The 144,179-nt window shown below is 42.8% G+C and overlaps 3 protein-coding genes and 1 long non-coding RNA gene across 5 annotated transcripts; 2 read left to right on the top strand and 2 right to left on the bottom strand.

Annotated features, from left to right (window-relative positions):
* Positions 1 to 30,999: 30,999 nt before the first annotated feature.
* Igfbp7 (insulin like growth factor binding protein 7) lies at positions 31,000 to 89,750 on the top strand. Its single transcript, XM_027390963.2, has 5 exons — positions 31,000 to 31,494; positions 81,635 to 81,744; positions 86,889 to 87,005; positions 87,570 to 87,696; positions 89,491 to 89,750. The coding sequence occupies exons 1-5, from the start codon at positions 31,023 to 31,025 to the stop codon at positions 89,508 to 89,510; spliced, it is 846 nt and encodes a 281-aa protein (XP_027246764.1). The 5' UTR covers positions 31,000 to 31,022; the 3' UTR covers positions 89,511 to 89,750.
* Positions 42,573 to 48,352, bottom strand: LOC118239609. Its single transcript, XR_004772226.1, has 3 exons — positions 47,942 to 48,352; positions 44,618 to 44,657; positions 42,573 to 43,075 (listed from the first exon to the last, which is right to left on the bottom strand). It is a non-coding gene; the product is annotated as an uncharacterized LOC118239609 (long non-coding RNA).
* Positions 89,673 to 127,386, bottom strand: Polr2b (RNA polymerase II subunit B). The gene is made up of 25 exons (XM_027390960.2): positions 127,193 to 127,386; positions 123,035 to 123,107; positions 121,376 to 121,526; positions 117,627 to 117,739; positions 117,290 to 117,509; positions 116,603 to 116,761; positions 113,124 to 113,288; positions 110,733 to 110,929; positions 110,468 to 110,587; positions 109,907 to 110,093; positions 106,025 to 106,168; positions 105,538 to 105,677; positions 105,323 to 105,434; positions 102,545 to 102,699; positions 101,279 to 101,477; positions 100,516 to 100,684; positions 98,832 to 98,928; positions 97,797 to 97,891; positions 95,623 to 95,873; positions 95,453 to 95,542; positions 95,133 to 95,240; positions 92,835 to 92,948; positions 92,381 to 92,541; positions 90,576 to 90,771; positions 89,673 to 89,924 (listed from the first exon to the last, which is right to left on the bottom strand). The coding sequence occupies exons 1-25, from the start codon at positions 127,209 to 127,211 to the stop codon at positions 89,835 to 89,837; spliced, it is 3,525 nt and encodes a 1,174-aa protein (XP_027246761.1). The 5' UTR covers positions 127,212 to 127,386; the 3' UTR covers positions 89,673 to 89,834.
* Positions 127,387 to 127,648: 262 nt separating this feature from the next.
* Positions 127,649 to 139,549, top strand: Noa1 (nitric oxide associated 1). Of its 2 annotated transcripts, XM_027390961.1 has the most exons (7): positions 127,799 to 128,939; positions 130,171 to 130,335; positions 131,438 to 131,643; positions 133,830 to 133,961; positions 135,748 to 135,864; positions 137,632 to 137,749; positions 138,937 to 139,549. In XM_027390961.1, exons 1-7 carry the CDS (start codon positions 127,799 to 127,801, stop codon positions 139,131 to 139,133), a joined length of 2,076 nt encoding a protein of 691 aa, XP_027246762.1. In that variant the 3' UTR covers positions 139,134 to 139,549. The 2 variants fall into 2 exon arrangements, with proteins under 2 accessions (XP_027246763.1, XP_027246762.1); XM_027390962.1 differs by lacking the exon at positions 135,748 to 135,864 and having other exon boundaries at positions 127,649 to 128,939.
* Positions 139,550 to 144,179: the final 4,630 nt, after the last annotated feature.

Genomic DNA, 144,179 nt, shown 5'->3' with positions numbered 1-144,179 from the left:
AAAAGATTTTTCCTCTTCAACACCAGCTGCAGGCATCTTGCTTTCCCAAATCGGGCCATTTGCCTACTGCTGAGTCTACCTCTCATGGGGCTCAGGAAGTGTTCTACCTAACAAGGCAGGCTGGCTCTCCTTATTCTGTATTTCAGAGAAGAACACTTCTTTGAGATCGGGCTATGCCTTGCTCTAAGTTATCCCATATAATATGATGATTTTTCAGACTGCCCCTTGCCCTGAGAGATTTTGCTCTCTGAGCAGTTTTTGGACCCATTTTGAGGACAGAGGACATCTGTGCACCTGGTAGAGACATGAATGGCATGATCAGCCCACCACCACCCACATGGCACAGACTGATGCTCCTATGAATAGAAAGTTTGACACAATATAAATTTATCAGGGTAAACTGAGATGTTTGGGGCATATGTGTATATTAAAACCATGTTAGGAAAACCAGGTCCAAGAACTTATTAAATTCTGGGTGTGGTGGTGCACACCTTTAATCCCAGCATTTGGGAGGTAGAAACAGGTGGATCTCTGAGTTCAGGGTCAGCCTGATCTATGGAGCGAGTTCCAGGACAGCCAGGGCTACACAGAGAAACCCTGTCTCAACCACACACACACACACACACACAGAGAGAGAGAGAGAGAGAGAGAGAGAGAGAGAGAGAGAGAGAGAGAGAGAGAGAGAGAGAGACTTATTAAACACATCAGCAGACCAAGGAAATGGTGTAACTCCTTCACCTGGACCCCGTAAAGAGTTGAACTCCCAGCACTGTTAGGGTGACGGCTCCCACTGTCGATGCATCCTACCCTCCTGCTATCTGCCACTCTTCTGGCTACCCATCTAGACCTGCAGTCTTTCTGTCCCCTTGTCCCTCATATGAACATTGCCCTTTCACCTGTGCAGCTGGACTCCATCTGCCACTTTTCTCTCAGACCTGTGACCTAAGCCGCCAGACTCACGGTGGCAGCATCTTCTCCAGCTCCAGTGCAGTCCATTGTCAACACAGACACTTTCAATCCCATTAGGTTGCCAGCTTTGGCTTCTCTGGCCTCTGTGAAACTCCTTAACGCCTTTACATTCCCAGTCATTCTATAACTACTCGTACACACACACACACACACACACACACACACACACACACACTGTAATCTGAGTGTGAATGAACCTGTTTCTTCAACCAGAGTTATCAAAAAAAGCAGGCATATCTGCCAGATTACTACCACCAAAAGCACCAAACCTTGCTAGTCAATAAATTCTAACATTGTGGAAAGACATGCATGTGTTTGTATATGTCGCTAACACAGAAAACTCACAGCACACTTTCTCTGTTCTCTGGCACTGGTGGAAAGCCCCATAAGTCCCTGTAAACTGCCCCGCACCCACCTTGAGATGTGGAGAAAGTGCCAGCCTGGGTATCAAAAGGTTGATTCTTCCCTGCCCCTGCCCTGTGATCAGGGCAACATCAAATCTGGAGCTCTATTTCTTTGCAGGAAGAGGAGGAGGGAGGGAGGGAGAGAGGGAGGGAGGGAGGGAGGGAGGGAGGAGGGAGGGAGGGAGGGAGGGAGGGAGGGAGGAGGAAGGGAGGGAGGGAGGGAGGGAGGGAGGGACAGATGAAGGCAAAGAGGGAGGCACAAGACAGGACGGGGAGGCAGCCAGAAGAGCTGGTTCTGTACCCACCTCCTCTGCTGACTCAGAAACCTTGAGACAGTCCCCCATCCCACTGTGTCCAGCTTCCCTCCTCCAGAAGCTGAGGGGAGAGGAAGTTGACTGGGTCAATGTTTTAAAAAGTATGGTCCACCCTGCCTGCAAAATCCAGCACCCTGATCCTCCCTGGGGAACATGTGAGAAACAAATACATGGACCTTGTCTGGACTCCCAAGCCAGACTGTGAGATACAGCACAGATATGTGTTTTAACAACATTTCCAGACGATTCTCACACTGGTTTGAGATCTACAAGCCAAAATGATCTCACAGGTCACCACCAGACTGAGATGCCTAAAAATCTAATCCTCCCTTTCTATCTTTAAAAACAAGAAGAAGAGGGAAAAACGGACCTTCCTTTAGACCTCCTCTTTGCTGTGTAGATGGCTAGCTTCAAAGAACTTGAAATTCACATTTAGTCATTTCCATAGCAACCCTAACAAAGCCATTAAGGCACTTCTGTTCTTTAATACACCTGCTCCTTTCTCTGAAGGTACTCTTCCTTTTTCAGCACTAGGTCTTATCTATCTGAAGATAACTGGAAAAAAAAATCTGTACTGCGTAATTGTAGTCCCAACCAGCAGCACAAAGGTCATCATTTACGGCATACAACCTAACTGACCTAACTGATCTACATCCGCTCCTGCAGACCAGCGTGCAGGATGGCACCAAACCTAATCTGCCAGGCCCACAAGAGAGAATCCATCCCACAGAACTCCATCCTCTGGTTTCACACACCATCCTGCACCAATTCAGGAAAGAGCTGCCAGTTTCCTCTAGTTAGCCATCTTGCCCACCCAGCCTGTGGGCAGGATGCAATGACTGACTTGGCTCCAGACCCTTGAAAAGCCTCTGATGCCCTGTAGTCACTGGGACAGACATGTAACCACCAAAGCCAAAGAACATTGGCTAAAACATGGGATCTTTCTCACAAGCCTAGAACCTGAAATGAGGAGGCCTAGAGTTACCCAGCTAATTAAAAGATGAAGAGAGAATATCTTGAGTCACCACATGAGCCACCAAAGAGTTAAGAGGTCAGGAGAGAGAAACTGAGACCAATTAAAACAGGCACATAGGAGAGGCTTCTGTATGTATGTATATATGTATGTATACATAAACATATATAATATATTATATACAAAAATATTTAGACACACTGATTTCTTTTTTGTTTGTTTTGGTTTTTGGTGGGGGGATTGGTTTCAAGGCAGGGTTTCTCTGTGGCTTTGGAGGCTGTCCTGGAACTAGCTCTTATAGACCAGGCTAGTCTTGAACTCAAAGAAATCCACCTGCCTCTGCCTCCTGCCAAGTACTGGGATTAAAGGTGTGTGCTACCAACGCCTGACTAGACACAATGACTTCTAATACTTGGGCCTACAAGTAACCAGCAGCAACTCCTTTGGGTTCCTCTGCTGCTTAACTCTACCATGGAATGATAACTGTTAAATATTGTTCATCCAAATCCAAACGATACCCAAGCTATTTCATCCCCCTCTTTGGCTAAAGGCATGAAGAGTTATTACCCTAAGCATGAAGGCAACTTGGGTTCCAAGAACAACAAGGCCTCCTAGTCAGGACAGACCATCTTACAAAAACAATTCTCTATGGTGGAGAGGCTGAATCCTGGAGCAGATCATTTGCAAGAACCAAATTGGTCCCCTCGGGTGACAACAATGATTAACAGATTAATAATTCCTTGTCCTAGTTAGGGTTACCATTGTTGTGATAAAATGCCATGACCAATAACAAGATGGAGAGTAAAGATTTATTTGGCTTATATAATCTGTGTCACAGTCCACTGAGGAAAGCCAAGGCAGGAACTCAAACTGGGCAGGAACCTGGGGGCAGGAGCTGATGCAGAAGCCATGGAGAGGTGCTATGTACTGGCTTGCTCTCCATGGCTTGCTTAGTCTGCTTTCTTATAGAACCCAGAACCACCAGCCCAGGGGTGACCCCACCTACAGTGGTCTGGGTCCTCAACAATTAAAATGTCCTATAGGCTTGCCTACAGCCTGATGCTCTGGGGACATTTTCTCAGTTGTAGCTCACTCCTCAGAGATGGCTCAAGCTTGTATCAAGTTGACATAGAACTGTCTGGCACGTTCCTCATCAGTCCACCTTGCAACTCCCAAACTGAAACTGTAATGAGCCAAGACTGCCTGATCATGCATGCCCTCTTGTCCTGATTCTTCCTCTGCTTAAACCTAGTGCCCATATCAAAGCCAAAAGAGTATGGGGTCACTAGACTCCTTTATCAGTTCTTCTTCCCAGGACCCATTGATTAAATCTGTTCTCTGCTTTTGCTGTCCCTTGTCTCTTTAATTGGCTTTTGGGGACAGACTGCAAAGCCCAGCTTCTTGGAGCTACCAAAGCCTGGGACTTTGTTGTAAAATTCTGTATATATGATGACATCATCTCTGAGCCTGTATCCAACCATGCCTGAAACAAGTCACCCTCTAGACCTTTCCAGGCAGGTCCATTAGTCTTCCTTTCTCTACTCCAGCCTGACTTTACTATTACTGACACTGAAAATGCTTTAATGCATCCAGACCATAAACTGATAGCTTTTTGGTAAATATCTGGTCAGTGTCTATAAAATTCCTTTCGTGTGAGTAACTCCTGCCTACAAGTTCTACTTCCAGAAATCTGTATTTCAGAAATGCTTTCACAATTATGGAGATATATACATGCAATCAAGAAGTCCACAGAAACATTGTCGCAAACCAATACATTTGGATTAGCTTTAAGGCCTGCTTCACAGAAAGGAATCCAGGCTTGGTATTGTAAACCTAGTCAAAAGCCCATGCCTAGGAGGGTCATGGATCCTAGGAGAATCGTACTGGTGCTGTTTTGCTAAATGGTCAGGGCAAACTGCCTTCTGGATGTTTACACTTATAGACATAGGCTTGAGCTGCTCCCAGCCTTGGTCAGAGAAGCTGCTGTTTGCAGTGTGTAGTGCAGACACTTACAACTGTCAAAGTTCTGAAAATTAATGACTATGAGTGCTCAGCCCTAAATGGAATATCTATATCACCCCCTCCTCCAAGGCAGAGGGAGCATCACAGAAGAGGGGACAGAAAGAATGTAAGAGCCAGAGGATGGAGAGGAGGACTGTGAAATGGCTGTTTTCTGCATGTGACTTGGCCACTGCTTTCATGAATTTGCAGCAGCTACAGTTACTGGTACAAGATCAAGCCAACTAAAATACCAAGCCCACCATCCCTAGCTAAAAAGGACTACTGTCTGCTAAAGGAGGGAGAGGCATTTTCCTATGGTAGGTTGCCCAGGCTCCGATGGATGGCTCCACTCACATGTGCATATGGACAACACTAATTAGACTCAGTGGACTCAAAAAACAAAAGCATGATGTCGAGAGGGAGGGTTGGAGGTGGAAAATATGAGTGGGTATGGTCAATACATGAATACATGTATGAAGTTTTCAAAGAATAAATTTAAAAATATCCATTATTTGAAAATTGTCCCAGCAGAGAGGTAAAAATGATCTAGTGTCACTCAAGAGAAGTATGCACTGACAAATCATGCTACATGTATGCCATGGGATATCATGAAATGAATGTGGTAAATCAATGCAATGCACTAGCCTGAAAAAAAGGTCATCTCTATTGATGGGTAAAAGAAACCATTGTCAGGCTATGTTTTTAATACTACATTTCAAGTAGAAGAAATGAAATTGTGCACTGAAAAAAAAGCCTAGAAGCATCAAATATCTACTGGCAGTCATTCCTGTAGAATGGGCTGGTGGAAGATTTACTTTGAAATCATTTTATAATTAAATTTTTACCTCAAACATAAATCCCTTTGCTAATTTGTAGGCTGAAGATTCTGTTCCACCTGGTCCCATAGCCGGTTAGTCCCAAGTAAATACACAGAGGCTTATATTAGTTATAAACAGTTTGAATGATTGCTCAGACATCTTATTGGCTAGCTCTCTCTTAATTATTAACCCATTTATATTAATCTATGTATCTCCACTTTGTCTTGGCTTACCAGTGATGCCCCAGCTCTCTTACTCCTTTGGCAGCTACATGGCGTATCCTTGGTGGCTCCTTTCTGCCTTCCTCTTCCCAGAATTCTCCTAGTCTGATAGCCCCCATCTATACTTCCTGCCTGGCTACTGGCCAATCAGCCAGTATTTATCAACCAATAAGAGAAACTTGTATTCACAACATTCGGAAGAACATCCTCCATCACTAATTAACAAAACAAACTACAGAAGGATGAAAGACTGCAACACTGTATTTAACTCGTTCTTTGAATCAGCAACCACATGAGTGATTAGTACCTAGTGTATTGCACCTGCATGCCAATGCTAGCAATCCAAGATGAGTCCCAAGGCAAAGGCAACTCAAGGAAGTCTGTCTAGGCCACATGGTAACTATACTCCAATGCCATGTTTCAAAGACTTGGCCCTAATGAATCACAAAATAACTTCATCTCGTAAAGTTGAGGTCATAGATTACAACATAATAGGAGGTAAAGTTAGTTACACTGTTCCAGTTTGAATGTGAAATGTTTCCCCAAGGCTCTTGCCTTCCAGTAACTGCTCTCCAGGTGGTAGCACTGCTTTTGAGGAGGGGTTCTGGAAACTTTAAGAGGTAGGCATAATTGAAGGAATTAGGTCACAAGGGGTGTGCCTTTGAAAATTATACCTGGTCCCCAGTCCCTTCCTAGCTCTGATTCTCCCCTGCCACATACTAAAACCCTCCAGGATGTTCTGATCAAGTGCTTGGAGTCCAGCAGCCATGGACTGAGCTCCCTGAAACCTCAAGCTAAAACAGACAATTCCATCCTTTCAGCCATTTTCTCAGGTGTGTTCCCCTGATGCAAATCTAACACAAATACCACATTACTAACTAGTGCTACCAGGAGTTCTTCACTGCATTTATAAACCTTATTATCATTCATGGGTTCCCCAAAAACTAGAACTGCATGGCTTATGGGACTGCTGGCCAAGCTGATTGCTGGCACAGCCATAATGGACAAGGGAGCTCTTGCTTAAAGAAGCATCTCAAACCCCAAAATTCTTGGGGCTTCCTGTGCTAGGTTAAGGCTCTTCAGAAATTAACCTGAGACCTCCAACTCACATCCCAGATAGCATCAAACATTGCTTCTGGGTTGAGAGTGGACTGTGATTTTTGTACCCATTCCTGAGATGCAAAGTTTACATAACCTGCCCTAACTCCACTCCAAGACAGCTTTGTATGAAGTCACACGGCATCCACAACTTCCCTGGTGACTTAACTAGTCTCTCTTCAGTTGTGTTTTTCCCACCTCACTGTAACTGCACGTGTAGGATTGTCTCTAGCATGGGCCTGATGCACTGGAGGGCTCGGTAGACAGTTGGGATAATAACCTAATTCTTTATGGGTATTAGCTTTCCTATTTCTGTAATAAAACACCATAACCAAAAACAACTTGAGGAGAAAAGGGCTTATTTTAGCTTACATGTCTGGATTACCATTCATCGTGAAGGGAAGTCGAGGCAGGAACTCAAGCAAGAATCAACAGAAGCTGTGAAGGAACACTGCTTACTGGCTTGCTACTCCCGACGGCTTGCTTGGCCTGCTTTCTTATATAACCCAGGAACACCTGCCCAGGGGTGGCAATACCCACAATGGGCTGGGCCCTCCCACACTAATCATTAATCAGGAAAATGCCCCCGAAGACTTACCTACAGGCATCTTCTCAATTAAGATTCCCTCTTCCCAGGTATGGTAGGTTTGTGTCAAGATGGCAAATGAAAACAAATTAGAAAAAAAAAACTGATTATCTTTAGAAAAAAAACAATTTAATGTGAGGTTGGTATTCTCATTTCCCTCCTCAGCTGCATTACAAGACTAGGAGTTACAGATTAAGGAAGCAATAAATGAGATGGAGTGTGTGATGCCGCCACACTTACAGGGCTGTATGAGTGTTGGTAGCTGTCAGTACAATTAATTAAGCAAGCTGAGACACCAGTTAATGTCTAAGTTACAGTCCCCATTGTATTCCATCTTTGTAGGTGATTCTGGAAATAAGGATTGACCTACAAATAGCACTTCAACAAATGGATTAAGTATATTGGTATCTATTTCTTTTTAAATCTGTCTCACTTGGGAATTTATAATGTTAATGAAGCATAAAACATGGTTCCAATCACACAAAGACCTTGGACCTAAAAGGAACCCGGGTCAATATTCTCTGTCTATTTCTCTACAGATGCATAACCTACAGCCCAAAGAGGCTAGTGTAGCAAGACTAATTCTTCAAAGAGCCAGGGAAAGATCCTTTGTTTTCTGGAAGAGTTTCTTCCCCTACATCATGCTGGGTCTGAAATCCTGATAGTGCTGGTCATTATTAGACAATGGCTGGTATCTGGTTTTTCATGCTAAAGTCAATATTCCCAATGCAAAAGTTAAATTAACACTGCGCTCAGTGTCATTAGCAACAAATTAAGCTGCTTCCAGCTAACAGAAATAGCTTTTCCCTACAGACAGCTTTTGCTTTCCTTCACCTCACCTTCTCTCCCCCTCAAAGCTCATACTCTGTTTAGGTGTACCCCAATGCAAATGGCACCTAAGACAACTTCAGCAGCTCGCTGCCAGTCAAATCAAATTCCTATTCTCAGCCACAGTCATAAAGCAGCGGAAAATGCTGTGCACTCAAGTCACAAAAGATATGATTTCTGCCTGAGATTGTCCGATAACAGAAATGAATAATGGTTCTTTGCCTGAAAATACATATTGATTGTTGGCTCTGAATTTCACCATGGATAACACTGGAGTCACCATCCTTCAAGTGTGCGGGAACTCAACTTGCTGGAGCCTGATCCTCGCAGGATGATTTGTGGCAAGAGACAAGACAAGGCAGGAAAAATGTCTACATCCAGGTCAAGCTGGATGTTCTCCAGCCAATTTTCCATCCTGGATTATTTGATCTTTATGTCTGAGGCCCCGGTTTATGGTACACAAAGGGCAGATTGATCACCTGCATTTGACTAAGATGAATACGGTCCACACCCTTTAATATTTTGCAGAACAGAATTCTTCAAAAACCACCCCATATTCCGAGGCCCAGCCACCATTTCACAGTTTAAAAACCTGATGACCTGATCACCCCAGGACTGGGCATACTTTCAGCTTGCTGGAGATGCCACCACATGGAAACCAGCTATGCACAAGATGTGCTCATCCATCTCTTCACAAGCCTGACTAAACTTGGTCCTGCCTCCTCAGATGCAGCAACGTTTGCCTTGTGTCATCACTTCCTAGTGCTTAGAAGCATTACACTTCACTAGCTGACCTGGCTACGAGAGAACACTTTAAATTCCTATGGAAAGCAGGTGGTCAGTCATTTTTGAGTGACAGGAGATATAACCAGACTTTGGGGGTCTAAGTCTCAACTCCATGCCACTTGAAACCCCTAGCAACTAGGACACAGTTGGGGGCAGGTTCAAAAATGCTTAGGAGAGCTAGGTGGTGGTGGTGCATGCCTTTAATCCCAGCACTCAGGAGGCAGAGGCAGGGGATCGCTGTGAGTTAGAGGCCAGCCTGGTCTACAAAGCTACAGAGAAACCCTGTTTCAGAAAATCAAAAATAAAATAAGATGCTTAGGAGAAAGCCTCTCATACAGGGAGAATTCAAAGAGCTTGGAAAAGTTTCCCTGTTCACAATGCTTCCCAGCAGTCCATTATCCTAATTTAAAAATGTGTTTCTTTGGGGTTCAATTAAATTGGGTCTCAGATGACCCTTATAAAATCTATATAGAAAAACCCATATAGGAGATGACATAGAACCCCTGAGAAGAGGAGATCTTACCTCCACTTGAGTATCACTGTCCTCTGAGTTGGACATGGCTATGAAATGTTTAGACTGTTAAAACAGGTAAGGAGCAAGAACAGGACCATGGGACAGGCGGGACAGGAGGAAGTGAGGAAAAGTCTCACAGTTTCCATTTCCAGAGTGAGCCTGGTGTGCTCCAGAACAACTAGGGGGTGTTCAGACACACACCACAGACTATCCCAGAAGCTGAGTCTCACAACTTTTCAGTCCCCCACCTTGTCCCTGGTGGTCATTGGGAGCTTGATGGGGAAAACGGAACCAGACAGCAGACACACATGAAACAATGAAGGCTTGGAAAGTAGAAATGGAACCTTTGTCTAACTCATCTTCCTCTTCCCCTTGAATGACAGCAATCCATTTCCCTTTTTCCAAATGGTATTTAGAACATGATTGTCTGCTCAGGAAGGGCTGTATCAATGAGTCTACTCTAAACAGATTCTAGCATTGCTCAGAGTTCTCACTTGCACCAACGGAGCACTGAATGTCCTGGCCTTGTATAACCACTGCATCTAAAAAAAAAAAAAAAAAAAAAGACTTTGTTGTACTCTTACCCTTTGTCTTCAAAGGATTTAGCACTCTCTCCCACGATGGCATTGATTCAGTTGTTTTTAAATAACATTTTTAAAATTCTGTTTTTCTTCCTTTCCCTCTTATTCCAACATCCTCCCTTGGCATCTGTCCTGTTTTGACAGTTGCTCCTGGCTCTTTTGACTGAAAATCAGTCCAGCTCTTCTCATCCATGTAGCTCTGAAGCCATGTAGTTCTTCTCATCCGTGTAGCTCTGAAGTTTCTCAATGAACACAACAGAACAGTAAATCCTGTCATCCTTACAGGACAGGTGTAGAAAAGCTGTGCTGATTTACACATTAACACTTCCTATGGTGATGAATTCTATCATACCTATACTCAAGCAAATTCTTAGGAAACACATAAATTTATAATACAAAGCATACAAGAACATAGCATATCTTCGAAATATACTTTAAAGCAAAGGGGACTAGATTTTATAATTTTTTCATACAAATAAAAATCCTGGGAACACACAGGACTTATAACTCTGTTCCCCCCACACACCCAAAAAAATTATTTTTAAATTGTTATCCACTGTTGCAGAATATTTAACAATGCAAAGATGTGTTGCATTTGTTTAGCTATGTAAAGATTTGTTGCATTCATTTAATTATATAAAGATGTGTTGCTCTTTCCCTTACCTGCCTAAGGCACCTAATTTGTCTAATAAAAAGCTGAATGGCCAGTAGTGAGGGAGGAGGTGTAGGCAGAACTTCCAGGCAGGAAGAGTACTTGGAGGAGAAATATAGACTTGGGAAAAGAAGAAAGAAAAAGTGATACCAGTGAGATGTCAGGGGCCAGACAGACAGGCCAGAGGAAGCAGGAAAATAAGACATACAAAAAGAAAGAAAGGTAAAAAGCCTCAAGGCAAAACCTAGATGAATAGAAACAGGTTAAATTAAGTTAAAAGGGCTACTGGGACAAGCCTACACTAAGGCTGAGCATTCATAGTTAGAAATATGTCTCTGAGTCTTTATTGGGAGCTGGTTGATGGCCCAAAGAAAATTACAATTATAATCTCCATTATTTAATAAAAGAAAGAATATTTAAAGAATTTATTCATTTCCTTCAAATTTTTGTTTATATTTTCCTCAATTTCTTTAAGGGAATTTTTTTCATTTCCTCATTAAGGACCTCAATCATCTATATAAAACTGATTTTTAAGGTTGTTTTCTTGTGCTTCAGCTGTGTTGAGATATTCAGGCCTTGCTGTGGGGGAATAGCTAGGCTCTGGTAGTGACATATTACCTTGGCTGTTATTGACTGTGCTCTTATGCTGGTGTCTAGGCATGTAGGTTTGAGGTAATTACAGGTCTAAGTGCCCATTTCTGAGCTTGTCATTGTTGGATGGTTTTTGTGCCTTGGTTTGTGTTTCCTCTCTGACTTCTAACCAGAGTGGCCTGTGGCTGAGTAGACAGTCTCTACCCCAGTTGAGGGCTGGGGTTCTGGTGGCCGGCATGGCCTCTGGTCCAGCTGGGTGTCCTCCCAGGGTAGTCTGGGTGGGCACTGAGTGGGGACAGTCCTGGGGCAGGTGGGCTGCCTGAGTTTCTGGGTACTGGCATGGCAGGGGACCTCTGCCAGATTGTTAAAAGAAAGAATATTTGAACAAGAGACAGGATTAGCGATGTAGCTCAACACTGAAAAAATAAAATAAACATAACATCATGATGAAGCAAAATATTTCAGGGAGAGTAACCACAAACGTTCACAAAATTCACACTCAATTATACTGTTTTCTTTTAAAAACATGAATGTAAAAAGTAAATTAATAAAAAGCGTAAAAATAAAAATTTTAAAAAAAATGAGCTTCCTCAAGAACCAGCAGGGCTCTGAGGGCAGCCTCAGGAATCAAGTGCACAGTGAGAGGGGACCAGGGAACACAGAGAAACACATAAAGGTTAGGAACCATCAGACAATGATCAGCAAGGTTGTGGTCTTCAAGTCACAAAACGAAGATGTCCAAAGGCAGATACAAGTGGTGAAGAGAAGGTCTGAGGCTGTGGGCTTCGTGGCTCCCACTTCAACGCAGGGGCCCTGTTTTTATTCTGTGTGCCTCAGGGCTCCACCTAATCAGTGAGGCACATGGGAGTGCTAAGCAGGTTGACAGTCTGCACAACTTAAAAAAAAAATACTGATTTAGTATCTTTTTAGTGAGAGTAGAGAGCTACCAACTAACTTCCATTGTGTATTTCTTCTCTCTTAGCTAAAATGTATGTTTTCCTTATTCCTGGAATTTTCTACTTTTATCTTCGTGTATATAATCTGCACACGGCACTACATTACATAAGGATATTATCATCTGAGTGTTTATATAGGCTGAATGTGTCTTCCCCATCCCCCTCCTGTGCCTTTTCTTGTCCCTGTAGTTAGTTTCCTTTGTTCCCCTAGGCAGCTTCACATATACATACATGATTTCATGTGTCAGTATAAATCCAGGAATTAGAACGGAGAGAAAATGTGTCTTTTCTGAGACTGGCTTAATTCATATGATTGTTTCCGGTTACATCTGTCTTCTTACAAATAGAATGATTTCCTTCTTTAGGGCTGGGAAAACCTCCATTGTGATATACCACTTTCTTTACAATTATATGTAGCTATCATTTCGATGCTAGTTTAACTTACTCTAATTGTGTTTTATTTCGATAGTTTTTCTGTATTCCTGGCTGCAAAGCTCCAGCCCTCACCGAGTCTGAGTCGACGCAATGGAAGCAGCTTATGTGGCTTTTCATTCTCTCTCTCTTTCTCTCTCTCTCTCTCTCTCTCTCTCTCTCTCTCTCTCTCTCTCTCTCTCGTGTTCAGTTTTCTTTCTCTTAACAAAAGCCTCGATTTGCTGAAAGGTGGAACATCCCAAACCAAATACAAATGAGGAAATGTTCAGAGTTTACATTTATAGGGTGAAGAAAATCATGGTTTTCCTCAATAATCAAGACTTAGCGCTGTGTCTCTGGCTTTTAGGATTCCAGCTGACTGCAAATGCCAACTTCTGGCCTCCAGCTCGGCGGGGTTGGTTGGGGTGATGGGATTGTGTGCATGCTGGAGTCATCATGCATTCAGACAAAACTGGCTGTCACTGTGAGAGCATTCTGGTTTTGTTTCTGTTTCCACATGAGGGGACCTCAACTTCATCAGGACTAGGAGCAACATGCATCTGGATGCTTGTGAAAATAATGACAGATGGAAATTCAGGCTGAAAAGCTCCACATCTGTGCTCACTCGAGCATCTCTCAGAGCACCTCCTTAGGAAGGAGCTCAGTTTAACCTGCCTCTTAGCCCTGTCTACAGAGTCCACATAACCAAGGGCTGGCGTCTGTGTAAAGTTTAAGGATCACAGAGAGCAGGTATGTGCATGGGGTTCACCAGATAGGTCACAGTAGGCATACACATGGGAGTTCATCGAGGGTTATGGTGTACAGCTGTAGAACAAGGAGTGGCTTTAAAGTCTCACGTGGTGATGGACACCCCGCTCATTTCACTGATGAGAGCATCATGCAGCTGAAGGTCAGCTTTGATGGTTGTCAGATTTCGGGTGGGGGAGGGGGAGCAAAAGCAGGGGTGGGGGGAAAGCAGGAAGGCACCAGTTGATGCAAGCAGTACACCCTCTTTTTTCTCCAGGATAGGTGAAGGCAGATGAGACCTACTTGCTCACCTTTGCTGTGTTTTCCTTGTCACTGACCAAAGTGCTCCCACTAGAAAATGCAAGCCACAGGGCAGTCTCTCCCTGCCCCCTCTCCAGTCTGTGCCATATGTTTGTGTGTGTGTGTGTGTGTGTGTGTGTGTGTGTGTGTGTGTGTGTGTGTGTGTGTGTGTGTGTCTGTGTGTCTGTGTGTCTGTGTGTGTGTAGACAGTTCACTTGGTATGCAGAGAACTGATTGAACCCACACATAGATGGGAGATGGGGCTGGTTGGACTTGGCACTCCCTGGCGCTGCCTTCGGAAACCTGTCCAATAATCCACCACTGAATACAGGGGATGTGGAGAAAATGAGTGTTTCCCAAACATCATGCTGTTTAAACAGTCTTGCTGTGGTGTTTGGAGAATGGCTGGCTGTTTTTGCATCCCAGGTGCTATAGAGCTGCCTAGCTGAGCTAAACACACCACACAGGCACTGAGAGCAGCTGGTGGCTGGCCAGAGTGCTGACAATTAGGGCAGTGGTGGGTTTTCTAGTTCCAGCAGTTGGCAAAGGAGCACGTGTCTCTCTGCAATCCTAGCTTTCCATCCTCAGAAAAGGAATGTGTTTGCCTCCACGCCAGAGCATAAAGGTGTTCTCCAGAGACATTGGAAATGTAGACTGCCAACCAGGAACTTCCTCAAGTCCTTTGGCATGGGTGCTGGCTAGTTTTATGACAACTTGACACAAGCTAGAGTCATCTCAGAGGAGGGAACCCCAACTGAGAAAATGTCTCCATGAGGTCAGGCTGTAGACAGGCAAGCCTGTAGGGCATTTTCTCACTTAGTGACTGATGGGGGACAGCCCAGCCCATTGTGGGTGGTGCCACCCCTGGGCTGGTGGTTCTGGGTTCTATAAGAAAACAAGCACATTCATACAACAAGGACATCTGTTCAACCATGTTCACAGCAGCATTATTTATAATAGCTAGAACCTGGCAGCAACCTAGATGCCCCTCAACTGAAGAATGGATAGAGAAAATGTGGTACATTTACACAATGGAGTACTACTCAGCAGGAAAAAAAAATGGAATCTTGAAATTTGCAGGAAAATGGATGGAACTAGAAGAAACCATTCTGATCGAGGTAACCCATTCACAAAAAGACAAACATGGTATGTACTCATTCATATGTGGATTTTAGACATAGAGTAAAGGATTACCAGCCTACAATCCACACTTCCAGAGAAGCTAGTAAACAAGGAGGACCCTAAGAAAGACATACATGGTCCCCTGGAGAAGGGAAAAGGTACAAGATCTCCTGAGCAAATTGGGAGCAAGGGAGGAGGGGGGAGGGAGCTAGGAGAACGAGAAGGGGAGAAGAGGAGGGGTGAGGAGGACATGAGGGAGCAGAAAGGCTGAGTCAGGGGAAGAATAGAACATAACAAGAATGGAGATACCATAATAGAGGGAGACATTTTAGGTTTACAGAGAAATCAGGCACTAGGGAAATTTCTGGAGATGTACAAAGATTACACCAGCTAACAATCTAAGCAACAGAGGAGAGGCTACCTTAAATGCCCTCCCCTGATAATGAGATTGATGACTGACTTATATGCCATCCTATAGACTTCATCCAGCAGCTGGTGGAAGTAGAAGCAGATACCCACAACTAATCACTGAACTGAACTGGAATCCAGTTGCAGAGAGGGATGAGTGATGAGCAAAAGGGCCCAGACAAGGCTGGTGAAACTCACAGAAACAGCTGACCTGTACTCTTGGAGCTCTTGGTCCCCAGACTGATAGCTGGGATACCAGCATGGGACTGATCCAGCCCCCAGGAACATGGGTTTTAGTGAGGAGACCTCAGAAATGTATGGGACCTCCTGTAGTAGTTCAGTACTTATCCCTAGCATAGGAATGGACTTTGGGAGCCCATCACACATAGAGGGATACTCCCTGAGCCAAGACACACAGGGGTGAAACTAGGTCCTATGCCAAAGGATATTATAGACTCTGATGACACCCTATGGAAGGCCTCACCATCCAGGGGGAGCAGAAAGGATATGTGATAGGTAGGGATTTAGATGGTGGGGAGGGTGGTAGGGGGGCAGGGGAGGGAGAGGGAACTGGGATTGACATGTAAAACAATCTTGTTTCTAATTCAAATTTTAAAAATCTGAAAAAAAGAAAAGAAAAGAAACTGAGTGAGCTATGTAGAACAAGTCAGTAAGCAGCACTCCTCCATGGCTGTTGCATCAGCTTCTGCCTCCAGTTTCCTGACTTGGCTTCCCTCAATAGATTGTCATTCAGAATATGTAAACCAAATAAACCTCCACCCCACAAGTTGCTTTTGGTCATGGTGTTTCATCATGGCAATAGTAGCATTTACTGGGAAAGCTCAAGACCCATTAAAGGCCTCCAGGAGAAGGTATGTAAATGAGTGCATGAGTGTGTGTGTGTGTGTGTGTGTGAGAGAGAGAGAGAGAGAGAGAGAGAGAGAGAGAGAGAGAGAGAGAGAGAGAGAGAGAATCCCAAATCCCTAGCACTTCAGGAAATAAATGCATAAATTCCTGAGCCTTCCTTTCCATGCAAGTGACCACTAATCATTCCTGCCTACAAGGAACATTGGCAAAATCAGAGAAAACTCATTCAAAATGCCTTTTACATAATAGACCTTCCCACAACCTCTGATAAGATACTGTTTTAAACAAGAACACAGGACAAGCTAACACAGACTTGTGATTCCAGACACTAGTGAAGCTGAGGCAAGAAACTCAAGTTGGAAGCCAGCCTAGGAAATTTATCAACATATTGTCATAAAACATACATGCATACATCCAGACATACATAAATACATACATACTACACACACATAAATAAACAGTAAGACAATGCTACCTACACAAAAAAATATTAGTGCAGGTGGCTTCATGTAGGTTGCCCCAACTTCACAAAGAAAGTGTTTGGCAAGCAGATATGCAGCTCTTCTTTCAAATTAACATTTCCAGACTCTGACTTTTCATTGGGACAATGGTTTCTTAATAAGTAAGATTTGTGTCATCAACTATATACCAGGAAACACCTATTCTGCCACAAATCAACTGACTTCTGAAATTGTTCTCAAGTGAGATGGCCATGTCTAAAGAAAGCTAATGGTGTCAAACACACTATGAGAACATCACAAGAATGGGCCAGTAACACATCACATTTTTCAGGAATATTTATGAGGAAAAGGCCATCAACATGAACAAAAGATTTTTTTTAATCACCTCTTAATTTTTATTAAGAAAATAATAGTATCCAGTTTCCAAATCTCATTAAACAAAGCTTCTTGGCTTCATGACTGTAGTTGACCCTATTCCCACCTAATGCAGAGCTGAACTGAAAATGCAGTTGTGTGAAGTATAAAGTCTGTCTTGATTTAAGGCAAGTTTATGTGTAAGATTAATGTGTTGCAATTACGGAATGAACCACCATGGAAGAGAAAAGAGTAAGTTTTAATTAGGATAATTATTTGACAACTTAATGAACACTTAGGAAAATGTTGATGAGCTCAGGTCCCTACTCTGAAATATAAGATGAAGTACAAAACTCAAACCTGGGAATCAAGAGATTAAGTTAATTTGAACCATTGCAAGACAAACAAAAAAAATCCTATATGTGTATAATACATACACAAACTGAAGTGTATTTAAGCCCCTCACTCATTAACTGACCTGCTGGTTTTCCTCAGCTGTGATCATTACCTAATACTTGTTCATTATCCATGATAATAACGGTCAGCAGAGTCAATGTGTCAAAAGCAGTCACCTGCTTGTTTTTGTAAATAGTTTTACCAGACCCCCAAAAAAAAATCCCACATTCATCTGTTTGTGTGTCATCTATGATGGCTTTCACATGGCACCAGCTGGGCTGTGTAGCTGAGAAACAGTAATGTTCACAAATTTGAAAGTACTTACTATCTAGCCCTTTACAAATTGCCCCGAGTAGTAATCTATTGAAATATGGCATGATCTTTTCCCACCATTCATACTTAGGCTAACCCTGATAGCTTGAGTGAGGATGTTTTAAAATGTATGACTGAAGGGCTGGTGTCATGGCCCTGGGGTAGAGTTGCTTGTGGAGTTCTGACGCTGTCAGCTTGGTCCTCTAAACTGGTGTAAAAGGCAGAAGGGGAGAGGTAATCCCACAAAGTCGTCTTCTAACCTCCACACATGTGCTGTGGCACACGCATGCCTCTACACATATACACACAATAACAAAAGTAACAAACGAAACTAAGATTAATAAAATCAAGTAAAAAAAAACATAAAATTGTGTGAGGATATTATGCTTTACACAGATGGTAGAATAGTCATAATGCACTCACTGTTGATATATAACATTTGGGAAAAATTACTAAGTAAAAGCAACTTGTGCTACTAAATACCTATTTGTATATAGATAAGAGCTACACTGAAAGAAACGATTTCATCTCCGTCTTTATTGGTAATTATTAGGTGGTTAGTTATTTCACTTATCAGAGAAACTTGGGAAAGAAATAGAATTCATAGTGTCTCTCTCTTAGTTTTTCCACAGATTAAATGCAAAAGGAAATGGAAGTGGTGTGTTTAATTCAACTCAGCACTTTCTACCAGAGATGAAATAGTGTCAATTATATGCACTGCAGTTGTTTTAAAGTAAACGGAAGCATAAAATATACCCAGCTTAATTAAAGCATAAAATGAAATGAGGTATCGATAGCAGAAGAGTGAGAACAGCAGTTCTAGCATTGAGATCCTATTTTTGCATCTCGATTTACTACATTCAAAACCGTGTAAGCTTTAAACAGTCATTAATGGGAATTCAGTTAAAACAGAGCAACAAAGCAAGGGGACAAACAATTTAAAGAACTGACATTTTTCTCTTTTGCATTTAGCCATCTCCTAGAGAAGGGGCTATTAAAATGTTTAAATCGGTTTTTAATCAAAGTTTAGTGGTATAATATTTAATTGAAAACAACAACAGATGTTCTTTATCAAAACATCTTTCATAATGGTTAAATCAAACTCTGAGGAGTTATTTAATGGGATAATTGTTGGTCTGTGAACGCGCCAGCAATTCCTATGCACTTGGGACACTAACACACGCGGGTTTAGCAGACAGCTGGGATGTTGTGCTCTGTTGCTTCTCTGACATCTCCTAGTATGGTCCAAGCAAAGATGGATATTTTGAATTCTGAATGGTTTTAACCTCAACTTGACCTTGGTGTGAAAAATCAACTGAAAGTTGACCAGTGGCCAGTCGTGGTACCTACTTTTCATCCCAGCACTGGAGTTAAGGGGCAGAGGCAGAAGGTTTCTATGAATTTGAAACCACCCTAGGATCTATATAGTGAATTCTTGAGCAGCCAGAGCTACATAGTAAGACCCGGTATTTGATGCTTTCTGTTACTGTGATAAGACATCATGACCAAAGCAACTTACAGGAGAAGGGGTTTATTTGGATTTACAGTTCCAGAGGGCTGAAGTTCATAGCAGCAGGGCAGAGGCAGCAGGTGACAGACACGGTGGCTAGAGCAGCAGCTAAGAGCTCATATCTTGAACTGTAAACATAGAACAGAGAGCAAACTTGAAATGATATGAGTCTTCAAATTCTTATAACCAACCTCCAGTGACACACTTCCTCCAACAAGGCCACACCTCCTAAGTCTCCTCAAACAGCATCCCCACTGCTGACCAAGTATTCAAATGCCTCAGACTACTACAGAGCCTGTCTTTAAAAGGGAGAAGGGCTGGCCAGTATATATTGGATATATATATATATATATATATATATATATATATATATATATATATATGAAATCATTTATTCATTTTAGATACAACAAAGCTGAGTCAGCCTTTGTAAATTACTCTTGATTTTATTGTTGTTTTTGTTTTTTAAGAACGACTAATTCCTAATTCCTGGTTTTCACTCTCACAGTTTCTGGTTTCCATTGCTTGATGTATTTAACTGAGCCAGTTTAACTGAAGCAAGATGCCATCTTCCATACTTCCTAGCTTGAAGGTTAAACTTAGCGCACTTAGGGCTAATGTAGTGAAGGCAGCAGCTAGAAGCTGGCTGCACTGGCAAGGAGGCTCTTTAAGCTGTTCACTCTTTAGGAAAAGTTCCTTTCCTTCCCACGGGTCCTGAATAAACATCTAAATCAACTCTTAAAAATCACTTAAGATAAATCCCAAAGGAGAAAACAGCCAAATTCCAAATAAGGCCAGTCAGTGTTTACTTTACTACTACCTTAAAGGCCCCCAGGGTAGAAAAGGGGTCTGACAGAGACTTCTTATGGAGGCTGCACTAATGGATGGATGGGAAAGGCTGTAAGATGAGATTGGAAAGGAAGAAAGGCAGACAGGAAGTCAGTCTGTGTGTCTGTCCACACGGGTCAGGAAGAAGCACACAGCCAGGTAGGTACACATGCATTTGAAGGGCGTGGCAAGAGACAAGTGCAAGTCATCCCAACAGCAGCCAAATCCAGGCACTCAGCAAGAGGAGCTGGACTTCCTGAGTGGACACTGAAGATGTCTACAGTGTGGGCGTGGCTGGCGTCAGCCAGGATTCCAGGCCTGGCTGAAGTTCAGATGCAAGACGGTTCCCAGAACTGAACCGGCAAAAGAGGCCAGATTCCAAGAGTAAAGAAAGCAAGAAGTCAGCCTCTGGGGAATTCCAAAAATTAGTGCTCATGGGAACTCTGGGGACTGTGGGTCTTCTAGAGCTTGTGAGGGGGTACGAGTGGGGCAGTGCAACTACAGGGAAGGTCTGCACAGCCTCCTTTTATAACAACTGTCACTAGCTTCTCATTCTTAGAAATTAAAGGATTTATATGAGTGTTGCTAGAATAAAAAGTATAGAGCCAAATTTAATAATAATATAAAAAAACTAGTGAAGAATAAAGAACACAAAATAGACTTGCAAGGCCAGCATGGACTCTGATATATTGAAGAACATAAGAAGGTTTAGGTTTAATTAGGACATAGAAACCCGTGTGCTATATTGAAAGAAATTTCTGTGGTGGATGGCAAAGCTAGCAAGCTCTGATTGCCCAGTGGCAGCTGTTATGTGTAAGGACAAAGTCACAGCCATCATCAGTTTTGATGTAAAGTTATGGCCTGCTGTTTCATTGACTTGCTCTGAAGAGATGTTACATGAAGCAGATAGCTGTGACCTATGTGTCTTGACATTTTATCCTCTTGGCTCCATTTTAATAAGCCATGACAGGAAGGACTCCATTTTGCATGAGAGTTTTCCCAGTGCAAACTTTCAGTTGTCCAGGAATGCATAAGAATGCAGGGATATAAGAATCGCAATCGGTCCAAGGCAGACATACCCGGAAATGGCTTTGTTTCATTTAGTTTGGTTTGGATTGGATTGGACTTGTTTGGTTTTGAAGTGGGGTCTCACTTTGTAGCAGTCTGGTCTAGAACTCATTATGTAGCTCATGCTAGCTTCAAACTTGTGGCAACCCTCCTGCCTCAGCCTCCCATGTGCTAAGACCACAAGCAAGAGCCACTGCACTCGTCTGGAAATAGTATACACTCAGTCCTTGATGAGCTGCTTCTGGCTAACACTATTGGTGTAGAATTGCCCAAAAACTGTCCACGGGGGATTTCAAAGGTTAGTAAGATGGTCTCTGAGAGACACATGAATCTGGAAAGAGCCTGTATCTATCACCTTGTTCCAATGACTAAAGAGGTGGGAGACCTTTTTTTCTAAGCAGGCATCATTGCCTCTAAATCACTCTTCCTAACGCGCTGCTGATGGTCCTCAGGACACTGCCACTAAGTCTCCATCTCACCCTCAGTACTGTTCAGTCCTCCACTCATCTCACCAGCAGTATACTTACCTGCCATGTGGATTCCTGGAACTGAGGCCACACAGAGCATTAGAGATTTCACAGAGGCCTAAGTATCCCTGGTATCCTCTTATTGAAGCTGTGTCTTTTATTGCCTCACTTAAAAATCTCATTCCAAATCACTTCGCCAATAATCAGAAATCTGGAGCAACCTGTCTGCCCCTGAAAACCTTGACATTCAAGCCAGTAACCAACCCTATTGATGCTTCGTGTGGGCTTTCAGGAACCCACACTAAGTAACATAAGGACAAAAAGTGTTACCTTTAAACCTTGGGGAAAGTCTGGGAGTGGTAATGCAATACAAACATGGCCTTCTAGAATGCCACCGAAATAAGTTGAAAAATGAGAGGGGCTTAGAAGTTTCCAATATTCTCTCATATGTAGCCATCAGCATTTCTTTTTCAAAACAAGCATAGTGAGCAGACATTGGTGCCATGAGCCAGTACCACCGAGGGAAGTCCCTTGGCATTAAGACATTTTCATCTGAAGCTTGGCAGAGCAAAAAGGTGTCGGAACCAAAATGAAGTCATTTGTGTCAAGCTCTAGCAAAACTAAGTAAGTAAAAGAGAAAGTCAGGAAGTTGAGAAGGAGGAGGTCTCTTGTTCAGATGACTAATAAGCAGAACCATCACAAAAGACTCTGCTGGAATCACAACTTGGCACAAGCCACAGCAAACACACAAAATACCTCTGCACAGACATCTGCTCACAGCTAACTGTTTAATTTCAGATTGACGATACCCTGATTTTAATCCTGGTGGCCAAGGATTGTTGTTTTGAAATCTCTTGTGCAATCCTCTTCACTTTGCCTGAAAAAAAAAAAAAAAAACTTCTGATTGCCTCAACTTCCTTTACCAGCTCAGAGTTTACATGTGCTCACATCTGCCATTACCAAGTAAATGTCACATTTCTTTGGAGTCCCTCTGTGTGTCTGTGTATATGTCTATGTATCTCTGCCTCTCTCTGTTTCTGCCTCTCTCTCTGTCTATCTCTCTCTGCCTCTCTGTCTCTCTGTCTTTCTCTGTCTCTCTATGTCTTTCTCTGCCTCTCCCTCTCTTTCTGTGTATGTGTGTCTCTCTGCATGTGTCTCTATCTGTCTCTCTGTGTGTCTCTGCCTTTGTGTCTCTTTCGGTGTGTCTCTTGTCTGTCTGTGTGCCTCTCTCTGTATCACTGTCTCTTTCTCTGTGTGTGTGTCCCTGTCTCTCTGTGTCTCTGTCTCTGTCTCTGTCTCTCTCTCTCTCTCTCTCTCTCTCTCTCTCTCTCTCTCTCTCTCTCTCTCTCTCTCTCTCTCTCTCTCTCCCCAGAGAGCCATCCGGGTAGCTACAAAGCTTTAGCAAACAATGTCAGTGTCATTTGTCTATCAGCCATGTTTTTTAAGTGAGTTTTGCTTTAGTGAAAGGAATGTTGCTGCCCTGACACTTCAACAAGCTTAGAAGCAAACAGCATGGGTGAAAGGAATGCTGCTGCTCCAGACCTTGTTCTCCTAGCTGATTGTCAGCTTGGGGGGGGGGGGGGGCGGGGCATGGCTGATGTCTTCAGAAGAGCCACCATCACCAGCCTTGCATGGCGCCTCAGGAGCACCTTCCTAGACTCTTCTCTCACTTACACTGAGACTTAAGCCACTGAAACATTTTCTTCACGCAACTGGTGACCTCCCAGGCTGCTTACAGTGATGAGGCATTTTTATTACTATTTTTTGTTTGTCTAATTGTCAAGGTGAATTACAGAATAGGACAGTTGAACACGGGGCACTGCCCTGTTTCCCACTAAATGATTGCATCCCTCCCCTGCTACAAAAAGAGAATGAAGCCTCATTATGGAATAACCCAGAGACAATTTTTTTCTACTCATCACAAAAAAAGACATTCTCTCCTATTCATTTGATAGGAGGGCATAAGTGTAAAACTCTGTGCTGATTCAAAAGTGTAAAATAATGAATTCCGAGGCAGAAAAGGAAGCTCTTAGAGACTTAACAGACCCACGTGACAGATGGGAGTGAAGGTTGGAGTTGAAAATCTAAATTTTCTTGGCATGTCCTGTGTATATTTTCAAGTTGGCTGTTATGCAGTGACCTCCTGGGATGTTTTTGATATAAGTGGATTAGATCACAAAAAAGGCCACCAAAAGAATTCTCCTTGATGGTATTCTTTGGGTACTTTTGGCTCCTGGTATCTGAGGATCAGGGCTCATGGCACACTGTACACACACCTGGCTTTAGATGACCTCCAGAGTCCTCCAGGTGCTCTGGTATTGAATGCTATAAGCGATTACCACCCTTTCAGCTCTGTCATTGGTGGTTTCCCTGCATACAGCTGTTCTTTTTAAGATAGCAGATAGACACTGAAAGAAATCAGTATCTGTCCTTTACCACATAAGGAGATTTTTACCACTGAGACTTCGATTGGGAGCAGAGGGAACATCAAGAACCTCTACTGAGTCTGTGGCCCACAGTGTCTCTAATGTGATATGATCACTGGGGAGGGCCCAGCTTCCCACTCCAGACAGATAGACTTCAAGCAAACTATAGTCCGGAAGCCGTGCTCGCCCTCTTCCCCCAACACAGTCCAATTTATAACAGCTTCCTCCTGACCTCAGTTCACCGTGTGAGAACTGTCAGGGCTTCTGTTGATTCCTCTCACAGTCAGTCACTTCTTTTTAAGGTCCGCATATACTACTTTTAAACTCTCTCATCTACTATCCCCCACTGTGTGAGGGAGCCCTGTGTCTCGTTGACCAGTCTGTTTCCATCCATGCCTATTCCAGCATAATTATGGAGAGTGAATCTTATCTGTCACAAAGTGTGAAGAAATGGACAGATGTGATAGTCTATGCCTCCTATTCCATGGCCACAGCTCACTTCAACTTTTCAGGGAGTCCTGCTGGGGAGGCTGGTATCAATAGGTACCCAAATGCCCTTGTCTTTTGTCCACTTATATTTAAATGTTTTAATTCAGTGCCATTTCTATACCAGAAGCAATGGTGGCTCTGTACTTCCTTGCAGGGTTAGCACCCAGCCCAGGGAGCAGGTGCGACTGGATTTTGGATTCTGTCTATATGGTAGGCCTTTCACCCTGATGCAGGCTGGGTCTACCTCCCAGGAGGAGGGGCATTTTTTTTTCTTTACACAAAAACACCATCTGCTTGCTGTGGCTTTAATCCTCTGCCTCAAACCTTCCCAATGGGTTTACTTTCCTCTTATTCTGGAAATAGCACCTTGTAGACAGGGTAGAATTCCTTCTTGAAGTCTATTCTTGTGTGAAGCCATTCCCTTTTTCTCACATGGTGACCTTCCTACCCCACAAACATGATGTTCCCCTCTCTCCCGCATCTGTCAATAGCTCACCATCATCTATCCTATAGATTCTGTAGGGTCCAGGCCAAAGCCCTATGCATGGTATACAAGGACCTTGGGACACTGGCATCTGCTCTCTTTCCAGACTTATTGCTCCTTGTTTTTTGGTTTTGGTTTTGGTTTGTTTTGTTTTGTTTTTGCTTACACACTTCAGCTAGATCGGGCTTCTTGTGGTTACTGGAGTGTGCAGAGCAGTTTGCACTGGCTTGGCCCCTGCTCACACACTACTTATCTAGACAGAATGGCCATGCGCACCCATCATACCACCTGATGATCTCCCTCCCACTGATGATGATGACAGTGATGATGTTGTGAGAGAAAAGTGAAGAAGTGATAAAGATGAAAGATACTGTACTAGTACAACAGACAGTTGAGTAGAACTTTTCCCTCACCTAAAAATGGCCCTATGGAGCACAACTCAAAAGGTGCTATGCACCCCCATAGTCTAAGGAAGACCACCCAAAAGCTAAACTCCTCAGTGCAAAAATTTCCCTGTCAAAATAAACCCAATCCTGTGCATTATCCTCCCACACCCTGCAGGGCAGACTGGGATAAGTGAAATTCCAGTGGCAAATGCAGTGGGACTTCTCCTTCCCAGCCTGCTTTTCCCATTCTTGCAAGCCTGCAAAAGCTGTGATATTCCCGATTCTTGTAAGAGACATCCAGCACTCTCCATTTAAAAAAAAAAAAAGTAAAAAACAAAATCCCAGAAAAACAGCACAGTTCTGTTACTCTTGTGGTACCTGGCACCATTTTTTTTTTAATTAGCTTCTCAATCATCATCTGGAAGGAAACCATTCTGAGCAACATCATTAAAAACAGCTCTGATAAAGCACGGTCACTACTATGTATCATAAAGCAGGTCCACATATGAGTGAGTACATATCATGTTTGTCTTTTTGTGATTGGGTTACCTCGCTCAGAATGGTTTCTTTGAGTTCCATCCATTTTCCTGCAAATTTCAAGATTCCATTGTTTTTTCCCCCGCTGAGTAGTACTCCATTGTGTAAATGTAACACATTTTCTCTATCCATTCTTCAGTTGAGGGGCATCTAGGCTGCTTCCAGTTTCTGGCTATTACAAATAATGCTGCTATGAACGTGGTTGAACAGATTTCCTTGTTATATGAATGTGCTTCTTTTGGGTATATGCCTAGGAGTGGAATTGCTGGATCTTGTGGTAGACTCATTCTTATTTTCTTGAGGAGTTGCCATATTGATTTCCAAAGTGGCCATATTGTTCTAGAAATGTTGAACTTAATTTTTTTCCATTTGTACAGGGAGAATGCACTGTATTAAATATGTAAGGTCTTAAAAAAAAAGAAGTATTTTGAGAGCCCATCCCATATGAAGGGATGCTCTCTTGACCTGGACACATGGGGAAGGGCCTAGGCCTGGCCCAGGATGATGTGGTAGACTTTGGGGAGCCCCTTTTGAGGGCCTTACCCTGCCTGGGGAGTGGAGGGGGGATGGCTAGGGGCAGGTGGGATGTTGGGGGGGAGGGAGGGAGAGGGAGAAGGGATTGACATCTGAAGCAAGCTTGTTCCTAATTTGAACTAATAAAAAAAAAAGAATAAAAAAAAAGACAAGGAGACAAGTACCTCATTTTCGGGTTAGACTCTGCCAGAGAACTGACTTGTGTCTACTGTGTGCAGGCTCGAAAGAGGGTGTAGCAGAGGCAGGATGCATGGTGCCAAGTATTTCCCAAATATTCCCTGAAGAGTGTTGGATGAAAACTGCTGGATATGCCACAAGAAGAAAAATAATTCATAAATCAGACATGGGAGCACATGTCTGTGCTACTTCTAGAAGGACCATGAGTTCAAGACCACCCTGAGCTACACAGAGAATTCCAGGCTAGACAGATGGCAGCTGTCTCAAAAATGAAGAGGAGGGAGAAGAAGAGGAGAAAAATGAGGAGGAGATGAAAAAGAGAGGGAGAGAGAAGAGAAGAGGAAGAGGAGACAGAGGAGGGGTAAGAAGAGGAGGAGGAAGCAGACATAGCAGCAGCTCATCAAAGATCCACCAGCAAAGAGTTCTAGAGTATGGGTTGGGGTGAGTTAAAAATGATCTGAAATAGGGTAAAAGATGAGACTGGAGGGCAAATCATCCATGTGTCATTGGCCTTCAGTCAATGAACATGATGGACACATTTATGATTGAGTAAGTCAAGTTTGTCACTTGCCATAGGAGAGCAGATACCACATGGAGCCATGAGATTGCAGTGAAAGGATGTCAGGCAGAACCTGTTAGAGAGCTTGACTTGGGCTGAGGGAAAGGAGGCAGGGCATGGCTGTCAAGAAACAGGACAGTTCTGTGAGCAGTCTCCCCTCCTCAGCGGTGGGTCTGCTTTCCCCATTTTGATTACCTTCAACCAACTAGGTCTAAAAATACTAAATGGGAAATTCCCTAACAACTCATATGTTTTAAATAACTTCATTGCAACATATTGCTATAATTGTTCTATTTTAATTAATCTCTTACTGTGACTAGTTTACAAGTTAAATTTTATCAGAAGTTTGCATGTTTAGGGAAAAAACATAGCATGTATAGTTTGGTACCATCTAAGCTTCCAGGCATCCACTTGGAAAGTCTCCTCCAGGAATAAAGGGGGAGTATATCCTATCTAGAAGACAGATGGCAGCAAGATAGAGCTGTAATTTGCAAAGCAGTGTTGCTTAGCATAGAGGCAGTGCCTGGTATTTCTGGGTGACATGATGACCTTGTCTAAAGAGGATGATCTATGAGATTATTGATGCCCCACAGGACAACAGTGTGTGGCTCAGCTGCAAGCATCAGTTGAGCTTCTAACAACACCGCGCCTGCCTGCTGATGTCAGGTTAACTTGTGAAAACACTGCGGACTAGTTGCAAGATTGGCTCAGTTCCTGGCCATCAGCTGCTTTTGTCTTTTCTCATGTGCCAGTGAACAGTGCTGGAAGAGATACCACAAGGCCCTCCAAGGAATCAACATCTGGGCCCTACAAGAGAGCAAGTCTTTGGAGAACTGTCTCATAACAATTATCCATGAGTACTCAGAGTGACCATAGAATCAGTAGCAAGAATAAAAGGATTCATTCTGAGTAGCCGGATTCAGAGAGACGGGCACTTCCTCCTCTTTCTCCATCCTTCTCAGCCCTAGCCTTGAGAGCACAGACCAAAAAATTAGGAGGGAGGAAGGGAAAATGGAAGAGAAAGAATATACTCTTGTTCCTGACTCCCCAATATCACCAGAGCAGATGTGCTGGCCTGGGTGTGCTGACTGACTAGAGCTGTTATAACAAGTACCAGACTGCATGACTTGTGTCAAAGATATATTCTGTCAGGCTAAGATCATAGCACAGCAGGTGCACCTTTCTGACACCTTTCTCTTTGGTCTTCAGGGTGTGGTTTCTCACCACACCCTCACTGGCCTTTTCTCTGTGAGACTGACACCCAGGGTCTCCTCCTTTTTCTTTCAGTGGCTTCTAATGATGCATATTGGATCAGAACCCCATCCTAAAGGCCTCGAGATCTTTAAAGTATCCATCTCCAAGTGCAGTCATATTTGAGGAGTTGGGGATTAGGGCTTCCTCAGAGGAGTTTGAGGAAATGAGAGGCACAACTCAACCCACAATAGGTCAATTCAGATTTTCTATTTCTTCTTGAGTCGGTGTCAAAGCTGTACATGCACAAAAGGCTATAAACAGCTGGGTAGAGAGAGGTAGCCATGTGAAAGCCAAAGAGAGGCCTCAAGTAGAGCCTTCTCATATGGGTCTCCACACTGCTAGCTCTTGACTTGGATTTCTAGACTCAGGAAGTGTGGGGAAATTAATTCCTATTGTTTAAGCCATCCACTCTGTGGTTCTTTGTTATAGCAACTCTAGCAGACTATACAGGCCTATCAAAAGAGAAGGAGGAAGAAGAAGAAAAAAGATGAAGAAAAAAGGAGGAAAGGAAGAGGAGGAAGAAGGAAGAAGAAAGAAGAGGAGGAGGGAGGGAAAAAAAGAAAAGAATTAGTAACAACTGGCCACCAGGATACATGTCTTTTATGACCATCTTCCATTCCTGTTCACTACTTACCTACCTGTCACGCTCCCAGAAGGTATGTCTTTATGTGGCTTTTCAAGTAAGCTATTTGCCTTCACACCCTTGTCTCAGGGGTGACTTGGACTTCTGTGGACCCGCAGGCTATGACCAATAGTCATAACGGATTGTGATCTACCTGAGATCTTTAGCAAAAGGTTTAATAATATTAAAACAACAGGAAACAGCTTGAATTCTATATGTGGTTTGATTAAGACCATTCTACTAATAAACTTCTCTTGTCCTGGAGAGACTGGTGAGAGTGGCTACACACCTTGCTGATGGTGCCATAGACTTTGGTTCTTGCTTTCACATAGCAACCCTAGAGATTCTGGGATTTATGCCCCCAAAAAACAAAAATGTGACAAGGCCTAGGCAGGACCTCCAGCACAAGAGCCACCCCCATCACTTCACTTCTTCACCGTGTGGTGCCACCTGGCATGTGGTCACTGGGTGCATTTGCTTTGGTCACCTGGATTCCATACTTTCTCATGGAGACGGGGAGTAAAGGCCTGCCCTCCTCAGAGTTCCACACCCTTGGCACCCTGCCAACCTTCCTCTACAGCTGTTTACAGAAAAGTCAGACCAAGGGGGATGCCACTGCTCTTGTAACATTTGCTCATGGGAACACAGTCATTTTAGGTTTTGAACTGGGAAGGTGTGTTTCTGTGCCAGGTGTTTATAATTAAATCTTTTAGACGCATGTTCATTGGCCTCTTATAAGCAAGTTTTTTTTTTTGTTTTAATACAGTCCCTAAGACTGATTCTTTGGGTGGACTCCAGTGGAGCTCTGCCTCAAACTACCTTCTGGGACCAGAGACCCTGATCCCTGGTAACTGCTGTCAGTGCGAACACTGAACTGTGAAATATCCTAAAGAAACAGGACAGTTCCATTGTCCCCGCAGATCAAATAGTGATCCTTCCCCTAAAAGGTCTTCTCGGTGTATTTTAAATAATAACACCTGCCAGTGACGTGGCTGAGTTCTTAAAGGCATTTGCTGACAAGCCTGATGATCAGAGTTCAAACCCTGAGACCCATATAGTGGACAGAGAAAATCAGCTGCTGCATGTTGTCCTCTAACCTCCACACGTGTGCCATGTATGCCCACACACATACACAAACATAAAATAAAACTGCTTTAAGATTTTTAAGGAACTGGAGAGATGGCTCAGCAGTTAAGTACACGGAGTAAGTGCACGGGAGGCACTTGCAGGACCAGAGTTCCATTCCCAGCACCCACGTGGCAGTTCACAACTGTCTGTAGCTCCAGTAACAGAGTATCAGATCTTCCGACCACTGCAGGCATCAGGCACACATACGATGTACATACACTTGCAGACAAAACATCCACACACATTTAAAAAAGGGGGGGGGATCTAAAACAAAACTTTTAAAAAGAACTTTAAACGTGGCTTGGCATGAGATAGCACAGGGATTTGTGTAAATGAGAAAGGAGAAAGATTATGAGGATCCAAGAAGAAAAACATGACATCCAAAACCACACAGGCCCTGCGGTCAAAGAGGACACAAGCCCCACTACCTTCGTGGTTTGTCCTTAAAAGCATAACCACAAAGTACTCGGGTTTCCCAGGCCCACGAGGATTTAATGGATTAAACAGTGAGTTCTCATAAAGTCCTAGTTGTTAAAAAGTAAAAATAGCTGGGTCTAGAAAGCGAGAAACAGAGGATGCGGAGGCGTGTCCCCTTATGGAGAATGAGGACAGGGGCAGGGGGCTGAGCAGGAGTCAGTCCGCATGTTGGGCATGGGACAGGCCGGCCAGGAAGATGCCCGCAGTGGCGGTGGCGGTGGCAGGCAGCAGGAGCGCGGGCGGATGGGCGGGCAGGCGGGCGGGCAAGCGGAGCGGGGCGGGCAGCGGGCAGACTCTCCGCCCCGGGGAGGGCTCCCGTGGCGCGCCGGGCGGGGCGGTGGCTTTAAGGGACTGCGGCTGAGGCCCCCCTGTGCTCACTCACGCGATCGCATCCAGCCACCCCGCCATGGAGCGGCTACCGCGCGCCCTGCTGCTCGGCTCAGCCGGACTGCTGCTCCTGCTCCTACCCCTCTCCTCTTCCTCCTCTTCTGATGCCTGCGGCCCGTGCGTGCCGGCCTCCTGCCCCGCGCTGCCCCCGGGGGGCTGCCCTCTGGGAGAGACCCGCGATGCATGCGGCTGCTGCCCTGTGTGCGCTCGCGGCGAGGGCGAGCCGTGCGGGGGCGGCGCGGCCGGCAGGGGGCACTGCGCGCCGGGCATGGAGTGCGTGAAGAGCCGCAAGAGGCGGAAGGGTAAAGCCGGGGCAGCAGCCGGCGGCCCCGCAGTCCTCGCAGTGTGCGTGTGCAAGAGCCGCTACCCTGTGTGCGGCAGCGACGGCACCACCTACTCCAGCGGCTGCCAGCTGCGCGCCGCCAGCCTGCGTGCCGAGAGCCGCGGGGAGAAGGCCATCACCCAGGTCAGCAAGGGCACCTGCGAGCAAGGTGGGCACCAGCGCTTACCCCGCCACTCCCTCCTCCCCCTTCTGCAGCAGAGCATCCCTGGAGACCCGCGGGAGGGAGAGTTGACGGCCGCCCGGTGTCCCGAGCCAAGGGAAACGCCTCCCGGCTCTCTTTGGATGGTTTTATTTGGAGTTTCCTGTGTGCGCCAAGAAAGTGAAAAATCGCAGTAACGGGTGTAAATATAGAAAAGATTTTCCGAGACCTCGGGCTCCTCTATCCACACAATTCACCCAACTCATAGTTGGCAGGGCAACTCCGGAAAGCCGCTATACTCTTGAAAACCTTTTCTCGTCATTTTTTCTTCGCTTGGGTGTGTGCAGAGAGGTGGATAGACGGGGTTAGCAGAGAAATACACAGTAAGGACTTTCAGAAAGTTGATTTAGTAACTAGATAATAAGAATTTAAGTTGGAATTCATATTAATATTCATGTACTGGAGTTTCCAGTCATCAAACGGTAACCTAGCTAGACTATTATTCTTGGAGGTAAAAAGAAACACAAACGCTTTGATGTTGTGAGCCCTCTGACCATGTTGTTTTTCTTCTTGGGCTTTGAGTTTTTGTTTGGGTTTTGGGGTTTTTTGTTTTTGTTTTTTTGTTTTTTGTTTTGTTTTGTTTTGTTTTGTTTTTTCACAATTTGTCCACAGGATGCAAGGTTCAACAAGAACGCCTTTGACATTATGCTTGTTTATTGTATTCCACATTAATCCAAACTTATGAAATAGGAAAAAATAAAGTCTGAGGTTGGGGGGAAAAATCAGAAACTTTAACTCCAGTGCCTGAAATAACAATTTTCCGTGAGCACTTGTTTGGAGGGAAAGTTAGAGCCCAGCGCTGGCAGCTGCTGTCCTGGCCCCAGCCAAGGTAGGAAGGGAGGAGAGGCAAGTCAGCTGTTGCTTCTTGAACACAGTTCAGACTTTCCAAGTACCAACTCCTTCTTTACAGCTTTTCCCAGAAATCCATATGCAAATAGGCTATGTACTATTCCAAAGTTCGCTATTAAAAGCCTTAGTGTGGCTGGAGCGATGGCTCAGAGGTTAAGAGCACTGACTGCTCCTCCAGAGGTCCTCCTGAGTTCAATTCCCAGCAACCACATGATGGCTCACAACCATCCGTTATGATATCTGGTGCCCTCTTCTGGTGTGCAGATATACCTTAGATAGTGTAACTCACAGTTACCCACTTACGGTATTATCGCCTCAAGTTTAGAAAATCCTAGGCCAAATACCAGTTTCCAACAGAAGCAGCCCTGTTCCTTTGGCTCCTGCATGATAGTCACATCATGATAGGAAATGCACATTAAAAATTCATTCCAAATACTGAGAGTTTCCAATAAACATTAGAAGGGAGAATTTCTTTCCCATAGTCTCAGAGTCAAGGATCTTTGCCTAACAGAGCAGACTAACCTGATGACTTCCCAAGTGTTATTGTTTCCTCATCCATGGCTAGTTTAGTTTGTTATTTTTATTAGTGTATCTTAATTGTACAAAATGATGGCTTTTGTTACGATGTTTTATTCTTTTTAAGTGTACTTTTATTATATTTAACCTCATCATTACCCTCTCATATACTCTCCTTCCTTCTCCCAAGTTATCCACCTCTATTTTCCTGTCTTTTTTAGTGTAAATTTTTATCCTTTTTCCCTCTTGCTACTTCTTTCTCTCATCACTCACACAATATAATGAGGAAATATGATGGATGAACACATCTAGTCTGCCTCATTGCCAGTAATGCCCAACTCTGCAGTCCCTCTGCAAGCTGGAAATTTCTTTAAAGGCACAGCCTGGCTTTATCTTTTTGTTCAAGAAGATGGTGAGAAATAGCATCTAAGAGTAAAAACCTTGACATAACTCAGTCTTGCTTCTCTTAGCCCCACACTGACAAGCATGAGGTCTGACTTCTAGGACTAGGATAGAAGCATGCCATAGAGAACATGAGAGGATAGAGAGTCCCAAAATACCTTTCCACAGCAGAGAAGAATAGCTGATGGGGGAAACCCAATCTCTTTACTTACTCTTTTTTGGGTCCTGGGTGTAGTTTGACAATGACAGACACAAGATGAGCAGAGTACCACTTAGTTAAATACCATTCAGTACTGGGTCATTACAGAGAATAAAAATGTATCTCCTTACTTCCTCTAGCCATTTCTTTCCTCAAAGAAACTTGTGTTGTGTTTGTATTAAGGAGGAGAAGGTGTTTATTCAGAACTCTGCCCCAGCGAAATAGGCCATGTGCGTTCTGTTCCTTTGGTCTCATTAAACATAATATTTATTGAGCAGTTAGCCAGCTTCAGCTATGCATAGCTAGGGATGCACAGAGCAAATCTGGCCTTGACAACGAAGGAAGTATGTGTACACGGTACAAATTGCCAAGCCTTTCCCTACATCCCTGGAGCACCTCCTGGTGTTGCTTTTCTCCACTGAAATTATCATTTAACGCCTTCTAGAGAGAGTTTGTCCTGCTTGATTCTGTATCTCTGCAGTAGAAGGCAAAGCCATCTGCTTGAAAATCTGTTAGAGAGATGATGAGCTAATAATCTCAAATCTTGGAGCTGTCACTGTGAACTGAGTGCCAGTAGAATCCATTAAGGTCCCTGGCTAACTGGAAGGGGGAAACTTGACAATTCAGTTTAATAAAAAAGGATCAAGACAGAGATGATGAGGCATGACATAAAATCATGATGTTGGGACACAAGATGCTGCTTTTCCATTCCAATTCAGACATTTTGTTTACAGTCCTTCAAATCTGAGTTCCTCAGCAACCCGTTTAGTTGGGTACCATTTTTTAACTGATATATTTTGGTACCATTTTCTGCCCCTTCAGAATTTTTACTTGTGGACCCAGGATGCTACTACCTCAGGTCTCACTAGTACTTCCATGGCTAAATTCCAACTACCACTCAGGCAATAGGGGGGTCTTCACAGTGTGAGTCCATCTGGCCTCTTCCCTCCAATCTCCTTATGCTCCCGCCACAATATACAGCTGCTGTTCTGCATGCCTTTGGAGATGCTGTGCCTTCTGCCTGGAATTCCTCCTGCCTACACCCTGCACACACACGCACATGTGCTTATACACACACACACACACACACACACACACACACACACACACACACACACAAATCCTCCCTTGGAATACTTATGTAATATTCTCTGTGAGACCTGACTTTCTCCTGCTCCATTATGATGATATTAGTACTGTTCAACGTCAACAAATTCTTACTAGATCCTTGCTGTATATTTGTACAAAGGCATCATAGCTGACTTTCAGCTGTAAAGTATGACTCCCTGGATGTGACTGTTAACTCTACTATGACCCACACTAGCTTTGTGCTCTCATGACCTCTCTGCCCATAGGGTTCCTCACTTGTAGAATGGGATTACAACTATACCTGTCTCATAGGGTTTTGTGATAGTTCAATGTCATGAAAATTTTCTGTAGAAACCATTGGATGAAGATTTGTGTCATTGTTCAACCAGAAAGTTAGTCTTTATGAGAAGAGAGTCTTTGTTGCCCAAAGAGGCCAAATGTCCAAAGGGCACAAATCACTTATGGATTAATGAATGAATGAATCCTCCAACACTCTTCTAGTCTCTGGGGAAGCAACTTGGAATAAAATGGAAACAGTTTCCTACTTGTGGGGTTTAAACAACTATGTAAAAGAAACAAACACTTTTACATAGTTGTGTGTGCTGTGAAAAAAAGGTACAGCCTGGAAATAGGATAGAGACTAGGGATGAGTGAACAGTGTGAGGGAGGGGACAGTGCCAAGACAAAAAGAGGACAGATCCGAGGGCTTCAGCAAAGGGAGGAGCAGGGCCATTGGCCTGAGTGGGGAACAAGCTGTACCATCTGCACCTTCTGCCATCTCTGAATACTCTTTAACTGTCTGTCTTTTCCCAGAGTAAAGGGCTGCCTCCATCTTTTAATTCGTCTCAGACACAGTGGCTGTCTAGCAGTAGGAACTTGGCTTATGTTTATCAGTCAGACAGAGGTGACCCTTGGGGAAGTGCCTTTCTCTGGGAATGTGAACAGTGGGCTCCCTGATGTGTGCTCTCCCCAACACCCTGACACCACACTGACTTAGCTTCCTGTCTTCTGCCATCTTGAGTTCTAATATCATGCTCACATTCTCACCTGGTGTCAGTGACTAGAATCAGGCCCAGGAGCTAGCTGTGTTATAAGTAGAAAAATCTTCCTAAAGGATTACCAGCCCACAATCCACACTGCCAGAGAAACAAGGAGTACCCTAGTACTCCAGTAAACCAGTAAACAAGGAGGACCCTAAAAGAGACAAACTTTGTCCCCTGGAGAAGGGGAAAGGGACACAATCCCCTGAGCAAATTGAGAGCATGGGAAGAGGGCGGAGGGAGCTACAAGAATGAGAAGGGAAGAAGAGGAAGGATGCAGAGGTCATGAAGAAACAGAAAGGTTGAGTCAGGTATAGATTAGAATAAAGGATATATTATAGGTAGGGTTTTAGTTGGGGGGTGGGGGAGGAGGGGAGGGAGAAGGGAACTGGGATTGTCATGTAATTCAATCGTGTTTGTAACTCAAATAAAAAAAGAAAAAATAAAGACACTTAACACTCATAAATATGTAACTGAAAAAAATCTTCAGCAAAGACTGACTGTCAGGGACCTATTTTATTTGACACTTTTCAAGACCTTTCTTTAAGGAACTCATTTTAGATTTATTTTAAGGTTGGCAGCGTGTTATTTAAATGATGCTGTGTGATTGTTCTCCTTGAGTGAACCCATGAACTCCACTGGAAGCTGAAACAGAGGAGTTCCAAAAGTCAATGAACTTGCTAATGGGCTGAGTCTATCTTAGGACGGCACATGCCCATGTAATGCTTTTGATGCACTAACTCTGTCATATAAAAAGGACATGTTTAGGCTGAGGAGGGTGTTCAAGTTTGTGGGGGAAGAGCCAGTGGTGACTTCTTGACTGAGCATTACAAAAGAAGGAAGTCTGGTCATTTGTCACAACATGGATGAACCTGGAAGACAGTATGTTAAGTAAGCCATGCACCAAGAGACAAATACTGCACTGTCTCCCTTCTGTGTAGAAACTTGAGATGTCAAACTCATAGGATTAGAGAGGAAAAGATCCGTCTTCACAGAGGCTGAGAGTGAAGTTGGGATAGGAGGAATTGAGGATGGGCTAGTCAAAGAACACAAAAGACAATTAGAAAAAAAACCTAAGAACTGTCAGCCCTGAGACCCTGACTTGCCATCACAGACTGTGTTTACCTGAGAATGCCCAGCATTCCCTGTGCCTCTGAACTTCATTTTACTAAGCGCAATCTCAGGTTGCTTGCTTATTAGCCAGTACTGCCTCCAAATTACAGCCACCCTACTACTCTCTCTCCTCACTTGCAGATGAGAAAGACAGGGGAAGGGGAGAAAGTTGCCTATAAAAATCTGCCTCAACCCGTTAATAATGCCTTTATAGCTTTATGCCTTTATTGGTCTTGTTGCCCTTGTTGAACACAGAAGCTTCTAGAATCATGAACAGATCACTAATTCTTCCTTATCGCTTTATCCTGTCTTGGTCACTAAATTGTAGGAAATTTTGAGCTCCTGAAGCAGCTTTAGGAAGGAAATGGACAATCCTTTCAGACTCTAAAATTCTTAAATTTTTTAAAATTTAGAGAAAAGCACTCCAGAGGCGAGGTACAGTCTTCATAGTTTGGAAATTGGTTATCAAATGGCCAGTGCCTATTACACAGTTCTTCAATGAAATAGAATTTAAAAGCCCGAATTAAATGACCACAGACACATTCACATTACACACCAGGAAGAAACCTGCTTGTGTAGGAGTTGAGAAACCTTTATTAGAGCTGCGATACAACATCAGGAGGGCAGAGTAGAAGCAACGGTGACCACTGCCCCCTCCTTCGCCATTGTACAGCTCTGAGATGGGATGGTGGAGCTGGGAAGGCACACTGGCATCCTTAATATGATTTCTATCCTGTCCCTAGAAGGGTCCACTATGGACTGGCCTTCTAGAAGACACTGCCTTATAAGGTTTTCTTTTGGATAGCCCAGGGATAAAACGCCCTTGGTTAGAGTCCAAGGGCAGCTGGCCCCTCTCATCCTAGAATATGCCTCCCTGTGAGCTGCCTTTACCTCCAGCTGCTCCATGTAGGTTCTGACCTCCTCTATACTTTTAATTGTAGCACAAACATCTAAGTAACCAGTAGAAAGGGAAGACTGCATTACTCTTAGCAGATTTCTTAAGCCAGGGGGAGGGGGTGTCCATGAATGTGGCTTCCTTTGGAAGTTTATAACAGACAAGATCAGAAAGTTGTGAAAGTGACAGAGACTTAGGCGTATACAATAACTCGTGTGCCTATCACTTAAGGTAATAGTAAAGACAGATATCCCAGGATGTCCTGTACTCTTTATAAGTCAGTTCAGGGTGGAGACACTAGAAATGTCCACAGATATCACCCCCAAGCATGTTCTATAGGGGTCTCCCAAGTCAGTGACGAGCACCCCTACACACACCAAACACCCAGACTCTGATGCTACATGAGAAGTCAGGAGAAGAATCCAGAGTAGACAGAATGAGGCAAAGAGTGTCTGCTTTTCGTTTGAAATTATGTATGAAAGAGCTGAATTCATGTTTTATCCCAAATTCAATTAATGGCAAAAATGATCTGACCCTTTTGAAAGAGCTAATGTGCTGAATTGCTTTTCCGGTCACAGAAGACATGGAGGCAAGGTTAACTAGCCACAGCTGGGACTAACAGCAGACCCCACCCCTCAACAACTCTAACCATGCTGGAGGTTACTGGGAGGAGAGAAGGGGAGGACAGAGCTGTCCAGGAAATCCTGCTCTTCCCCAAAGCAGGCCAGAGCACACAGAAGTCTTGCCTCTGAAAAAAAAAGAAAGGTTCAAACCAGGTAAAGCAGACCTAGTAATCTAGTGTTGACAAAGGCCCATTCATGAGGTTTGACATTACCCACAGTAAGTGTTGACGAGGCGGAGGCCAAGGCCAAGCCAAAAGGACAGGTTCACAGAGCTGGCTACTCCAAACAGGCACCTGTCACAACTTTAGGATGATGTAGATCATGAGCGATGGTACGACTTAGGCTTCCTCCTCCACGACTTAGGCTTCCTCCTCCATTCATGATTGTGAAAGTCAAATCATGAATGAAGCTAGACATGGCGAGCATACCTGTAACCCCAGCACACCTCTCCCTCCCATCAGTTTTCTCAACTTGAATATTTACTCCTGCCCTAGGGATGGAGCTTGGTAGCAACACTGTCGTGCATCTGTTTGCTTTTGTAGGCATTGAAGTCAGTGTGGTGATGGTGGTGGTAGAGTTAGACCCTTGAGAAGGTGCAAAAGGAAAATCCATGAAGGAATCTGAGAGCTCAATTAAGCATATTCTATTTTGACTCTGGGAGGAGGAAAATAGTGCTTTAATATTGTAGCAGGCATTGGTGCAGCAGACTGCCATTGCCCTACTTCTCATGATGCTTTTCTTGAAGAAGGGGCATCTCCAGCTTCTATGGGGGCTTGCTTTTTTTTTTTAAGTCAGCATATAAAGTGATGAGTTTTATCAGGGCTTGTCTTCCCTCGAATGAGAAACATTCCCAGGCATTTCGTTTGCATCCGCACAAATTAGCAGCCAATGGTCAAGCAGTGGATTTGGAGAGGCTTTAGGTCTGACATCTGTTCTGCTCACTGCTGGCTTGACTCCAGGCAAAGATGAAAACATTTATCGAGAAATGGATTGCCTGGAACTTTCCAAAGAGACCACACAGAAACGAAGCCTCAGGAATGTGTCAGGGCAGCCAGGGCCTACAGGACTCCAAGCCTGCTCCTTCTCTATGGGAGTTTTCAGAACTCAGGGATCCAAAGGGGGGATTTCAGTAGTGGATTCAGCAATTACATGGTAGCCTTGGCTTCCAAAGGACTCCCTCAGGAAACCACCAGCTTTTGATGGAAAATGAAATGCGAGCTTCTCTCTAAGCATAGACATCAAGGAGCAGGGTCCTGCAGTGTGTCCCCTTATTAAAGATGCTAAGCCCGGCTGGAGAGGGCAGGCTGGGGCAGAGACAAAGACACTGCCAGATAGTTGACAAGCCAGGGCTTCAGAGCCAGAGGCCCCTGTGGACTCAGGTGTGTCTCAGATCAGAGGCTCAGAGTGCAGAGAAGAGCAGATCTGTGTACCATGGGACCTTTGGTTCACTAGACGGTAACTGGCAGGGCAGGGCAAGGCAGGTCTTTCTAGACCCAGCAAGATGAGGCAAAGGGAACCCCCCACTCCTTCACTACCACCCAAATGCTCTGTCATCTGAGGCCTCTTTCTTTTCACCCATTCTGCCTGGCCTATCACGGCAGGCTGCCCCTTTTTCCTGTCTAGCTGAGCTCAAAGAAATGAGCTTTTCTTTCCCTGCCCCCCTGTCCTTTGCTAGTACCAGAGCTACAGTGGTGTTTTAAGTGGTGAGCCCTGCTCAGTGCACTTGCTTAAGTCCCCGGATTCCAGAGCCACACCTGACATGCCCCGTAAGAGCACCAGGAAGCAAACACTTGGCATGCCACATTGGAGAGGCAGGAGGCTCGGTACACAACACCCAGAAGTGGAGGTTACCCCTCATTTTATTCGCATCACCCTAAGGAAGTTTTGGGGGGTATCTTAGGATCCTAATGCACTCCATCCATTAATTCAAAACTCCTGCCTCAGTCAGGTCAAGCCGAAAGGCAGGGGAGACAGCTCCCAGCCCATGGTGACTGTGGGTCTGATGGGACTTCAGGGCTGATACTAGACTGTCTTTACCAGTTGTTTTTACTTCTTATGGTGTGCTTTCAGTGTGCTACAGCAGGTAGGACCTGGATGGTATGTGTGAAGAAATACAGCACAGAGCTTCAGCATGGTCACTCTCAAGTCAGAGCTCTGTTCAGACCCTTTATGCCTCTTCACTGCTTGTGTGGCCCAAACATACACCATTTGTTTTTTCTTACCTGAAAAGTTGGTATGATTATGTCTTTCACTCAAAAGTGTGAGGGGAGTGAGCTAATACAGGAAAAGATACTGACGTCCGGCACATGAAAGATCTCGTGAAATTGTTTTGTTTCCATTTTTAGTGTTACTGGCATTATGGAGCCTGAGTGAGTTTCTAAGTGCCCTTTGAAACAACAACAAAAGCCAGATATAGAGGTTCACACTTGCAGTGCCAGCACTTAGCAGGATGGGGCAGGAGGCTTGGAAATTCCAAGCTGGCTTAAGCTTCCCAGAACCACCTGTTCTCAAAGATTTTTAAAAAAATAACTTCTTTCCTGTGGTGCGTTGCTATCTTACTCTGTCCAGTGCAAATACAACACTGCTCTATATAACTCCTGGTTGGATCTGAAAACTTTGTTTAGGTCTACACAAACAATATGTAGGATAATAGTACTGGAGACTCTAGAAATTTCCACCTTGGTCTACAAGTGTTCTAGGGCAAAAAATCCTACCTTCTCTTATGGGATCTCAGATTTCATTGAAAGTGCTGGCTAGCAAGTGTGCTTAGACTTCATGGAGAGGGTCTAGTGCTGGCTAGCATGTGTGCATAGACTCCATGGAGAGGGTCTAGTGCTGGCTAGCATGTGTGTTTAGACTCCTTGGAGAAGGTCTAGTGCTGACTAGCAAGTATGTTTAGACTCCATGGAGAGGGTCTAGTGCTGGCTAGCAAGTGTGCTTAGACTCCATGGAGAGGGTCTAGTGCTGGCTAGCATGTGTGTTTAGACTCCTTGGAGAAGGTCTAGTGCTGGCTAGCGTGTGTGTTTAGACTCCATTGAGATGGTCTAGTGCTGGCTAACATGTGTTCTTAGACTGCATGGCTAATTTGTGTACTATACTTTGCATCACGGAATGCATTCATCTTCCAGTTCAGTGTCACACATACTATTTTTAGCAGCTCCCTTTACTAGCTTTGACCCACAATTTGGGGTTCAGGAGTCATTCAATGCAGTGACCAGTTTCCTACCCCTTCCTTACATGTTCTTCCAGCATTATGCTCACTAATAGGCTGTTTGAATCATCGTTTTCTTTTGTTTGTTTGTTTGTTGTTGTTGTTGTTGTTGTTGTTGTTTTTAGCCATCCTCTGTTGGCTTCATAGAGGATTTTGGATAAAAATCACGGTTTGGAAACCGAAGAGTTCAATTAGTGCCAAGGAGGCACATGCTGGGCATTATCTTTGGCTTTTAGAGTCTTGTCAATAAAAAAAAAAATACTTCCTTTGCTGCACTTCTGTTCTTTGACCTACACATGTAGCCTCAGCTTGGCAGGAACACGTTTGAAAAAGCAAAACATTCAACTGTAAATGAGCAAATTTAGACTCAGGAGGTGCCGCACTTAGGTTGGCTGCCTGTGTGCGAGAGATGATAGCACTACTGTCAAGTGTGGGAGAGAGAGCAAAAAAAATGAGCGTTTCTTTCTGAGGAGGGCTAAGAAAATGATTAACTTTGCAGACCCAGCACCTGCAAGCTGTGTGAACTTAGCAGAGCTTTTTGACCCGAGACTCTCCAGACACAAGGCCACCTCGCCTTCTGAAGTGGTCATTCGTAGTTGGTCTGTGCATCAGAGATGCCAGAGCAAGTCACAGAAAGCTCTGCCTAAGTTCCACCCCAAGATTCCGATTTAATTGGTCTGGACTTGAACTGAGCCAAGGAACTCATAAATGCTTTCCAGGTGGTTTAATGACATGCCCAGGCCTGGAACTATTACTGTTTCAGAGTAACTCCCAGTGACTTTAGGGGACCCTTATTCTTAGAGAAATTCTGATATGATGGAGCAGTGTTTGCTTCATTCACCCAGCATCAGTGATTTACAGCTAAAGGACTTTGCAGGATGCCATGTCCATCACAGCCAGTGGAAGCTCTTCAAATACATGATGGCCTCTCCTATTACCGGCAACTCAGGGCTTGCCTCTGTCTTAATTCCTGGCTAGTTCTATACTCTCGCCTGTCTGAACAAAGTGGAACTGTGGTTACCTCTGTCAGTATCACGATACTTGAGAATTAACCTAGACTTACATGATCCAGCCTGTTGGTTGTTTCTCGAGAGCACACATTCCTTGAGCCTTGTGTTTTCATCTGCTTTGCTCACCAGTAAATCCCCAGCCTCTCATAGCCTTTGGATGTGATAGGCACTGAAGAAGCAAATGAATGAATGGTGGTAGATTTTTCAGATGCCCTATTAGAAAGAGGAACCTTTTCACACTGTCACCTCTCTGGAATCCCTAAGAGGTCCAGGTAGCTCCACTCAGCTTATAGGTCCCCCAGCCTAGGGGAGAGTCCCCTGTCACTCAGCTGAGACCCTCTGATTGGCATGTTCTCAGCATTGTTCCTTAACATACTGACGCTGTCCACCTCACCAGGTGGCTGTGGGGATTGTATGAGTTGATGCATTTTGAATGTTCAGCAGCTTTAGAGCAACATTTATTCCCCTGAAAAGGTCATCTGGTCTCCCTTCCTCTTCAATTGGTGAGGTGACACCTATTGCTGGGACAATGAGGGTGCTTCTTCCTATCAGTCTTCAACCACTCGGTGCCAAATGTTTCACCCTGTGAACAAACCAGGATGGATTTAGATTCTGTATTAGGTTGCTGCTGCCACAGAGTTGGTGAATACTAACTGGAGGTAATACAGACAGACCCTGGCAACCTTGTTTTATGTGTGTTTCCATTTAAAGGCTGCCGTGTGCTGTAAAGGCTTGGTTTATGATTACAAGTAAGTGTTTGCAAGGGAGGACTGGCGACATTGGGAAATGATCATCTCAGCAACAAGCCATGGGGACCTTTCGAGGACTTTGAAGGACACATGTATGAGTTGGGCTTCCTTTCTATATCCCACCATAATGTAGTCATGGGCATAGAGCAAATATTTGAGGAATCATTTGGGGCCTGGCTCTTGAGCCAACAAATACATTCTGTCTCATACCAAGCAGGATTTTGTCCTGACCCTTGGTTTTCTGACCCTTAACTCCTTACAAATAGGGCTTCCACTCTTATTTCATAGAGCAGCCGGAAGGTTATAAGGGAAATCCCTCCCCCATTTCTTCTTCCTAACTTTCCATGAGCTAGTGGAAAATTAGTCCTTTACATTCCCATCAAGGGCTTGCTTTTTTTGGTACATGTTGTGTTGTGTGCCAAAAGGAAATCTATGTCACAAGAAAGATCCATCTCTCTAAGGATCCTGCAAAACTCATGTCTGTCCTGATTGGTTGGGAAGTGCAGAAAGGCAGAATAGGCAGTAAGACTCAAAATAAGGTAACCCCTGTATAAGCCAAGTCAATAAAAATACATAGACATGAAGGATCTACACACATGCTTGCCTACATGGGCATTTGGCCCTGTACACTTTATTTGTAATCACCAGAAGCATATTTTCTGGGAGTGAAAAAAATGAACAAGGGTACAGTCACCCTTGTAACCTATGCTTAGAATGTACAAATACATTATAATTTGATTATACACTATAGGAGCTTATAAGTAATATAACTGCCTTGATACATCATATATAAATAAGTTTGTTATTGCTTTACCCAAAGACACATATGGGGATGGAGACAAGTGAATCGTATTCTTGTTTGTTTATGATTGAACTAATAATAGAACATAAATGAAAAAGAATCTTCAAAATTGTGTTTAAAGACTGGAGAGATGGCTCAGAACATAAACGCACTGGCTGCTCTTCCAGAAGACCCGGGTTTGATTCTCAGCACTCAAGTGGCAGCTCACAGACATCTATAGCCCAACTTCCAGGTGATCTCACACCCTCTTCTGGCCTCCACATGCACCAGGCATGCAAATAGTGCACAGACATGGATGCAATCAAAACACCCATACAGTTAAGAATAATTTTTTTAATTTTTCAAGAGTGTGCTTAAATACCTGGATATATGCTAAGAAAAATAAGCAGGAAAATTTACATCACTCTATCTCGTTCTTTTGCCAAAGAATAAAAGAAAATTTTAAATAGGTGAGGTGACACCTATTTCTGGGACAATGAGGGTGCTTCTTCCTATCAGTCTTCAACCACTCAGTGCCAAATGTTTCACCCTGTGGACAAACCAGGATGGATTTAGATTCTGTATTTATAAATACCTGTTAACTGACTTCCACTGCTCCACAGCTTCTACGTGACCTGGGAATACAGACAAATTTAATTTCATTTTTACTAAGGATATTTTGTTATTAAAAACAACAACAAACATTGTGCCAGCACTCATAAATCTGTGGCAGGGAGATTATGAGCCAACATAGGAAGGCTGTGTCTGAAAACAAAACAACCAAAAGGGCTAGAAATCTGAGGGCTTCACTAAAATCAAAGACAGTCCTTGTCCTCAGAGCTGCCCTTGAGTCCTTCACAGAGGCTGCAGGGTCTTGTTCCTTTTTTCATCTGGAGCTTCAGTCTCCCACAGTCAGCAACCTTAGTCCTCTGGAAGGCCATTATTCCTGCTAATAATATTGCTGACAGGATACTTACAGCACAGAGAAAGCTACCTGTGGTTTCCGGCAGAATTTTTCACATTTTTGACCAGGAGATAACATAACAACACAATGGGATTTATGAGAATTTCCGTGTAAGGTGAATATGCATTATCATCCTTTTAATCTCAGAAGAAGGCTGTGGCACGGTATGGCTCGTGCTTTGTAAAGTAGGCCTCCATGATGTAGCGCATCTGAATGCCCAAACAGAGCTGCGTTACCAGGTAATAGCAGCTACATTAAAAATTCAGATGACTTTGTGCAAATACAGGCATACATACACACACACACACACACACACACACACACACACACACACACACACACACACCCCTCCATCACACTCAGTCCCAAACCAGCCAAACCTGAGTGCCAGAGCCTACTAAAAGTGCTAGGTGCCTCTTCATCCATTACAGCTTGCCCACTTGCCATCTTTCTTTCTGGCAAGGTCTTGGTAGATAGTCCACACCAGTGGCACTCACTATCCTCTGCTCCAGCCTCTGGAGTGCTGGGATTGAGGTGTGAGCCCCCACTCTTGGCTTTTTTTATAGTTCTTAATCTATGCATTCCAGCTTTCATTCTTACCTTGTTTCCTTCACTATATTCCCTGTTCACCTCTTCAGTCTCCAGTAAGTGATTACTAACAGCACAAGAAAGTCCTTCTGCTTGTGTTTATTCTGTAAGGTGTCCTTTGATAACATTAAAATAATTTCAAGTATTCAGGTTTGGGTAGTGCCGTTGTCTGATATAGTTGTGATCAAAAATCATCCCCAAATCCCTGTGATCAATTTGCTAATTCCAGGTGATCTAACTCCCAGAGCGTGCACACTGCCTGGATCTGTTTGCTTTGTGGAGTAAAATAATGTGTCACTTCACTTTTGCAGCGGCAGGGGGTTGGGGGGAGGTAAAACGAATTAGAAGAGGTAATCAGATAAATTGCTGTGCTTTCTAAAAATAACACCTAGCCACCGAAAAGCATAAGACTGTGAACAAATTACTTTTCAATCTGCTTGAATAAAATCGAGTCCTCTGGGGAGACGTTGCCATTGTGTGCATGCATTTCAAATCCACGGAAAAAGAATGCAATCCACTGAGCCCTTAAAGTCGGCAGACCTTTGTCCTAAGAACTGCAGTCCTGAACTTAGGCACCACCTGAGAAGGCAGTGCACAGTAGTTTCTGTTAGAAATGGGACATTTATTTCAGATTGATGAGTTCTGTAAACAGGGCACTGAAGCTATGCATAGCAGCTTTCTGAATTCACTGTGTGATTGTAGAGTTTGGGTTTATAAAAACTGTCAGTTTCTGCCTCTCTGTTTTCATATGTTCATAATTTGCATGTGCCCTCTTCCAACCTCCCTCCTCAAATTATATCAGTAGTATTACAAAAGAACACCATGGAGTCCTGCCTTAGATGGCCATGACCAGGGTTATAGAAATGAATGGAGTGATGAATTTGAAACCTTGAAACTGTAAAGCCCTATATGAATACAAGATTATATTACTTTGGATTCTACCAGTGACAGTAGCAAGAACTCCCATTGCATCATACCCAATTACTTACCACCGTGTGTGTACCTATCACACATTTTAAGGAGGCCACCCCTCATGCACCTGGGCCACCCCTTTCTCTTCAATTACTCACAAGCAGAGTCCAGAGACCACTATATAATCAAGTTATCTTGAACCAACCACTTAGTAAAGAAACCTGCTACTAGTTTCTATAAAGTAAAATATAAAGTAGTTTACACTTGGCATCTTCTTGAGATCATCTGATCCTTCCTGCCAGTCATCAGCCAGCTAATGAAGAATTAGCAGCATTGCCTTCAAGACAAGAGAGTTGCATATTGGCCTGGAAAGGTGTAAGGATGGCACCTTTTATGTTACCCATCAATTACTTTAATGAGCACAAGAGAGCATCTTGTCACACTGCCAAAAACTATTAAGAATTAAGAATCGCTTGGTCCTCAGTTCAGAGTGGGACTGCTTACTGAGTTCCATGCCATGCTATAGCTGAGGGCTCTAAAACAGACTCCAGTCTGCAGGGGATCTGTGTTAATGGGGGCATAGTAGCAGCAGAGTTTCTCCGTCTCTGTGACCTTGGTCTCCTTGGCAGAACAGAGGGAGCCACCAGAACCAGGAGAGTGGAATAGGAGTTGTTTAATGGATACAGAGTTCCAGGTTTGTAAGATGAGAAGAATTCTGAAGATTGCTTGCACAACAATGTGAATGAATAGATGCTCCTTGATTCATGAGGAGTCGCATGCTGCCAAAGCCATCACAAACTGAAAATATAATCATTCAAAATGCATTGAATAATGCCGGGCGTTGGTGGTGCACACCTTTAATCCCAGCACTGGGGAGGCAGAGGCAGGCGAATGTCTGTGAGTTCGAGGCCAGCCTGGTCTCCAGAGTGAGTGCCAGGATAGGCTCCAAAGCTACACAGAGAAACCCTGTCTTGAAAAAACAACAAAAAAATGCATTGAATACACATAACCTGTTACATCGTGGCAGAGGAGCGCAGTACACTTGTTTTGGCCAATGTTCCTTTTGTGGTTGAGTGGCTGACTGATCACTTGAGAATGCCACACCCTCATAGTGCTAGCCTGAGGAAAGATAAACCCTCAAGATCTCATATACAGCTCCCACTGAATGTTGCCGCTTTTGTACCATGGTAACCTTTTAAGCTCATAGATTGAGCCATCATAGGTGGCTACCAACTGCACTTTACTGAACTATATACTGAACTGCACTTTACTGAACTATACACCTGGCAGTTGAGATGGAGTTGGATATGTGGCTCAATTGTAGAGTGCTTTGCTAGCATGTGTGAGGCTTCTCAGTTCTGTCCTCAGCACTGGAAAAAGAAAAGAGTTAAGATGCTAATATTAGTGTTGCATGTGTTTTACCACAGCTTTAAAAAATTAAATAAAAATACATACCCACTGGATAGCAAAACCAAAACCGTAGGTGACAAGCTTTCCCTGCAAAGTGGGTTGGAACCTGTGCCACGGGCCTTGGGAAGTCAGCAGCCATGAGGAAAGATACAGGGAAAGAAGGACGTCATGACACCTCTGACCACAGGAAGTTCCAACAGATGTTCCCTGGGATATCCACATTTGGGTAGGAGCCAGGGAGCCAGGGGAGGTGCTGAGGGAGTTGCAAGCTCCTGGACCTCTCACCTACAGAGAGAGAGCTGCTGTGAAAGTGAACGGGCAGTTCAAAACTGGACAATACAGAGACAGTAAAGGCAGATAAAAGTTGGGGAGGGAAACAAAACCAGGAAGCCACAGGAAGAAAGTCATCAAATTTTTATCACTAAATGAGAAAGTTCAAAATAGTGCTCTGTGAAGTTACAGAAAGGAAACCTGGACAGCAGCTCCTTTGAAAAGTTTGTGGATTTTACATAAAAATAAGCATAGAGGAAGATCAAAATCAAGTCTCACACTGGAAAAAGTGAAGAGGGCTGAGGGTGTGGCTCAACTGTGTGGCGGGGGGGGGGGGAGCACCTACCCAGCATGTGGGTAGCCCTGGTTTCAATCTCCAGCACTGGAGGTGGGGGGATGTGAGAGGGTCAGACGACACCATCTCTAAAAACTAAAGGACATGTTACATACATAAAAACTGTAGTTCTGTTTTATAAAATGAGCTTAAAGATATTTTAAAATAAGAATTAGAGCCGGGCAGTGGTGGCACACATCTTTAATCCCAGCACTCGGGAGGCAGAGGCAGATGGATATCTGTGAGTTCGAGACTAGCCTCGTCTACAAGAGCTAGGTCCAGGACAGCCTCGAAAGCCACAGAGAAACCATGTCTTGAAAGCCCCCCCCCAAGGCAAAAAAATAAGAATTAGAAGAACTCAAAATTGAAGTGAATAGCTAATAATTAGAAATAAAAGACATATTTCTGAAATAGAAGCAAAGTCAAAAGAAACACAAGAGCAAGTAATAGCCACTTTAAAACAGCAGGGCAGGTGAACTGAGGAGGTGGTGCAAAGGGTAAGAGCCCTTGCTGTGCAAGCATAAAGACCCGAGTTTGAATCCCCAGCATATATGTAAAAAAGAAGAAGAAGAAGAAGAAGAAGAAGAAGAAGAAGAAGAAGAAGAAGAAGAAGAAGAAGAAGAAGCAGCAGCCAGGCCTGGCCACATATGCCGGTAACACTGGCATTGGAGAGACAAGCAGATGGCAAGAGCTCACTGGCTCACAGTGAGACAAGCAGTGGCAAGAGCTCACAGTCATCCAAAATGGTGAGCCTTGGACTCAATGAGATACCCTGTCTCCAGGGAATAAGGGAGAGAACTACAGGGGACAACTAACACCCTCTTCTTGTCTCTGTAGGTTCACCACACACACATACACACACACACACACAGAGAGAGAGAGAGAGAGAGAGAGAGAGAGAGAGAGAGAGAAAGAGAGAGAGAGAGAATTTAAATCTAAGAAAATTAGCAAAACCTATCAACAGTGCAGAAAAGAAGAGCAGCTACAGACGGCCAGTAAAACACGTGAAGACCTCACACACAATCCCCACATGCAATTAAAAGAAGAACAATCGCCAGTAGTGCTGCCCCTTTGGCTTGACCTAGATTTACAGAACTCCCCTCACTGCTGGGAAATGTGTGAGAAAATCGCATTCTCATAAATATTGCCAAGGCTGTGCATTGGCCAAGTTATCTAGGAATACCTGCTGAAATTAAGTGTTTCCGTGCCCTCGGACCCAGCAGTCTCAGAACTGGGAACCCATTGTACAGAAGAAACATGAGCATCAGGATGTACATAAAGAAGTGTGTATGGACTCATAGTTAACATGCAGAAGAAAAAACATCCGGGCTTCTCTTAAGCAAATCCATGCTGTGGAACACTGTGCAGTTTCAGAAAACAATGAAGTCCATCTGTTGGTATTGATCTGCAGAGATAAGCTTTGATACATCGACTTTTCAGTGAATAGGGGAGACCTGCAGGGTAATATGTCTGACTTTTTTCTTTTTTCATTTTAAAAAGGAAATGAAGAAATATATACAATGAATATGGGTTACTCAGGGCAGGTTTATAGTGGGATTAAAGAAGACCATTACTGTCTCATGCCTGTGTATTGTTTGAATTGTTATCCTAAGCATGTACTCTTGTGCTTTTTTTTTTTAATGCCAGTGAAAACATTTGAAAAGAATACTGTTTCCCTCGGGTAGTGTAAATGCTGCTGTAAATTTAAAGGAATTTGCTCTAGCTTTTAAAAATGTGTATTCGTATGATGTGTTGTGGGGGGCACCAATGCACACATGTGTGCAAGGCAGGGGACAACCTTGTGGAGTCAGTTCTCACCTTCTACCTTTATGTGAGTTCCGGGGATCAAACTCAGGCTGCTAGGCTTGCGTGACAAGCGCCTCTACTTGCTGAGCCATGTTGACAGCTTTCTGCCTTCTTTTAATTAGCAAAAATGTAATTGAAATCGGAGTTGGACTCATACATGTAGATCAGATGAGAGGGTTCACACATGGCATCTTTTCTGGATGTACGCAGAGCTCTCCCCGATCTCAGTCTGGGACCTATGGCTGTGAAAAGGGAAGTTATAAAGACTCTTTGGAACTTGGAAGGCTGACTCTCTTACTGTAACTGAGTCCTTGAGCTGCTGTGTGCCCCTATTTCCTTCCATTATGTGTGTAGAAACAAAGAATCAGAGAGGATTCAAGGCCCCAAAGGGACTTCTTCAATCACAACTCCATCCTCCCTCATTTAACTGTTTAAAAACAGAGGGAGGGTACCCTGAGTTCAAACCACAACAGCACAAAGAAAAAAAAAAAAAGCCAAGGGCCAACAGAATATGGTGGGAACTGGAGCCAAGTCCCACTTAGCCTGCCTGTCAACAGTGTCCTCCCTGACACTTGGCTCTGCCTCTGCCTGACACACTCCACTACTGGCTCAGTTGGCTTGGCATACATTGCCTTTTACCTGTGCATCCAAAGCTTGTTGGGTGCCAATTACTTACATAAGATCCCAAGTATGATCTAATTTATCAATGTCAATGGACCAGGAAGGGAAAATTATTTGATTACAACCCAGAGTAGAAGCATTTCTGAGCCAGAATAAAAACTCTGCACGATCCTTTGTTTTGCATTGGAGAGCTTTGCATTGCATTCTCTCTCTTTCTGGGTGGAGGATTCTAGTCTTGTTTTAGAGATCAGGGTTCTGAAGCCAGTGTGATGGCTCAGCTGGTAAAGTTGCCCACTACCAAGCCTGGCAACCTGAGTATGAGCTCCAAGACCCTCAAGGTGGGAGAAGAGAACCAACTCCTGCAAGTCTTCCTCTGACTTCCACATATATGCTGTGCCACACATGTACCCATGCACATATATACATGCACACATACTTAACACACCATAGATTCATAAACATGTGAAAATAGACCATGGTCCCATAGTATCTAGAACTATTATGGTTTGGATATGAAGTGTACACGTGGGCTCATGTGTTTGAGCACTTTGTTCCTAATGGGTGGCACCGTTTTGGGTGGCTGTGAGATCTTTAGGATAGGAGGCAAGGCCAGAAGGACATAACTGGGAAAAGATTTTTCAAGTTATAACCTGTCATCCTTCCAACCCAAACGCTCTTGTTTTCTGAACTGCCGAAGTGGCAAGAAGTGGTGTTCCAAACTCTCATTGCTGTGGAGGAGTCTCTCCTGCTGCCACGCCTTCCTGGCCATGAGCCCAAGAACGTCCTTCCTTCTGCCCTTAAGTTGTGTCTGTCAAGCTTTTGCCACAATAGTGAAAAAAGTCACCAATATCTCAGGTCAGAGGATTTCTTCCACATATATTCAAAACTGAAACCTTTGCCACCACCGGGAATCCCGAGGTCTGACTGCAGCTCCTGCTTGCATTTAGGTTCAGTGAGAGTCCCTGGGTGGTAGTTAATGCTTCCATCCCCAAATGGTTTTTGCTCAGGATCCATGCATCGCTGTTCTGATTGGAGGGTCACACCACACACGAAGAAGTATGTGGCTAATAAAGAATGTGACTTTAGAGACTGCAAGTCCAGACAGCTTCTGATAAACATCTAAACAAAGGTCAGGAATGTTTTCTTTTGTGGGGGGTAAAATATGTGGTCTATGGTGTGGAGTGGGAAGAGTGGAGCAGGATAGTTTCTAACATCAGTTTCTTCTCTCCATGATTTCTAAGCATTTCCGCAGCTGTTGTGTTTAATGCTCCACCCCCACCCCAACCCCAGGCTTTAGGCCATTGCTCGGTACAAGGCATAAGAGAAGAGACACATGGGCGATTCCAAAGTGATGACCAGGCAAGTTTCACCTTGACAACATCGGAGGAAGTTTTCCACCCTGTAGCCAAGAACATTCTAGAAAGTATCCACCCAAGGTCCCACTTTAAAATTCCCAAGTTAGGATCCCTACTTCCTGTACTGACAAAGGGGGGAAGCTCCATAGAGGAAGCCGGTGTTGACTCCCGGGAGAGAAACAGTGAGGTGGACCATATGGCATCCCTTGGCATTCTTAACCTACCCGGGAGATTCCAGAAGCACCAAACAAGGTCAGGACGAGGGGCTGAAGAATAGGGAGTTAACACTGGCGTCCCCTGACTGGGAGGGAATGCAGTAACTCTGTAGTGAAAGGCACATTCATGACAGTGCCTTTCTACTCCTGTCTTTCAGCATGTGCCTTCCCATGCTTCCCAGCCCCATGTGTGTTGCAGGGAAAGGGGTGTGGGTAAGACTGGAGCTGTCCCTGGCCAGTTATAAATAGAACATGAAAAGAAAAGTCACAGAGGAAGCTCCCTCTAAACGGACAGGCAGGGGTGGGGCTGGAGATAAGTTTTGCTATAAACTTTAGAACAGTGGCTTCAGCCATGGCCCACTTCCCAGGGCACACAGGGCTAGAGCAGGTAGAATGCTGGAGACAGTGACAGTGGAGAAGTGATTTCATCTCCTCCCCCATTCTCAAATCCCCACCCTCATCTTATATATTGTATTACTCAGTCCTCCATCACCACAGCAAACACCCATCAAGCTCAAAAGCAGAAAACGCCATTGTCACTCATACTTTGGGAGGTTTCTGTCCCTGATTTGGGACCTATGATGAGGCATTGTGGCAGGGAATGTGAAGTAGAGAAAAGCTGCTCACCTAATGACTAGAATGCCAGGACAGACAGACAGACAGACAGACAGACAGACAGACAGACAGACACACACACACACACAGAACTGGAACAATAGATGGTTCAGTGGTTAGCTCATAGCCACCTGTGACTCAAATTCAGAGGGGAACACTGATACTCTTTTCTGCTGCAAGGGTTCCTGCATCTATATGGTGAAAATGAACTCACACAAGTACTCACACATATAAAAATAAATAGTATTTTTTTAGTTGGGTGGTGGTGGTGCACGCCTTTGATCCTAGTACTCCATAAGCAGAGGTAGGCAGATCTCTGTAAATTCAAGGTCAGCCTGGTCTACAAAGTGAGTTCCAGGACAGCCAGGGCTATTACACAGAGAAACCCTGTCTCAAAAAAAAAATCTTTTTCAGAAAAAGAATAGGTGAAAACAAAGGAGTTTGGGTTTCATTACCCCCTTAACAGACACACACCCAGTAACCCAAAGGCCTCCAGTTAAGCTCTACCTTTTAAGGTTGCCACAGCTCCAACAGCAGTGTGAGCTGGGACCACACATTTAACATGTGGGCTTTGAGTGGACCCTCAGTATCTAACTGTAGCAGCATCTCCCACTCTTGCCAATTAAATAGAGTATGTTTTGAAGACGTGGTCATCAGGAACACATCCCTGGGGATCTGGTGCTTCTCCCATTGTACAGAGGAGAAGCTGATTGGATGGTTCTTTCATTCTTATAGTTGGGAATTAGCCCAGATGCCCACCGAGGCTTTGGTCAGCTCTGATGGGATGGAAGGCCATGTCAAAGAGCCATGACCCATATAACTATGGGAATCATGGTAAGACGCAAGTCCTAGAGTCAACGCTATTCTGGTATCCTGGCCCTAGTGCTGAAGCTCTGTGATTCTGACCGTTCCTTAACCAGGTGGAATCTCAGGGTCCTGTCTGTAAATACACCTTATTAGGTGCTTGTGTGAATCAGCACAGACATTGTATGCAAGGGCATGGGCTTTGCCTGGCATATTGTAAGTTTATTAAATGTCAGTAGGGGCAGTATTATTTGTGGCAGTGGTCATTTTTACTATTCACAGTTACTGCTAATGAGAAAAATAGAATGAAGGTCACAGAAAAGGCACTATCAGAGGTCAGTAGCAGGGACTCTGCTGGACAGAAGTCACCTGGAAAGATACTACATAGGACTGAGCCTGCTACCTGTCTTCCCCGTTAACTCTGTTTTGGCTTTGTTTTCATGTTTCCTTAGAAGAGAAATTGGGAAAGTTGCCTCTCTTTGCATGTATTTTCTGTTGAGCTGCCGAAGGCTGGGGGTTCCATACAGAATTCATCTGCAGCCTGTCCCCAGTGCTTGCACTGGCCTTACAGTGCCAGGGTGCTTATTCTGTCAATTATTGGAGCTTTTGAAGTGTGCCTGCCCTGAAGAACCTCTGCTAAGGAGGGCTGTGTTAATGTGTAACGCAGCGATAAGCAAAGCACTGCTCTCGTTATTGCCTCCCCCCCCCCATGTCTGTTCAGTTGGAAAGCTGAAAATGGTTCTATTTGCATCTCATCAAGCTATGTTGAAAGGCAGGGGAGAGAGAAAGGGTTTTTGCTAATGAAGAACACGGGATGTTTTAGCAACACAAACCACAATGAATAACCTGCAATTTGTTTTACTTTTTTCTTTTTAAAGAAATCACTAAACAGTGTAACCCTGCATAGAGAGGTGATGGCGTTTAACAAGCAGCAAAGGGGAGCTGGAGAGCTAACTGTGTGTTGCTTCTGTAGACAGAAGGCAAACACTACACTTTGAAAGGCCTCAAGGTCAGTTTTGGGTTTTTTTCCCACCTAGATGGAAAGCCTTAACCAGCAGCAATGGAAACCCACATCCAGGATGCACTTGCAAACATGAGCATCTGCAGTAGAAGGCGTTGATTGAGTTGGTCCACAAACATCTGTGACCCCCAGGGCCCAGAGCCAGCCCTGCCTGTGGGGTAGTTCCCAGGTCAGCAGGAGTAGATGGCAGAACTGGTCTTTTGAACAGTGTGACTGGAACTTTCCATTGCTGGAGGAAACTCCCAGCTATCAGCCAAGTGCATTTCTGAAATGCCTGTCTGTGTCAGAGGCCCTGCTGGCTGTGGGTTAGCCAGCATTCCCTCAACAAGGTCAGTGTTAAAAAACAAAGCTCACAGGAAAATGGGAGGGAGGGAGGGAGGGAGGGAGGGAGGGAGGGAGGGAGGGAGGGAGGGAGGGAGGGAGGGAGGAAGGAAGGAAGAAAGAAAGGAAGGAAGGAAGGAAGAAGGAAAAGAAGGAAGAACCTTGAGTGCAGAACACGTATTTATATCACTGGCTCCTCAGAGGTGCCTTGTGAAAAGTAAGGAGGAGATATCAGGCTGAAGTTCTTAGAAGTCAGAATTGGATGAAGTTTGTTGAAGACTGAGGGAAAGAGATGGAGCTGTACCACTTTTCCATCAGCTACAAGCAGTCTATTTTCATGTTAAAGTGTAGAGTCAGAGTTTGTGATTGTCTAAGGAATGTTATGACATAGTGGTTAGGAGCCTGGGTTCCAGGACCCCATTGCTTAGTTTTGGTTATTGTCACCATTGTTAAGACAGAGTTTCGTAAGTCCCAGGCTGGCTTTGAACTCACTGTGTAGCCATGGGTAATGCTGAAGTTCCGGTCCCCCTGCCTTTACCTGAGTGCTGGGACTTGAGAGCTGTGTCACCATGCCTTGCAACACAGCAGTTGTTCTACTCTGTATTACTGCATTTAGACCTCTGTTACTGAGGTCTAAAGCTTCTAAGAGAATTCACCTTTAAGCTATCTCCAAGTGTTTGCATTGGGCCTTGTGGTCCAGAGTCAGTGTTAGGTTGGTTCCCTGGCTTTTTAACATGCGCTTACCTTGAAGAACCTGGGCCAAGAGAGAGGGCTGAGAGAGAGGGCTATTTGAATATGTTCTGTGGCTGCATAAGGCATATTTAATCATGATTGTGTCTTATTTTGCTTCGTTTCTTCTGCTTAAATCTAGAATGACAAAGTTAGAAAATCATTTTAATCCTGTTGACATTAAATAAATCATTTTCCAATACTAGTGAAAAAGCAATCTTAAACTATTAAACAATAGCTCCTCTTTGGTGTCAACTCATCTTGGATTGGATTTTTCTTGAAACTGTTGTCAGGGAGGTTCCATGGTTAAATAATGAAGGAGGAGTGACAGCTAAGAGCCAAGAAGAGAACGTTCAAAGCTCTTTCAGAGTAGTCCAATCTTTGAAGCATTGATACTATTCATATTTCAGGTCAGAAGCTGTCTTGGTTACTTTTCTATTGTTGTTATAAAGCACCATGACCAAGGCAACTAATAAGAAAGTGTTTAATTTGAGCTCACTGTTAAGAGTCCATGACCATCATGGTGGGGAGCATAAAGGCAGGCAGGCTGAGAGTTCACAGCTGGATTTACAAGCACAAAGCAGAGAGAGCTAACTAGGCGTGGCATGAGCTTTTGAAACCTCAAAGCCTGCCTGCAACAAGGCCCCATCTCCTAATCCTGAGAAACATTCCACCCACTGAGGACCAAGCATTCAAACATATGAACCTATGGGGGCTATTCTCATTCAAACCACCTCAGAAACCCTCACTATATTGGTTTGAATAAAGAGATCTGTGGTATACTAAAGGGTTATGTTTCCCCAAAATTCATATGCTCAAGCCCTCTTTTTTGATGGTGTTTGTAGGTAAAGATTTGGGAGACAATTAATTCATAGGAGTAGAGCCTTTAGGGATGGAATCAATACCTTGTCAAGCTGGATGAGGCTACAGTAGGAAGATGGCTATCCACAAAAGAAGTGAAACTCTCACCAGCGCCCATCCATTCCTGAACAATGAACTTGTACCTCCAAGCCTTCAGAACGCTGAGAAATCTCTTGTGTGTAAACCACCCAGTTGATGGTATAGCCGCCCAGGCTCACTAAGGCAGGACCCTGGCACAAGATTTTCATATAATATTCCTAAATTGTCACATAGGACTTCTGGACATGGAATCCCATCTGTGTGAGAGCAATCCCATCTGAAGCTGATGTACATAACAGATGCATTACAGACACAGGTGAATGGGAAGAGCAATAGTTAAAGTCAGTTGTGGACATCAGGGGCTCCTTCATCACCACCACGTTACTGTAGCTCATGTGCACCCACTATATCAGATGTGAAAATCACTTGAACTTTATTTTTCCATTCATCAATTATTCTTTAGCTTCCTTAGCTACCACATTGACCTCTTCTCTCCTTTAGAGGCATTTGGTTGTTGTTGGGCTTTTTTTTTTCCTCTTTCCTTTTTAAAATATATTTGCTTCACTGAAGCTTAGTGCTCTTTTTAAGGTTTTATGGTTACCTTGCAGAAATCTCATTAGAAAAGCACTTTAACATATTACTTGGCAACCAGGCATCTGACAGTGTTCTAGCTCATTAGTCTGGAAACCTCCCTAAGCTTGGAGGAGCAGACATTCCTCTGCGGATGGGGAAGCTTTGATCAGTCCTGCAGGGTTCAGGATTTATTTCAAAGCCATTTGGGGGGTTATCGTAAGCCTCGCAAAATAAAAATAACACTGATTGAGAAAACAACTGAACTCTGGGCACTGTGATTCTGTTGTATCTTCTGCATCCTTTGAAGACAGGCTCATGTTAGCATACAGCCTCCTATGCCAGGCAGGAGGGTGGTTGAAGTAGCCTTGTACCAGATCACGGCCCATGTTCTATGATCCTAATGAGGATGGACTCTTCAAAGCCATACCCGTCTCACTGTGGATAAACCACTGTGGATTCAAGTCTTAACCATGGGCCTTTAGTTTTCGACTTCGAATTTGCAAACTCTCAAATTCCTTCAAAGCCGTGGTGCACAGAGAAGGTTCTGAATAGAAGGATTGCTTATTTTTAAAGGAAGATGTCTGGAAGCAAAGCACCAAGCTTTGAAACGTGCTTAGTCAAGCGTCCGGTCAGCATGGTGTTCCCCACGGAACATTGTTTCTTGTCACATTCCAACCAGATTTAACATCTGTCATCCAAAATATGACTCCGCCCTGAGGATGCCTACACTTGAAGTAGATAATGCTCTATCTATTGTTTTAATAGACACGATACCAACTAAGTAGAATTTAGATTTTTGAAGTATGATCGTATTTGAGTGCTGGTAAGTGGGTTTCATTTGTTATCCACCCCCACACCTTGAAACATGTGTTGTTGTTGTTGTTTCTTTTGGTTGAAAGATTTAAAAAAGAAATACGCCACTGGAAAGTTCAAAGAGCTCACAGCCTGGAGTGTACAACACACCTACAATCCCAGTACTTGTGAGGCTGAAACAAGCAGGCCTTGAATTCAAAGAGAGTCTGGCTTGCCTAGTTTCTCATTTTCTGAATAAGAGCGGTGGTATATATGTGTTTGTTTGAATGGTATACAAAGGACAGAAGCGGGGTGGGGGAGCAAGAATGACTTTAGTTCCTGGCGATGGGCTGGCAAGAGAACTTGAGTGTTATGTGCTGGGGAAAGGAACAGACCTAGAGTATGGGACACTTGCTGGGATGAGAAATAGAGCCCAAGTTTACTTTTCCACACTTTCAGAGCGAGCAGAAGAAAAGATAAAAGCCGGTGTGACCTAGTCTGCTTTCTGTTACTAATGGCACATTACTACCAACTGGTAAGCTATAAAGAAAACAGATCTGTTTTCACTCGTGGTTCTGACCCAAGGTCAGGGGACCACATTTAACGATGACCTTCTTGCTGGCCAAGTCCCAAAGTGGCACTAGCATCACATGGAGAGAGATGTGAGCCACCAGAGAGCTAGCCAGACTGGCTTTTACAGCTGACCCACTCAAAATAACCTATTAACCCACTAATCCATAGGGCGTAAACGGGCCAGTCCACTCATGAGAGCAAAAGTCAAATGGCTTCAGAAAGGTCCCTTGTCTTCTCATTTAGTAACTCAAAATGGGGGTTAAATTTCAACATTATTAACATGGTTGCATTTTGGAGAGAACAGTCTATATTTAAATGAAGCAGAGGAAAGAGTAATAAACCAGTTTGGCTCTGGGTTAGAGGGACAGCATACAAAGAGGCAAACAGGACAATAAAAAGAAGAAAAAGCTGTCCCACACTAACCTTCACAAACAAAGTTTTGAAAATCATTGTGGCTCTCTGATACCTACTGTAGAGTGACTAAAGCCAACCATTCTACAGAGTTGAGCTTGGGGATTGTGGGCCAAGGACATAGTGGCTCAGCATGTGGGTGTGAGAACTTCCATCCACACAGTGACCACCCAGGGAAAAAATAGAGAGTCCAGTTTTCCTTGAGTGTGGCATGGCAGGGACAGTGTTGGAAGGCCAGGGTTGCTTAATCTACACCTAGGTGATCAAGCACAGTTGCATTAGCACAGATTGTGTAAGCAAGCTTGACAGATCTGGCCTGCTCTCCTTGCACATATAGGATGCTCCTGATGGATGAACAGGTCTCCATGACAACAAGGAATAAAGTGTTGGGTCAGAATCAGCTCTCCAAAGGCTGCATCAGAAAGAGTGTTCTTTTTAAATACCAAGGTAGTATTGTGCACTCCCCAAATATGCCAAAGAAATGTTTCGAAGACAGTGCTTTCAGTTGAACCTAGAGGAATGGCTGTCACTTTGGGCCAAAAAGTTCTCTTGCTGTACCTTAAACTGATGCTCACTCTTCCTCCAGCCAGATGTAGACTTTGCACCAACACATGCACATGGGCCCTTGGGACTTTATTAATCTGGAATGCCATATGTGTTCAGAGCAGAAGACCTATCAAGCATTGTACAATGAGCCAGTGTGGGAGAATCCATCTTCAGTGAATGGCCCCTTTGGTAGCTTTCTTGAAATGGAAGTGTAGTGTCTTCTACACTGATTCACAAGAATAATGACATTTATCTTTCAAGATTAATCTTCAACCCCGCCTGCTGGGGATTTCGCTCAAGGACTTCATGCACTCTAGGCAGGCATTTTAGCAATTATCCTGCACCCCCAGCCACAGTCGGCCGTAACCAGATGGAAAAGTACCCTGGCAGTTCCTTGAGTCCAGTGCTCATCACCCTTTCCCCCAGTTGGTAAGCTGGCTTGGGAATTCTAAACAGAAAACAGAGGTTTTCTAGCTTAAGCTCTTGGTTTTATAGTTTCCATGTTTGACTTGAAAATCATTCTGTCTCAAGCATTCACTGAGAATGTTCCAGCACTGAAAGTGTGACCTGGGGCACCCATCTCATTTAGAAAGAGGAAAATGTAGAGGAGTGATTTGGAACAGACTTCCCTTACGAATTAATATTTTTTAATGATTTGAACTTAGTTCTGCCCCCAAAGAGATTTGCTAAATGTGCTTTCTTCTATTTGTTAGCCATAATGGACACGCACAGATAAACAGACTCTATTCCGATAATAGACAATCTGACTTTTTTAATCTTTTTATGTTTTTTGGTTAGGTGGCAGGGGAGGAGGCAGTGATGGAAAACATGTCATTAAATGTGGTTTAAGTACTTTTTTGTTTCAGTTAGGCCAGCCTCTTTATGAAACCTCTGTGTGTCTCTCTCTTTTTCTGTATATTACATATACTTGCATATATATCTACGCATACACATATAGATACACGTGCACATACACATACATATTTACATATACATATACATGTAAAGGGTGTAATTGCTATCCACCTTAACCAGCCTTAAAACAGGGTCTCTCACCAAACCCGGAACTCCGTCATTGACTAAGCTGTCTGACTAGTGAACCCCCAGGATTGTTTTTTCTCCACTTCCCCAGCGTTGGGGTTACAGGCTCACACCCAACTTTTTGTGGGGATACTGAGAATCTTCAAACTCAAGTCCTCACATTTGTACAGTAGGCACTTTTTCACTGAGCCAGCATTCTCCCCAGAACTATTCCCTTGACAAGGCATTACACAAAGAGTCCAGTCAGCATCTTGAGAGAGCACATGCCATACCATACTGTTTTAAACTTTGCCTAAAATCCCTGTAGAGAAGCTCCTGTGAACTGGTGTCAAAGCACTCCTGCTAAGGGTCATCCTGGTGTATTTTGTTGTGATGGATAGAAAACAGCCTAGAAATAGAGAAACCTTGGCACAGATGCCTGTCATTACACATGGGGATTGGAAAACCAATGTCACAGATGCTCAGGGTCCTTGTACAAAAATGGAGGTATTAATACACACCTGTGCTTTACATCATCTATTGTTTACTTACCTATCATGCTCTAAATTGTGCAAATAATTAATATACTGTATGGTTTTGGAAACTGATCCAAAACCAACAAGTGTAAGCCAGGTGAAGTGGTGTGTACCTGCAATCCCAGCATCCCACACTCAGACTCAAGTCCAAGTTCAAGGACACCTGGTCTACACTATCTAGTTCCAGGCTAGCCAAAGCTATATAGAAAGACCTTGTCTCAAACAAAAACAAAACAAATCTGTATATACTCAGACATGCTACAGCATAACAGATTAATCTCACTGTTCCTTAAAGTATAAATACAAGACTAACAAGACAAAAATACCCCATTGCATTTCTATGGGCTATTTAAAGTTATGGATGCTTATGGTAAAGGCTTATGCTTTGCAGATCCTGGGCAGTGTGTTTCAGGTCTTTTTAATATAATGAGTGACATAACCTCGAGCATTGTGGGATTGAAAGTACAAATGTTAAAAAATCCTTGAAACATGTATTATTATCAGTGCACACACCTCCTTGGAGCCAGATCATAATGGTCCCAAACTGCTAACTGCCCATCTGTGAGGACCGTGTGTTAATGTGTGATGTGGATACTCAGCTTCTGTGTTGCTCTTGGTTTTATGGTACCCCTTGGGGAGAAGGACTTTATGATCAAAAACAAAAAGCCCCCATTCTCTCTAAAGAGATTGCAGTTATTAAGGGAGCTCTCCAGCTGTGGTAGGGAAAGTTTAGAGATGTATTCCTTATTTACTACTACATAATAAATTAGTTCAAAATTTAGAAGCCTAAAACAACAATAAATGGTCATTATCTCAGACTTTTCCTCTCTGTGGGCCTAAACTTTGGAATAGCTCAGCCTCACGGTTCTGACGATAGCTGTCAAGTGAAACAGTCAAAATGTCAGCCAGGGACCTAGAAAAATGGCTGAGTGGGTGCAGTGCCTGCCACCAAACCTGAGTCCAGGCCCGATGGGCCCACGTAAAATTCCACATGGCAGCCAGCATCTGTAAACCCAGAGCCAGGAGGCTAGGGGAGAGACAAGCAGATTCCTAAAGCTCATTGGTCAGTCAGGCTAACCTTTTGGGAAGTTGTAAGTTCAGTGGAAGACTCTGCCTCACGATGCAATGGAATGCCATCAAGAAAGATACCTAGTGTCATTCTTTGGCATCCACACACATGTGTATGCTCTCTTGCATTCATATATATTTGTACCTTCACATGTACATGCCCATACTTACACACGCATACACACACATGGGGGTGGGGGTAGATTTCAGCCAGGATTCCAGTCTGTTGGGACTTATTGGCATGGCATTGTCATGAGTACTTAATTTGTTGTCAAATGGAGTTCTCATTTGTTATGCCTAAGCATAGTTACAGGCCGACAGCCTTCTCCTCCCAGAACTTGTGACCCCAAATAATGCAAAAAAGGAAGTTGCAGGAACATTTAGGACCTCGTCTCCGAAGTCATACATCATCACTCCCACACATTCTGTTCAAATGAGTCACTAGGATAAGTCCCCACATTCAATGGGAACAGAAATAGATTCTACCTACACAGGGAGTCCTACACAGGATGGAAACCCAACATGGCAGAAGGGATGAATGGGACTTGGATCAGATGCCATAGAGGCCCTGAGGAAGAAAGAGTTTGCCAAGTATTAACACAAACAGCCAGGGTAACAACTGTCTTTCTAATACTGGGAGTCATTAGCCAAGACTCTAGAGCAGAGAGAGAAATCAAGAAGGGATTTGCCATGGGCCCTTCTGAGTATTTACACCAAAAAAAAAAAAAAAATCAAAACAAATATATCAGAAAAATGTGAGCAGTCTTATATTCATCATATGTTTATTACAATAGCCAAATTGTGGAATCAATCTTGGTTTCCATCAGCAGATGAATGGATTTGAGAGAGAGAGAGAGAGAGAGAGAGAGAGAGAGAGAGAGAGAGAGAGAGAGAGAGAGAGATGGTATATATGCACAATAGAATAGTACTCAGGCTTTAAAGGGAAGGAAAATTTATATTTTTAACAACATGTGTAGAATTTGAGACCACTATGGTGAGTGAAATAAGTCAGGCACAGAAAAATATAGCGTGTTCTCAGTTCCATGTGAGATCCAAAACAATCAAAAGCAAAGAGTCAGAGTAAAAAGAATAGTGGGGCTAGTGGGATGCTGTAGAATGGGATGATGGTGGTTCAGGGGCACAGATGCTCAATTAAACAGCAGTGGTTTATTTTGGTAAATTGTGCAACATAGTGGAAATAGTAAATAGTGTATCATATACTTCACCATTCACCACTAAATTTCAAATGTCACACACACACACACACACACACACACACACACACACACACGCACTATGATAAGAATTTGAGGTGTTAGGAATATTCATAGACTTGGCTTTGTTTTATTCATAAATTATAATATCACATTTATCCCACAAGTACATACAACTATAATTTGTCAAGCCCCAGTTAAAGCATGCACACACAGGAAGGAAGGAAATCATTGAAAGATATGTCAGAGATTTCCTACAGCCAGAGAGTGGCCAGAGGAGAGTGATATTCAGGAGTGGCCCTGAGCTGGGAATAGGAGCAGAGGCTCTAGAAGTAACCTTCCTCAGGCAGATCTTTGTTTGCAATTTCTGATCCCTCTTTTCCATTGGAAATACTACCAATGCTTTGGGGAGCTGGCTCAGAACCCAGATGTACAACTCCGTCATGGGGAGGAGGCTGACATCTGGATGGACCCGCCAAGTAGAAAATGCTTGCCTGATGGCACTCCAGTACTCTACTATTAAGAGGGAACCTCCCCCCACCCCACCCCCACTGTGGAGTTGATCCAGGGATGGTGTGATGATTACTCCTGATGGGCAACTTCATTGGATTAAAAAACACCTGGGAGATTAATAAAGCACACCTGTAGCCCTGTCTGTGTGAGTGTTTCCAGAGACAGATTTTGAGAGCTGTGTTAATCTGTTGACAGAGTTCTAATGCAATGGCATTACTAGGAGGTGGTGAAAATAAATGGGGCCTTTTAGAGGAAGTAGCTTAATGAGATGGTATCTATCGTCTCCTGGACACTTCCTTTATGTCCTTTTCGCCACTTGCCATTTAACCAAGAAGTCTCCATCATGTAATGCTATGGTCATGGTAATCTGCCTGCATCCTTGAGGCCAAGCAACTACTGGCTGTACAATGGGCCAAAATAAATTCATCCTCCCTTAAGTTGTCCTCGACAGTATTTTGGTCTCAGGGATGTGGAAGATAACCATGTTGTCTCTAGAGCCCCTTTCCCAAGTCAAACTCTTGTTTGCTTCCTCAAATGCCCTGCTAACCTCCATTGACTGACTTTGTCTTACTGGGTGAGCCTATTTGTCTTACTGGGTCAGCCATGACCTTGAACTCATCACTTTTGTTCCAGCTATCTTGCCAGAGAACACAGGAAGATAGATTTTATTAGTATGTGTTTTGGAAAGATTTTTTCCCCTTTGGTTTTTTTTGGTTGGTTGGTTGGTTGGTTGGTTGATGATTGGCTGGTTGGTTGGTTGGTGATTGGTTGGTCGGTCGGTTGGTTGGTTGATTGGTTGGTTAGTTTTTTGTTTTTGTTTGTCTGTTTTATCTCAGACTTATATGGGTAAGCCAGCACCTGGGAATGTGACTGTGACAAACCTGGAAGTGTGGGCTGAGGTCACTTGGGGAGTTCTACCCAGGACTGTTTGTGATGTTCCCAGATTCCAGAGCAGGCTGCACTTTTCCAACCCAAAACCCAGGAGAATTGGGGGAATCGCTTGCCCAGACCCAAAGTTGTCTTATTTGTCCATGTTTCATTCATGCAAACTGAAACTATTCCCAAGATGAATCTGCCAGCTGACCATCTGCCTAGGAACACAGCTGGGATGCTTCATGGTATTCCTCAGAATGTGTCTGCACTGGAAGTTCTGTGCTCTCTAGATGGCAGCCCCTGAGTGAAGACAGATAAAGTTCCTGCAGTGCTATTAATCAAAACTAGGAGACCAGTTTATATAGCCCATCAGCTCCTCTTCAGTATTGTCTGTGGATGAGCTCAGGCAAATGTGTCAGTCCTGGCCCTCATCTGCAAAATGAAGGTTTGAACAGCATTGGATTGAGGGCTCCTCCATGTCTATAAAATTCATTGACTTCATGGTAGTTTCTTTCTCAGATTTATTTATCTCATGATATTGGGTGTTTCACTTAAATGTATGTCTGGGCACCATGTGTGTCCCTGTTGCTGGTGAGGTCAGAAGAGGTCATCAGATCCCCTGAAACTGGAGTAAAGGATGGTTGCAAGCCACCATGTGTCAAACCCGGGTCTTCTGCAAGAACAAGTGCTCTTAACTGCTGATCTATCTCTCCAGCCCTGACTTCATAGCAATTTAAGAACGTGAAAGTAAAGCTTAGTGTGTGGTTGAGTGAGTGATAGAGAGTTCTCCTTGCAGGCATGCAGCCCTGGGTTCAGTCTCCAGCCCTGTTAAAAAAACAAACAGCGGGCATGGTAGCACAAGCCTCCAAGCACTTGGGAGGCAGAGGCAGGTGGATTTTTGAGGCCAGCTGGTCTACAGAGTGAGTTCCAGGACAGCCAGGACTACACAAAGAAACCCTGTCTCAAAAGGCCAAAACAAGCAAACAAAAATGAAAATATGATTCTCCACTAGTGGAGAATCTCTGCTTTCTCTCGTCACCCACCTGACCTATTTATTTAGAAAAAATGTCCCCTACGTTACAGCACCCATGACTCTTCTTCGGTGTTGAGAGCATGTAAATGGGTGGGCTTCACTTAAAACTTGTACAATTTGCCTTTCTAATCACATCCCCTGCATCCAGTGACCTCCAATATTTAAATCTTATATATTGACTAAGAAAGGAGCATTAAGCTATAGAGCAAGTCTTTAGCTTTTGTCTTCAAAGTTGTATTTTTTAACTTTTAAAATGAAAATTGCTGCTTTTCTAAAAACACATTTTTAACAGATGACCTATGTTAGTATAAGCATAAAAACACAGATTCAGCAACTCTAGCCATTACAGTTCTCCTTTGGAACTGACTGAGGAGCCCAGGTAGGGCAAGCCCAAACATTCACGTATTGTACCTACAAACAGCTGAGCACCAGTTCCTAAGTAGGTCAGGATTAATCAAAATCTCTGCACTTGCACCTTTCCCAAATGTTAAGCATACCCGTGTAGACCCTGTAGAATAGCATGGTGGCAGCTAGCTGGTTTTATGTAATCTGGAGCCCTACAAGGTCATTTTTTAATAACTATCAGCAAGGAAAGCCCACTTCTTGGAAGGACTCCTGAACTCTTACTGTTTAAACCTTCGTATGAAAGTACTAAGCTGGGTGTACATTCTGGTAGAGACTTCATTCCTCTACCAGCAAAGGCTCAGTGCTTTGCTGATCATTCCCTCCATTCCAGGCACTGAGATCAATAAGAAACTAGAGACAATAAATTGCCTGCCTCTTTCCAGCACTGAGCCTCCACTCTAGCGTGTTAGGCAGACTATGCAAAGGCTTGCATATAGATGACTACTGCATGGAGGAAGAGGGCCTCATTCTGAACAAGGTTGATATAGAAAGCAAAGAAGGAGGAGTAGAGGAAGATAAGGATTTTAATGTCAAACAAAAATCAAGGTGAAACTTAAAGGATAGTAGAAATTAACCTAGGAAAAGGGTGGAGAATAGGAAAAGGACTGGTATGTGCAAAATCCAAGGGCCAGCAAGAGCAAGACACATTTGAGAAAGCACAGGAAGTTCATTGTGACTAGAGTTCAGAGTTCAGGAGGGGAGTGATAAGAACAAAGGCCAGGAGGGTCCTCAGAACCAGATCTGACTTGTTCTGAGCTTTGTAGTCTAGTAAATAGTTTAATAGAATGGGCCCTGTTCTTTTCTAGTCATAAAGGTGACGATGTATACCTGGCATATGCATAATTCAAAGGGAGAGCATTGTCACTAACAGGAGAATCAATGGGACCCACCAAAGCGGGTTTACTGAGTCGAGTGTTAACACTGACTTCAACCAGGCTGGCCTTGAACTCCTCCTGCTTCTACCTCCCAAGTGCTGGGATTCAAGGCATGTGCCACCACCTTCTGGCTTTTAGAAGGTAATTTCTAGGCAAATACCATCTCCTCAGTGATTTGCAAGACAAAACAAAAGGCATAATTGCAAATACTGACATTTAGGTTAAACATTATTTTAAAACATTTAAATTTCATTTTAAAAGAGCTGGAAAGATCTGGGTTCCCTGGATTGATGTACTCTAAGTGGTGAGCAGAAAGTGAGCCATTTAGTGGGGGTTAACAGCTTACCCAGCATGAGGCTTGGGGAAGTTGATTCTCATCTAGTTGAAATTTAGAGTCCAAACTTCTTACCCTGGCCCAGTCTGCTAGCACCTGTGAAATCATTTCAGGCCAAAGGGCAGATGATTGTCACCCTGGTATGATCTAGTAATTTTAGACATTCTCTGAGACATTAATATATTTGCTTTTGTTTTCCTTTCCATCTTGATAACTTGCAGACATAACTTATCTCCTTGACTGAACACTGAAACTCTGCCATCTAGCCTAGCCACTAGTCCTCAGCATTCCATTTCCTTACTCAAACACTTCAGCCATCCAACAAAACCAAACTAGGCTGGACATCTTGGCTGTACTTACAAGTACCACGTGGCATGGAGAAGATTCTTGTTAGACCTCAGAAAATCTAGTTTATTTGCCATCTCCATGACCACACAGAAGACACCTGACTCACTGAAACTCATCTATAGAAAGAGCTTACTCAGCCCATAAGATTGTTGTGGGAATCAAAATAAAATAGATGTATAATTCATATGGGGTGTAAAACCCAATGCCAGTATAAAATATTATAATTACCAACATTTTTGAGCATTCTGTCCATTGCCTGGAGTTTCCTTGTCTGTCTTCACCCACTATCTTCAAATTTTTAAAGTTATTTATTATTAGTGTTAAAGGAAGCACATATGTTTTCAAAGCTCTTTTCCCTTTGCATAAATCTGGTTCTGACCTACTTAATTAGGACATTTTTATTTGTTTAGTTTTTACTTCTTTTGAGTCCAGGTTGGCCACCAATTCATGGCTTTCCTGCTTTAGCCTCCCAGGATGCTGTGATTACAAGCATGGACCACCACACACAGCCAAATATTTTCACATCTTTTATAGAGCTAGCTACAGCCTGTCCGTATTATGTTTATACACTTGTCTGTCCACACCCAGGTTATAACCCTGGGTAGAAGCCCAGCGCCTTCATCTTCCATGTCACCCAGCACAACATGGCAGACCTAAATGAATTCCTTCGCTTCATGCCTGTTTGCCTGCCTAAGACCATGTGAATTCCTTTACTTCATGTATGTGTTTGCTTGCCTAAGAGCATAAGAAATTTGGTTTATTTGGTGTGCTAGCCAGACTTAACATTTGCTGTGATGTACACCTGGGAAGCACAATTTAAAGGAGGATAGACTTGTCTGGGCTCATGATTTCAGTCTTTGGCTGTCTGGTTCCGTGCTTCTAGGCTATGATAAGGCAACACATCATGCAGAAAAGCATGATGGAGAGGATCTATTTACCATATGGTGGCCAGGACACACCCTTTGTTATCCTTCTCAGATGCTCTTCTAGTTTCCCTAATAGGATTTAGCATTTATTCTCTCGTGTTCTACAGGAATAAGCCAGGGACAAAACATGTTTCAAAGCTACATCACCCTCAACCATGCCCCATTCTCTAAAATCTCCATCTTCTCCCAACATAGCACACCACTGAGAGACCACACCTTCAAACATGAACCTGTGGGGGTGCTTCATCCCCAAACCATAGCACATGGTGTCCTCTCAGCTGTTATATCATTTCCCACAGGCGGTTTCCTTCCTTCCTTCCTCCCTTCATCCCTCTCTCTCCCCTCTCTTCCTCCCTCCTCCCTGTGTTTCTTTGTCTCTCTGTGTCTCTCTGTCTTTCTGTCTTTCTCTGACTCAGTGTGTGTGTGTGTGTGTGTGTGTGTGTGTGTGTGTGTGTGTGTGTGTGTCCATGTCTCTGTCTGTCTCTCTGTGTCTCTGTGTGTCTGTGTGTCTGTCTGCTTCTATCTCTCTCTAAGGTTTACTCTGTAACCCTGGCTGGTCTGGAACTTGCTACTTAGACGAAGCTGTCCTTGAATTCCAAGATCCACCTACAGGTGAAGCCTGTAACCAAGAAGATCTTCATTGTCTTTGTACCCCCAGATTTCTAAAAGGATAACATATCTTATTGAAGAGATTTCCTGAGAATGTGTCCAAGAGAAGTGAAGCTACAACTTCAAGAGTTTGGAGAGCATTTAAATCCTTTCTGTTTATAGCAGAGTTTCTCCTTATCTGTGTCTGGTGGTGCAAATCTGTAATCCTACCCACTCTCTGGAGGCTGAGGCAGGAGGATTGCAGGTTCAGATCCAGCCTGGGCTACAGAATGAATTCAAGACACTCAGAAAAAAAACTGTCTTCTAGTTATGACAGAACACATAGTGAGATCACAGTGGCACACAAAGCAAGCTCATAGCAGCCCCATGTAAACCCATGATCCACACAAGAAGAGTTAACAAAAGAAGAGAAGCAAGATTTCCTGTTCCAAGTGAAGTCTTGGGAACAGCAGTAGAAAATACAGAGCATGGAAGAAGAAATGCCAAATCCTACTAGGAAACTGGGAGAAACTCTGAGAACACTTCAGCAAAGAATAGAAAACAAAGGATATGACTTGGGGGCGAATAGCTGAGAGCTTATGGGTTTGTAGACATCACAGAACACCACAGAAAATAACCGGAGGGCACAGGCTGGGAAGGAAAACCACCAAGAACAGGGAGAGCTCAGTTGTGCATGGCTGATTCATGTCTGGGATTGTCTGCCAAGCAGTTGTAACCATGGAATTTCTAGCTGAGAAGGAAGCTGAGGCCTGATGGATAAAGCATCAGCCAGAGCAGTGGCCAAATGCCAGCCTAGCAGTGAGTGCAAACCACTGTGCCTCACCCAGGTCAGATCCCTCTTAGTACCACACTTTGGTCCTGTCAAAGCCAGAAGGTATCCTAACAGGCCACCTGACAAAGAAGGAGAAAAGCCAGAAGGGAGAATCACATAAGGAGCACCCACAGGCTCTCAAGGGAGAAGCCCCATCTGTATACATAGAATCTAGAGCAGCAATCAGGAGGGCAGGAATGGGGCAGGGTGGGGTAGCCTGAGAACCAGTGGTTCTAACTCACAAAAATGAAAAGTGGCCAACAAAGAGATCTGCTAAGATTCAGAAAGATCAGTGAGCTCACTGCTTCTAGCAAGGAGCGACAGTGAGATGCCATCCACTGTGCCTGGAGAGGTTAAATTGACCAGCCACAAAGGGCCTTGGGGTTGTCATCCGGTTTCCATACCCTTACCCAGAGCCAGCTCACTGGGCTGTCCCCATTCACCTTCAACACTTGTACTCCCCAAGTTACACTGTGCTCTCACTCCCAGCAGTAGCCAGGGCCATTCTTTCTCCTACTCGGTCCTTCCCTCCTCCCCTCCATCATGCCTCCCATCTTCCTCTCTGACTACTTCCTGCCTTATAGCACTCAATTAAAGCCTTCCAGGGCCAGACTCCATATGAGAACCGGGCGTGTAGCCCAGCCATACATGTTTTCCAGGTACTCGTAAGAGAGTCCAGTGTGCAACTGAATTAGCAACCACAGTTAAGACCCTGTGAGCCCATGCTTATGGCTGAAACTTCTCCAATGGGCCCTTCTGGAGGCTTAACAAACTCTGGTAACAGATTCTACTTCGCAGTCAAATTCTGAGGGCTGTTTCTAGAGCTGTTAGCCTGTTAACTTAGAAACCCACAGGGGTCCCTAGAGTATGGAGCTCCCTCATGGCTGTTCCAGTCCTCAGAAAGCCAAGGAACTTCATCCTCTACTGAAGACCCGTTGATCTCAGTTCCATGGGATTCCTATAACATCTTTCCAAATGTTGTGCCCCTAGGTTGAACAGTCCACCCCTGCTGGTGTTGAAAGCCATTGGGGAGGCCCATATATCTTTCTCCCAAGGAGGAGGGATCAAGAACATTTATTTGTAACCAGTCTGAGGCCCTTATAGGTCAGTGCAGAGCCTGTGGGTGCAGACACAGCTCTGAAATGGACAAGCCTAAGGATCAGACAGTCATCTCAGTCACAGTGGGATCAGGAAGTCCCACTAGGTGCCAGAGGATTCCAGGATACCTAAGGATGGGGTGGGGGAGGGTGGGATGCCATAGACTCATGATTGTGGAGTTCTGGCAGTTCACTGTCTACAATTCTAGAAATCCAAGAATCCGGATAGACTGCCTGACTTGGCTGTCAGTACCCTCCTGTGAAACTTCCCCTAAGCGCTTCTGTGCTTGCAGAATAGGAAAAAATGATCGTGTATCTTAACACCTTGGGTTTATGGTCAGTCATAGTCTAGACAGGCCAGGCCTATGAGTTCCAAAGTTCTGTTAACAGGAGTAAGAAGCATCCAGGTAACTAGGGAGTTCCCCCTCAGAAAGGCACCCTCTGTAAAGTCAGCTCTTCCATCTGCTTCAACCAGGTAAAACCCAGCCTAACTGAACGTGTTTGGACATTAGTCAGTCATGTGTTAAGACTGGTAGTTAAGGTCTCCAGTTTGATGGGTCTGTGCTGAATACATTAGCTCACCACTTGGCAAGGTTGCAGCACAGGCCTGTTGGGGCTCATCTGCCCTACCAGAGACAGCTGTACCCCACTCACCTGAATATGCCTTGTTTGGCTTAATGCAAGGGCCCTCCAAGGAGGACCCTAGAGCTAATGTGACACAGTCATCGATGGGGGTCAGCTTGGACCCTCCTTGAACATTCTACAGTAGGCTGAGGGGACAAACTCTGAATTCAAACACTTTGTTAGTACTCCACCTTTTTTTGTAGTAGAGCCATACAAGAAAAAAGAATAGGAAAATGCTACCAAACATGGTCTGTTCATGAGCAGCAAATCGCAAGAAGCAATTTTCTGTTCACATCCCATGGTGAGTGCAAACCTTGGGAAATGATCTGGAGCAATTATAAGATGCACAGTCGACTTGTAGAAAGACATCTGTGTGTCTAGCATTGAGAAAAAATAGGATGTACTACGCTTGAAGGAGATCTCAATGTCAAACATTGGAGCCAAAATGGGGTGTCTCACTAACTCAGAAGCCATCAGAAAGAAGCCAGCCAGGAAATGTAATTCCCAGGTATTACCACACTGGGGTTTGTTGTGTTGGATCATGTGGGCTCAAAAAGGACTAGCCCTTTGATGTAAGGCTGAGCATCACCTTTCATTTCTCCATCTGTTGGGCCCAGTGAGCTTCAGCAAGCTGATGGAATTCCCTGTGGAGAGGGAGAGGGGAGACTGTCTTTCTCTAGGAAGGAACCCACATGGCCTTCCCAGGCTAAAATTGGAAACTGGGTGGTGGTTGCACTGTCAGCGCTGCTCAGCGCTCTGAATTCTCTAGCCCTTCCCCATCTTCTCTGCCAGGTGATGTCTCAAATTCACAAATTGTAAATGTTCTGAGCTGAAATCCAATAGATATTGGCCGGGGGTAGGAGGGAGTGATGAGGGGTTTCCCTGTGGGCAGATTACAGCGATAACGGTGTAGGAAACTATTATGAAGAAACTCAGTTATTTTGCATGGTTACTAAAAAACATCTGTTTTGAAGACACTAAAGAAACCCAGACCCATCCCGTTCCAGTCCTGTGCCTTCCTCAAACTGACACTGCTTGAGTTCTGAGAACCATGACCTCCTATAGCCTTTTATGCCTCCAGCTTTTAATGTTTTCCCATGTCCCCACTACCCAGTTACTAGGCCAAGTTCTGCTGAGTAAATAAATACTCATCTTCCTTGGTCCCCAGAGTGTCACAATCCTGCAAAGACCTCCATAATCATCTCTTGAAGTGCCACTTGAGTCCTTGAGTTGTGCCCACTCCTCATGGAAGAGAAAGGAAGAACTGTTGATGCCAAAATCATGAAGTTAATACTAATACATATAGAGGGCTTATTCCACGTACTCCTAGCATTTTGTTTCTGGTCTAAATGTGATGATCCACCCCCAGTAGATGATTTCTAGGAAAAATAAAGAAGCACGCTAGGCACTTTCCCCACCAGTGTTTTGGCAGGGGCCCATCACTCTAAAGTGTTGGTGCTTTACTTACACTGCAGTGTTAACGACGAGTACTAGCTGCAGTTTAACAATATGAATTTCCCTTAAACTGAAACCCTGATTAAACATGGCCTGTGCTACTTAAGATGTAGGACTGTATCCTCCCCCTTGATGACCTCAGCTGACCCCTGAGACTGTGTGTTGGAATCCCATACCAGCCTCTGGAAGTTCCCAAAATGGCTTGCCTTGGCAGATGGCTCTGCTCTTTAATTAGCTGTACAGTGGCTGCTTCCCCTTGCTTAATATCAGGAAGCTTCTACTGGCTTCACCCCCTTCCCCTTCTTGGCCATAGTGCCTTCCTACTATTCTTCTCCCATTTTGAACTTTTGTTTCATCTTTTCCCCTTGGGTGAGTTATGGGAATCTCATCTCGGTCTAAGGACTTCTGCCAAGTTGTCCGAACTCCTCCATGTATGGAGTGTTAAATCTTCCTTAAGCTCCACTTTCCCCTTATTTGGTATGAATGTCCATACCCTGTGAGCTATTCTAGGGCCCAGCATCTTTAAGAGTTAAGGTGAGTATGGCTTGCAAACTACCCTACCATAAAGAAGTCCTAATATTCAGCTGTGTGTGCCTAGTTAACATACACAGTGGGCAGCATAATGTGACAATACTAGCCACTGGGATGCAGAATGCTTTATTTTGTATGTTCAACAGAGCTGCCCTTCCCCATAGGATTTGCTTTGAGTGATGGATGTTCAAATTAATGCTGTCTTGTCTGCTAGTGATATGTACTAATTGGCTGGTTGGTGGGCAGTAGCCAAAAAAAAAAAAGCATAGCATACTACAACAAAAAGTCAAGTGGGAGATTAGACGAAATCATGATGGCTGATCAGCCAGTTGATCGGATGCCATGAGAATGCTGGCATCTTCATGAGCCTAGCCAGGCAAGCATCATAGGACAATGATGGGCTAAGCTGTGTGGGGTGAGCTCTGAACTCAACAGGGCCTTAGAGATGAAGTGTGTGGGGACAGCAGCTTTAAAAATGCACAAGGGAGGTAAGATTTCAGCCTTCAAATAAGGGGGAAAGATGTCACAAGAGATGAGAAGGGGGAAATGAGCATGTGTTCTATTCCCTGGAGAGCTCGTTGTGGTGGGGACAGCTCAGGTCATGGGTAGGGCTTTGGGCTCTGCTGAGACATTGTGCACATACTTCTGGAGTGTTATCCCTCCCTCCCTGTGCTTTTTTTAGGATGATGAGTTTTAACTCTAACTTCTGTGTTATAACCTTACATAAAATCAGCTTACATGAATTGCTGGTCAGATTTGAAATTAATTGCACGTCTGTGTCATCTGTGTGGTTTGTGAGAGCTGCCTTTCCTGGCTTCTGCTGAACCAAGGAATGTAGATTTGCCCATCTGTAATTCTTCCATCTCTGTATTTTTGGTGGCATCTTGGGACACAGTTACTCTTGGACACAGAAGGGACTTTTCCTAAAGTAACCTGGTAGTCTGAGTCATTTGTCTGGAACATTATTAGAGAAAACAATGGAGATGCAGACAGAGAATCTATAGGAGGCTTCTAACTGCTTCTAGTATTACAGTTTCCCTTCATTGTGTTGCTTCCACAAAAATTCCACTGGACTCCTTGAATCCTCTCTGTTTAGTTACATTGTCACTGTATTTGTTTTTCTGGTCTTAGGAGAAAATTTAGGTGTGTTCAGAATCACACCGATTCATTAATTGAACTTTAGCTTTCTTCCAAATGTAGAATGAGTCCTTCCTACACATTCATTGAGGATCTGGTTGTCTTGTCTCATGTCAATTTTCTTTCTTCTCCTTGTCCTCCACGCTGTCCCTCTTCTTTCCCTTCAAAGAAGGATTGATTCAAAAGAAAAGGCCATCTAAGGTTTGAGGGAAATAGTGGTTTTTAGAAATGAACTTGAAAGATGGAGGTGTGTTGTTGAGGTGTGTTGTTGGAGGCAAAGGAGATTGAAGGAGAATTAACTGAGTTGTGCAGGTAGGAGAGCAAAGAGGTGTAACCTGGTTAGGCGCAGGCAGCTGAGATAGTGAAATATGGATGAGCCCAAGGTTGGGGAAGCCCTGCGGTGGGCTTTTCCCCATGCCTGGCAGCACTGTGGCACCTTACTCTTTTCTGGAGTTGCCTGGGTGAGTAAGGAAAGAGGAGCAGTGGACAGTCAGTCCTATAGACAGGATGTTTGCTAGACATATGTTTACCACCCTGAAATCCCAAATGGAACAAGAATTTGGATGCATAAATAATTACATTTATCTCGGGTTTGTCCCCATGCATTGAAAAAATCTGGGATTTTCTTTTTTAGTTGGAATCCAGACATAGAGGATGACTTAAACGTCAATATCATGACTCATGAACTGGCCTTGAGAACTGATTTCGAGAATTTTACGTCAGAAAATCAGCTCAGGATGAATTGAAATCTTCCTTTCTTCCTTTTTTCCTTCCTTCCTGTGTCTTTATCCTTAGAGAGAGAAATAAATTCTGGCTTCTCTTTGGCTTTCTTGGAAGAAAGATAGAGTGGAAAGAGGAGTGATCTGTAAAGAGTCCTTGAGCTTAAGCAGAACAGAACCTTCTGGATTTGCACGCTGGAATACACAAGTAGTAGATGATTGTTGGAAGTGGTGCTGCTTTCCAGTGGAAGGTGTGCAGCCAGGGCCTTTCTGCCTTGGGGGAGGGGCTGTCACATCAGCCAGTAGTTCTGTGTCAACTTCTTCCACACAAGACTTGCCTGCTGGTGTCCCTGGGTCAGCATTAAGTGTTTCCCATGTTTCTTCTCACTGCCATACTCATTTTCCTACAGTCTAACTCTGACTTTACCAGGAATTGCCCAGATCACTCTTGTAGTGCAGGTCTTCAATCCCAGATATGGAAGAGGTTGAGGCAGGAGGATCCCAAATTCAAAGCATGCCTGGGTTACACAGTGAGTTTGAGGCCAGTCTAGACATCTTAATTAGACCTTTGTTAGGAATTTCTGCTCGGGTCTGACTCTTCCCATTCCTGACCCAGCCCCTCAGAAAGCCCACCAAGGGTCAGTTCCTCTGCCAGAGCTATTCAAGATCACACCTACAGGGTATTTAAGACCTGGTCACTAGACCTGCCACGTGATCTCTCTTCTGCTTTCCCAAGAGTCACCCAGGTGTTGCTTTGCTCTGCTTTTCTGTTTATTAAATCTGGATTTATTAATTCAGTTGGATTTGGCTTATTGCATTAGTGGAGCATACCCAATAACCAGAGACCCAATACTTACCAACCCTGTCTCAAAATAAAAAGTTCAACAGTGTCTACAGATACAGCCCAGTAGAAGAGTGCTTGCCTAACATGTGTGAGAGTTCAGTCTCCATTATTGGGGTAGGGAATGAGATATGTTTCTTCACTTCCTCTGCTTATTCCAGTAAGTTCCCAGAACAAGAAACAGCAAAGATCTAGGCAGCCTGATAGGTAGACAGATCCAGGTATCAGCTCTGAACAATGTTAATGGGAAGAATTCTAAACACCCATTGATTCTACCAATACAAATGGGAACAACCTGCCCCCACCTACTATGAGGTCTGTTGATTACTTCATTACTTAATCATCAATTGGTAGGGTTTTCCTGTGTAAAACAGTACATGTGGAGTCAGAAAGCCATTTTGTAGGGTTGGGTGTTTTTCAATGTAGATGCTGTGGGTTAAAACTCTTACTGAGGCACCAGGCGTTGGTGGCCCATGCCTTTAATCCCAGCACTCAGGAGGCAGAGGCCAGCCTGGTCTACAGAGCGAGTTCCAAGACAGGTTCCAAAGCAATACAGAGAAACCCTGTCTGGGAAGAAAAAGAAAAAGAAAAAAAAAAAAAAACACTTGAAACTCTTACTGAGTCCAGCCTTGGTCCAACAAGGTCATTTGCAATGACCAGGGTTTTTTGTCAGTGTTAGCCAGGAACTGATGCTAACAGCCACCACCCCCCAACTCCCATGTCAGGAATGATCTCAACTTTTATTATCTAGAACTTGTAGAATTTTAGATAGAGCCTAGTAGGAAAATGAACAAATCATTTATGTTTTTAAATAATCTACATGTAGACTCCACTCACTCAAGTTTTTTATGTATTTCAAGGGGAGCTCACCACATAGTTTTCCCTACTTGTGAACCCCCTGGTGATGGCTTTGATTTAGGAAGTTCCTGAGCTCAGGTGGTTTTAATGAACTCTGGTTTCACCAGGAAGGCTCTATTTCTTAGAAAAGTAAGAGAACTGGAAGATGATCACTGTAGTAACCCTGCCCTGCCTTCAATTTTAGCATAATGGGTTTCTGAAGTATACCACTGTTAAAAGTATAAGGTCAGACAGACTGGTGGAACAGATTAGAGAGTCCAGATGCAGACCTATACGTGTATGGCTAATGGATAGACCAGAGAGCTAATGATTCAGTAGCATAAATCTGGTCTTCTCAACATGGTGCTGAAGCAATCAGATGGCCTTTGGGGAAAGGACATGTATATCATAACATAGGCAAAAATTAGTTCAAGATTAAACAAAAACCTACTTATAGAGAACATACATCCAAAGTTTATGGAAGAGAATGGGGCTCTTTATACTATTAGGCTCAAGTATAGTTAACTTGACTCAAAAACTGCAATGCATCGGCCAGGTGTGATGGGGCATACCTTTAATCACAGCACTCAGGAAGCAGAGGCAGGCAGGTCTCTGTGAGTTCAAGGCCAGCTGGGTCTATAGAGGGAGTTCTAGGACAGCCAAGGCTACACAGAGAAGCCATGTTAAAAAAAAAACAAAAGAAAACCTTGCTACAGTAAATCATCTTAAAATGAAGCTCAGACATGGAGCTCCTATAACATTCAAAAGACTGAGGTAGAAGGATAATGCGTTCCAGGCCAACCTGGGCTACATAAGGGAGAGCATGTCTTTAAAAAAAATAAAAAAATAAAAAACAAGATTAAGAACAACGACTTGAAGACTGTGAGGGAGGTCTTTGTCCTGTCTGCTGGGCTCCAGACAGAATACTGTGCTGGCGTTGTTCCTCCTAATGGAGGCTGGTGTTCCCATCAGTGACTCTGGGAAGATGAGTACAGGTTGTGGAACTCGGACACTCAGATCCTCACAATAGAACCATTCACATGAGGCTTTGCTGCAGAAGCAGCAGCTTTTCCCCAATCCCCCAAGCTCCTCAGAGCCTGGCATTCCAGCATAATATTCCCAGAACAATCTCAGCCTGTGTGGGAAGGACAGAGCAGCAGGGGGCGCTCATAGAGGTGGGAGAAAGGAGTTCAAAGGCCAGCCAGATCCGGTTATGTCTAAGCCTTGGGGGTCTCAGAAGCCCAGAGGAAGTCAGGGAGAGGGTGAGTCCCACGTTCTATAACTGGGCATTCAGACTAGGAAATGTCCGAGACAAGGCCAGAAACATACATATAAACACAGCCAAGCACTGTTGCCGTGCTCCCCCTTTGCTACAAAAAAAGCCAGTACTACCAGCCAAGGTGTATACTTCCTACTGGGGCCCACAATTGTAGAGAAGGAAACATGAAATATATTTAGAGCTTTCGAAACTAATTGTTTGGCATACTTTTTAAAATTTATTAACTTAATTTTTACATTCCAATCCCAGTTCCCCCTCCTCTTCTTGTTTGGCACATTCTTACAAAGGATAAAGTAATAAAAAATATCTCAAGAGATTTAAAAAAAAAAAAAAGCATCTAATCCTTGAGTGGGAAAATCTTGCATACTGGGGTCATGTCCTTGCTGTTTCAGGACATTAGTATGTACTGGAAATAGATGTTGGAAGGGGAGCCTCCATGTCCTGTGAGTGCTGATTGTGCAAGAATGCTTTCCAGGCCAAGAGGAGAAGGTTGTGCCTTTCCCAGGCCCCCAGGGCAAGATGACCCTGTAGTTAGATATTTAACTAGGCTTGAAGACCCCAGACAGAGGAAATAATTAACTTACCCATTCCAGAAATAGGGCAAAACATCCAGAAAGGCAGAATCTAGCTCTACATGGGTGTAGTGTCCCTCTATGGGAACCCAGGCTCCCAGCTCTATGTCCCTCCATGATGCAATGTCCCAAATCTCTCTGAAGGGCCCTGGTGGCTGAAATCTGGCATTCAGGGTTAGTAGATGGGAAATAGCAATTGCTCTACTACAAAGTAAGAGTGTGGGCTGGAGAGATGGCCCCGTGGTCAGGTGCCTGCTGCACAAGCATGAAGGCCAAAATTGAGATCTCTGTCACCCATAATTCTAATGTCCTGGTGTGCAGCTGTTAACACCAGTCGGTCAGAGACGGACAGACAGATCCTCAGAGCTCACTGGCCAACAAATCTAGCCAGCTGGTGAGCTTCAAGTTCACTAAAATAAGGGCTGGAGAGATGGTTCAGCGGTTAGGAGCACTGACTGTTTTTCCAGAGGACCCGGGTTCAATTCCCAGCACCCACATGGCAGTTCACAACTGTCTATAATTCCAGTTCCAGGGGCCCCAACACCTATGGCAAAAACACCAGTGCATATAAAATAAAATGTAAAAAGTAAATAAATAAAAATAGAGGAAGACACTCAAAGTCCACCTCTACCTTGTGTGGGTAAATATACTCAGCCAAAATAAATAAATGTAACTTTTAAAATTAAAATTTTAGAGCAATTTAATTAAGGGTAGGTGTGAAGCCTTTCCTGCCACAGTATTAGCAAGCTGGCCCCTCAGGGGAAGGAACAGTAAGTGAGGCCACCACTCTTTCCATATCTGTTGACTTCAGAAATGGGAGTTTCAGGGCCAAACCAGAAATCAGCTAGTGTGAGTTGCTTGTATTGGCTGTGGAGAGAAACTGTGGAGGATTGCAGTTCTGAGGCTTTCTCATGATTCTTGTTTACACATTAGTCTCTTTCTCCCATTGGTTAAAGCAGGAATCAGCAAATTCCTCCCATAAAGACCCAGATTGCCAATATTTAGGCCACACAGTCTGGAATACAAACCACTTGATCCTGCCTGGCTAACATAAAAGCAGCTAGAGACACTCTGGACAAGTGGATGAGGCAATTCTGGTAACATTTATGAACATTTAACGTGAGTTTATTCCAGTTTTGACATATCCATGAAATAGTATCCTTCTTCTAATTTGCCCCAGACATTTGAACTGATTATTCTTTGCTTGGAGGCCATGCAGAGAATAACTAGGAAGCCAAATTTGGCTCATGGGCCCTAGTTTAATAACTCTAGGAACAGAGAGCCATACAAGCAAAGGATGCCCTCCACAGGTTGATCCTGAGGAAGGGCCTTTTACTCACAGGAGCTGGGGTAGAAAGGGTAAGTACTGTGGTCCTGAATTCAGAGGGTGGGGAGGTATCACCTGTTCTCTCTTGACTAGCCTAGACCTGCTCATTCTCTTGAGCACATGCTGCAAGGGGTACCCTCCTCTTTACCAATGCTCCCTGCTGGGAACCCAGGCACTGAGAACCCAGAACTGGTCCCCTCCTGCGACCTCTCTTAGGAGGTGTGGTCCCAACAGAAGGGACCACACTCTTTTGAGCATCTGCCTTCTCCACTAGCAGCAGGACCCTCTCACCACCTTCTTTGACCCCGCCCCCAGGACCCTGCTGTACCTCCCAGTTCCCAGGACAGCCCCCTTGAATCTTACACAAACAAGATTGCCTGGGTGCTCTCTGATTTTTCAAATGGCCTCTTAGATTTTTTTCTCTTTTGTTTTACAAGGAGTAGTTGTTTGTTAGCACTATCCTCCCAGCAAAGACGCTGGGAAACAAAGGAAGGGAAACACTATGTACTTCAGAACTGAAAATTTCAGTGTTAATGGAAAAAAGCCCAGCTAATGCAAAACAGCTGGTAAAATAAAACTCATTTAAGCTGGGCTAGGGAAAAGAAGACAATTTTGTTAACAACAGATTTTTCTTACTAATTGTGTTTGTTGTTGTGTTTGCTGGTTTGCTTATTTCAGTCCTTGCATTCCCTAAGAAGAGTGTAATGTCACACTGGCGACAGGAAGAAGCCTGTTAGTCTGGCCGTGGAGATGCACGTCACATAATCTGCAGAGGGGGAGGGCCTCATAACCAAGTATTTACATCCTAGGATACTGACTGAGGCTGAGCTGCTGAAAGATGAACTTGGCTTTCTCGCTTCTCTTGTAGGTCCTTCCATAGTGACGCCCCCCAAGGACATCTGGAATGTCACTGGCGCCAAGGTGTACTTGAGCTGTGAAGTCATCGGAATTCCAACCCCAGTCCTCATCTGGAACAAGGTCAGTAGTGCAGGCTTTAACACCAGCACTTGGTAGGCAGAGGCAGGAGGATCTCTGTGAGTTCAAAGCCAGCCTGGTCTACAGAGCAAGTTCCAGGACAGCCAGAGTGGTTACACAGAGAAACCCTGTCTCAAAAGAAAAAAAGAAGTGTCTTTTCACATTGCCAAATGCCCTGTGAGGGAAAAGCATCACCTCAGAATGAAAACCGCTGCCATAAGCCTCAGCTTGTTCTTCTGTGTGTAACACGTTGTAGATAATTATTCAAAGTTTTATTTTTGAAACAGGACCTCATATACAGCCCATACTGGCCTCAGATTTACTGTATGCCTGATGATGATCTTGAACTCCTAATGAATCTTATGCCTCCATTTTCCAAGTACTCAGATTATAGGCATTCACCACCACCCCCAGGTAAAGGTAAACATTAAATAATTGAGATCTAGAGAGAGAGCCAGGCAGCTAAAAGCACATGTTATTTCTCTTGCAGAGGACCTAGGTTCCATTCCTAACATCTAGCTGGTGGATCACAACCATTCATAACTCTAGGGAACCCTTCTTCTGAACTCCACATACATATGCTGTCCATTCCTACCTGCAGAAAAAAACACTCATATATAAAATAAAAGTTAATGCATCTTATAAAAAGAGATTAAATAAATCAGGTAGAGTCACGTGGCTCAATGCCAGAGACATGGCATTCAGTGGCTACTCTTTCTGGAAGTCCTGCCCTTCCAATGGTTTTGTTCTTGTGTAATGACCTTCATGTCTGAAGGTCAACATATTTTAGCCTGTCAGTAGAAGGGAAAACAAAACCAATCTTCCAGATTAAAATTAAAAAAAAAAAAAATACCTCACAGTTAGACCGTGCATTTACATCTCTGTCCCTTTTGTATATTTTAAGCCCTTCCACCTCATACCAAGTCTATAAAGAAAAATCTTCAAACTCGTGATAAAGAGGGAAAATTAGTTTAAGCAAAACTGCAAAGCCAGACACCCCCCTTTTTAGCCTGATTGTGTGTCTTCAGCAAGTTCAAAAATGGATGATTGTCTCAATTATTTTGTGTGTTTGTTGTTTGGTCAGAGGGGCAGTTCTGGGACTCTGGGAGGGGGGTTTTGGCCCTGTCTTCAGAAGTCTCTCTGTAACAGAGGTTGTAGAATTCAGTTTATATAGCTGAGGGGCGAAAATAAAAAGAAAAGAAAAATAAGGCAATTCCAGCTTCCCGACATCCAAATGGGATCAGGGCTGGAATTCTTGATCTCTGTTCTCAGTCTGTTGGCCTCACTTTCTCCTTAGAAAGAGTCCTCCTCCGCAGGAGGAATTATCACAGTTTAAAGACCTCAGAGGCAGGGTGAGAAGCCTTAGACCCTATCAGAGCTCCTGGCAGCCTCTGGCGCCCCCATGTGGCCAGAGGGATGCGGCCACTTGGAAACCACCGGGCTTGAATGTAGTTCCCAGGAAAGGCCTGGACCATGGTTTAGGCAGAGGTGACCCAGTTCCAGTACAGGCTGATGACCCAGTTCTAGTACAGCTGAAACTTCCTTTAAAGGGGATAATGGGATTTTGCGTTTGTAAATTGTGCCTTGGAAAGAAACGCGGAGGGTTATCAAAGCAGCAATGTGGTCGGGAGAATGTGTTCATCTAGGCCTTTCCCCCTCTAAGTTGAAGCTCCCGATCCTTTTTTGAGGTCAGGGACTTAGGAGGAGGGTGGCCAACAGCTTCCAAGGGAAACTGGTAAGAGGCTCTGTTGTTTCTCTATGGGTCCCCAAGGAATTTATCAAATGAGAGCGGCCAGGGTGATTCAAGGGCCTTGAGTATAGCCTTATTGCCAAATCTTGCCGAGTTAGGTCTTCCTTAAGTCTTGACTCTGTAGCACCCCGTCAAAATACACACCATTCCAGGGAATGAGCCTTGGGAGACTTTGGAATTTTGTTGCCTGTATAGGCAGGTCCTCCCAGGACCACCCATCATTGAGGTGGGGAACTAGGGTTTGGAGAGGGGAAACTGGAAAAAAAAAAAGGGGGGGGTAATTTAGTTCAGTTCTTGGGTTTATTTTTGTGATGTTGGGGGTTGAACTTAGGGCCTAGCATGTGCTAGGCAGGGCTCTAAGCTACATCCTCTGTGGGAGGAACCATAGCCAGTAGGAAAAGTGCTTACCTAGCATGTGTGAGGCCCTGGGTTGGATCCCCAGCATGACAAACAGGACACGGTGGCACATGGTTTGTAATCCCAGCTCTCAGGAGGTAAAGGCAGAAAGATAGTCAGAAGTTCAGCTACTTAAATTTAAGGTCAGCCTGGGCTCAGAAGCACATGTCTTTAAAAAAATAAAATGTTTCTTTGATAAGTAGCAAGGAGCAAATACCAAAGTGGAATGCTCCAGTTTTCCTCCCCCTTGGCAATGTGCTGTGCCTCACACATGACCTAAAGCAATGGGCTTCAAATGGCAGCACACAACCCATCAAGGAGATCTGGAACTAACAGGGATTGCTACCAGTGTTCTCATAGGAAATAAAAACTAGAACTCAAAATGTGTCAAAATATCACGTTCATGAATTACTAAGGTATCCTATCTCTAACAGTTTCATATATAATATATATGAATATAATCCCAACATACTCTAAAAAGCATTGCTTTGTCTGAGCCATAGCAAAATATCTCAAAAGTCACTGTCCCAGATAGTTACATAGGCCAATTGTTTCCTCTCCACAATCCTGCAACTAGACTGTTAGGAATACAGACATATTTCAGATCACATGCTGTTTCAAATCTGCTTTAAGAACAGAAACAGAGTTTGGATGAAAGAGATTATTAGAGGCTGGACAAGCACGATGACAAACGCCTATAATCCCAGCAGTCTGAGCAGAAACAGTGGATGAGAATGAAGCATTGTGGGCTTGACATCAGTCTGGCCCCAGCACCCACATCAGGCAGCTCACAACTGCCTCTGCCTCCAACTCTGAGAGATCCAAAGCCTTCTTCTGGCCTCCAAGGGTATCCAAACTCACATGTGTGTTGTACATTAATGAGATTTAAAATAATCGTGCTAACAAGAAACTGCATTCAAAGATGTGTAGAGTTTCGTAGTCATTGGCACTTTTTAAAATTTGTTCCTATTTACAATAACAAGATTCTGGAGAATCTGTTGTAATCAAACTACACTCAGAGTCAGGTGTCATGAAGTATGTACTGGGAAGAGTGGGGCAGGAGGAAGATGGTGAGTTTGAAGCCAGCCTGAGCTATATATCAAGAGATCCTAAAAAACAGATTAAAATAAAACAGCTAGATGCCAAAATGACTTCATGGTCTCCCTCTGATTCTCCCACAGTCGACCATTTGTGGATGGATAACAGGATTTTTTTTTTTTTTTTGGTTTTTCAAGACAGGGATTCAGTGTAGCTTTGGAGCCTATCCTGGCACTCTGGAGACCAGGCTGGCCTTGAACTCACAGAGATCCTCCTGCCTCTACCCCCCCCCCAGTGCTGGGATTAAAGGCGTGTGCCCTTATAAGATTCTTTTTATCATTAGACCTCCCCTGGGGGGGGGGTGAAAAGGGTGACATCATCATCTCCCTCAATTGATCTCCACCCTTTTTGACCTAGAGCTTACTGTGAGCTAAACTGGATAGGCAGCTAGCCGCAGAGACTTTCCAGTCTCTGCCTACCCTGTACTGAGATTGTAGGCTTTGGTGATAAAATACCTCTCCCCAAATATTACCTATTTTATTAACATAAACTGTTTCACCAGCTGCTTGGAAAATTCAAAGAAAAATGTCTATTTATGCATGTCTTCATAGCTTTCATTCAAGATACTAAATACCCTGTTTTCTCTCAGTATTGGGGGGAACAGGGAAAAGCCTAAAATAAGATGAACATTCACTTTGTTATAGAAAGGGAAGGACACTTGACACTATATGTCCTTCTCATTACAAAGACAATCAAAATAAACACTGGCTTGGCTCCTAAAGAGGCCTAGATAGAATTAAAGAATTCTATTTTTTATTGCTTTGTGTAGTTTTACTTTTTAATTCAGTTACTACAAGCCTTAAAATATTTATATTAACCTGAGCTGCTAAATGCATCCCCCCCCCAAAAAAAAGGGCCTTTTCCTTGTGTTCTTTCCATATTTTCCAAAATTCTTATTAGCATGGTTTGACCTTTAAGATAGGTAGGAAAGGATGGGCATGAAGTAAGGACTGGCCACAAACCAAGGGAAGTGTGTTTCCCCTTCACCCACAGCCTTCTGGATCTCACCGTGGTATGAACAGAGACAGGCAGGTTTTATCACAGCAACATACGACAGGCATTTCTGACCCTCAGGTCTTCAGGAATTGTTTCATGATTCCTTAGCCCTCAGACCAAGTGGTCAACTCTGGACTCCAGCTGCTGCATTTCTTTGATGAGGTTATTACAGGAAGAGCCCCCAGGTCCCAAACATCAAACTAGCACTGGGTGACAACTTACCAGTCAAACATAGCACATTTAAAAAAAAAAAAAAAAAAAAAAAAAAAGGCCTAGTGTACCAAAGAGCAAACTGTCTAAGGGCACTAGTGAGTGAGATAGCCTGCAGCAGGTTGACCATTCTTACTCCAGAAAAAGCTTAAAACATGATGCTTAAAATCTGGGTGTGGCTGGGCGCTGGTGGCGCACACCTTTAGGCCCAGCACTCAGGAAGCAGAGGCAGGCAGACCTTTGTGAATTCCAGGCCAGCATGGTCTACAGAGTGAGTTCCAGGAAAGCCAGGGTGGTTACACCAAGAAACCCTGTCTCAAAAAACTAGATAGATAGATAGATAGATAGATAGATAGATAGATAGATAGATAGCCAGCAGCCAGGTATGCTGGTACATATTATTAATCCCAGCACTTGGGAGACAGAGGCAGACTCCCCTGTTCTACATAATGAGTTCCAGGCCAGCCAAAGCTACATAGTGAGACCATCTCAAAATAAAACAAAAAAAATCACACTGCTAAGGTAAAACTGGCAGGAAGAAACACCTCTATTGCCTAAGTTATTCAGGAAAGGAAAGGTCTGAGTAAATTGCTGGATGTAATCTACAGTCTGGTGGGCACCTTGTAAAATCCTAGGGATGTGGCATTTCCAACTTGTTTTTGTACAGAGAAGTAAGTCTCTCCTTCTGTTTTCTCAGGTAAAAAGGGACCACTCCGGAGTTCAAAGGACAGAACTCTTGCCTGGTGACCGGGAAAACCTGGCTATTCAGACCCGGGGTGGTCCAGAAAAGCATGAGGTGACTGGCTGGGTGCTGGTGAGTACCAAGAGTTGGCAACAGTTTCGTTCTCAGGAGTGGACTTGGCAAAAATCACCTGCCCAAAACTATTTTTCTCCCATTTCTTTGGGGCATCTCTGGCATGGTATTGCCAATACAAATATGGGAACTAATGGAGGAGCTGAAGTTACTTTGTTTTAGAAAAAATAAGAATTAAGAGAATTCTGTTTGCCTAAGTTCAAAACAGAATTCTCACACAGAAGTAAATGGCTCAAGCACTAATTATGGCTATTGGTTAACGAACATGTGATTTTACTTAACCTTTGATCCTGTGGGTATTACTCAGATCCTAGTGCCCAGCATGGGTTCCCCTCCAACAGGCTATGTGCACTATCCAGATTTTAACTCTCACATTGTGATCAAAAGCCATCCATGATGTTTGGGTATGGCAGCTCCACAGGCTCCAGGCACAGAACTTCACTGCTTCTCATAGAGGCTCCACTCCTAACTCTCTGTTCATCCTAGGGACCCTAAGTGTAATGGAAGCCACTGAAAAAGGGAGGAGACCTCCACAGAGAACTAAAGTGCCTTTATCTTTCACAGGTATCTCCTTTAAGCAAGGAAGATGCTGGAGAATATGAGTGCCATGCATCCAACTCCCAAGGAGAGGCTTCAGCATCAGCCAAGATCACAGTGGTTGATGCCTTACATGAAATACCAGTGAAAAAAGGTATGTTAAGTCGTCTCACCATTTAAAAATGAGTGGGTTTTTGTTTAATAGTCAAGTATCAAAGTAGCATATGTAACTATTAGTCCAGAAAGGTGTTAAGTATATGTAATCAAAACCAGGTCACGTGCCTCCAAAGAGAACATGTGGATGGCTGGGGGCTACTATGATTTAGAAGCTTTTTACCTCATCTCACACAGAAGACTCAAAACTCACACTTGACTGGGTGGCTTGTATTTCCTGTAACTTCTGTCTATGTAGCATTTTCCCCTTGTGTTACGACTATTATATTCAATCTCCATTTAAGAGGAAGTGATCATGATCAATTTGGTCCTTCACTTTGAGCTGGTAAGAAAAAAAGAAAAAAAGAAATGAAAAGCTATACATGTACTGCAATTCCAGAGGACCTGAGTTCAGTTCCCAGCACCCATATGGAATGGCTCACAATTGCCTCCAGCTGGGGGGGTGGGGGGGATGCTATGTTCTCTTCTGGCCTCCATAGGCAGGCACCCACACATACATGGCATACATTCATATGAAACACATTATACATAAGTAAAAAATAAACCTTAAAAGAAAAAAGCTAGACAGGAGAACATATTGGCAAATACTCAAGTCTGCCCTATTTCATTGCTAAAAAGCTTCCTCCCAAGAACCCATCCTCCCTTGTCACTGTAGTGCCACTTGACATGTAGACACCTACCTCTACTGGAGTGCTGTCTGACGAGGCATTCCCTTAGACCCAGAAGAACACAACTTACTGTCAGCAGGATTAATCATTTCACTGGGCAGATCACCCCACTGTGCACTGTAAGGAATTACCAAGGAACAGTGTTTTTGGTCAGATCCCTTTTCGCCGAGAGTGTGGTAAACCCAGGCAGTGAGACAGCTGACAGCCTGTGGAAATCTCAGCTCTGGCACATCACCCTTCTACCTGAAGGGTGCTCTGAATGAGCTGGACTGCAAAGTTCCTTCACCTCTGTAGATGTGAACTTGAGAAACATGCTCTTCCAAATTTGTGGGAAAGTCCCCCATGCCCCCCCACTCCCCACCCCCATTCACACATGAATAGTACAGCAACACTGGCTTTCATATTTAGAACCATGTAACTCACAGTCCACAGGGCACTCTAGCATATCACTATATAATTACTCACGCATCTTTGTCCCCATGCTTTTGTTTTCTTGACTCCCCGAGCCCCTTTATGTGGTATGGGTGTTTTACTGTCTGTAAAACATGCATGCAATGCCCTCAGTGGCCAAGAGAGGGCATAATATCCCACAGGACTGGAGTTAAAACCAGTTGAGAACTGCCTTGTCAGTGCTGGCAATTGAACCCAAGTCCTTTGGAAGAGCACCCAATGCTCTTAACTGCAGAGCTACCTCTCTAAGCCCTTGTTGGTTTTCTTTGAATGATGAGGTCTCTGGCACATGCCTGTAATCCCAGCACTTGGGAGACTGAGCTGAGGCAGGAGAGTCATGAGTTCAAGATTTACCTGAGCTGTATAGTGAGACCCTTTCTTAAAACAACTTAAAAAAAAAAAAAAAAAAAAAAAAAAAAAAGACAGCTGAGGATGAGAGAACAGGTGGAGGAAGTCTCCCCAGGTTGCCCAGGCTGGCCTTTAACTCCTGGGTTTAAACACTCTTCCTGTCTCAGCCTGAATACTGGGTCTACAGGCACATTACCATGCCCTGTCCATTAGCCACGGAATTTAACATTTTCATTGATTTAGAAACTGACAATCTGCCAATTATGTCCATATATGTAACTAATTTTTATTCCTTTCTTCTTAAACAGGTCAAGGTGCTCAGCTATAAACCTGCAAAATGCATCAGCCTATGTAGCTAAAACTGCTTACAGACAACTGACAACTATAACCCCTTTATTCTTGCCTGATTTTTTTCTTTTAACCTAATCCACTAACACTTTATTACATCCAGCTGGTTTTACACAGAGAAAGATAACACATCAAGACTATCTACAAAAATGTATTGTTTATTTACAAAAAAGCATGCATAGCTTTAAACAAAACAAATAAAATTCTTATCACAACAGTAGTACATTTTGTCATTTTTTTAAAACTACCACCACAGAAACAAGAACTGATATTTACAGTGTCTTGCCGTGAACTTCCAATAGAACTAAACACTCATCATTCGAGGTGCAATACTCATGGACATAAGCTCCTGGAATAACAGTTTGCACGCATAAGGCATTCGCACCAAAGAGATCTGCAGAGAGAAAAGAAACTGTCGTCAGCAGAGCTATATCAGACTCCACTTCCTACTGCACTTAAGGTGAGAGGCTGTGTGCATCCACCCTGTGCTTCAGCCTCTGTCCCGCCCGGGAGGTTTTAGTAGTTCCTCCTTTCTGCCAACAAACATATATTCGCCCTTCCTAACTGATGAATTTGAAATAAAAAGCTTAAGAAAAACTCTTGGTTGGGCTGAAGAGATGCTCAGTGGTTAAGAACACTGTCTGGGCAGGCGGATCTCTGTGAGTTCGAGGTCAGCCTGATCTACAAGGCTACACAGAGTTTGATTCCCAACACCCACAGAGCAGTCATAACCATCTGTAACTCCAGTTGCAAGGGATCTGATGCCCTCTTCTAGCCTCTGAGCACTGCATGCATATAGTACACAGACATACATACAGGCAAAATACACATAAGCATATTTTTAAAATTGTGTACAAAACATTATTTCAGAGATGAACAGCTTAGAGAAATTGCTTTTAAGCTTGTTTTAGAAAAGAAAATTAGCTTTACTTGTGAAACTAGTAATCTTAGAGACCTGCTATCAAAACTGAAAATCCCACCATACTCAATCTGCCATGACTACAGTGTAAGAACATCACACAAACAAAATACCGTATACACATACCTGGGTTTTGTTTCGGCAGCCCCTGCATTCATATGTATGAGTTCTGGTGTTAGCAATTGCCATTATTCCACAAAGATTACAAACATGGACCTGATAGGGATCTGATGCCTCAAACAACCTTTCTCTTAAAAACTGTGCTGCACCATGGGCAATCTGACAATCTCGTTCCATTTCTCCAAAACGTAGGCCACCATCACTGTTAATAAGAAAACAAAAGCTTGTTTTGTACTTATTTATTTACTGTGTATATATGTAAATGCCAGTGTCACTGCATATGTGTGGAGGTTACAGGACAAACTGCAGGAGTCAGTTCTCTTCTGAGAATTGAACTCACATAGGTAGACTTAGCAGCAAGTATCTTTACCCACTGCACCATCTCACTAGCCCTGTACTGATCTTTTCTGATCAACACCTCTGTGATTAATGACAAGAGTGAAGTAATAGTAGTAGTACAGAACTAATTTCTGATTTTTATGCCCTAGCAATCTCTCTAACCTGGTGAGGAGGGGAAAAGTAACCAAGCATTTAATATACATCAGAATGTCTCCAAATGAAGTAGAGAGAAAATGTGCTCAAGTATAGCATACAATTTTCCTCATCAAATACAGAGCTGTACAAAGCAGAGGCTCATCTTGGTATCATTTAACTCTCTAGAATTCAATTCTATACTTGAAAGTGAATTTTAAAAGACAATCTAAATAAAACAGCTTCTCAGTAAGGGATCCCCCAGCAATCGAGTCAGAAATGATAAATGCACAGTGACAAACACAATGAATAGGTGAGTGATTACAGGTTTCCCCAAGCATGGTGACATTCATTCAATGGTCACACAAGTGTATAATGGTGGCCTCCTTATTATAACACATGCACTGTGAACTCAAGAACTATTGAACAAAAGCTTGCTATTCTTCTTTAAACAATGCGACATAATGAACTTACTATACTGAAAAGAGCATTTACCCTGCCTCTATTACAGGAACTACACCAAAAGGCAACCAGCTGACGCAACAGCCAAAGAAGTATCTGTATAGCTAACAATAGATGGACTCTCATCAGTTTGTACTCTCTAGTTCATCAAAGGCTTTACACAATGATCTGTCACTACCTGATGTTAGAAGTAAATAATGCCATAAAGTGTTATTATCCAAACCTCATACCCCAAGTCTCATCAAGCCTCCTAATGCAATTACTTCTCACAGAGACTAGGAAGTCACAGGCCTGGGGTGCAAGCAGCACATCCAGACTGTGAGCACTCCCCAAGACCAACAATCAAGATTCCTCAACTCATAAAATTCAAAGGAAAAAGTCTGAGGGCAACGGCAGCCAAGGCCCATTGAGATGGCTAGTGGTTAAAGGATTTGAACATTCAGTTCAAATCCTGGAATCCACATGGTGAAAAGAAGCAAACTGACTCCAACAAGTTGTCCTCTAACACCCATATTCACACGCACACGCACACACAAAATGTAAAATTAAAAATAAGCAATATTTAAAAAGGACTTAAACCATGCCTTTATTTGCATCCTGACTAATAAAGCTTTTTAAAAAATTATGCAGTAAGGCTGGGCATGGTTCGTACACCTTTAATCCCAGCATTCTAGGAGGCAGGCCATCCTGGTCTACGAATATCCAAGTCCCAAAACAAACAGGACCACAGAGAGAAACCCTGAGTTGGTAACTGTTAAAAGTGAGGTGGCAGGAACACAGGCAGTCATCATACCACTGTCTATTTTTATACATGGTTAACATTCTCAAGTGAAAGGCTATTTAAACAATACACAATGATGACAATGCAGTTATCTTACCGAGATCTACCCTCCATGGGCTGTCTATTAAGGATCTGAATAGGTCCCCTAGCTCGAGAATGAATTTTGTCATCCACCATATGCTTCAAACGCTGGTAGTAAGTGGGGCCAATAAAAATCTGCGATGTAATTTTTCGACCAGTGAATCCATTGTAGAGTACCTGAAAACAGACAGATTTTGCCATATATAACTAAATATTAAACAAGTTCAAAAATGCATATCCATATCTATACTCCTATTACATAAAAGTCAAAACTAGCCTATAATGAGACCGTAGTTACCTTGTGATGGAAGGGATAGTGACTGGAAAGGGACTTTCAAGGCATAAAAACATTCTGGGTAATTTCTTTCCTCAATGTGGGTATTAGACCTATAAATGTGTTTACTTCGTGACACTGCATCATGCTGTATGCTATGACATGTAACAAGGTACTTTTGTGATAGTAAGTATACCTCGTTTCCTCTGAGATGGTAGCCGTAATCAGATAAGAGATTAGAAATCTTCTGCACATTGACAGCGTCATTAAATGGAGTGGCATCACCAATTTCACCCTTGTTAGCAGAGACCTTTGGAATAAAGTATATGAGAGAGAAGTTACAAATCAGTAATGATATACCCAACTAAAGTAATATTTTCTAGAAAAGGAAAGATTTTAAAATTAAAACTGTTATAAAAGTTGTGATACAATGAGATTCACTTTATTACTATCTTATCTGAGATGTAACAAAGTAATCCCCCCAAAAAGGCTAAAAAGCTTTCAAATACATGTCTGTCTATGGGATCATGTACAAAGACACTGAGAATCCCAAATGAATCTAATTTCTCAAGGCAAATAACATCTTAATGTCTGAAAATGGCATATGCCATTAAGTCGTTTCTGACATTAAGTCATAAACAAACATTCATGTGTTACATTACTATTGTACTTTAACAAGATACTCAAAACCAGAAAACTTCCCGAGACATGCATTTACAGCTAATAAACATTTTAACCATCCAAGAATTAACTCATCTACAGAAAAGAGCTAGTTGCTATAACCACAAATATATGAAAGGCTGTATATACATGCTGTATCTTACAAAAAAGCCAAAGTCTATCCTGAACCCCAATGGCACAATTGGCTAGCACAACGAACTTATGCAAAAATCCTTGCTTGGTTGCTGGGCGGTAGTAGTGTACGCCTTTAATCCCAGCACTCAGGAGGCAGAGGCAGGCGGATCTATGTGAGTTCGAGACTAGCCTCGTCTACAAGAGCTAGTTCCAAAACAGATTCTAAAACTACACAGAGAAACCCTGACTGGGGGTAAAAAAAAAAAATTCTTGCTTGGCAATACTTGGCAATTTTTTGTATGTGCAAACACATGTGCTGGTGTATATATACGTGTATGGGAAGCAAATATACATCCATGTGTAGAGGCCAGAAGAGGACATCAGATATGTTGGTTAGTTTGTCAACTTGAAACAAGCTAGAGTCATGTGGGAAGAGGGAGCCTCTGGTGAGGAACTGCCTCCATCAGACTGCCCTGTGAAGCACTATCTGGATTAATAATTGATATGGGGGGCTCAGTCCATTATGAATGGTACCATCCATGAACAGGTGGTCCTAGGATGTACTAGAAAACAAATTGGGCAAGCCAAACAGAGTGGTACTACTATGAGGTGTGGTTTTGTTGGAGGAAATGAGTCACTTTGGGAGGGACTTTGAGGTCTCCTATGCTCAAACTACACTCAGTGACACAGTTGCCAGTGGATCAAGATGTAGAACTCTCAGCTCCTTTCTCCAGCACCCTATCTGTCTGCATACCACATGCTCTACCATGATAATGGACCAAGCCTCTGAAAATATAAGTGAGTCATCCAATTAAATGTCTCCTTTATAAGAATTGCTATGGCTGGCTGGGCAGTGGTGGCTCACGCCTTTAATCCCAGCACTAGGGAGGCAGGCAGATCTCTGTGAGTTCGAGACCAGCCTGATCTACAAGAGCTAGTTCCAGGACAGCCTCCAAAGCCACAGAGAAACCCTTCCTGGAAACCTCCCCCTCCTCCTCCCCTGCCCCCCAAAAATTTTTGCCATGGCCATGGTATCTCTTCACAGCAATAGAAACCCTAAGACACCCTTTCTTCCTCAAGTTGTTTCTAGTCATGGTGTTTTATTTATCATAACAACAATGACAAAAACTAATACATCAGGTCTCTTGGTCCATCAGTCTTCATATTCCTCTGAGACAGGTCTCTCACTCACTGAACCTAAAGCTGGGCTCATGACCAACAAGCCACAGTGATTCCCATCTCCACATACAAAGCATTGGGGTTATAGTCTTCCCCTCTCACCCCCATTATTTGCATATTTCATTTATTTATGCAGAGATCAGGAGTCAACTTGTAGGGATCAGTCCTATCCTTCCATCATGTGGGTTCAGATCTGAACTCAAGCTGTCAGGCTTGATAACACCTTTACTTGCTGAGCCGTTTTACTAGCCCCAGGTATTGTGGCTTTTTACATGGATGAACTCAGGTCCTCAGACTTACATAGCAAATGCTGTTATCTACTGTCCCATTCCCTAACCCCTACCCCAAGCAAAATTTCTTAAAAATAAAAAAGGATGAAAAGGTAAAATAATAACCAATTTGAAAGCAGAAAAATATATTTGCTTTTAACAAGGTATCTTGGCTCAAATATTAGAGAAATGATGACCATGCTGAAAGAAATCAACTCAGAATCTATTGTTTTTTGAAGACAAAATCTTACCTTCCCTTGAAGACATTCAATCAAGTGACCAATTGTCATTCGAGAAGGGATGGCATGGGGATTTATGATGATATCAGGAGTTATGCCTTCACAAGTAAAAGGCATATCCTACAAAGGAAATTGAAGAGACATAAAGATATTGGAATCTCTTAGAGGCATAGCTACAGCTGACACTGCTCAAGTGACTGTGTGTGCCCTAAATCTCTTCAACATGGTGGGTTAACAAACACTAAAATTAAAAAAAATCAAATTGTAGGAAATTTTAATTAATTTTTCAATACAATTCTGGGCTAGGCCTGAGAAAGACCAAAGGCACTTACCTCTTGTCTATACTGAATACCACAAGTGCCCTTCTGCCCATGTCGGCTAGCAAATTTGTCTCCAATCTGTGGAATTCTAACAGAGCGTACCTGATTTCACACAAAAATAGGTCAGAAACTGAAATGCAATTAATTTACAAAACTATCTACATGAATAAAGCTACACTCACCCTTATTTTACAAAACTTATATCCTTCCTGGTTGAGGGTTACCATAACCTGGTCCACAATGCCTGTCTCACTTGTTCTGAGGAAAGTGCTACAGTCTCTCTTGGTGTACCGTCGATTAGTGCTCTCCAACTCATCCTCATTTTCAGGTAAGGTGACTGTCTTGCCTATGATGACATCATCCCCTGACACACGAACCCCTGGAGCTATCAAGCCATCATCATCCAACTTGTCATAAATGGCATGCCTCATACCTGTGAGGAAACAGACAAGGAATTTTCTTAAATGACACTAAAGAAAATTATTTAAAATACCACAAAATTTCCCCAACAAGCATGAAAAACCACATACATAACTCTCTTCCAAATCAGTGATAATTCACAGAAAATCTCTACCACCACAAACCCTGTTCATTACTGTCCTTATTCCAAACACTATAAACTACTGCACTCTAATATCATAATTAAAAAAAAAAAAATCTACCCAGCACTCAGAAGGCAGAGGCAGGCAGATCTCTGTGAGTTTGAGACCAGCCTGGTCTACAAGAGCTAGTTCCAGGACAGCCTCCAAAGCCACAGAGAAACCCTGTCTCGGGTGGGGGTGGGGGAGTGGGGGGGGTGGGGATCCACTATATCTGGACATGGTGGCACATGCCCTTAATCCCAGCACTCAGAAGGCTAAAGCAGGTAGAGCACTATGAGTTCAAGGCCAGCAAAGGCTACATAGCAAAACCTTGATTCAACTTGGGGGTGGGGTAGGAGGGGATCTGGAGAGATGGATCAGCAGTTAAGACCACTGGCTGTTCCTCCAGAGGACCCTGGTCAGTTCCCAGCACCCACATGATAGCTCATAACTGTCTGTAACTCCAGTTGGATGCCCTTTTCTGGCTTCCATAGTCAATGGGCATACATGCAAGCAAAACACTCATACACAGAAAATAAAAACAATTAAGAAAGAAAGAAAGAAAGAAAGAAAGAAAGAAAGAAAGAAAGAAAGAAAGAAAGAAAGAGAGAGAAAGAGAGAAAGAAAGAGAGAAAGAGAGAGAGAGAGAGAAAGAAAGAAAGAAAGAAAGAAAGAAAGAAAGAAAGAAAGAAATCTACTAAGAAAAAGAAAGAAAAAACAAACAAACTGAGCAGTAGAAAGTCAGATTCTAGCAAGAAACACTTTTCCTGGAGGCTTTTTTTTTTTTTTTTTTTTTTTTGGTTTTTTCGAGACAGGGGTTCTCTGTATAGCTTTGGAGCATATCCTGGCATTCTCTCTGTAGACCAGGCTAGCCTCGAACTCACAGAGATCCACCTGCCTCTGCCTCCCGAGTGCTGGGATTAAGGTGTACACCACCAACGCCCAGCTTTCCTGGAGGCTTTCTTAAAGGTGTAGCCATTGTTACATAAGAAAGAATGCCCGTGTCCTTCATATACTCTCCCACAGGAATCATCAGTTATGCTCCCCCTCTACTCTCCACACACACACACATCCAGACAGGGTTTCTGTCAGCCCTGTCTGTCCTGGAACTCACTCTGTGGACCAGGCTGGCCTCACACTTAGAGATTCGCCTGCCTCTAACTCCAAAGTGCCGAGGTCCAAGACATGCACCACCACTGCCTGGCTGAGCTGTGCATCTTAATTCCACTGAACACCCACTTACAGCTACATAGAACCACCCAATGGGTATTCAGTAAAAGGAGGAATTTAAGGAAACAAAACATACTACACCTTCCTACAATACTATCAGGAGTGGCAGATAAACCATTTTCCTAGGACATCCTACCAGTCACCTGTAAGTACTCTTTATTAAGTACCTTGTGAACAATAAAAAACAAGAACTGCTAGATATCTTGTCACCATTTTTTAAATGTTTCACAATATTTAGCTGGTAAATCTCGCAAGCCTGCACCACAGTTTAGGGGAGACACTGAAGAACAGGAACAAACAGCACAGTGAGAACACAGCTGGAGGCGTGGCCATAAACCACACAGCCTTGCCTGCTTTCTTAAACTGTCTTCCCCACAGACTGCAGGGAGGAAATCTCTGAAGCAAGAATGCTGTAAAATCTGCGCTCTAAGAGAATCGCAGGGTACACACTACCACATTACAGGACAGCAACACAGCCTGACAACACTGCAGAGTTTACAGCAAGTGAACCGCAAACACCATAGTTTGATGTCGGTGTCTCTTACCCTGGCATGTTTCACGTGTAGGCTTCTCAAACACTTCTTCTTGATCAAACCCTTTCTTAGACTCCTGTTCTTTGTATGACCGGTAGAAAACAGACCTAAAAACAGAGTTCCAAAAGGTGATTTCTAGTTTCTTTTCATAAGAGAGCTTAGAGTACAGCAATGTTGACTTAACTGATATTTGGAAGACAATCTGAACCACAAAGTGGGGATAAGAGTCACTATGTACTGGGGTCAAGGTTCAGTCCTAAGTGGGCTTTACATGTGGCATCTGACTCACAAATGTAAACACCTGCCATCTCAGGTGAGATCAGGAGGGACCCAGGTAATTAAGTCCAGCCTCCCACTGACAGAGGTCCTCTCCTAACAGGCCTGAGCAATGCCCACCCAAGGTCTGCCCTGGTATCTCCATTGAGGCATTTTCAGGCAAAGCCATAAATGCCCATGCTTTAATCATAGTTCTATCTTGTAAAATTATACAGGGAGAAAATTTTTCCTCCTAAATTTCTTGTGTCTTAAGCAACCTTCTTATGCTACATATTTAAGATTAATCTCTTTGTCAGTAAAAAAGAGAAAACTAAGCCAAATGTGATGGTGGATTTCATGTAATCTCAATATTTAGAAGACAGAAACAGAAGGACTGCCATGACTTCAATCCAGCCTGGACTACATAGTAAGTTCAAGGCCAGCCTGAACTATGTAGTAAACAAACAAATAACTATATAGTAAACAAACAAGAATATAAAGAAAACACACCATAATTTTACCAGTTATTTTGGAATTCTAAGATTTCTTTGTATTTCTTCCTTAGATGTTTCTGTATTATCTAAATGCAAATACAGATTTTCTTACAACAGAAAAACATTTAAACTATCACATCTAAAACCTCAGAAACACAAGAACCACTGCCTGGAGCTGCATGACACCAACCAGGTCTTCTGCTTTCAGATTAGAACAGTCAAATCCATTCTTTAAAAACTTTTTTAAAAATGTATTTCCACTATATCTATGTTTCAATAAATTTTACCAAAAGCTGACCTGAAAAAGCCTCGATCCACAGCTGAACGATTCATGATAACAGAGTCTTCTTGATTATAGCCCGTATATGAAGCAATCGCGACAATTGAGTTGATTCCTGCAGTACATGGAACAACACACATTAAAGGACCTACTGGGAGGCAGGGAAATCCATCCTTTCTTTGAAGTCCATTTTCCTCAATGGTATTTGTCATAAATGCTTGGATGTTTGTATCATGGGAATTGTCGATGTCTATTCCTTCCTGTGTGTGAGGCAACTGCTCTGCTAGCTACACCCCGAACTGTCACTCCCAGTGAATCCATCCTTACTAGTAGTTCTACATCTAAGTCCCTTTGAAGTCAGAGTGCGTGCCCAATCCTCACAGAAACTCTGTGCCTTAAACAAAACAAACATTATTATTCTCATAGATCAAAGGTAAATAAGTACTATGACCCCAAAGTGAATAAGCAATGAACTCAAGCCTGAGACCCTTGCCTCTGAATTTTTAGTTTTAAATATGAAATTGGTCCTGCCCTACTGCTCTCTCCCCACCAAAGTGCCACAGTCTTTCCAGCCACAATTAATTCTTAGCACTGCTGTCTGAACTACTTTTCCTGATAAAAAAGCTGGGTGTGGTGGCAAAGGCCTATCATCTAACACTCAGGAGAAGACTGAGGCAGGAGGATCACTTTAGCTCAGGAATTTGAAAACAGCCCGGGCAACATAAGACCACCCCATCTTTAAAGAGTATAGGGAAGGAGGAGAGGGAGAGAGGGAAGGAGAGAATAGGGAGGGAAGAAGGAAGGGAACAGGGCAAAAAAAGAAGGCCAGCATATGGCTCAAGGGATAAAGGCACATGCTGTGCAAACCTGGCAGCCTGAGTCTGATCCCAGAACCTATGTAAAATGGGAAGAACTGACCCCACAAAACAACTGATGCATGCATATGATCTATATGCATGGCATGGCACAGCATGGCACACATACACAGTATATAACAAGAGATTAATTTATTGTAAAGAATTAAGAAGCCAGGAATAGTGGCCCATAATGGTATTCTGGGCACTCAGAAGGCAAAAGTAGGAAAATCAGCCTATGCTACATACTGAGCCAGTATGGTCTACAAGAGACTTTTCTCTGACAGCCCCTGGCTGCTCCTGAGTTCAGTTCTCAGCAATCCCTGGTGCCCTCTTCTGGCCTACAGGTACACATGCAGGCAGAACACCGCATACATAATAAATAAATCTTTTTTTAAAAAAAAGAAAATTGTTAACACAGCATAGCATAGTAAATTAAAGTACTAAAAAAATTTTGACTGAGAAAAACACCCCCAGCAGAGGATTAGACTCTAAAGAAACTAAACATCAAGAAAAGAAGCTAAACAGAGTTCTTAAAGGAAGAAATACCATGGCTAATAAAGTTTGGGTTTTTTGGTTTTTTTTGGTTTTGGGTTTTGTTTTTGTTTTTTAAGACAGACTTTCTCTGTGCAACAGTCCTGGCTATACTAGAACTAACTCTGTAGACTAGGCTGGCCTAAAACTCACAGAGATACACCTGCTTCTGCCTCCCAAGTGTTTGTATTAAAGGCATGCGCCACCCACCACTGACCAGCTATTATATGCAATTTTAATCTTCCCAAGCACTTTCCCCTTAAGTGTCTTGAGCATGGCAAAAACTTAAAAAACAAGGAGCAAACTGAACACACCTGCTGGCAGCTCTCTAAAGCGCAGATACTCCATAGACCGCGTAGTCACAAGTGGTTTCTGAGGGTAGTAGAGAACGTGGGCCAAGGTATCCATCCGAACATGAAAGTTGGTGATATAAACTCCCATAGCCTGCTTGCCCATAGCAGACTGGTATGTGTTTCTAGGAGACTAGTGGTAGAAACAAAAATAAAGACAATGAATATTTAATAATAACAAAAATAATAACAACAAATCAGAAAAATAATTGGTTACAAAGTTTCTGACTTTTTTCTCAGAGACAGATATGAACCACTTATGACCCAACAAAACCAGGGGCAAGCAATTGTGGTCTGAGTGGTAAGTGCCCCTAAAGTCTCAGGCATGGAACACTTAGTCCCCAGTTGATGGTAGTGTTTGGGGACATTCAGGAGGTGTAGGCTTGAGAGAAGTACATCACTGGGGACCGGCTCTGACATTCCAAAGCCACATGCTATCCCCACTTGGCGCTTTGCTCCAGGCTTCTGGATAAGGATGTGAGCTCTCAGTTCCTGTTCCTCTGCCTATTCCTCCAACATATGCCCTCTGGAAGCAGAACCCAAAATAAACTCATTTCCTTAAGTTGCCTTTGGTTGTGGTATTTTATCAGAGGAACAGAAAAGTAACTAACACACAGGCCAAACTGCTGATTCTGTAGGAACTCATATCCTTTGAAGATTTCAAACTAATTCCTAACACTTGCTACTTCCCTGATTCCTTGCAAATCAGGACAGAAGCACTACCAACCTGGTTATGATCAGGAAAAGGAATAATAGATGCACAGACACCAAGAATCATTGATGGGTGAATCTCACAGTGGGTGTATGTGGAACAATAAGCTACTTCTTTCTCCTGTAAATCATCTGGAGTCATCGCAAGCATCACTGTTTCTTCTTCCAGGGTGTCAATGTATTCTACTACCCCACTGGCCACCAGATCCTGCCAACTAAAAACAATTCACTCAGTTTCCTGAAATATTTTAAAACAAAGCCTATTGCTTACAAACTACTCCTATTTGTGTTTGTACTAATACAAGAAAATTTCAAACAGATATATGATTGTTACAGAGGGGAAAAATAAACAACACCATACACAATTAAACTGTACATGTTATTTACTTTGTTTTAAAGATCTATACTTGAGGAGTGGGGGTGGGAAATAGATGATACACAAAATAAGGTCTGGTAAAATCCATGTCCACCCATTACTCCTATTTGCTTGTGAAAAGGGCATTATCAAAAAAAAAAAAAAATGGCAAAATTGGCAAGTATAAATTGAGTGTTCACTTTGTTAACTATACATTTTATAATATATAGGCTTATAATACTATTAAAAGTAAAATTTTAAAGCAATTTCATGTTTTTATTATATTTTTTACTTATGCAAGAAATGGTGGCATAGCAGCTATACTCCCCCATACTCAGGCAGTTCAGGCAGGAAGATCATACTTCACTGTATGTTCCAGGTCAGCCTGGCCTACATAGCAAGAATGTTCTCCAAAAAATACATTACTCACATGCACTGTGTTCTGTATCACACAAGTTATTTCTCATTAAATTTTAATGTAACAAAAGACTTTCACACTTCAACACAAACCAAACAAGTCCACTATATAATAACAAAAAGTAAGAGAAGTAAATACGACTGCTGATGGTAAAGCTTCTCCTAGGGCACTGAAAGTATTGTGAACTGGATAGTAACAGAGGCTGTACAACCCTGTGATTAAACTAAAATCCACTCAATTGTATGCTTTCCATATCAATTTTTTGTTGTTTTCTTGTTTTGTTTTGGTTTTTTTTTTGGTTTTGGTTTTGGTTTTTCGAGTCAGGGTTTCTCTGTGGCTTTGGAGGCTGTCCTGGCACTTGCTCTTGTAGACCAGGCTGGTCTCAAACTGACAGAGATCCTCCTGCCTCTGCCTCCCGAGTGTTGGGAATAAAGGAGTGCGCCGCCACCACCCGGCCCATCTTAATTTTTTTTAATGCACATTATTTTTTTCTCACTCCACAAACTTACCTGTAGTTGTTATATTCTCTCTCTTTCAACTGGTCAATGTGTCTCTTCTTCAAAAGCAGCTTTTGTTTTTCTACAATCAGAAGTGGTCTACAGATACGGCCTGCATCTGTATAGATCCGAATCTCCCGCTCTCTGATATCTCTGATCATAGAAACCTAGATATAAAAGACAAAACAATCTCATGAACTTTCACTTTTTTGTATGATTATAACTCAGCAAAAAATAAAAACTAGTTGGGCACAGTGGGAGTCACCTATAACACCATCACTCAGGAGCTGAGTGGGGAGGCTCACTTGATCTTCCAAGTTTAAGACCAGCAAGGGCAAATGAGGAAGACTCCATCTCAAAAAACGAGAGTGGGAGAGGCTGCTCAGCTGTTAAGATCACTGCTGCTGTTGCAGAGGACCCAGGTTCGGCTCCAAGAACCCACATGGTGACTGACAACCATCTGTCATTCCAAATCTAGAGGATCTTGCACCCCTATTGGACTCCACAGGCACCAGCCACACACATGGAGCACATACATACATGAAGGCAAACACTCATAAATGTAAAATAAAAGGGCTGAGTTTAACAGGTCTTTCTTTTATATCACTAGCTCTCTCCTCAGTACCATACACCTGACTTCCTCTGAGTCTGGCTGGTGAATCCTCCCATATCAGATTCTTACCCAGAGTTCCTATCTCTGCCCAGAAGTCTGGCCTATCTTCTTCCTGCCTACCTACTGGTCATTCAGCTCTTAATTAAACCAATCAGAAGGTGCCTTAGGCAAGGGAGGAAGAACAAAGGCAAATCTTCAGACAGTGTACAAAGAGATTATGCCAACAGCTGAGGACACACTCAGCTCAGCAGTATAGAGTTTGCTTTAGCATGTGTGAGGCCCTAGGTTTGCTCTTCAACACTATACACATGAAAAAAAAAAGAGAGAGAGAGAGAGAAAAGAAAAGGAAAAAAATTAATAATACAAGTAAAATAAGTAAAACTACTAAACTTGAAGTGAGCCACGTATCAAACAAAATAGGTAATTGCCACTGTTAATCTATTTTTTTAAAAAAAGGTGTAATTGTAAAACTCATGATTGAAAAAAAAATTTAACCCTAATTATTCAGCTGAATAACATCTGGAAATAAGAGTAAGAGTACACAGTCAATGTAAAATAACATATATAAAAATTTCTTATTTTAGATTTGTTTACTTGGTTTTTCTGGTTTTGTACTGAAGAATGAGCCTAGGGCCTAGCATATGCGAGGCAAATGCTCTATCGCTGAGCTACAGTCCCAATCCTTATTTTAGTACTTCACTAATTTCATGTATTTCCAAGAATTCTTTATGAGGAGCAGGCTGGCCTTAAATGCAGAGATCCTCTGCCTCCGGAATACTGGAATTGAGGACATACACACCATGCCCAGCTACTGCTCTGTCTTAACCATACTTTCCCATTTATTCCAAAGCCTGACTCCCTCACCTAGAAAACAAATGGCTTAAAATCCACCTATAGCAGCTAGCAGCCACAGGTGATTACTGAGTACTTAAAATATGACCTTTGTGAACTGAAATGTGCTGCAAGAATAAATTTTACATACTTAAACGATACTAATATTTTTTTACAATGTAAATATTACACTAGCAATTTCATATTGATAATATTTGAAGGGCAACATTTTAGATATATCAATCAAAATACAGTGTTAAAAATTATTTCATTTGTTTCATTTCATTTGCTTTTTAATGTAACTACTGAAAAATTTTAATTGTGTTATGTGGCTCACATTGTATTTCTACTGGATGGTGCTGGTCTACAAAATACATTCCTAAAAAATATAAAGAGTTATTTTGAGAAAATATGCAATATAAGATTTATGCATTATTAACAGCACTATAGAAATTGAAGTGCTTATATGTAAAGAAGTCAAAAAGGAAACTCAATTTCCAGTGAATTACCTAACTCTAACATATAATCTTAGAAATCAAGGCAGGTGGTGGCGCACACCTTTAACCCCAAAACTCAGGAGGCAGAGGTTACTGGATCTCTTGAGTGTGAGGCCAGTCAGGTCTACAGTGCTGGTCCCAGGACAACCAGGGCTACACAGAAAAACCTGTCCAACAAAACAAAACAAAACAAAAATTAAAAAAAAAAAAGGTCAGTGACTAGAATAAACTAATTGCCCAAAAGTTGGAATATTAAAAACTGGGTCACACTACCCCATTATTTAAAAAAGTGAAAAGTCTTGACCAGTGTGGGGTAAAAGTGCTTACCCCCAAGCTAATGACCAGGATTCAATCCCTAGAACTCATTTGACAGAGAGAGAAAACTGACCCCCCAGAGTTGTTATCAGACTTCCATATGTACTCCATGGTACATATCCACATGGGTACATGCACACACACAAGATAGATAGATGAGAGAGAGAGAGAGAGAGAGAGAGAGAGAGAGAGAGAGAGAGGGAGGGAGGGAGGGAGGGAGACAGAGACAGAGACAGAGAGAGAGAGAGAGAGAGAAGGACAAGTAATGTCTTAACTTAGCCTAAAGTATCAAGAGTACTGATAATGTACTTGACAATCAAGGAAGTCCTGTTCAAAGGGAGCTGCCAATGAAGAAAGTTTTCACTAATCTTGTGCCATCTCTACAAAACTCATACAGCACACCCTTTCAGCTAATTACAAGTTCTCATTTCAAAACTGGAGATGTAGAGCTCAGTGGAAGAGCATTTGCCTACATTAAACAAGGCCATGAGTTCAATTATCAACAATGTAAAAAAAGAAAAAGAAAATTCTTACTTCAGATACAATGATGTCCATCTGACGTCGTAATTTCCTTAGAGTATTCATGAGTTGTTCGGGATCTTTGTGGATTCCAACCCAGCAGCCATTAACAAAAATCTTGGTTGCACTAAATAAAAAAACAAAAGCATTCTATATTTAGCAGGTCTGTCTGTACTAACTGTAACTTAACAATTAACAGCAGTTTAAAGAGAAAAATTGCCTGTACACACTCAGCAATCGCTGCAGGAGAAATTTCTTCTAAATTTTCCATGCTCCATTCTTCTAAAAATTCCAAAATTGGAGAAGGTTGGGATCCTACTGAAATATAAGCCATCAAGGCTAAATTCTTCACAAGTCCTACAGCATGGCCCTAAGGAGTAAACAACATAATTATTAACATCACTTTTACATGCCTATACAAATGGTTTTCTATAAACATTTTACTTTCAATTTGGCTTCAAGGTATACATTTAACTTTCTAAGAAAAAGATTACAAAAAAAAAATCCTGATTTTAAACCATGATGCATAATTTAAAAACTTGAGGTAGTTATGACATATAATTATGTTTTTAAAAAGCTTCTTGCCCTTTTGTTTGGGGTGACCCACAGAGCTCCATCGGCCGCTTACAGAACCACATGCCCATGTGCACTTTACACGTCTCTCCTGCCTCCGACAACTATTGTCCTTGTTAGCAAACTTGAACCATAATGTATTACCTCTGGGGTCTCAGCAGGACACACCATTCCCCACAGCGTATTATGCAACTGTCTTGGCTTCGCCAGCTTGCCGTCTCTACCGATGGGAGAATTTAAACGACGAAGGTGAGAAAGAGTAGATGCAAATGTCAGGCGGTTTAATACCTAAAAGACAAAGGAGTAAATCTTTAAAATCTGAGTAAACCCATAATCCCATTATCACTGTGAAGCAGGGTTCTATTTTTTATAATCCACTGAGTAGCTTTGTCTTTAATCTTTTCTTGGATAATCTTGTTTACACCCATAACTTAATCACTCTTAATTTTAGCAGTGATAGCACACATGTGACACACAGTTCTAAGAAACCACATAAACACAGAAAGGGATTTTATTTTTTAAATCACATTTATTGAGTAGGAGGAAGTAAATGTGGCAGTGAGAGAACAACTTGAAGAAATCAATGCCCTCCTTCCACCATATGGGTCCCAGGGTTCAAATGCAGGTATCAGATTAAGCAGCATCTTTACCCTGCAAGCTATCTCACTGGTACCAATTTTCTTCTGTCAATTATTTTATTTTGTGCTGTCTCTTAGCCCTAGGACACTAGTTGGTATGTGTTAGCTACTAATAAGTGTTAAAGTATATGCTATCAATTCATACCCTTTTGATCACAGAAGACACCATTAAGTCAGTGTTAATTCCAGCACTTTCTTCAGGCTGAGGCCTCTGAATCGAACAGATGCAAATACTTCTAAGACACGAAGCAAGGTAATACAGCCCCTTTCCTTGCACTTGTGTTACTAGCACCTCTAAACTTTCTTCCTCAGTGTCCAGAATTACTGAAACAGATGTGTCCACATCACTCATCCATTTAAAAAGTAGTAAACACACCACCACTGCCTACAGAAATCATGTTCTAAGACACCTTCACAGTGAAGTTCCAAACATCTTTCCCCTACAGTCTCCCAAACGGTAAGCTCCTCAGGAAAGCCACACAGCCTCCCCTACACTTTGGACCACAATACCACCAACAAAACAGAAGTTCTTCCTCTCCTTGCTCTGCCTAATGAATTGTTACCACTCACTAAAAGCTATCTGAACCTTAACCCTAAGTTTTCCACCATTCAATTAATGGATTACAAAGTCTTATAATATTTACATGTGGGGCTGAAAAGACAGCTCAGTAGTCAAGAGTACTTTCTACCAGCACCCAAGTCACAGAACACAGGAAGCCTATAACCCTAGCACCAGAGAACCTGGCCCCATCTTCTGACTTCCACAGGTAGGTACACACACATAAAAATAAGATTTTAAAAGCTGCTTTTTCAATATTTCTCAGAATTTACTCTATCAATATAAAACTACTATAATCCAGACCCCAATCATTTCTCACCTACTCTACTGAACAATCTTCCTGCCACCTTTTCTACATACAGCCAATTCTGCAGATCTACCCAGAAGACAATAATGTCACCCCCACCACTATGAGCTGTCCTCCCATCACCTCCCCAATGTGCTTTCCTAACCTTCCACTTGATTCACAAGTCCTGAACTGCTCTAACTCCCTAAACATACACCACACTGTTGCTGCCTCTTCCTTTTATTCAGGATGTTAAGATGCTTTTCCGCAGCTTCTTTGTGAGCTGCTGTTTCTACCCTCATTTCACACTGAGCCTCTTCACCTCTTAGGCTCAATGAATGTCTTTTGTCAGCATTCCCAGAGTAGTTGTATATAACTTACTATAATACTTATAGAGCCTTCTTTTAATTATGTTTTTTTGGCAAGTGGAAACAGTAAACCGCTGGAGATAAGAGATCATGTTTTATCACCTTTGAATCTTTAATGAGCTGGTACCCGGGATATCGCAGGGCCAACAGCAATTCACTGAGCTGAATCCATAATGTAGCATTTATCACACTCTAACTCAAGCTATCAAAAGAGCTACATATGCATGAATCTGTTTTCTTGGTGGATGCTGATGACCTCCCAGAGGGCTGGGATAGTATCTAATTCATGTTGTAAACCCAGAATTACAAGTATACTAAATAAATCCTTACTGAACGAAAAAACTCTACAAACTGAACTTAGCAGCCTCCGAGTAGCCTCTTAAAAGATCTACTTTTCTAGTAATTAGGAACTTAAGTTTGGAATCTGAATGCCAAATCAGATAAGACTGATACTGGCTAGTTTAAGAAATTATGAAAATATGTAAAGTAGGCCTGGTGGTGCACACCTATAACCTCAACACTTAGGAACAGAAATAGGAGGAATGTCTATGTTCAACATCAGCCCAGCCAACCAGGAAGACCTCATCTCCAAAAACTAATTCTACAAAAGCTAAATGCCCAGTGAGTATTTACAAAAGCTTTTCTAGGTGGGCCAGTGAGTAAAACGTAAGCACCTTCCACACAACTAAAGATAAGACTCCCACACATTGTCAACTAACCACCACCATGCATCTTGGTGTGTGTGTGCCCCTATTTAAAATCTAATTTGAAAAGATGGTAACGTGCTTGCCCAGCATGCATCTACCTCTGGACTCAATCTCCAGTACCTCATACAGGAGACACAGTGCTACATACTGGTAATCCTAGCACTTGAACGGAAAAGGCAAAAGGAACAGAAATTCAAGGTCACTTTTAACTACATAGCAAATTTGAAGACAGCCTGAGCCACATGAAACCCCACCCTCAATTATTTAAAAAAAAAAAAAACAACTTAAAAAATAAATCAATAGCTTTACCCTACTACGATGTCTGTCAATAGGTATTATATTCATTATATATGCAACTGATTATAGAAATAAGGGCTGGGGTATGTATAACTCAGTGGTAGAACCCTTGCCTAGCATGTGCAAGATCCTAGGTTCAAACTCCAGTATGTCCAAAAATATACATGTGTATATAAATTTGGGCCTGGATAGATGGCTCAGCACTTAAGAGTACGCACTGCTCTTGCCGAGGACCTGGGTTCTGTTACAAGCACCAACATGGTGACTCACAACCACCTTCTCCTCAGTGCCTTTCCTGGGTTCAGTGAGCTGCTGCATGCACATGGTGCACAGGAACTCACAGGCACATACACATGTAAATAAATAAAAGCTGGACAAGGTAGCACACACCTTTAATCCCAGCGGGAGGGAGGGAGGGAGGGAGGGAGGGGTGGGTGGGTCTCTGGGATCAAGGCCAGCCTAGTCTATAGAGCAAGTTCCAGGACAGCCAGGGCTACACAGGGAAACCTTGTATTGAAAAAAAAAAAAAAAGGGAAAAGGAAAAGAAATAAAACATGTCTTTTAAGGAATAGAGAAATACTGGAAGAACTACTTTTTGTCTTGACATGGGGGGTCTCACTCTATAGCATAGGATAGCCTCAAACTTGAAGCCTCCAGCCTCCAGCCTCCAGAGTGCTAGGGTTATCAGTATGAGCCACCACACCAACTCTAAGAAATGTATTTCCAAACAAATAAAGGGCATGCCTAGAAATTTTCTGGGTTACTTTCTAAAATGGAGCTTTACAGACAAAAATTTTGTTGACACAAGATGTAATCCCAGGATTCTAGAGGATAAATCGAGAGGAACACTAGTTTGAGGCTGGCCTGGGCAGTATATCAAAGACCCTCTTATTTCTCCTGCCCTATCAAAATGCCACTGGTTTCAGACTTTCTCAAATCACAAACAACTATTCTAGTTTACTCTCTTGAGTTTCTAAATTTCAAGCCAAAAACTTAACTCTCTAATGATAATGAGTAACTTAAGAGAAACTTTATCTCATTATTCAAAAACCCCTAGTGAATTTACACCTGACCAAGGAAAACAAAAACAAAATCACTTATGTTCAGTGAAATGAAAACTGCCATCCATGTCACTCTTCCCCATGAATGGTAGGCACAATGGCCACCTCACCTGGGACACTCCAGCTCGGGCTTGATGAGCTTTCTTCTGGTCTCCCCAGTTCCCAGTGGCTAAAGAGTATTTTAGCCCATCAGATATGATCCGTGTTTTAATTGCCAGCTCCAAGTTAAAGTCCTTTCCACGATCAATAAACTTCTGTGCATAGATTCGAACTTCTTTCAGCAAATTCTTGAACATTCTATCAAATAAAATGGCGCTATTGTAAACATGGAAAAGTCCACAAGACATGCACTTTCAACAGACAATACAGGGTAAGTTGTTATCACTCTTTTGAGGTTTATATATCCTATATACACTTGTAGTAGAGAACAATTAAGATAAAGTGCTTACAGAATAAGTCTTTAGTGAGGCAATGATCAAAACTGATCGAGGCATCTGAGGAAATGGGTCAGTTAGTAAAAGTATCTGTGAAAGCATAAGGACTTGAGTTTAAATCTGTAGCACCCATGTATAAAGAAACCATGTGAGCCACTCTGGGACACTAAGGAAGACCCACCTATAATGAAGTAATGAATTCTCTCTACTTAGGCAAAGTCATTCTGTAATGCTTACCCTCTAAACAAGAATGCAAGCAGGGGCCCAGCAAGATCCAATCTTTTGTTTCCATAGTGATCTCTGTCATCTAGTTCTCTTCTACCCAAAGCGGCTAGAAGTAGCCTATGAACCATATACCTACAAAAGAAAATGAAAACACTTGATTTTTGGTCTTTCTTGACATATCTCAAAACACAACTTATAACATCCTTAGCTTTATGGAAAACCACTTTATCTCAATTGTAACTTAGCAAAGATCTTCAAACAGTAAAATTTAACTTACCCCAAGAAATAGGCTTTTTTGGTCTCACAGAAATCACTGACACCAACATGAGGCAGCATTTCTTTCTGTAAGACTTCTTTTGCATATTTAATTCTTTTCTCCTTAGTAACACCAGGCTTTGCTCCTCTTGAACCAATGAAGTTCAAGGCAACATTCTGTTCTTGGATGACAAATGCTTCATCAAGAGATGGTTTAACCTACCAAATAAATTATAGTTAACTTTTTCAGATTTATATTTTTACCTAACGTGACTTTATTGACACGTGAAGTAAGTTTCTAGCCTATTGTTAGAAAAGTCAAGAGACCACATTTTAGATCTACAAGGTTCCTCAGAGATACAGAAGTGTCTGTCAAAATCCACCCAATGTAAGCAATCCACTTTCTCAATAAATATAATTCTACTAATTTAAAAGTAGTATTTTGCTTTTCATATTTTAATGACCAACAGTTTAAAACCAAAAATGAGACATTTCTTCTAGATATTTCAAATATATTTAGAGAAGTTTCATGGTGCAATTAAAATTTGCAGAGCTACAAATGAATGGTTTTCTTTTCAGTGCTTGCAGGAAGAAACATTTAACCTCTATACGATATCACTCACTATAGTGAAAAAGAGACTATTTTCACACTGCACTGTTGAACAGACCTATATTTCATTCTTGCCACTATCTATGACCTCTGAGCAATCAAGTTACTAGTTTCCTCATCTAGGAAAGGGCTAGATAAAATAATTCTTCCTAGGGCTGTAACTCACTGTCTGAGAGCTTGCGTAGCATATGAGGACCTAGGTTTAATCTCCAGCACCCCTATTCCCATCCCACCCTCCCCCAAAAAAACACTTTTCCTGGGGCTGGAGAGATAGCTCAGTAGTTAAGAGCATTGGCTTGCTCTTCCAAAGGAACCACAAGGCAGCTCAGACCTGTCTGTAACTCCAATTCCAGGACTTCTGAAACCCTCACACAGACAAACATGCAGGCAGAACACCAATACATATAAAATAAAAAGATCATTATATTTTTTTCCTGACTACTATTCCAATTTTAAAATTTTCAATTTCTAATTGTACAGAATAGTGGGCATAAGAAATCAAGGTAAGGACCCTCTTATCACAGTAGGCATTGCTTTTGTCAGTATCACAATCTGGAGAAATCAGGGGAAGCACTAAGTAGTTTGGCATCCATCATGTACCTTATACATATGGAAATGCTTTTCTAGAGTGTGACTTATGTGTTTTCTCTCATCCACCCACAGTTCTAAACATAAATTTTAATTATGGTATCAAAAGTCAGAAAAAAAAAGCTACATAAACCAGTCAAGGCCAGACATGGTGGCACATGCCTGCAGTCCCAGCACTGGTGAGACAGAGTCAAGAAGACTATCAGCCTGGTATACATAGTAAGATCTAGGCAAACATGAGCTAAAAAATGAGACCCTGCCTCAAACAAAAAAACAGTAAAATTCCCACAGATAGATGGTGGGTCAAGTAATTATTTTTTAAAAGACACCTGGTACCACTGCTATTACAAAGTTACTGTTTAAGGTATTATTACTGGTGTGTGTGATGTCTGTGTGCTGTGGAGGCTGGGGAATACTCTGCCGAGTTGGTTGTCTCTACTCCTTTATGTGTGTTTTGGGTACTGAACTGAAGTTGTCAGGCTTGTATAGTAAGAGCTTTTATCCACTGAGTCATCCTAACAGCTTGATTTATTTTTTAATTTCTTGATTTTAATAAGTATACTGGGTTGGACAGCAGTGGCACACGCCTTTAATCCCAGCACTCAGGGGGCAGAGGCAGGCAGACCTCTATGAGTTCAAGGCCAGCCTGGTGTACAAAGCAAGTTCCAGGACAGCCAGGGCTGTTACACAGAGAAACTCTTGTCTCGTGAAACAAAACAAAAAATAATTATACTATGATTACATCAATGAATGTTCTGTTTCCTAGGAAATAAACACTGCATTAAACAAACATGACATCTACAACTTATTCTCAAATGGTCCAGAAAAGAATAAGACAGAGAAAATGTGACAAACCCAAAAAAAGTTCTAGTGGTATTCTTACAATATCCCTGAAAGTTAGAAATTCTTTTCAAATAAAAAGATTAAAAAACCAACTATCAACTACTCATCTTCTGTTTCACTAAACCACTGTAGCCTGGAGGCCTTTCAGTTTCCTCACTGCTGCTTCTTCCCGCTGCTGTCAGACTCCAGCTGCCTCCACTTTTACTGTCAGGAAGAGACTGGGGCCAAGCTGAGCTTTCACTGCACGGTAAATGCCCCGGGTGTGTGACAGGCAAATTGCTCCTAAGTGCATGTGTGATGCTTTAAGGTTGGCAATAATCAGCATCTCTAAGCTTCTTACACACAGGAAACATGCATTTGCTTTCTCATTACCATTTCCATCATCTCTGGATCTTCAAAGTCATAAATGATATGTTCTAAAATATCTCTATCAGACACAAAGCCTAACGCTCTGAACACAATTATGATGGGAACTTCTTGCTTGATATATGGTAAGGTTGCCACAATGCGCTGGCCAATAGCACTCTTCTTTGCACCCTAGAAAAGAAAACAAGTGGTATCAGAACATGGGTATACAAGAGCTCAGAGAAACAAAAGATAGCAAATGGCCCATTTAGTACATATTTCAAAAGAAGCATATCTATCCATTGTCCTAAAGCTTCTTTTATAAACCACTGAAAGAGGCTTACTAAGTTTTTGTTTGGTTGGTTGGTTGGTTGGTTTTTTGTTGTTGTTTTTTTAAGTTTTTGTTTTTTTGAGACAGGGTCTCACCAAATAGCCCAACTGGCCCAGAACTCACAATGCTCTGCCTGCCTGTGCCTCTGGAATACTGAGATTAAGGTTTACTGCTTTTATGAACAACCTGATCATTTACATCTAAGAAAACTTCCATTCTCTACTATCTGCATGCCAAGATTCTCTAAGAACAAATTTGACATTTGGAAATGGCTTTTGGCAGCCAGAGAATAAAAAAACAACTGTTATAAAAAGCCACCCTGTCCACAGTAGGAGGGGAATAAAAAGCAGATTGTGAGGGGTGCTGGAGAAATTGTCTGGTGGTTAAGAGCACTTGCTGCTCCTGTAAAGGACCCAGGTTCAGGTCCCAGCACCCACATGGGAACTCACAACCATCTTTAACCTCAATTCTAAATGATCCAAGGCACTCTTCTGATCTCTGTGAATACTAGCAATGCACATGGTGCACATACAAAAACGACAGACCAAACGCTTATACACATTAAATAAAAATAAATCTTAAAAAGAAATAGATTAGAGAGTGTTGGTCATTGTACAAATATCTTTAATCCCAGCACCCAGAGGCAGAGAGGCAGATCCTTGTGAGTTCCTGGAGCACCAGGGCTACAGAGATCCTTTCTCAAAACATGTTAGGTTAAAAAGAAAGACAAATATAGGAAAAGCACAGAATGAAAAGTAAATATGAAATCAGAGCTCATCTATAAGGACAGGTTCTAACTGAACAGCCTCTCATGTGTAAACATCTCTTCTCTAGTTTCTTCCTCTTGAACACACACATACAAACCCCAAGAAGTTACTAGCCCACGCTAGCAGTCATGGTTTCCTGTTGTAGCCATATTTCTCTGCTTCTGATTCACTCTACCTCCTCTAGGCCTCATAATTTCAATCACGATTCCACTGTCATTTCCCGTCAGAATTCCTTCCACTGACAGCTTACTCCATCTCCCACTTCCATCCAGGAACAAGTACTTAGATATTACACTCAAATCTTCAACTTGAGCCTTAAGCTACACCTTCAGCCTTCATCTCTCTAACTGCTACCTGAGTGTTTCTACTTGGACATCTAACATTCCATTCAGTCAGTTATTTATATCATCATCAAGATGGGTCAGGCGGTAAAGGTATTAGCCACACTAGCCTGGAGACCTGAGTTTAAAAGTCAGAATCCACAGAAAAAGTGAAAGAGAACCAGCTCCACAAAGCTGTCCTCTGGCCTCCACATATGTGCTGTGACACACTTCCCCTGCCCCATCATCATGTACACAAACAGGATAACTATTGTAAAATTGGTTTTAGTGACAGGAGAGATGACTCAGCATGTTAGAGTGCTGGCTGTTCTACCAGAGGACCCAGGTTCAATTCCTGGTACCCACATGGCAGATCTCAATCATCTTTAACTCCAGTTCCAAGAGACCCAATGCCCTCTTCTGGCCTCCCTGGACATGTAGTGCAGAGATATTCATGCAGGCACCCATACACATAATAAAAGACATCTAATTTTTTTTTTTAAACTGCACTTCAGTGGACTGAGAAGATGCCTCGGTCAGTGAAGTATCTGCTGCAGCAAGTATGAGGGTCTGAGTTCCAGAACCCACATAAAAAGCTGTATATGGATCAAAAGCACTGCCCTTTCAGAGCACCCAGGTTTGAGTCCCAGAACCCATGGCAGTTCATAACCATCTGTAACTCCAGCCTCAGATGATCCAATACCCTCTTTTGGCCTCTGTGGGTACAGCACACATGTGGCACAGACATACACAAAGGCAAAACACCCAATACAAATTTCAAAAGAATAGGCTGTGTGTGGCGACTTCCACTTGTAATCTCCAGGATGGGATAGCAGAGACAGAGGAATTCCTGGGCCTAACTGGCTAGCAAGATAATTCTATTCAGAGAGCTCCAGCTCCATGAGACTGCCTCAAAAACCAAAGTGGAGGGCTTCTCAGGAATGACACTCAAGGTTGTTTTCCAGCCTCTACACAAACATGTGCATGTCCTAAATTTTACTTCAGGACAAGCAGATGATTAAAAAACAATCCTTATATCACACACTTAACACACACCCAAAATTTTCTCACCTAAAACAGACCTGATGTGAAAATTGAAGGGGACACTGGTAAAAGAACTGATTATCCAAATTCTCCTCAAACGTACATTGTGGCATGTGCATACATGTACATAAATACACTAAATAAATGTAACTTTTTTAAAGATTTATTTATTTTATGTATACCAGTGTTCTATCTGCTTGTGTGCCTTTATGCCAGAAGACCGCATAAGATCTCACTTATGGATGGTTGTGAGCTACCATGTGGTTGCTGGGAATTGAACTCAGGACCTCTGGAACAGCAGTCAGTACTCTAACCTCTGAGCCATCTCTCCAGCCCTAATTTTTTTTCTCTCATGTTTTTTTTGACTTTTTTTTTTTAATTTAAATCAGAAACAAGCTTGTTCCACATGTCAATCCCAGCTCCCTCTCCCTCCCCTCTTCCCCTGCTCCCCATCCAGCCCCATTTTTTTTTTAATATTTTAATTAATAAAATGATCTGTTGGGGCTGGAGACATGAATCAAGAGTTAAGAGAGTGTACTATTCTTACAGAAAATTCAATTCAACTCCCAGCACCAACACTGGGCAGCTCAAAACTGCCAGTAACTACAGCTCCAAGAAGATCCTTTGCCTCTGGCCTCTTTAAGCAACTATACTCAACATGCACATATCCACACATAGACACACATATATACACATAATTAAAAATAAATAACTCGGGCACGGTGGCACACACCTTTTAATGCCCACACTTCAGAGTCAGAAGCAGTAAATTCAAGGCTAGCCTGGTCTACATAGTGAGTTCCAGGACAACTGAGCTACATAGTGAGACCCTGGCTCAAAAAAACAAAAAACAAATTTTAAATCTTAAAAAAAATAGTCTGGTAAATTATAAAACACAAGTAAGACAGAGCTGGGGATGTAGCTCAGTGATAAAACACTTGCTTAGAATGTACAAGGCCCTAGGTTCAATCCTCAGTACAAAAATAAATAAGTGAAGCACGAAGCCATAAGCCCAAACATCACATATCCCAGATCATACCATACCTGTCCTCCTCTTGCCAGCATGCTAACCCATATAGTACTGGTGGGTCGGGAAGAATTCTCCAGACACGATCGACATTCTCCCGTATAGGCGTATTTGGAATCCTTTTTGGCAAACACATAGACTGTGTTTGTTGCCATTTTCTCTTGAGCTATCAGAACCTATAGATACAGCAAGAAAGTTACAGCCAAGAAACCATAAACATCATTCATTGAAGTGACAAGAAGTAAACCTGCATAGTTATTTAATGGGTCATATAGGCTCACACTTCACAGAAATATACAAGCTTCAACAACTAGCCAAACTTCTAGTGCACATTAAACTACATAAAGCTTTAGCTACATTAAGTTTAGCTGTCACATCTTAAATAATTCAACTGTCACTTTCAGGGTAACTGTGAGAATGTGTCCTTTTTTCTTTTCTTTTTGTAAAGATTTATTTTATTTATTTGTGTGTGTGTGTGTATGTATGTATGTATACAGGTACCCATGGAAGAAGAGGGCATCAGATCCCTGGAAGTGGAGTTACTTGATTATGCCACTCCATGTGGGGATGCTGGGAACCAAATTCTGATCCTCTGCAAGAGTAGCACATGCCCTTATCGTCTGAACCATCTCCACCCCCCAGGAACATACTTCTTTTAATTGTAATAATTTAACTGTTAGCCATGGTCTTTAGTGCCCCTGTACCTTTTCTGATCCATTAATAATAAAGTAGCCACCAGGATCCAAAGGACACTCGTTCAGCTCACACAGGTCACGGTCGGTTAAGCCATTCAGCAAGCAGTAGGTTGAGCGCAGCATAATTGGGATTTTCCCTATGAACGTTTTCTGGTGCTGAGTCTGCAGCTGCTCTTCCCCTTCTTTAATGACTGTCTTTGTTATGTCAACATAAAGCGGAGCCGAGTACCTTCAAAATAAAAGTGGGTCAGAGGTACCCATAAGTTATTTGTTAAAGTAACCAGTTAAGGTACATTTTCTAAATTTTACTCTATCAGGTGCTAACAAAGAAAAAGGTATCTCTTACGTGAGATTTCTTAACCTGGCTTCATTCGGCATCATTGGTGAAGGGGCACCATCTCTTTCCCAATGAGTAGGTTTGGAGAGGTAAATTTGTTCAAATTTCAATAAATATCTTGGCTGAAATTAAACAAAAAGCATGAAAAGAATTAATTTTCCCCATGAAAATTTTGAAGGCCAGAGTCTTAGTGTATGTCTTGAAAGCCAACGTGGGAGAATCAGTTTAAAGCCAGACTGGGCTACATAGCAAGATTCTGCCTTGAAACACACATTAAAAGTTTTAATGAAAAAAAAGAAAAAAAAAAAGTTTTAATGACTCCATTATAATTGACATAAGCATTTCAAGTAAAAGCAACTCCACAAACTGACAAAAATAATCAATTTTAATAACATGAGAACACTCTAAAGTTAAAATACACATTACAGTGATGTGGTTTGTCCCTTTTTTTGTTGATTTATTTTTATGCCAGTCATGGTGGCACACATCTTTAATCCCACCACTCAGGAGGTAGGAACAGGCAGATCTCATGAGTTTGAGTCCAGCCTGGTCTACAAAGCAAGTTCTAGAACAACCAGCTATATAAAGAACCCATCTTTTAAAAAAAATTCTATTTATGGATAACATGTATATTGTCTTTGAAAGTGAATGCCACCTATGTAGGTACCTAAGGAAGCCAGAAGAGGGTATGAGACACTCAACAGGAGAACAAGGAACCAAACCCAGATCATTCATCTCTCCAGCCCACAGAGATGTTCTCTTGTATCGATAGATTCCTTAAAGAAGACAAAGAAGCCTTTTTATTAGCAATGGGGGAGTTGAAAAGGGCTCTCATTTAGCTCAAAATGCCTTTGCTATCTCTCTTGACTATGTATCAAAGACTGGCTTTTAAGTCCTGGTCCTCATGCCTCCTCCCCTACATGCAGGAGACCCCAGGCATACATTACCATGTCTGGCTCAAACAGACTTCATCTACCAGTAAACAAAACTGCACATAACATCCTCTCTAATTTTACTTCAAATTAAAAAAAAAAAAAAAAGCCAGGCGTCGGTGGCACACACCTTTAATACCAGCACTCGGGAGGCAAAGGCAGGCGGATCTCTGTGAGTTAGAGGCCAGCCTGGTCTACAGAGTGAGTTCTAGGACAACCTCACAAAGCCACAAAGAAACCCTGTCTCAGAAAGGGAGTCCCAGAATTTTCTTCTGTGTGTTTTCGTCCTGCTTCTTCAGGGTACATGATGCCAGCTGAGGTTGTCAGTACAATGAAACCAAACTGACAGGATGACCACAAGTTATTCTGCTATTTTTATAGATATTAGTGCTACTCAAATCTGGGGCTGACCACTCCACATTTATTTTTCCTGCCTGTGAGGTAAACAATGATTTTTCCAGAACTGAAATCATCAATGATTTCAAATTCACCAATGTAAGGACACTTCATGACAGTTAGAAACTGGACGATGTAGGACTTTGGCACATGGCCTGATAAGGACCTGGCATTTGCCTTTCTTCTCAGGCCTTGAAAACATCAGCCAGAACATTTATGTAATGTGATAGCAGTGGGCAAGTGCAGAAAGATATTACAAATCAAAACCAATTTTTATTAATGATCTATACACTTTCACGTACACTTTCCTTGTTGATGATAGAAAGTACAAGTGCCCAAAGAACAAAATAGATAAGTAAATAGGATAAACTCATTTAGAATGTTTCCCAAATCAAAAGGACATTGGGGGGGGGGGGGACGGACGGACACGATGACCCTAGCTCTTCAATCAGACCTAGTTTCAAAACCTAAATCTTTCTATCAAAACAACTCCCAATCTGACTGATTACAGCTCAGCCTAATAAAGGGAAAAAAAAAACATTTCAATGAAACATTTATCCAAAGGCCAAGGATTTAGCTCATTGGTAGAACACTGAACTGACCTATGTGAAGTCCCTACTTGATTCCTATTATCACAAAAAAACAACAACACACACAAAAAAACATTTATTTGCTGCCTAATAAAGCCATCCATGACAAGAACTATTTTAAAAGAAATAGACACAGGAGTTCTCTCTATTATGAGACAGGTACTTATGTGTATATAAGCAGGTATTTATGTAGAAATTGCTACTGACACTCCTCCTCCCACGCTAGAGTAAGTAAAAGACAGAGAGACTTGGAACTGTCAGTGAACCAGGGGAAAGTGGCCCTCTACCCGGCATTTCCACCATCACCTGGACATTATCTCAATCAAGCTTAGGCTACTCCAAGGTTTTCACTTGTCTCCAGATCCTTTGCATTTCAAGTTTACACCATTTATAGTGAGTTTTCTAAACGAGTATGTTATATATTCCTTTGACAATCCTTCAACAATTTCTCCAGAGCCTTTGATGATCTGACTGCATCTTACCTTGATTAAGATTTCTCAAAACCAGATACATCAAATTTCATACGCTGCTTACTGTGGGAGCCACCCAATTCTAAGGACATCAACAGTCCTTTGGAAACACCTAAGCCATCTTTTCTGAGAAAAATTACTCCTGCCTTCATTGTCAACTGAAGCTCCTGCATTTTCCACTCACCCAAGCTTTAGAAATGTCTTCTTCCTGCAGTATTTACCATGCTGGCACTCAGAATTTGTTTAACTTTTAACTCTCTACTTATGCATAGATCATGAAGAGAAAATGACCCGGGGATTTAAAAAGGCACATTATGGTACTTTTCCTAGCACAGTCCCAAAAAGCCAATTTACTTTTGCTTTTAAGGCAAAATTCTGTACAGCAACTCCAACTAGAATAAGAGTAATAGCCCCGCTCTTAGGATTCAATCTAGAGAAAAGGAACTTGACTGGCTAGAAATAACCTTTCTTTCTCTAGCTCTCTTTCTGAGACTATGCCCACCTCCTGTAGCTTTACAATTTCCCTGCCTCTCAGAGCCCAACATGCTCCTGCAGCTGCCTCTCTACTTGTCTGCAACTATTGATGGTCAGTCATTATGTTGGACTTCTTTAAAATATTTATTTAAGAAAAAAAATCATAAGATTACGCTATTGCTGTGATATAAATAATTCAAAAGTACCTATGTATAAATAAAAAAACTGTAAGTGAAAAAATTTAACCAGCTATTATGCCTGAGTAATTCTTGATCTCATATTGTAATCATGTATTTCACACAATAAAAATCAAGAGCCTGGCCTTGGTGGCACATCTATTATTGCACCACTCAAGAAAGCTCAGGCTAGAGGATCGAGTTCAAGGCCAGCCCTAGCTATGGAGGCACATTGTCCTAAATAAATGAACCAGTGAGAAATAGTTCTTCAAACAGTTTTTCTTTACAATGTTAGACTGCAGATCAGAAGATTAGACGTGGGTCATCTAAACAACTTAACTATTTCCAGCTCACTTCTTTCAGGTGTTCATACTCAGTGCCGTCTTCCCAAATACCAAAGATTCACTGAGGGTATGGGAGTACAGTGCCTGTAAATCCCAGCTACTAGTAAGACTGAGGTAGGAAGATACAGAGTTCAAAGCCAGCCTGGCAACAGAGCCCATTCAAGGCCAGCCTGAGCAACTTACCTTGTGTGCACAAGGCCTGACAGTCCATCCTAATACCAAAAGATACATAATACATACTATCTGAAGGAAGATTAAGGGTTAGATTAAATCCAGAGCTAATGTTAGTTGTTGACATACACTGCAAAAGCTACTGAGTGAGAGGCCTGCTAGTATTGGACTGAGACCCACCGGCACATTAACAGAACCTTCTTACCGGCTCTTCAACTTCTCCACTGGCATGCTGGGCTTCAGCCTGTAAGTCAATCGGTGGTGCATCTTCCACAATTCTTTGAACAGACATCTGAATAAATTCATCAAAGGAATCCAACTGTTGTCTGACCAAGCCTTTTTCATCAAAATAAGAACTGGGAAAATATTAAGTTCATAATCAGTTGCAACTCAGTTTGTTTTCTAGTACATTTCCCTATCTTCATTTAATCTAATTCAACAAACACTCAATGAAATGCCAACCAATATATGACAATCATTGCATAAGACCAGGAGTATTTTATTTGTAGAATTATTACATTTTGGAAGGGAAAAAATGATGGGCAAATTAATGAAAGTACAAGAACTACAGCCAGGAAGCAGAGGGAGGCAGATCTCTGGTCTACAGAGTGAGTTCTAGGACAGCAAGGGCTACACAGAGAAACCCTATGTTAAAAAAAAAAAAAAAACTAAAAATAAACAACAACAAAATGTGCAACACTCAGAATTGAGGCAGCAAGTTCCACGTCAGGCTGGCCTACACAATGAGACCCTGTCTCAAAAATGTAATTCACAAAAATAAATTCCAATAGATAGCCCTAGGTCCAGGATGAGAGAAAAAAAAATCTGTTTTGCTATAAAAATAAATGAGAAAACTAGCAAACTGTGGATAGATTCTGTAGGTTAAATAAGAGTACTGGAAGCTGGAGAGATGGCTCAGTGGTTAAGAGTACTGGCTGCTCTTCCAGCAACCACATGGTGGCTCAAACTATCCATATAGTGGGATCTGATGCCCCCTTCTGGCATAAAGGCATACATGCAGATAGAACACTGGTATACATAAAATAAATTTAAAAAATAATAACATTATTGTATAAATATTAATTTCTAAACTGTGACTATGTAAAAGTATCTGCTACATACTCTCCAATGTTTCCAGGGGGCTATGCACAGGAAGAGAAAAAAAAAAAGAAAAGGTAGGTCAGGTGTGATGGCACACACCTTTAATCCCAGCATTCAGGAAGCAGAAGCAGGTGGATCTCTGTGAGTTGAAGACCAGCTTGGTCTACAAATCAAATTCCCGGGACAGTCAGGGCTATTTCACAGAGAAACCCTGTCTAAAAAGAAGAAGAAGAAGAAGAAGAAGAAGAAGAAGAAGAAGAAGAAGAAGAAGAAGAAGAAGAAGAAGAAGAAGAAAGAAGAAGAAGAAGAAGAAGAAGAAGAAGAAGAAGAAGAAGAAGAAGAAGAAGAAGAAGAAGAAGAAGAAGAAGAAGCAGCAGCAGCAGCAGCAGCAGCAGCATAAGATAAATATTTAGGGGTTCCAATGACGAACATAAATTAATTCCTTAGCTTTTCTCTAAGATGGAAATATTTTAAATAAATAAATATAAGCCAGATATGGCAATGCACACCTACAATCACAGCACTCAGGAGGCTGAAGCAAGAGTGCTGCAAACTGAAAGCCAGCCCAATCTATAGTATCCAAAGCTGCACACAGTACTGTCTGGATAAAACAAAGCAACCCTGTAAGTAACTAATACAAGGTAAGTACATTAAGTAAGCACAGAGAAGGCTGAGATCTACCTATAAGGAACAGAGTAACAACAGGACATCCCTCACATCTTATAGTATCTACTAAAACATGTTCTGTTTGGTCTAAAGTTACCTGATCACAATCCAGCATGCTTCTTGCCACAAATCTGGAGTGATTTCATCATCATCCTCATCATATTGCATATCTGCAAAAACAAAACACTCTGCTCACTGGCAATAAGATGCCACATCCTCTCCTTGAATTTAGGTAATTTTCAACTCTCCAGTAAATAAAGGATGCTGTTAGAATGAGGTCACATGGTTTTATGATGTAGTCAGAAAATGCAATGCAGTTCTGACTTGTTTGCTCTGAAGCCCTGAACTGTAGCTAAAAAACTCCTAATATTCTCCCAACAAATCTCATGATCTTTTTTTGTCTGTTTGTTTTATGAGGTGCTGGGAATTAAATCTATGGTCTCACACATGCTGGGCAAGAGCTCTAACACTAAGCTATATCCCAGCCCTTCATAAACATTTATTTTTAATTATATGTGTGTGCATGCATGCACATGCGTGCAGGTGTCTACGGAGGCCAAAAGAGAGCATCAGACACCGTTGAGCTGGAGTTATAAGGAACTGTAAGTTGCCTAATATGTGTGCTGAGAACCCAACCTGGGACTTCTAGACTCCAGGAGCAAGCACTCTTAACTGCTAAACCATCTCTCCAACCACCATGAAAATTTTTTTAGGTAACGAAATTTGTTTTATCCCTCTCCCTATAGGTAAGGATTAGTAATTACTATTGTACAGCAACATTAATTTAAAAAAAAATGTATCCTTAAAAATTTATGATAGAATGTTTGTTGTACTTTATTTTTTTAGTTTGAACTATACAATTAGCCTATAAAGCTTAAGAGCTTTCTATTCAGAAATCTGATATACATTCAAAGTAATTTTAATACATGCTTCTGGAATGTTCTAGAATGACATGGAAAAAACAATGGTATGTAAATCAGCAGTGGTTTCTAGCTTTGTAAGTACTGAAGTATTTAATATCACTGCCATGTAGAAGTAAATTCAAAGAAGAAAAAAGGGGGGAAATGATAAGGGTGGCCCTACATATTTATGTAGAGCGTATTTTACTCTTTAGATACTTTTAAAAGGAACATGATACTCAAAAAAAAACTTTCACACTAGACTGGAGATGTGGCCCAGTGCTAGTGTTGCATAGCATGGACAAGGCCCTGCAGTCAATCCCAGACACCAAGGGGAAAAATTCCATACTACATGGAAAGTTGGAGTCATCAGCAAATTAGCAAAAAATAAGGAAAGTATATGCAGAGAAAGAAGACTAAAGTCAGGATATTAAGGGACATTTCTGTTTAAGAGTCATGTAAAGCTGTGTGTGGTGGCATATGCCTTTAGTCTCAGCACTTGGGGGACAGAGGCAAACAGATAGATGTCTGGGAGTTGGATACCAGCCCTGCCTTCATAGCATGCTACAGGCCAACTAAGAATGCATAGTAAGAAGCTGCCTCAAGAAAGAAAAAACAAATCACGTAAAGGAAAATAAGAAAATGAATTAAAGAAGAACATTAATTCATTCATCAAACATTTATTGACTATGAGCATTTACTATGGCCCAGGCACTAGAAGTCGTCATCCTTTACAGGATAAAGACGGTTGCACTATTACAGAGATTATCATCTATTGAGGAAATACAAACAAGTTGAAATCAACAAAGACAGAGTAATATGAACATTCCTAACCAGGACCCCAAGAAAATAAGTCATCCCAAAAACTGAAAACAGGAGTAGACCAGGCAAAAATGAGTCAGTGAATATGGGAGGAGTGAAGATGGCTCCTGTCCAAAAGACATCATAATGAAGATAGCATAGTATAATCTAATCAAGAAAAGGCAATGTAGGGTACTGGGGAGATAGCTCAGATGGCAAAGCGCTTTACTGTGCAAGCATGAAGACTGAGTTCAGAGCTCCAGCACCCATGTAAAAAAGCCAGGCACACACCTGTAATCACAGCACAGGGAAGGCTGAGACAGGACATACACATATAGACAAGCAGTGCACACACATTCACATTTTTTGAGACACACTCTCAAACAGTATCAGATATATTTCCTCTGTGTGTGTGTGTGTGTGTGTGTGTGTGTGTGTGTGTGTGTGTGTGTAAGAAAAATGGATACGGATAAAGTGAGTTGAGTCAACAGTAGAGTTTAGGGAACCTAACAGATCTCCCAGTTATCTAGTAAGAGATAGATATGCAGGACAACTAAATTGGAAATACAGCAGGGCATATTAGCTCATGCCTATAATCCCAGCACATGAGAGACTGAGGTAAGAGAACTGCCAGTAGTTCAATGCCAGCTTATGTAATGCACATAGTCAAGACCATGTCTAAAGAAACAAAAATTTGGTTGGGCAGTGGTGGCACAAGCCTTTAATCCTAGCACTTAGGAGGCAGAGGTAGGGGATCTCTGAGAGTTGGAAGCCAGCCAAGTCTACAGAGCTAGTTCCAGGACAGCTAGGACAGAGAAACCCTGTCTCGAAAAACCAAAAGGGAAAAGAAAAAAATAAACAAAAATGTATTCAAGTCATCCAGTAAATTCAAGTATGAATAATGGATTAGATCGCCAGGCGTTGGTGGCATATGCCTTTAATCCCAGCACTCGGGAGGCAGAGACAAGCGGATCTCTGTGAGTTCGAGGCCAGCCTAGTCTACAGACTGTGTACCAGAATAGGCTCCAAAGCTACACAGAGAACCCTGTCTTGAAAAAAAAAAAAAAAAAAAAAAAGACTGGATTAGATCACCCAGGGAGAATGTAAACAACAGTAATGAGTAAAAGAAACGGTAACAGTCAAGTGGAAGTGATGTAGCAGAGTAGATGAGTAGTTTTCAAGAGGAAATCGTGAACAATTTTGAATAGCACAGAAATAGGTGAGAGTTGGGTGGGTGAATGATGTTTTATCTGGTTGGTTGGTTTTGGGTCTCCAATTTAAAGATAATCCTCCACATTTGGCCTTCTGTGAGCTACAACAACTGATCTAAGTAAGTCTTGAAGCATCTATCTAATTTATCAAGTAAGAAATCACAGACCACTCAGAAAAAGCTGTTTTAACATAGGAGCATTAGCAAAATCAGATTATAATGGGTCACAGAGGTCCTGAGATGGAAACTAGAAACATTCTTAGGGCTGGTGAAATGGCTCAATGGGTAAAGATGATTGTCACATAGCTGAGGATCTGAGTTCAAACCCAGCATCTATAGGGTATGCTCCATGTGTGCACCCTGATACATACATACAAAATAAATAGATGCTATAAAAGTCTTAAAGTTTCTGCATTTCCTTCAAGTAAGAGTAATTTAAAAGAATATAACGATTTTAATAGAGTTCCATGAGATATGAATACAATTGAGACGTTTAAGAAATTTTAAAAGTTGAAGCTTTTGTTGTGTCTGAGTAGGATGGCCATAAAGTTGGAAGCTGGAACACAGAAGTAAAGAGGGAGCTTTAAAAAAAAAAATACAACATGAGGCCCAGCGGTGGTGGCTCATTTAATTACAGCATTCAGGAGGCAGAAGTAGGAGGATCTCTGACTGAGTTCCAAACCTGTCTCGAAAAACAAAAAAAGAAAACCTGAAGTGTGCCTATGAAAAGTGACTAGGCATGTCCTTGTGAAATGAAATACATACACAGCAAGGACTATGTCATCTCATGGTAAGAGACTACTAAAAGGCCATCTTTTAAGGCATTTACTTTAACTGAAGACAGTGTGAAGGAATGTCAACCCAGAACTCATTCTTTATCCTTAATATTTCCAGGGTATAACAGGACGTGGTCGAAAATTGAGCTACCCGGGACTAGGAATAATGGCTCAAGAGTAGAGTACGTGCAGGACCTGGATCCAATCCTCTGTGACAGTATTAAAAAAAAAAAAAATACCTAGCTATTCAGCAAGTTGACTGGGGTGCAAAGGAAACCAATCAACGTCAAAACACCCGAACGTTAATAAGCACTTGCACACTGTCGTTCCTGGAAGGTGACAGCAGGTTTAACAGGAGGCCACGCAGGGAGCAATCGACCTGACCCGGGAACGTGAATCCTAGGTTTCCCGAGCCTACACAGCCAGCAAGTCCAGCGCGTGAGAACAGGGCTGCGGGGCGCGCGTCCCGGCCGGGATGGGGTTGCTGGCGCAGGTCCTCCATCCCTGCAGGTTCCCCCGCCGTACCGCCTAAGAGGCTACCGCGAGGCGTGTCTCACGTGGTCACCTACCCTCGTCGGCGTCATACATCTTGGCCAAAGGTTTCTGGTCCTCTTAACTCGAATTCACAAAGCTGGAGGCGAAAACTGCAGCGGCAAACTCTGGAGAGTAAGAACAAGCAATTTCCGTCTCCGGCGTTCCCAGAATCCTCGGCGTCTAAGTGGGGCGGGGGAGCGGGGGGGGGGAATCGTGTGAGATCTGCGCCTGCGCAAACGGCCGGCCGAGCCTGGCGGGGGCTTGAACTGCGCAAGTGCAGATTTTGGGTCGCTCGGCTACCGCTGAGGACCGCTCTTTAGGCCGGAAGTTGGACCCGGTTAACGTAGTTTCTTGTTGCGTGTTCTTGTAGAGTTGTTGCACAGATGACGCTTGATTGGCGTAAAGGGGATTTATGAAAGAAAAGCTCTGGGTGTAGGCAGAGCACCCACGATCATCTCCTGCCCACCCAGCTCTAGTGCGCGCCTTTGCACAGCGGGGTGAACTCTCGGGTCTCGGAGCCTTCATCGCGAGAAAGCCAGGGTTAGTCACGCCGTTGGACAGTTCCCTCGCCTCTCGTCCCTGATTTCCGGACACGCGCACGGGTGCGCGCCCGAGGCTCCGCCCACCTCACGGCCGTCCGCATGCTGCCTGGCTTGCAGGCTTGCAGGCTGCTGTGCGGGTTCCTGCGGGGCCCGGCGCCTGCCGCAGCGTGCCATGGCCCTGCCCGGCGGCTCCTGGCGGGGAAGCGCGAAGCCGCTTTCTCCCAGAGCCCATCATCCCTGGGCCGCCGTCTGCCTCCAGGCTCCACGGCGACCGAGGACTATGAAGAAGGCCCCGACACGGAGGAGCGCTTTCTGTTCCCGGAGTACGTCCCGGAGCGGGACCCTGAGGAACTGCTGAGAGAGTTGCGGGAGTTGCATCAGCGGCAGCAGGATGAGGAGCGACAGAGGTTGCAGCGGCGGGAGGAGCGGCTTCAGCGGAAGCTGCGGGCGGGTCTCCGGAGTCTGCAGGTCCCCGAGCTTCCAGAAGCCACGGTGCCACCCAGCGGCATCTACTGCTCGGGCTGCGGGGCCGAGCTGCACTGCCAGCACCCCAGCCTGCCCGGCTACCTGACGGAGGAGAAGTTCCGCGGTGTGACCCAGGCGGACGGCGGACGGGCGCGGACCGTGTGCCAACGCTGCTGGCTCCTGGTGCACCATCGACGTGCCCTGCGCCTGCGGGTGAGTCGAGAGCAGTACCTGGAGCTGGTGAGCGCCGCGCTGCGGCGGCCGGAACCCGCTCTGGTGCTCTATATGGTGGACCTGCTCGACCTGCCGGACGCCCTGCTGCCCGACCTGCCCAAGCTGGTGGGCCCCAAGCAGGTCTTCGTGCTGGGGAACAAAGTGGACCTGCTGCCCCAAGACGCACCCGGCTACTTGCAGCGGCTGCGGAAGCGGCTGTGGGACGACTGCATCCGCGCTGGGCTCGTGATGGCACCTGGCCACCGAGGACCGCAGTACCCCACCGGCGATGACCCTCGGGACGAGAAAAAGAATCCGAATCCGTCGACCAGGTCCAGCACCGTGATCAAGGACGTCCGGTTGATCAGCGCCAAGACCGGCTACGGAGTTGAAGAACTGATCTCTGCACTTCAGCGCTCCTGGCGCTACCGCGGCGACGTCTACCTGGTGGGCACCACGAATGCCGGCAAGTCCACTCTCTTTAACACACTCCTGGAGTCTGATTACTGCACCGCCAAGGGCTCCGAAGCCATCGACAGGGCCACCATCTCCCCCTGGCCAGGTGAGGCCCCGCTGTTGAGAAATCAGACTTGACCCAGGCACCTAGTACTACATCTACCCTTAAATGTCCACCTTGAACTACCTGGGGCTCTCCCTTTAAATTTCTTCTCTCCCCACTTTGCTCATACCTCTTGCGACAGTTTAGTGCTTAGAAATTCAATACGGTTGATTTTCTAATAGAAATGTTCCTAGGGCTGGAGAGATGGCTCAGAGGTTAAGAGCAACGACTGTTCTTCCAGAGGTCCTGAGTTCAATTTCCAGCAACCACATGGTGGCTCACAACCATCTGTTATGAGACCTGGTGCCCTTTTCTGGTGTGCAGATATACATGGAAGCAGGATGTTGTATACATAATAAATAAATAAACTCTTTAAAAAAAAAAGAAAAAATATTTCTAGAGGGGCTGGGGATAAAGCTTGGTTGCTAAAGTGCTTGACTATCATGCAGGAAGCCTGAGTTAGTCTGCAGTACAGCACAAACGAGGTGTGGTGGCAAGCCCTTGTGTCCCCAGCACTTGGGAAGTGGAGACAAGTGGATCCGGAGAACACCAAACCATTCTTGGCTACATAGCTGGAGGCTATTGTGAGGTAGATCCATAAGCCCCTGTCTATTTAAAAGAAAAAAAAAGCATCTGTGTTCTTCTTACTCCTAAGACCCTTCTTTCTTCACCCTTGAATGTATTTATTCTTGGAATGTTAGACTAAACATATGAAAGAGTTGATGTGCTATGACGTGGAAATTTCTTGAGAAGAAATGTTAGTGTTCTGAGATAAAGAAACAAATAGCTTGGCGTGGTGTTTCCATCTGCCTGTCTGTCATCAGAACGCTGGGCAGGCAGAGCCTGAGGATGCATTTCAGGAGCCTCTCTGAAGGAAGAAGCTAGGGGGAAACGTATGTATATGGAGAGTTACAGTCTTAGGAATTAGCTTGACAGAAATGTGTCCCCTTGAAACCAGAGTTTTGGTCTTTCATACTTAAAACTGCCTATGGTCAGTCGTACAACCCTAGATGTACTGGAGGATAAATGGTGAAATCGGGGGTAAAACACACCTGCAAAATTTGTACCCAAATTCCGAGTTAGCCTGTGAACCAGTCACTAGGCCTATTTCCTCGTTTGTAAAGTAGAAATAATTACATAATGGTTGTCATGAAGGCTAAATGAAATAAACCAGAAACATTTGCTTTTCTTCTTTCATATTCTTTTTTTGAAACCCTTATTCTTGGTATTTCAGGTACTACATTAAACCTCCTGAAGTTTCCAATTTGCAACCCAACTCCCTACAGAATGTTCAGAAGACAAAAAAGGCTTAAAGAAGAGGCAACCAAAGCAGAAGAAGATCTTAGTGAGGAAGAACAAAGCCAGCTCAATCAACTGAAAAAGCATGCTTACAAGATAGGTATGCATCTTCCAACTTAGGAAAAGTCTTACCGGTTCCATGATAAAGTTGTTTAGACTTGCAGTGCGGCCATTGGGACTAACCATTTTTTTACAGGAAGAGACTTCCTTCCCTGTTCTGGAATATAGGCTTTTTGTAGGAAAGGTTACTGTTGCTTGGAAACCCAAACTAGCAGAGGCAGTAAAGGTCTTTAGCTAACTTGTCCATCTCCTTTGTATCTCTCTTCTGAGTCCATTAATGGGAAAGAAGGATTTCTAACACTATTTGTCTGAAACACAACTGACCGTGCAAGAGAATGACTCGTGTTATCTTCCACAAAGACGACAAAAGCATCATCATAGCCACAGTTTCATATTTATACACGTAACTTTAGTGGCTTATTTAAAGCAATCATAAAAGGTGGCTTCAGGGCCTTACCTTTAGTCCCAGCACTTGGGAGGCAGAAGCAAGTGGATCTCTGAGTTCAAGGCCATTCTGGTCTCATAGAGAGTTCCAGGACAGCCAGGGCTACATAATGAGACCCTATCTCTGAGGTAGAGAGGTCTTCAGGGTGTCAGGTACTCACCTGTAATCCCAATACTTGGGAGTTTTAAAAAACCTCAGTTCCAGGCCTGGAGAGATGGCTCAGAGGTTAAGAGCACCAACTGCTCTTCCAAGGGTCTGAGTTCAATTCCCAGCAACCACATGGTGGCTCACAACCATCCGTTATGAGATCTGGTGCCCTCTTATGGTGTGTGCAGATATACATGGAAGCAGAATGTTGTATGCATAATAAATAAATAATAAATAAAATGTTTTAAAAAAAAAAGAAAACACACACATATATATATTCTAAAAAAAAAAAAAAAAAAACTCAGTTCCATGGTGATTTTGAGGCAAGACTGGACTACATGAGATCTTTGCCAAAATACAAGTGTGTGTGTGTGTGTGTGTGTGAGAGAGAGAGAGAGAGAGAGAGAGATCTGTCGCCTCTGACTATAGAAAAATCACAAGTTTAACTCCGTCTTGAACTATGTACAGAGAACCCATCTCAAAATGTTTCGTATGCCCCAGAATCAAAGCATTGGAGGGATGTCTGAGAACTCGGTTTAATTTGTTCTAGGAAGAGTTGGAAGAACATTCTCGCACTCCACAGAACAGACGGAAGACGTTCCCTTTGAATTTGATGCTGACTCATTGGCCTTTGACATGGGAAATGAACCTGTTGTGGCCGTGCACCAGTGTACCAAACAAGTAGAACTGACCCCAGAGGATGTGAAAGATGCCCACTGGTTTTATGACACCCCTGGGATTACAAAAGAAAACTGTGTATGTATTTAGTTTCTTTTAGAAATACGTACTATAGCCGGGCATTGGTGGTGCACGCCTTTAATCCCAGCACTCGAGAGGCAGAGGCAGGCAGATAGATCTCTGTGAGTTCGAAGCCAGCCTGGTCTCCAGAGCGAGTGCCAGGATAGGCTCCAAAGCTACACAGAGAAAACCCTGTCTCGGAAAAAAAAAAAAAAAAAAAAGAAGAAGAAGAAGAAGAAGAAAAAAAAATACTATAATTGTAGATGTACTGTCTTAACTGGCCTAAAACAAGTAAAGGTGTGGGCTTCCATTTTAAAATTTGATTCTGGTTTCTTTATAAAAGTAGTTCAAGGATAAATCTATATTCCATCAAATTCTGTTTTCATTTAGTTGACGTCTCTGTAGGTAAACGACAGACAGTATTAACATTGTGGTTATTACCTTAGGGAGACATGTTATAGGTTCCTATACTTTAAGGTTAGAAATTATAAATATTACTATTCAGCTCCCTAGTCTATGCTTGAATTCCCTTGAAAATATGTCATTCATCATGTCATATAGTTTGAGCTGAAGTGAGTTGTAACAACTTAATCAGAGCAGTGTGAGGTGTACTCCCAGGGTATCCAGCTATTTTTTGCCTGCTCTTTGTGTTACACTGAAAGTCTCTCAGTAACCGGTACCCATTGTTCTTCAAAGCTGTGTGGAACAAACATGGTTTGTATTTCTCTTGACACATCTTGCAATACTTTAAATTCTAAATGGTCAAGTAACCATATTTTTAGAATAGGGTTAATTCCACCCATCTTGCCATTATCCATCCTTTTACTCAAATTACAATGTCTCACAGGTAACTTAGCTGGTGTCTAATCAAGTTTAGCCTATATCGAGTGCACATGTTGGTGCACACACTTTGCTTAATATGATTTATTCCTGTTGCACCCATTTTCCTACAAAAAAAAAAAAAACATAACTTCATTCATTATGGCTATTCAAACTTCCTATGTATGTAAACCCATTTTCTCAGGGCCGGAGAGATGGCTCAGCAGTTAAGAGCACTGAGTGTTCTTCCAGAGGTCCTGAGTTCAATTCCCACCAACCACATGGTGGCTCACAACCACCTTGAATGAGACCTGGTGCCCTCTACTGGCCTGCAGGCAGAAGTCTATACATACTAAATAAATTTACATAACAAAAAAATCTTTAAAAAATTTTTTTTTCTCTATACATTCCTCTGTTGATAGACACCTAAGTTGGTTCCATAGCTTAGCTATTGTGAATTCGTTTTTTGAATGAATTTTGTCTTCCTTAAATCTTACCAGAATCTGGTAATCCCTGTCTTTCCTTTTCTGTTTTTCTTTGGTCTCTTCAATAACTTTGATCCTGTGGCTAGAGAGGTGTCTTGGTGGTTAATAGTGCCTGCTGTTGGGTTGTAGACATTGTTGCTCTTACAGAGGAGCTTCCAAGTTCAATTCCCAGGGATCTAATGCCCTCTTCTGGCCTCTGCAGGCACCCATGTACAGGCATATACAAATCTTTAAAAAACTAAAACCCTCTGATCCTAACAAGCCAAGATGCACAACACTGATGTTCGGACAAATGTTCAGGAGAAAGAAGGTCTTCAAGCTAAGAACTTGTTCCTAAAGTAGAGTGACCATTTTGTTTTTTGGTTTGAATTGAAGAAGAGGGGTGTTTTTGTTTTTTGAGACCAGGTCTTGGAAATACTACATAGTCTGGGTTAGCCTAGAACTGTGGCAGTCCTGCCTCAGCCTGCCAGAGCTGAGATTTGCAGGTATGAGCCATTTTGCATTTGATGTTTGCATGGTAAATACTTAGGACCTGAGGTTACCTTGTCCATTATTCAAGGCTGCAAGCTACTGCTCCCTGGATCCTTGAGCACATATTTCCATTCTTAGTGACCCAACAGTATTTTGGGATAGCACCCATTTTGACATTTAGATGAGTGCTGTCATAGGAAAGTCTTGTACACCTATTGTGCTGTTTTGCCAATGTTTAATACACAGCTGTGAAATGAGTGGAATAATAGTTAATTTAGAGATAATATATAATTTTTTATGTGGCTAATGAACATAACTTGGTTTATTATAAAATCTGAACATTTTTTCAGTACTTAGTTTTGTAAATAAATCACAAAATATATTGAATGAAAGTAGTCTTCTAAATAAGTCTTGTCTTTTGCTTTACAGATTTTAAATCTTCTAACAGAAAAAGAAGTGGATATTGTTTTGCCAACACATTCTATTGTACCAAGAACATTTGTTCTCAAACCAAGAATGGTTCTATTTTTGGGTGCTATAGCCCGAATAGATTTCCTAGAGGTAAGAAAAATCTGTGCTGTTGAAAAGTGACCTAATATTAGGATGCACTTTGGGAACACATGAGGAGATTGACAAAATACTGTTGTTTGTTTTGTTTTGTACATACGCAATTTTTTATAGAAAAATCTTGGGGGAAAGAGTAGGCCAAAAAGAGAATACTGTGTTAAAATCTGTAAAACTAGTGCCAGGGAAGACGGCTCATCAGTTAAGAGTGCTTGCTACTCGATCAGAGGAACATCAGCTCCCAGCACCCACGCTGGGCAGCTTGCCACCACTGTAACTCTAGTTCCTGGGGATCCACCTATTCAGGAAATCTGTGGGTGCCTGCATCCATATGAACTTAGCCCAACATAAATACATATATACACATAATTTTAAAAATTAAAATAAATCAGAATATTTTCAACAATTTTTTTTTTTTTTTAAATTTTAAGAAATCCTATTTCAAAGGTGGGGTAGGCAGCAGGCCTTGGTGGCACCCTTTAATTGCAGCACTCCAGAGGCAGAGCTGCAGATCTCAGTGAGTTTGGTTTTTTGGTTGGTTGGTTTTGGTTTTTCAGGACAGGGTCTCTCTGTGTAGCCCTGGCTGTCCTGAAACTCACTCTGTAAATCAGGCTGGCCTTGAACTCACAGAGATCCACCTGCTTCTGCCTCTTGAGTGCTGGGATTAAAGGTATGCCACCAGCACCAGGCCCTCCTCCCTCTTTTAAAGATGCTTCTGATTCTACTTAAAAAAAAAAAAAAAAAAAAAAAAAAAAAAAAAAAAAAAAAAAACAAGCCTCCCATTTATAGAATAGTTGGTACAAGTAATTCCCTTGAATTGTACAAGAAGGGAGACAGGACCAATGACTGATGTGATGGATGGTTAGTCAGACTTGGCTCCCCTGTCCTTTGTTTGTTTTTTGAGACAGGGTTTCTCTGTGTAATAGCCCTGGCTGTCCTGGAACTCACTTTGTAGACCAGGCTGGCCTCCCCAGTGCTGGTATTAGAGGTGTTCGTCACTGCTGCCCTGCAGCTTCTCTGTCTTCTCCTTCAGAGGCCAAACTCTAATTTTCTGCAGGCAGAGCTGTAGTTTTCTGGTCAGCCACTGTCTGCCCTTTGCTCCCCTCTTCCCTTTGGTTTGCATTTTTTGTCTGATGATTTAATCTTTTCCTCCGCCTTTTTCATGCAGTTTTGCAGGGGTGATTCTGTCCAACAATCCCAGGCCTCCTTCACGGATCAGACCGGCATGGGCTTGGGCTGGGGAGCATGTGCCCAACTCATCATGAAGCTGCCCATTTCTTTGTTTTTTAAGACAGGGTCTCCATATATTGCCCAGGTTGGCCTTGAAGTCACCATCCTCCTGCCTCAGCCTCCTACAGGTTTACCACCATGCCTGTTTGTTTTGTTTTTTATAATATCAAGTCTTAGAAGTCTTAGTTTTACAGTTTACAGGAACTGTTAAAATATATTATTTCTGTACTGTACCCTCTTTTATGACATTAATATAATTTTCTTACAGTTGAAAGAGGGCTTGATATGGTTTCTATTTTGTCCTCTTTTTTTTGATGATGATGATGTTGTTTTGAGGCAACGTCTCTTGAACACCAGGCTGATCTTAAACCCAATGCTGTAGCTGAGGTTGTCTTTAAACTACTAATCTTCCCGGCTCTACCTCCCTTGGTGTGCACCACCTACCCAGCTTTTATCTCTTTTTTTTTTTTTTTTTTTTTTAAGTTGTACATCATAATGTGTGGGTTCCCAAGTTGTTTGTTCTGTAAAATAACTTCTTCCTTTCTTTCCTAAGGGAGATCAATCAGCTTGGTTTACAGTTGTGGCTTCCAACTTCCTTCCTGTTCATATCACCTCCTTGGACAAGGCAGATGCTCTATATGAGAAGCATGCAGGCCACGAGTTACTGCAGGTAAAGCAATGCAACTTGATGGCTGCATAGCTACAACAGCTGATAAAGCCTGTGTTGGATAGAACCATCAGTTTATATCAGCTGGCCCTCATCTCACCTCATTCTCCAGGCATTCTAGTTATAAAGCAAAAATGGGCTCTACATGAAAAGGGGTGTTGGGTTGGTCTGAGCCAAGAAAAGCCACAGCAGTGTATTTTCCTCTATGGTGTACTGTCCAATATGGTAGCCACTAGCCACATATAATTATCTACATTTAATCACTCAGACCACGTTTCAAGTGCCCGATAGTCACATTACTACACGTTATGAAGGAGGTGGGAGTCAAAGCACAGATCTTTAATCTCAGCAGGTGGATCTACATATTGAATTCCAAAAGAAAAAAGTTACAGGTTTTGTCACAGTAGAGAGGTGTTGCTGGCATCTAGTGTATGTAGGCCCCAAGTGACACTAAACCACCCATCGACAATGAAGAACAAGCTAAAATGTCAGTTGTGATTGACAAGCACTGGACTGAGTAGAAAAGCTTTCTTATCTCATTCCTAAGCCATACACTTGTATTTACCGGGTTTCCTTCTTTTTCCTCTTCTACCTCCTCCTTTAGACTATAAATGTTTTTGGGTTTTTTTTTGTTTTTTTTTTTAAGATTTTTGTATTTATTATGTATACAATGTTCTGCCTGCATATATGCCTGCAGGTAGGAAGAGGGCACCAGATCTCATTTTAGATGGTTGTGAGCCACCATGTGGTTGCTGGGCATTAAACTCAGGACCTCTGGAAGAGCAGTCAATGCTCTGAACCTCTGAGCCATCTCTCCGGCCCCCCTCCCCCATAAATGTTTTGATTGTTCTCATCTTCATTTAAAAAATAAAATGTCGCCAGGCATTGGTGGCACACGCCTTTAATCCCAGCATTGGGGAGGCAGAGTCGGGCAGATCTCGGTGAGTTTAAGGCCAGCCTGGTCTACAGAGTGAGTTCAAATCCTGTCTCAAAAAACCAGATAGATAGACGGACAGAAAGACAGACAAAATGTCCTGAACATTCCTTTTCTGTACTCTTGGCTCCTCCTGTCCCATTGCTATAGCCTTGTTTAGTTAGCCCTTATCATCCCACTGAAGTTTACCAAGCCCAGTTATCTGAAGTCTGTTTCCAGCTCATCTGAAAATAGGCCCTTGGAAACCATAAACTTCGTCTCTTTACAGAGCTCCCATGTTCAGCAGCTGAATAGGAGATTTTTTTTTCCTGTGCATTTATCCATCACATACTTATTAATGCCATATAAGGTGTTTTTTGAGATAACCAACCAGCCGTGGTGTTATAATCTAGCGCTTGGAAAGCAAAGGCAGTAGGATTAGAAGTTTAAGACCACCCTTGGCTGACTAGCAAATTTGAAAATAACATTGGATTGTATTTCAAAAAACAAAAAAAAAATAAAATAAAAAGTCTCATTCTATACCCCACGCTGGCTTCAAACTCATGATAATCTCCTTCCCTACACACCCGAATGTAGGATTCTGGCTTTGATCACCATGTTCAGCTATAATTAATAGGTCTGGGGTTTTCTTTAATTTTTGTTTTGAGACAATTTCATTATATAACCCTGACTGGCCTAGTACTCAACTGTGTAGATGAGAATGGCCTTGAACTCAGAAAAACCCACCTCCCTCTGCCTCCTGAGTGCTGGGATAAGAATGTGAGCCACCATACCCAACCCCAGTTAACAGGGAGTTTAAGTTGAAATTACAAACATTTCTTTTGCTTTATTGGAAGGTTCCAATGGGTGGAAAAGAACGAATGGCTGAGTTTCCTCCTCTTGTGGCTGAAGACATTACATTAAAAGGAGGTGGAGATTCTGAAGCTGTAGCTGATATCAAGTTCTCCTCTGCGGGTAACGTATTCTTTTGTTTGTTTTTCTTTTTGATTTGTTCAAGACAGGGTTACTCTGGGTAGCCCTAGTTGTCCTGGAACTCAAGAGAGCTGTGTGCCTCTGCCTCCCAAGTGCTGCAATTACAGGTGTTCGGTACCTCCACCTGGCTGGCTGGTAATGTACTCTTTTTTGTTGTTTTGTTTTGTTTTTTGTTATTGTTTTTTCGAGACAGGGTTTCTCTGTGTAGCTTTGAAGCCTATCCTGGCACATGCTCTGGAGACCAGGCTGGCCTCGAACTCACAGAGATCCACCTGCCTCTGCCTCCCAAGTGCTGGGATCAAAGGTGTGCGCCACCAACGCCCAGCTGGTTGGTAATGTACTCTTAAAAGGCAGAGCCTAGGTCATGTATGGTGGCACGTGCCTACATCCCAGCATTTGCAGGGTAGAGGCTGGCAATCAAAGCTTGTCTATTCTTTGTGAGACTCTGTTCAGCAAAACTGCCTTTGGCCTAATATCAAATATAAAAATAAAAGGCTGGGTATAGTGGCATATCATGATCCCAGCATTTAAGAGCTTGGGGCAGAGGGACTAAATATGGTAGCTCACATCTATAATCCCATCACTCAGGTGAGGCAGGAGGGTTGCTTGAGGTGCAAGGCCAGCCTGTGCTACACAGTGAATGCTAAACCAGCCTAACAAGCCTAACAGCTCTGTGGTTAAGAGCGCTTGCTGCAGCTGGGTGTGGTGATGCAAGCCTTTAGTCCCAGCACTAAGGAGGCAAAGGCAGGTGGATTGAGGCCAGCCTGGACTAGAGTGAGTTCCAGAATGGCTAGGGCTATATAGAGAAAACCTGTCTCTAGGAGAAAAAAATTAAACCAGGTGGTGGTATCGGCGGCACACACCTTTAATCCCAGCACTTGGGAGGAGAGACAGGGTTCGATTTGATTGATTTCTTTCTTTTCTTTTTTTTTTTTTTTTTTTTTTTTTTGTTTGTTTGTTTGTTTTTCAAGACAGGGTTTATCTGTGGCTTTGTAGGCTGTCCTGGAACTAGCTCTTGTAGACCAAACTGGTCTGGAACCACAGAGATCCATCTGCCTCTGCCTCCCGAGTGCTGGGAATAAAGGGTGCAACACCACTGCCCGGCTGATTTGATTTCTTTACTGAGATGATTGATAACAGCATTTTGTGTTCTCTTGAATGTCTCATAGGTTGGGTTGCAGTAACACCTTACTCTAAGGGCACACTGCATCTCCGAGGTTACACACCTGAAGGAACTGTTCTGACTGTCCAGCCACCTGTCTTGCCATATATCGTTAATATCAAAGGACACCGCATCAAGAAAAGTGTGGCCTATAAAACCAAGAAGCCTTCATCCCTGGTATATAATCTGGTGAAAAAAAAATAAATAAGTGAGGCAGACCTGGATTCACACTGGAGAGTAACAATATTGAAATATGTTGAAATTTGTATTAATTAAGAAAATAATAAAGAGCCATGTGGTGGTGGCACACACCTAATCCCAGCACTCAGGAGGAAGAGGCAGGAGGATCTCAAGACCAGCCTGGTCTACAAAGCCAGGTCCATGGCTGTTACACAGAGAAACCCTGTCTAGAAAAACCTAAATAAATAAAGATAAATGAGGCAGATCTGGATTCATACTGGATATTGAAGAATATTGAAATGTGTGAAAATTGTATTAAATATAAAAAAGTAAGACTATCATTTTTAAAGATCTTAAAAGTTAACTTTCTAAGCCATTTATGAGGCTATGCTTACTGATAATAATATTGCTTATAAATAAAAAATTTTTTCTTGAGTATATACATGTCTATGGCCCCAGTATACATAAGAGGAGGCCTACTTCCTTCAAAATTCTCATGAAGACTGGGTTTCATTTCATTTTATTTGGAGATGGTAGTTGACAAAGCAACCTAGTAGTTGACATGAACAAAACAACCTAATCCTCTAGAATACAGTGGCTTCCTTCCATGTAGTTGTCACCCAAGGATCATAATCACTGTTTTCAAGACAGCCAACAAAAGCTACCTAAGGCAGAAAGATTACATTAGCTTCCAGCCACAGAAATTTCAATCCAGAGTTGGAACTAACAGGACATGATGGCAGAGGACAGCCATTCACATCTGGAGGACCAGGAAGTACAGTACCAGAACAGGGAGTTTGGCTGTAACCTTCAAAGACTAGTTCATAGTAACCTGGAGCCTCCCAATGTAGCACCATAAACTGGGGAATACAAGTTCAAAACGAGCCTGGTGGTGATGGTGCACCCTTTAATCCCAGCACTCAGGAGGCAGAGACAAGTGGCTCTCTTGAGTTCAAGGACAGCCTGGTCTACAGAGAAAGTGCCAGGACAGCTAAGGCTACACAGAGAAACCCAGTCTTTAAAAAAAGAAAAATAGGTTGAAGTGATGGCTAAGTGTTTAAGAGCACTGACTGCTCTTCCAGAGTTTAATGGGTTTAATTCCCAGCACCCACATGGCAGCTCACAACTGAAAAATTAAATAAGCAAAAAGTTCCAAATGAGGGGCTGGAGAAATGGCTTACCTGTTAAGAAAACTCACTGCTCTTACAGAAGACCCAGGTTCAATTCTCTGCACCCACACAGCAGCTCACAACCATCTGTAATCTCACTTCCAGTGGACCTGCCTGATCCTACAGTTTGGTCTAAGAAACTGGGAATGAAAAAAGAACAGACAGATACATGTACAGAAGAGCCATTATCAGGTGGGCTGTGTTGGCTGTGATGGAGCAGCACCAACAACACAATCTGACCTTCATGGAATTTGCTTATAGACAAGTTAGTCTCCATAGAAGGTCTCTGGAGGAGGAAGCTGCATGGCTAGTGTCCTTGCATACAGCCAACTTTCACACTCAGACCAAAGGAAGACTGCCATCTCTCCAAGCCTCATTCCATGGAAAGGCTCAGCCTGAAATACATCAGACCCTACCTAAAATTTTTTTTTAAAAAATGTGCCTAAAAAAAATAAAAGGATTCAGGCTCTAACATGAGAGGTCTGCTTTGCAAGTATGATAAACAGGCAAACTATTTAACTTTGCCTTACACAGCTGTATCACATGTCTGTAAAGCTTTTGTTATTCCCATGAAGACTTGCCTCAGCTATATATGGGAAAAGATAGGCCATGGGAAAAGATAGGCCAAAATGAACTAGTAAGACACATATTTTCACAACAAGTGGGAGCTCCAATGCATTTCACACTCTCAGCAAGCATGGGATATGCACCTATTATCCCAGCACAAGGAAGGCTCAGGCAGACTAGTAAGTTTATTTGGGGTTTGGTGGTGGTGGTTGTGATGGTTTTGGAACAAGGTCACATGTAACCCAGGCTTACCTCAAAATGAGATCCTCCTGTGATGGGGGATATCCTTCAGTATCTGTTAATATATGTTTCTCTTATTGGGTGATTGGCTAGTAGCCAGGCAGGAAGTATAGGTGGGACTACCAGATGAGAATTCTGGGGAGAGGATGCAGGCAGAAGCTGCCAGGGAGATGCCATGTAGCTACCAGAAAGATAGGATGCAGGGCATTTTCTGATATGCCAAGACCAAGTGGAAATACATAAGTTAATAGAAATGGGTTAATAATTAAGAGAGAGCTAGGCAATAAGAAGCCTAAACCATTAGCCAAGCAGTTTATAATTAATATAAGCCTCTGTATTTATTTGGAACTAAATGGCTTCGGGACCAGGATGGACAAAAACTCCAACTACACTCCTGTCTCAGTCTCTTGAACTAACATTATAGGCACTCACCATACCTGTCTTTTCACAGTATTTCAAAGTGAGTTCTATTGGAATTTGGTGAAGGCAATTCTTCAGATGTACAACAGATTTCAGTGTGTCCATCATCCCTCGTCTGGAAAAAATTCTAGGAGCAACCTTGCCTGTTCATCACCCCCAGAACCTACCCCTCAACATTGCACCTCTACAGGGCAGCCAAGACTACCCAATGAGACCCTATCTCCAAAAAAAAAAAAAAAAAGAAAAAAAGTTTTGTCATTTTAGAGACAGGGTTTCTCTGTGTAGCCCTGGCTGTCCTAGAAAACTTGTAGACCAGGTTGGCCTTGAATTCACAGAGATCTGTCTGCCTGTGCCTCCCAAGAGCTGGAATTAAAGATGTTCACCACTATGCCTGGCCTCATTTTACTATTTTTTATCAGGGAAACTAAAAATATAATTTAGGCTTTTATTTACAGTTAGGGACTAGTGTAGCCCTGTCTGGCCTGGCTACTACTTCCTCTCTTTCTCTAGTGCTGAGATTACAGGGGTTGTGCCAGCAATTTAAATTATGTTAGAGAACAGAAGGAAAAGCTGAATGCTAAACAGACAAATTAAGTGGGTGAGTGGTGTAGACTTGTAATGCCAACAGCTGGAAGACAGAAGCAGAACTTAAGTTACTCAAAAAGAAACAAGATGGAACCCATTACTTAGGATACTCTGTATACTAAGCTATTGCTTTTTATATTAACCTAATTCTAAAAGTCAGACACACTGCTAACTTTCTATCATTGTTCCAGCATACCTGGGAAATAGCAGGAGAGATGGTTCAGCTGTTAAGAACCAGCCCAGCAGCCAGGCGTTGGTGGCGCATGCCTTTACTCCCAGCACTCGGGAGGCAGAAGCAGGCAGATCTCTGTGAGTTTGAGGCCAGCCTGGTCTACAGAGCCAGTTTCAGAACAGCCTCCAAAACAATACAGAGTAACCCTATCTCAAAAAAAAAAAAAAAAGAACCAGCCCACCATGGTGGTGCACACCTTTAAATTTCAGCACTCAAGAAGTAGAGGCAGACAAGGCCATCCTACAAAGCAAGTTGTATACCAGGATAGGCTCCAAAGTTACAGAGAAACCCTGTCTTGAAAAACAAAACACCATCTTGAAAAGCAACTGCCTCAGACCTGGTATACCCTGTCTCAAAAAAAAAAAAAAAATTGACTGCTCTTCCAAAGTCCCAGGTTTGAATCTCAGCACCCATGTGGCATCTAACAGCTATGTGTAACTCCAGTTCCTGAGGATCAGACACACACATACATGCAAGCAAAACACCCATACATATAAGGAAAACTAAAAATATCAGAGAATATCAACTTACAAGAAGATATATTTGGGGTCAGCTTCAAAAGATTTTGATGGTCAGGCCTATTCGTGGGCTGTGGTGGTTTGAATAAAATGTCCCTTCTAGTCCCTGGCATTTGAACACTTGGTTCCCAGTTGGTGGCTATTTGGGGAGGCTTTGGAGTGACCTTGCTGGAGGAAGTGTGTCTCGGAGAGTGGGTTTTGAGAATTTAAAGACAGGCACCATTTCAAATTTGCCCTGCTTCTTGCTTGTGAGCACCAGCACCAAGTGTTCTGCCACCCATGCCTGGTACTTGCTACCATTCTTCCCTTCTGTGATGGCGACAGAATCTTATCTCTCTGGACCCACAAGCCCAGATAAACCCTTCTATAAATTGCCTTGGTAGTGATGTTTAGTAAAGTAGAAAAGCACAGGGGGAGGCAGTTGCTTTTCAAGATGGTGTTTTGTTTTTCAAGACAGGGTTTCTCTGTAACTTTGGAGCCTATCCTGGCACTCGCTCTGGAGACCAGGCTGGCCTCGAACTCACAGAGATCCGCCTGCCTCTGCCTCCCGAGTGCTGGGATTAAAGGCATGTGCCACCACTACCTGGCTCGCTTTGTGTTTTTGTTTGTTTGTTTGTTTTTGTTTTTTGTTTTTTTGTTTTTTGTTTTTTGTTTTTTTTTTATTCACTCTGAGTGCCAGGACTTTTAATGTGTAGTCTCCCAGAATCTAAAATTTGTGTTCTTCTCCATCCTCACATCCTGCATCCTGTGGCAATCAGACAGAAGCAGAGGCCAGATGTGATCCTCTGTGATTAAACACTACTCAGAAACTGGAGATGGAAGCTGGCTTCCTGAAGATGTTGAGCTTGAGCCAACTCAAGCCAACTCAAGCTCAACTAACTGAGCAGGAACCCAGTGCTCAAGCAGAAGTGAGCTCTCCTGACCAATTCTCATGGCGCCTCTCCCAGTTGGCTCCTGTGTCACAGCAAGAACCATTTCCACTTTCTCTTGGCTGCTGTCCTCCCAGCAGTACTGTTTTCTTATCTGTCAAACATAATGCTTAAACATCAGAAACTTGCTGCAGACTGCTGTGAACAGAACAGACAGCAGTTACTGCTCTAAACATCTCTCATATGTTCAGCCCCATTAACGTCCTGAGTGAGAGGGATATGGTTATGTGAACATCCTATGGGTATGTGTATGTATGCACCTCACCTTTCCCCCCTCACAACAAAGATCAGTTAATACTCCTAAATATATCCAGATGATCTTCAGAACACCCGCTCCTTGAATCCCTGTTTCAAAGGTTTCCTTTTTCTAAATAACTTAGGACTTACTTTCTAGTAGTCAGCCCAGCAGA

Source organism: Cricetulus griseus (assembly GCF_003668045.3).
Source record: "Cricetulus griseus strain 17A/GY chromosome 1 unlocalized genomic scaffold, alternate assembly CriGri-PICRH-1.0 chr1_1, whole genome shotgun sequence".
NCBI classification, from domain to species: domain Eukaryota; kingdom Metazoa; phylum Chordata; class Mammalia; order Rodentia; family Cricetidae; genus Cricetulus; species Cricetulus griseus.
Note: the sequence above shows the minus strand (reverse complement) of the source record. Positions and strands in the feature narration are given on the sequence as shown.

Bases quoted from the DNA above. Each gene is read 5' to 3' on its own strand.
- Igfbp7 (XM_027390963.2), top strand. From the start codon at position 31,023: ATGGAGCGGCTACCGCGCGCCCTGCTGCTCGGCTCAGCCGGACTGCTG. The intron at 87,006-87,569 runs GTGAGTACCAAG...TATCTTTCACAG, and splicing joins AGGTGACTGGCTGGGTGCTG to GTATCTCCTTTAAGCAAGGA. The intron at 87,697-89,490 runs GTATGTTAAGTC...CTTCTTAAACAG, and splicing joins TGAAATACCAGTGAAAAAAG to GTCAAGGTGCTCAGCTATAA.
- Polr2b (XM_027390960.2), bottom strand. The intron at 116,762-117,289 runs GTACAGGGGCAC...CTGTATCTATAG, and splicing joins TTATTAATGGATCAGAAAAG to GTTCTGATAGCTCAAGAGAA. The intron at 105,435-105,537 runs GTGTGTACAGGC...TTTTTTATTTAG, and splicing joins TCTCCTGCAGCGATTGCTGA to TGCAACCAAGATTTTTGTTA.
- Noa1 (XM_027390961.1), top strand. From the start codon at position 127,799: ATGCTGCCTGGCTTGCAGGCTTGCAGGCTGCTGTGCGGGTTCCTGCGG. The intron at 130,336-131,437 runs GTATGCATCTTC...AATTTGTTCTAG, and splicing joins AAAGCATGCTTACAAGATAG to GAAGAGTTGGAAGAACATTC. The intron at 133,962-135,747 runs GTAAGAAAAATC...TTCTTTCCTAAG, and splicing joins CCCGAATAGATTTCCTAGAG to GGAGATCAATCAGCTTGGTT.